Source organism: Diabrotica undecimpunctata, chromosome 4 (genome assembly GCF_040954645.1).
Source record: "Diabrotica undecimpunctata isolate CICGRU chromosome 4, icDiaUnde3, whole genome shotgun sequence".
Classification (NCBI taxonomy): domain Eukaryota; kingdom Metazoa; phylum Arthropoda; class Insecta; order Coleoptera; family Chrysomelidae; genus Diabrotica; species Diabrotica undecimpunctata.
Window position 1 is genome coordinate 53,666,492 of NC_092806.1, and position 144,179 is coordinate 53,810,670.

The window sequence follows — 144,179 nt, forward strand, 5'->3', positions numbered from 1 at the left end:
ATTGACTTGTACGTACAACCATTGGATAACTGGTAAAAAAATTCACATTAAAAAAAACTTCTATGACTAATAGGAACGAAGTTAGGGACTTTTCGACGAAATTTTGGAGCGTGGCAGCTGCTACTCATCCTGCCATTTTTACGCATACTAAGATATATTACGGGTTTTCTATTATATAGATGGCCTTTCTCCTATTCACATGAATACGTATAAAATATAAGGACACGAGGACGTTATACTCTGCGATCTTTGGAGACATTTAGATTTAAAAACATAAATAAATGTGTTTACCGTCCTCGTACTGTAGAAATACCTATACACGTATATAAACATATAGATCGTCAAAATAGTAAATTCTAATTAATATAAGGAATATAATAATATAATGTGTAAAAAATTACCTGAAATTAATATATAAGTATTATTACATCATTGATATAAAATGAAAAAAAATATATGTTGATTTTCCTGGATTTTAAAAGATATCGGGGGGGCGGTGAAAATTATGTCATCATTATTAATACTGCGACAGGTTATTCCAGCCAAATTTAAAAAAGAATTTAAAAGAAGTAAGTTTTTACGGTGAATTTCAAATGGACTCAATTTTTCCAAGGTTCCCCATATTTCCCGGCCAGTGAAAACTATGTAGTTATTCATATTTCGACAAGCTACACCAGATTAAAAAAAAACGAGGCGTCTAGCTGCAATAAAAGCCGAGATAATGTAAATTTTTCCTAAGTGTTTCAATTTGAAGTTTCGATCTCGAAAAAAAAAACGAAACTGAAACAGTTATTCCCTCCACTTTCCTATGTCGATCTTTCGCACCTTTATTTCGAAGGGCTGTAAGTTTCGAAAAATTGGATAAATTTTATAGCTATAACTTTCAGTATAAAGTTTAGATTTTCATTCAAAATTTGTGCAAATTTTACTTCTTAATGATTATAAACAATGGAGATGCGATTTTTTTTTAAATGGTCCCTAACTTCATTCCTATTGGTCATATAAGGTTTTTTTTAATGTGAGTTTTTTTACCAGCTATCCAATGGTTGTAAGTACAAGTCTGTAGTTTGAAAAATATAGAAGTTATTACAATTGTTTATAAGTAAAAAACATACCCCTTTTTCAAACGTTTATTTTGTAAATAAATTCGATGAAAACGCAAAATGCATTTAACTTCTGAGATAGCTTATGTCTTATAGAATCCTATAAAATTTGCTAAATGCGTCTAGCATTATTAATAGAGCAAGTTCAATAGTTTAAATATTTAGCCTCAGGGATAAATAAATTAAATAACTTTTAAACTATTTGATCGATCGGGGGGAAATTTCGCACAAATTTAAAAGACAGTAATTCCTCGATGTTCAAATGTATTAATAACATTTTATTTTGTTATTAAAAAAATTAATAAAATTTATAAATTAGTGCAAAAAACTGCTTTTTTGCAAATATCTCCGTAAATTATTTATAAATTTTAATTTAAAAAACGGGAAAATAAAGATATTCTTGATATAAAAAAATGATATAAATACTGTTTATGTAAAATATAAGGGAATAAACTTATAGACAAAAAAAATTAAATTGTGATAATAAATTATTGTTTAAAAAAACGCAAGGTAAAAATACGAGTACTTTTTCATCTATTCGTCATCTAGTAACCCCCATCTATGTTTTAAAAGCTTCTGCGATATCTGCGAAAAATTTTGCCGTGAAATCGATGACTTTTGCATAACCAGACTGGGCTATAGGTGTATAGTTGGAAAAAAAGAACGTTTTCGACTGGTTTTATTTGAGACAAGATACATTGGACTCAAACAGATTACTTTTTTGTATTTTAATTATTAATTGTAACATAAAGAATAAATAATTATTGATTGTATGCTCAGACTTTATTGTAGCAAATGGCCTATTGCGTAAGAAAAATAATTACGACTACGAACGAGCACAGCGGGTGAGTACAATAATTCGTATGGAAAATGCATTTCAAGCATATTACTTAATTTATTAGTAAACGATTAGAAAGAATATTTTTTATAATTATTATTTACAAAATCATGTACTTATACAATTACACTCTGAGGATAATATATGGATACTTATTAAGAGTCACAGTAAAAACTCGGCATATTGTACCACGTACCGTGATCACTTCGTCCGATTATTAAAAATACCTATCTCGAATCGTATTTAAAATACTCTTTCAATGTTGAAATTAAAATCAAAAATTCCAGTAGTAACGTCGACTAGATTCATCCCGTAAGTTACATTAACCAGCAACGCCAAATCCATGTATGTATTATGGAAACGTATGTACACGAAATCCACCCCAGACGAAAATGAGAATACACACCGATACACTGAACTGGAAATTAGGTTGGTATTCTCTTTTACTTTTTGCCTTTTGATACGCGTATGATGTAGCAGCGTCCGAGTGCTCTACAGAATAGTTTTAAATTTATTCAGAGCGAAGAGTAATTGAGTTTGTAATATTAAAAGGTTCGTTTATATTACCTTTATAAAATTGTCCACGAAAAATGTGAAACAATAGTTTTTTTATTAAATATTTGCTTTTTTAATGCCATTACAATCTTTTATTGAAATTATACCAGATCAGTGGCAAATATAAAAACTTTTATAATGTAAAAAGAAAAAGTAAAATGACTTACAACCAATTGTGGGTACCTTAAGTCTTTTTCTTTTTAAATTTTGAAAATGAATTCATATTTGCAAATAATTTATCATTTAAAAACTTTCAGAACCCACATTAAATCCGTTTTTTCTTTTTAATACAAAAAGAGAAAAACAGATAAAAGTCTAGAGTATCCGTTTACTTACTTCAATTGATAAATTGTATTTTGATAACGGCTTATGATATGAAACATTTTGTAGATGAAGGTTTTAGATTCCAAACAAGTCGATTGGTCCCGTTGACCTTTCCACACTGCGATCTGATAGATCTTTTGTGTATACACCATATCATTGTTTAGTTCAACAGAATTATGCTTACTATTTTTCTTGGGAATAAACCACAATTTAAGTTTAAAATAAGTTTATTGACGTTTCAATTTTCACTTCGGAAATCGTTTTCAAATTACAAAACATTAATAAATTAAACAAATTTTGTTTTGACGTGACAACGTCTTAAATTAGGTTGTGGCTCGGAGTCACTCATGAAAAAGTGTAACGCCCGCTCACGTCTGTTACGATGAGTCACCGAACGAGAGAGAGGCCCGCCGGACCGGCGAATGCCTTGCGTCTCTCTCCCACTCAAACATGATCGGTCCGCTGCGCGCGCAGCACTAGAGAATTAGGCGCGTTGAATCGGTGCGTGCTTGTGTCTCTGTCTTTCTCGAGCGTTCTTGGCGTTGGAAAACCGAGAAAGCGTCATAATACAAGTTCACACGTGTGGTTAAAGTATCGTCAGCTGTATCTGTAGTGAAAATGTGGAGTGCTTAGATTCGTCATTTACAACAACTACAACAATAAAGGTAAATAATTGTACACTAATATTTCATTATCGTAAACTATGATTGATTGATTAATTGTTAGATTGACACAAAAGTTGAGAAACTGAGTTTATAGGTTATGTCATACTATTGACAAATGTTGATAGTGTTAAGGAAATTATTAGTTTAAATCACTCTGCAATCAATCGTAATTCAGTCGATTGAGAAGAAACAGAGCGTTTCAACTGCAAACAACTATTGTGCAATTTAATAATATTCATATCAATAAATATTCTACCGAGAAAAAGACGTTGTCACGTAAAATCTTCGCCCGTAAAACCGACTTTACAGGCAACCGATTTTTTTTGGTTTACTTTTATACATTTTAAAGTAAACGACTTTAAAATAATATTGCTAATATTGCTGAGTTATGTTCCTGAGACGACTTTATTGTAAGATAGTTCATTCGATTACATAAAATCAACTTTAACCTAAGAATCACTAAGTACTTTTTCCTATTTTCGGACATCCTCCCCCATGGGGGTTTTTGGTACACCCCAGAATGGTTATAGTCCAATAAAAGAAGCTCCTTTTTTGACAAAACCATCAGCAATCTCATTACTAACAATTACTTTATGCGCTGGAAGCCAAAAACTTTTTGTCCTGTCAGTTGCCTAAGTGGCCGCTTGTAGTTTTAAAATATTAGTGGCTCATAAATTGTAGCCTTCAGAGTATTCAGTATAGTCTACAGTCTATTAAAAGTCGTGTTAAGACCAGTAACTCCTGTTCCTACTTCCTCTTGTCTTTTTAAGCCATCAGTATAAAATGTGTGGATACCTCTTGTGATTTATAATTTATGCGATTTTGTATTTTTGCGATGAGAGAAAAACATGCCGGTCCATTTTCCTATCTTTTTTTACTATCATTTTTCAGGCATTCTCTGCAGGTGTCCATACCAGTTTAGTATTTTGCCTACAATTGTGTCAATTATGTCTAGATCAATTTCCATTTTCTCCGAATATCTTCGTTCTTCATATCAAGTCTAGTGAACCTTTGCATGGCATTTATTTTTGATTTGATTCTTTAACTTATTTCCCAAAGTTCGGCGCCGTACGACTCAATACTTTCTATTATTGTTTTATAAATTAATATACTACTAAGTGCATATAAATGCACTTCAAACAGTACCTACTGTTTTTAAAAGTCGAACTTCTATCTCCAGTTCTGAGGAGTTTAAATTAAATTGATCTGAAACATTTAAAATAAGTTTGATTTAAGGAAAATCAGTTCTTGACAGTCGTTATTTACAGTTAAGTCCGTGGTTCTTTATTCGTGCGTTATTAATACCTGACGAGGTAAAACACATACTTTTTATCTAGCATCAAGTCGAGACACATGTTACTTTTATGAACGCTCTAGATTCAGTACATCGAAAAGAGATATGTACAAAAAAGACGCTTGGGAACCTTTTCAGATTTTAAGTACAATTTGCCAATAACACAAACAAGTCCGCCAATACTTTTTCGTCCATTTGGTGACTTATCTCGTGCTATTCGTACTATCCTATCCTCTGCCATTCTACTGATGTGTCTGTTCCACTCCTGTTTCCGTTTTGTCACCCATCCATTTATGTCTTCTATATTGCATGCTCTTCTTACCTATACTGCATGATAGGGAGAGAAGCATTTTCGCTTCTCTCCCTATCCAACAGACTTTTCCCTAATATTCGTCGGAGTATTTTCATCTCTGTTGTTTCTAGTAGTCGTCTCGTTTTAGATGTGTCAGGTCTTGTCTCCGACGTGTATGTTAATATAGGTCTAATTGCTGCTTTATAGATTCTGTTTTTGTGTCTTGTCTTAAGTGTTTGTTCTTCAAGATTGTGTCATTAAGAGATCCCGCCACTTTACTTGCTTTTAAGCTTTGTTGTTGTACTTCTTCTTCAACATCTCCGTAACTAGTTATATCTATTCTCAGATATCTAAACCTTGCTTCCTGCTTTATTATCTTCCCGTCAATTTCGATTTTACATCGTAGTGGGTATTTAGATGTTGTCATACATTTGTTTTTTTCTGCTGATATTATGATATTGTATTTCTTGCTTGCGTATATAACACCCTGACAAGAAGTATCCTGACATATGGGTCCGAAAACTGGACAATAAACAAGAGAAATAGAGGTAGAATAAGAGCAGTAGAAATGGAGTTCCTGAGGAGAAACTGTAGACTTACAAAAAGAGACAGAATTGAAAACGCAGAGATTAAGCGGAGAATGGGAGTGCAATCAGACATAATCGACTATATAGAGGAGAAGAGACTATCCTGGTACGGCCACGTCAGAAGAGCGGACAGAGGACGCTGGATAAACAAAATCACAGAATGGAGTCCGATTGGAAGAAGAAAGAGAAGAAGACCCCGAAGGTCATTCAGAGATGAAATCGACGAGGCTATGGAGAAAAGAACCCTGCGAGATGGAGACTGGAATGACAGGGAAAATTGGAGAAAACGGTTGAGTGAAGGAAGACAGTGAAAACTGTGGAAATCCTTAGTAGTAGTAGTAGTATTTCTTGCTGTTGTATTAGAGATGTGTGTTAATCTTTGGAGTTCGTCTTCTGTCTCGGCGGTTAATGCGGCGTCGTCTGCATAACATAATATTTGGATTTCTTTATTCCCCATTGACCTTTACGTACTGCTTGTATTATTTCGTCCATTATTATATTAAAGAGAAGTGGGCTTAACGAGTCACCCTGCCTGACTCCGCTTTGTACTGGTATACACTGTGTTAGTTTTCCATTTATCTTTGCCTGTATCGATTATGGAAGTAGATGTTTCCGATGGTTTGTATAATATTAATTGGTATGTTTCTTTTATATAGTAGGTGTAAGACGTCTTCGACTTGGATGTGATCTAAAGCCTTTGTCAGGTCTATAAAACATAGATATGCTGGTTTATTGTACTCGATGGCCTTTTCTGTGATTTGTCTTAGTACAAATACGGCGTCTACGCAGGATCTTCTAGATCTGAATCCTTGTTGTTCATCTGATAAAGTTGTTAGTTTATTGATTTTGTTGGTTAGGACTTTGTGGTAAGCTTAAGTGCGGTGTTCAGTAGATTTATACCTCTAGAATTGTTGTGATCTTCTTTATCTCCTTTCTTAAACATTGGTATCACTATGCTGTTACTCCATGCGTCTGGTATCTTGCAGTATAATATTAGTTTTTGTATAAGTTTTGTCATCTCTAGAGTTATACTTTCTCCTTCTTGTTTTAGAAGCTCGTTGGTTATTCCGTTTGGTCCTGGTGGCTTTCTATTTTTGAGTGAATTTATGGCTATGTCTACTTTCTGAAATCTGATTTCCATTTCGTGTCTTAATTCAGGTACGTTTTTGTGTTGATTATTATTTTCCTTTGCTTTGAACAGTTTCGTCAAGTATCTTTCCCATTCGTTTGCTGGTATGTTATTGTAGTCCTTCAATTCTGCCATTTCTTTCCGTTGGTTTGTTATGAATCTCCATATTTGTTTTTGTGTACCATGGAAGTCGCTTTCCATCCTTTTTGTAAAGTGTTCCCAGTGTTCATTTTTTGTTCTTCTTACCATCTGCTTTGTTTCATTTCGTATTCTTCTATAGATGTCTCGGGATTCTGGGGTATTTGATGTTTTTTACTTCGTGTAGGCCTCTCGTTTCTCTTTACATTTCTCTTTTATTTCTTTTCTGAACCATGGTGTATTGTTGTTGTTTATTTTGTTCAGTATGACTTTGCGTTTTTCTAGAGCTTCTGTTGCTGCTTCTTCAATGTTATTTTTAATTTTCTCCCAGCTCGCGTTTATATCTTCGATGTCGTCTATTTGTTTCAGCTGTATCTTCTAAACTACCTCCTTTGGTATATTTCTCTTGTACCTAGAGCCGTTCCACAGTGATTCTACATTGAATTTTCCTCGGTGATTTTCTGTAGAAAATGTATTGGTGTTATTTTCATTCTTATCTTTGCTAGTACTAGTTTGTGTACACTCCCTGTGTCTGCTGAGTTTAAAGTTCGGATATCTAGAATTTGCTTTGGGTAAATTTTTCTATTAGTGACTATAAAATCAATCATAGATTTATGCCCCCTGGAGTTTTCAAATGTATATTTATACTAGAGCTTATGATCGAAAAATGTATTATTGATTCTCAGTTCGTTAAAAGCACAGAGATTAGCCATGAGTTCCCCATTTTCGTTGACATGGTTTTCAATAAATCTTTTTTTTACTCCTGGAACTATTTTATTTCCGATTCGAGCATTAAAGTCACCCATAATAATTAAAGGCTTTTCATGAGGTATTTCATCCAGGATGGTTTGCAATTGTTCGTAGAATACCTCTCGTTCCTCCTTATGTTTGCAGTCCTCGAGGCTATAGATAGATATGACATTTAATTTTTGGTAGTCCATTGTGATGTTTACATGTATTATTCTTTCATAACGGCAGTTATTTATGTTGTCTTTAAATTTTTTATGGACAAGTATACCTACGCCTGCTCATGCTCGTTCTTCTTTCTTCACTCCACTGTATGCTATAAAATATTGGTTATAGTCTCTTTGGCCTTTACCTTTTTTCTTGGTTTCTTGGATTGCACAAATGTCTATCAGTTCTTGTATTATCTCTTGGTCTTTGTTGTTGAAAGAAGTAGTTTCGGTATATTACGTTATTTATTCTCTTTTTAATTTCATACGGACCCTCCCATTGTCTTTGCAGTTTAGCAGACAAGCCACGACGACGTTGCGGATTATAAAGCCAAACAAGATCACCTACTTCATAGCTTTCATTCTTGCATCAAGAATCATATTGATCCTTCATTCTGTCACTTGCTAACTGGATGTGTTGTCGGGCAAGTTCATGAATGTTGTTCATTCTTAACTTCAGGCGGTCGACATAATCTTCGCTAGCAACATGTTCTTCGGAAGGTCTGCAGCCAAACTCTAGGTCGCAGGGCAAACGAACTTAATGAATGTGCTGGTCCTAATCTCTTTGATATTCTGATACAACTTTGAACAGGTGTTTATCCATGGTTCGGTTCATCTTCTCGACCATTCCATCTGATTGAGGATACAGGGGTGTCGTTCTGACCTTATTGACACCAATCAATTTACAAGCGTTTTGGAAAAGGGTTGATTCGTAGTTTCGCCCTTGGTCAGAGTGGATCTCCAAGGGAACACCAAATCGGCTAAAGAATTCTCTAACAAGTACCTCTACAACGGTAGCAGCTTCTTGATTTGGTATCGCATAGTCCTCAGTCCATTTCGTAAAATAATCCATGGTTACCAGGATATATTCATTTCCATCATTCGTCTCTGAAAGTGGACCTGCAATGTCGATTGCTACTCTTTCCATAGGACTACCAACATTGTACTGTTTCATGGGTGCCCTCTTTTTACCAACTGGACCATTACTGGTTGCACACAGTTTACATTTCTGGCACCATCTTCTTATATCATCTTTACAGTTCACCCAATAGAACCATTCTCGAACCTTTTGCAGAGTCTTCGTAATACCAAAGTGTCCACCTGATGCACCGTCATGCAACTGACGTAATATTTCTGACCCTTTACTTTTAGGTACGATCAACTGAAGCTTAGGTTCTGTACAATATTCGTTCTCAAAGGTTCTATACAGAAGATCATCTTTTAGCACTAGGCAATTCCATTGGCTCCAGTAAGACTTGACTTCTGGACTACATGCACTAATGTCTTGCCAAGTAGGTCTCTCACTTCGATGTATCCAATCCAATACTCTTTTTATACATGGATCATCTGTTTGGGCGTCTTGTAGCTGTTAAGGCTGCCATTGATCATTAATGACGGTGGTTCGTCTCACAGGGCAAAGTCGTTCTTCTAATTTAAGACAGTAATTACAATTTGCACTGCACGGCCGGCTCGAAAGGGCATCAGCATTTAAATGAACTCTTCCAGCCCTGTGTTCGATCTCATAATCACATTCTTGTAATTGTTCTAACCATCTTGCCATCTGGCCCTCTGGATTACGGAATTGTAGGAGCCATTTTAGAGCGGCGTGATCCGTGCGAAGAAGAAACTTTCTGCCATACAAGTATTTGTGGAAATGCTCGCAAGCCTTCACTACGCCTAGCAATTCTTTGCTGGTAACGCAATAGTTTCTTTCTGGTTTCGGCAAGACTTTCATAAATTAAGCGATGACTTTCTCCTGCCCATCTTGGATTTGGGAAAGAACAGCTCCTATTGCACTATTGCTGGCATCGGTGTCCAACACAAATGTTCCTGCCTGTCTAGGGTAGCTTAAAATCGCTGCAATTGTTCGAAAACTTTGTGACACTCTTCGCTCCGTGTATACTCTTTGCCTTCTTCTGTCAACTTTGTTAATGACTTGGAGATGTTGGCAAATTCTTTGACAAAACGTCGCTAATATGTACATAGACCAAGAAAACTTCTAATTTCGTGTTTATCTCTTGGTACTGGCCAATCTTTAATTGCTGCAAGTTTTTCAGGATCAGCTGTTACACCATTACTTGCTACAATATGTCCCAAGTACTTCACTTCTCGTCGAAACATGTGACATTTCTTCGGACTTAACTTCAAATTCGCTGCCCGCAATCGTTGAAAGCAATTACACCCACACCACAATTACATCATCCAAATAAACCAGGCATGTTTTCCATGTTAGACCTCTTAAAACTGCATCCATTAATCTTTCAAATGTGGCTGGGGCATTACATAAACCAAAGGGCATAACTGTGAACTGCCAAAGCCCTGATCCTATCGAGAATGCGGTTTTTTCCCGATCAGCTGGCTCCATGATGTCCACTTGCCAATATCCACTTTTTATATCGAGTGTGGAGAACCAACGAGAACCAGAGAGAGTATCCATAGTATCCAATGTATCGTCTATTCTGGGCAAAGGATAACTATCTTTCTTAGTTACCGCATTGAGCTGGCCGTAGTCAATACAAAAACGCGTTGAACCATCTTTCTTCTTGACTAGAACTACTGGTGATATTCATGGACTGTTCGATGGTTCAATTACACCTTGTTTGTTCATATCTTTGATGATATCTTCGGCTTCCTCTCTTTTCGCAATTGGAAGTCGTCTAGGTTGTTGTCTGATTGGCTGAGCATCTCCGGTATTAATTTTATGCGTTACTATGATTGTTTTGCTATTATTTTTCTTATCAATGGCAAAAACATCTTGAAATTCTATCAGCATAGACTTAACTTTTTAGTTCGTTCATCATCAAGATCTTGACACGTTTTAATCACCATCTCAACATGCTCTTTTGGATACTTAGATTTTGATGATTTCTCATTAGTATTCATAGAACAAATCGAAGCCACTGGAACACACTGTCTGATCAAAGTTCTTTTACCTAACTTAATAGCAGTTCCCTTTAAATTCATAACTCTTACAGGAACGACATCTCGAATTCTCACCAAAGCCTTTGCCGTTAGGAACTCGACATTTTCCACATCTTCGACCATCCTTAAACTTTCCTCTCGGCAGTAACCATCAGGTCTGTTCATCAGAATGTTCTCACTATTACCGGGTATTGTTACGTCACAAGTCGTTATTAAGCTGACAACATCTTCTTTGTCTTCATGAAACGGCAACTCTTCTCCACTGATCTCGAGAACTCCATCTTTGACATTCAATACAGCCCCAACTTTCCTTAGTAAATCCATCCCCAATATGAACTCATCGGAGATCTCTGCAATTAATACTGTATGTTTCACTGTGGTCTGGCCAATGGATACTGACATATTAGCCTCGCCATATGTATTAATTATCTCACCAGTTGCTGTTCTAAGCTTTACTGTTGCGGGCAATAATTTAAGATGGCCTCGTACTACTTCTGGCCGTGCAATAGTTCTCGTTGCACCTGTATCTACCAAAAACGATCTACATTTATTATTGATACGACCCTCTATGTACAAGCTATGAATTCCACCTGAGGACGTAATGTTCACAGTTACTATGGGGGCTGTGTTTCTCGAGGTCGGCAGTTGCCCCTTGTTGTCGACCCGTTCTAGTTTTCCGACTGCTGTATCATTTTCTTGCAATTACGGCGAATATGACCTACGTCACCGCAATTCCAACATCTGGGCTCGCGTCTCTTCGGCATCGTGTTACGAACTACTTTTCGTACCATTTCTTCCAGACGTTCATCGTTTGGTTCGTCGCCTTCTTCAATGGTTCTTACTCGATGACTCCGTGAAGTTTGACTGGCTGTTTCATGTTCCAAGGCAATAGCAAGCGCTTCATCTAGAACTTTCGGTCTTGCTAGTCGTAAAGCTTTCTGTAATTCACTTTCTTTTAACCCATTGACGAAGGTATCTACAGCAATTTCTTCTAAAATGTTGTCTGGTACCTCCGGATAAGCCAACCGCACTATACGAGCAACATCTGCTTCAAACTCTTGCAAATTTTCACTTTCTCGTTGAATTCTACTTCTTAGTTTTGCTTTGAAGACTTGTTGTAGATGAGCATCTCCGTAACGTTTGTCTAGTCGAGTGAATAAGGTCTAGTAACATTTTTCTTGGCCCTTAGGAATTGATCTTAGGATATCCGTAGCATCACCTCGTAAAGCAGCAGTCAAGGAAACAGCTTTTTCATGTTCTGTCTAATGATTTGAAGCTATTGCTGCCGCAACAGCTTTAAATTTTCTAAGGTATCTGGACCAAGAATTCCATCAAATGGTGGCAATTTGAATCTCATATGATATGTCGTTTCGTTTATAAGTGATTCTTATTTTACTACAGGATCTAAAACGACTGCATTAACTGGTAGTAGCACTTTCGTATTAGTGATCATGCTCTCTAGCTGTTTTATCTTCTCTTCTACTTTATCGAATGTTCTAGAAACTTCTTCAAATTTCTCATTGTTCTGACTACATACTTCGTCGAATCTTCTAGAAACATTTTCGAGATAATAATGTACAAAAAGTGTCAACACCGCAACTGTCAAATAAGTGTTACCAATTTATGCCAAAATTTTACCTTCGTTCGATTACAGTTACAGTGTGTTCCGAACAAATGTTCTTCATAAAAACGCTTTACAATGCATTTATACAAATTAAATGAAACATATTGTTGTCTATTTCTTTAAGTTAACATTAATAGAAATCTTTAAATATTAGTTCTACGCGTATATAATAAAATATGTCTAGTGGCTGTAATGCCAGTGTACTCGGCAAAGTGATTCTAAAAAAGAACACATCTACCGCCTAAATATGTCGTGTTGGTATCATGTGACGTCATGGGCTATGACGCCGATGACGTGCAACGGTATGTAAATTAGATGAAGTATAGTCTTTTTTAAATTCAAACTATTGAATGTTCAAAAAATGCCTACCTATGAAGAAGCTTCACTGTCAACAACTTGTCAAAATTTTATAACCTGTTTTTTATGTGTATGTAAACTTAAATTTTTGCCACATAGTTATTGTAAATATGTGGGTGTAATGAACTTAAATGTTTTCATATTTAATTAAATAGAACAAATTCCATTTTTATATGTATTATAAATGTGCCTAAATTTAGTGTCATGAGAAGTCTTTTTTTTGTAATTTGTATCATTGTAAGTACCATTTTTGTCAAGCCGGGAATTGTAATGTTCTAAAACTTTCATTTTTTCAGATTATTAGTTGCCACATAGCAAGATGTTCTTCCAGAAACAACAAAAAATTAATAATAGAAAATATAGCTGACATTAAAGACTTTAAAAAATTACTCAGGACTAAAACCAATGTCTTAATTTGTTTCTATAATAACTATAAACAGTCCCAAAATGTTATTAAAGTGTTTAAAGACGTTACAGAAAATATTAAAGGAGAAGGGACTATGGCTCTCATCGATTGTTCAGGGTATGAATTAATAATTTTTAGTAACATCAAGTATTATTACACAAAAAATAGGTAGTACAGGGTAGTGCAAGTTTCCATCTTTCCCACAGCTAACATTTATAATGCCTCAAACAGAACTTATAATTATTGGAACCCAAAAGCAATTAAGTTTCTGTGATCAAAAGATTGGTAATATTACCAATACATTAATTTGATGATGTGATTGATATAAGTATGTAATAAAATGTAGAAAAATAGTGAGTCATGTAATTCCAAAAATAAAATACAATGCAAATTATAGGTTAATGAATGCAATTGGATGGAAGCCTGATAAAAAGTTAAGGGCTGATATGACAAATGTTGTCAAGTGTGATTTGATTATAGGATGAAGAAAAACTTGTACAAAGAACAGACTAGAAAATCAATAAAAAAAATAAAACATTTAGAAACACATATATAAAAATGTATGTTACCAGTGCCAGATAAAGGGACAGGCAAGCTGGGTGACTGCCGGGGGCACCAAATTTTGAGAGGCCCTGACAAAAAAAATAAAATATTTTTTTACATTTCAATGTACCTGTAAAGCGAAATATTTGAGTATTCATTTGAATTTATTGTACTCCTGGTATTAGTAGATATAAGGAACAACTTTCGTTTACATTATGTTTTGTGGATATTAATGGAAGCAACTTAAAAATCAATAAGTATTTTGTTAGCTACCAAGAAATTGAAGAATCCACAGGCCGCTTATTATATGAGATAATAAAACAATTAATTATTGATTTTCAATTAAACTTAGATCATTGTAGAGGCCAAAGATATGACAATAACTCTAACATGAAGAAAAAAATAAAGGTGTTCAAGCTTCTTTGTTTTTTTTTCTGCTTCTGTGGGGTGATGGAAAATTTTAACTGACAGTGTGTCTTTATCTGTAAAACCTATATGGGAAAGTCGAATTAATAGTATTAAACCTGTAAGATTCCAAATAACTGAAATCTGAGATGCCCTTTTACAAATACGGTCCTCTCTCTCTATAACGATATGCAAGGGACCGGGAATTTTCATCGTTATAAGGAGAGATCGTTATACAGAGAGAGACAAAATTCGGTACTGTAATATTAATAATACTGTACTAAATAACCTATTTTAATTTAAAAAAATTATCAAAACGAATATAAATGAATTAACATTGTATTCCACATAGATTTATTAACGAATAATATAAGCAATACAGTATAAAAAATGACTGTACAATTAAAACATGTGTACTGTACAATAAAAAAATAATATGCTACTGTAAAATATATTTAGCCTACATTACCAAAAAAATCTGTCACCTTGGTCTGTCTTCTTTTCCCTTTCCACAGAACTGACCTGACCTGAAGACGCATCGAATCTTCCACAGCACTCATATCGTCTTCTTGGTGGATGAAGAATCGATGCAGTACTTTTGCCGCATCCAATGCCTGCTGAGGGGTCGGAGCTGGTTCTGGCTCTGCTTCCACTTCCGAGTCACTGTTTTCTTCTTCTTCTACACGAACTGCTTGCAGGATGTCCTCGTCAGAAAGTCCAGATGTTGTAGCTACATTTTCATCAACTTCTTCAAAATCTGTTAGCTCTTCCGGTCTGTATGTGATAGTAAGTTCAAACTGTCTGGCCCAAACATCTAATGGCAGGTCATCTTCATCATCAGTCAATCCTTGATCTTCCAGCCATCCTGCGTGTTTGAAGGAATGTTTTATTGTATTGCTCGTCACCTCGTCCCAGGATTTACTAATCATTAGGATGGCGTCAAGAATGTTTAGTTTAAGATCTCCATTATTCTCAACCAATTCCATCAAAAGTCTTTTCTTGTAATGGCTTTTCAAACTCTTGATGACACTTTGGTCCATGGGCTGAAGGACACTCGTTGTGTTTGCTGGCAGAAAACAGAGTTCGATGTTTTGAAGGTTGCGCAATATAGGATGAGCAGGACAATTGTCTACAAGCAAAAGATTTTTTTTTCCTTTAAGCTCGATATCCCACTTTCTTATCGCTTCTTCAAAAATTTCCGAGGTCACTCTTGTTTGCTTTATACGTCACCGGTAGATTTTTTATGTTTTTAAAGCACAACGCGGGTTTTTCGACTTCCCTATCACTAACCATTTTCGCTTCACCGAACCTGTCATGTTAGCGGCCACTAAAACTGTAATGCGTTTCTTAGAGAGCTTTTCACCAACGCACTTTTCCAATTTAAATTTTAAAGTTCTGTTTGGTGTCATTTTAAAAAACAATTCAGTCTCATCCGCATTGAAAATGTCGTCTGACGTATATCGTCCCTTCAGTCCAGGCCACACGTTTTCTAGCCAATCACCCATTCACCCGTTCCAGAATATGGTTCATACGCTGCTGCTGGAACCACTGAAGCATAGCGCGATCTAAATCTTCGTGCTGAGGTTTCCGCAACTTCTTCCTGCTACCGCCCTCCATCTTCGCTTTACGCCACTTTTTTCTGTCATTCCATATCGTAGCCACAGTTGACTGAGACAGCCCCGTCCAGCGAATGACATCCGATTGCTTTTCACCTTTCTCTATTGCTCGAGTTATCGATAACTTTTCCTCCACCGAGAGCACTTACGCTTTTTCGAAAACATGTTGACTGTTGACACACTAAGACACAACTCAAACTGGAAATGAAAAGTCGTCAATAGATGACAACATCTGTGTGATAACAGTTAGGTACGCCGCCCGAACAATAAACGTGAGTCACTTAATTCTCTGATAAGAAAGAGTAGAATGGGTGGCTACATTCCTTAAGCGCAAAACAAAACAACCGCTGGACAATGACCGTGCCACTCGTGAGTAGTGACTCAGGTAGTCTGAGCTTTAAACACAATAACACATTTGTCATCAACTATTGAACGCTAAAAAGTTATCGCTATAAAGAGAGAACGATATCGGTATAGAGAAAGAATTAATACATTGTTCTTATGACGAACCAACCAACGTTTACTATTTTCATCGTTATAGAGGAATTATCGTTATATAGGGAATCGTTATAGAGAGAGACTACTGTACAAGTAAATTCTAAAGATGCTGGTGCACAACATGAAGCATTTACATTATCATAACAAATATGCGAATAATCATTTCTAGTATTAATATATTATAATATATATTAATGTATAATTATTAATTATTTGGTATGATTTGTAGTCCCTCATAAATATTGTGAATAAAGCCTTATAGGCCAATTCAATGGATTTTAATAATGCTGTTAATGTATTAAAATCCTGTTCTAAATATCTTGAAAATTATAGTTCCAATGGTTTTGAAAAATGCTTAGTAGTCTTGAGAGCTAGCTGAATTAGTAGGTACTGAATCAACCAAAGAGACAGCATCATTATGAATCTATTGATAATGAGAAAAACATTTCAAAACAAATGTATTCATTATATATTAGTAAATCAAATTAATGTCTTCATTGTTAGAATATTTTGAACAAACCAATGATTTTTTTGTGTCATTGTGGAAATTTTGTCATTTGAAAAATATTATAAATAATGATGAATTACACAAATGTAGCATCAATTTATATTTGCTTTTAAAAGATCAACAAAAATCTGATATTGATGGGACTGATTTAATGAATGAAATTATATCTCCCAACAACCTATTTGCTGAACAGGAATTAACAGTCGTTTGTGTATTCTCAATTTTATAAAATTAACGCCCTACATATATATAAATATTGAAATGTTGGCTATCGTGATCCCCAAACATTATGTACATCAGGTTGGCTATCTTGACAGAACAATAAAGGAGCTGTCATTCTGTGTTGCACAAGTGAAGAGATGTTTTATTCTCTCCATTCCAGTATCCATATTAAATATATGTAATTGTACTCTGAAAGCTTTTCCAAAAATATAAAAAATTATGCCAAATTTGTGGACTACTTTAAGAATATTGCTAATAATTCCTGTAAATGTTACAGCTGGCTAACATAGTTTCAGTACTTGAATTAAAACTTACTAAAAAATATTTAAAATCAACAATGACAAATAAAAGATTAAATAGCTTGGCAATTTTGTCAATTGAGAATGAAGTTGCAAAAATTATAAGTATGAGCAAAAACATACAAAAGTTTGCAGATTTAAAAGCTTGAAAACATATTCTTAAATTATTTTTATGAAACATATTTACTTTATTTGTCATACATTTCATTTCTTTGGGTGCATTCAAAGTTCTCTAACTTCGCTCTAACCTCAAATGTGTTCATTATGCGATTTCATATATTGCATCACTTGTAAATAAATAATGATTGTATTATTTGTTAAATAAATTAATTTTTACACAGTTCTTTATTGTGTAATTTTAATTTTTCTTATTTTTTTTTTTTTTTTAGTTTGCCATATATTTTTATGTTCTTGTATAAATGGGTGCTCAATTTTTGTTTTTCCTGGGTGCTCAAAACCCTAAAACCGGCCCTGATTGTTATACTGTTATTTTCACATACTTTTTAATTTTTATAGAGATGCCAAAAAGATGTGCAAAAAACTAAAAATCTCAACAGATGATCCATATGTTATAAAACACTACAAAGATGGTGATTTTCACAAAGATTATGATAGGAAGTTTACTGTCAGTTCTATGACCAATTTCATGAGAGATCCAACTGGAGACATACCATGGGAAGAAGATGTTTCTGCTACTGGAGTAGTTCATATTCCAGATGCAAATGTAAGTGTTTTATTTTGGAGTAATTAATAGTTTTATGATGTGTAAAATGACTGGAGAACCATGAATATAAGACATTGTATAAGGGAACAAGACAGATCCAAATAAAATGAAATAGACGGATATATTTGTAACAGGGTGTTAATCCAAAAGAAGGAGAATAGTGATACTTACCAAATATTATATTATATGTAAATCTAAATTTTTTTGTCCTTATTGCCATTAAGGAATGTACAATATGCAGTTTTTTATAAATGTCCCCATTTTTACAAAAATGTAACAAAAATAGAATATACCATAACAAAAATACTAAAACTAATATTAAATAATTATTAAATATTGTTACGCAAATGATTAAATTAAAATAGATTAAATTTTCCTGAAAATCTCATTAAAATAAAATGAATTCTCTGAGATAAAGGTCACTCATCTTCAAACCCTAACCTACTCAGTCAAACAGTGCTTAAATCTTACAGATTTTTATATCCACCAGATCATAAGATTGACTAAGGTCATTTCCCAGTATCGATTTTTTGTTAATAGAATATTCTGTTAATTTGCCATAGTTAGTGTGACACTGTTTTATAGAAAACAAAGGCATGTCTCTATGAATTCTAATGCTATGTCTAACAGTGATAAGACCTAATAAATCAGAACAGTCAGTGGTATGGTCAAGTAGTTTAAAAACTAGGTGACATTTAGTTCTGTAGTTTTATAAGAACTTATATTTAGCCTTTACCTTAGTTCCACCAGACATGTTCTTTAATTTAATCTATAAGCACAAATCCAGAGAAACTTATTTTGAATTTTTTCAAGGTGACCATATTATAGAAACAAGGCAGGTTGCTATGGACAAAAGTAAGATTATGTGGGTACCAAAATATATCGAGAGTTTCCTGTGATCAAAGCTGGATTGCAGTATGCTTTATTTGACAAATTGTTAATGTGAGGGATAAATGACAAGGAACTGTCAAATAATAACCCAAAATCTCTTATTTCATTCACTCTTGAGAGAAGACTTGTATTAATATGATAGTCAAACACAACATTATTTTTAGATTTGCTAAAGGATATAACAAAACAGTTATCTTTATTCAACTGGAGGCCATTGTATGAGACCAATTATACAGGTAAATCAGGTCTTCTTGGGTCCTTAGACAGTCAGATAGGTTTGAAACTTTGAAATATATCTAAGGTCATCAGCAAATAGCAAAAATTGACAAACTTTTATTACCTCAGAAATATCATTAATAAACAAGTTAAAAAGAAAACATGTGAACCTTGTGGGAACCCTGAACTGACCAAGATAGGAATAATCAAAAGTGAACCCTTTATAAAAACAAACTGAACTCTTTCATCAAGATAACTACTTAAACATGAAAGAAATCACTCAGGAATTCCAATACATCTTAATTTAAAGATGAGTTAGGTACTATCTCAAAGGCCTTTGAGAAATCAGTATAAATGGAGTCCACTTGGTACCTATCCTTGAATGGCCTGATAATGTAATCTTGATACAAAACAAGATTTGTAGACGTACATTTACCCTGCCTAAATCCATGTTGCTCATTTATCAAGAGATTTCTACAATGCCAAGTGAGATATTTGTTTAGAATTAGTTCAAAAAGTTTAGGGATGGCAGATAACATAACAACAGGCCTATAATTTTTTTATATTATCTCCGTCACTGTTTTTAAATACTGGAGTTATATAACTATCACGCTACTTACTAGGGAAGGTGTGCAGTCTCAGAGATAAATTAAATAATACATGTAAAGGTTTAGATAAACAGTAACATCATATACCACATCTTTTTAAGAAATATGTAGGAATATTATCAGGATCATAACTCAGTTTATCCTTGAGACCATTCACAGACTCAAAAACTTCAGAAAGTGAAAATTGAATAAATGCAATGTCAACAGAATTTTTTACTTTAAAATTGAAGTTACTTAAATTAACTATATCTGAGTGATAGACGCAAGAGAAATGGCTTGCAAACAAGTTTGCTATTTCTTCATTTGATTCAGCTGACAAGTCATTAAAATGCATAACATTTGGAATTCCGTGGCTTTTATTCAAGGAGTTTACATAATTTCAAAATTGTTTTGAATCTGAGTGAATAGATTCTTCAATGTTGGAGATACACGATCTGTAGCATTGATCTATTAAAGTTCATTCATTTACCAAATTCCCAACAGTAAACATGAGCACGTGTTGATATTCGCCGTCTCATTCGTCAAGAGGCTATTAAATATAATTTATTACCTTAAGCGAGACAGATTCTCATGTTACAGATCCCAACCCCAACTTGCCATAATTTTAAATTCAAATTGTATCGTGTTGATTTTTAAGTTAATATATTGTGTTATATTTATGTTATAGTTATTGTTAAGTTATTTACTGGTCGTGTTATTTTTTAGAGTTTAGTTTAATTGTGATATAATGATTAAATTTCAAGAAATTCTTATACTAACAGTTTCAAAAGTAAATATTTTAAAAAAATCATGATACATAGGTCGTACATTAGTACGACCCTGTTTGGCTTACACGTCGTCCTATTGACGATTGGGAATTTGTCAAATGAATACGGTATAATGTTTTGCATTGTGTTCTAAGATCTGAAAATAAGGTAATATCAGCTACTGACTGAGTACGTTTGAATCTAGAATATTAAGTTTTTTTAATTCTGGAGAAAACCAAGGAGAAATTTTTGAAGGTTTATATGTTTTTTCGGAACAATAAGTGATATTCCTTTAGAGACTACTTTCATACAAATTATTTACTGAGATGTTAATATTTGAATCATCAAAAATAGTATCCTAGTCAAATGAGGAAAAATAATTGTTTAGACCTGTAAAATTTGCATTACAATAGTCAAAATATGTAGTATTATAATCTAATTGTTTAACATTACCATTAAAACTTAGATCACAAGTAACTGCCATGTGATGAAAGTTATTGTCAAATGCCTCATAAACTGACATGTTTCTGATAAACTCCAATACTGTGGAAAATGAGATCCAAAAATACTCCATGTTGATTTAATATGTTATTTGATTACCTCAGGTTTAGGTAAGAGAAGCATTCACATAGTAGCTTTGCTGGATAGTTTTGTCAGCAGTCAACGAGCAAGCACTCTTCATTTGACTAAACCCAAGAAGCCAGTAGTAAATTTTAGTTACCAAATAAATATACATGTGTATCTAGCCTATCATTTTTAATAGTTTCAAATGTCAAGCAATGACTAAGGTAAATATCTTTTGATGAGTTAGGAGGAATGTATATTCGACTCAAGATAAAATGTTGCCTGTTCATAATCTAACAAAGTAAATCATCCTCGAGATATAAGGAAGAATATATAAATATTTTTGGGAATTCATTCCGATTTGTCTATCGAGAATATATGCCACAATGTTCCAGATGATAAGCTTTCCAAAAGAAAATTGTGTATCATTTGTCCACCATCAACAATGATGAAGACAAATTAAGTGTCCGTTTCTAAAAGGCTATTTGTTTAGAGTGTAGCAGGAAGGTTTGCGTTACCTGTCCTTAAAATTAGTACCCTTAATATATTTTTTGTTTTTATAATTACTTGTTCATACTTAATAATTTTTGTTCATTATATATTTTGCTTTATCTATAAGTATGTATTTTTCTTTGCTTGTTTAAGCCTAATACACCTTTAATGTTTTGCATTTTTTTAATACTTTAATCACGTTTGTCTTTGTTTTATTAAGTTTTTATTTATTCTGGTCCAATAGACAATATTTTTCGCATTACCACTAAAATTATCATGTTTCAGGTTAATACTTATGATGTTCTTGCCGCTTACGTAAATAAATGCTTCCAATTATGTTTGGGCTTCTTACAATTTCTCATATTAAATATCTCAAAAATATAGTCACTTAGATATAACATGCTAGGTGTGCCATTTGCTTTCAATGTTGTATGTAAAGCTGTTCTCAAAAGACACCATAAATTTTAGCCGATTGGTTGTAATTAGTGTATATATTATTTAGTTATTTTATTAAGTATTTTGATAGTAACATGCTCCCCTTGTCCTTTTCTTTTATAAACATTCTAAATTTCTACTTAAATAGCGGTACCTACCTACTTAATCTTGGGTATAGATTGTCTGGTTATTATATTATCATGTATTGCATTATTATTGCTGGAACACTGAAATCCGATTCCCAACTACACATTTAAGTTAATTACTATTTAAATGGGAATAAGCCACAATTAAAGGTTAAAATACGTTTATTGACGTTTCAATTTCCACTTCGGAAATATACTTTAAATGGGAATAAGCCACAATTAAAGGTTAAAATACGTTTATTGACGTATTTTAACCTTTATATTTATATTATTATATTTAAATAGTAATTAATTAATTTAAAATGCCATAAGAAAATAGATTCAGAACAATATTAAGAAACCGTTATGGGCCCAGCGTTATTCAAAATTTTCGGAGATTGGAAATTCTATACAAGAAACTGGCACATTGTCAAAATTCAATCAAATTTTTACGAAGATGTAGAGACAACAACCTAATACACATTTAGGGTTTCATTGTCGATGTTTTTTATCACTGTACTCAAGTATTCGAATGTGGTTACCTTTTCTAAATGCTTTCTCTTGCACTTAATTTTGTTTATGTCTTGATCACTTACTTGTTTCTCGTTAACTATAATTACTTATGTGTTTTCTCTATTTATTTACATGTTTACCTTTTCTATTTCCTCTTGTCGGCATAGAGAAGATCGCGACCTTTTACCGAAATTAGGTTCCTATAACCTATAATTGTGTCAAGATTGGCTTAATTTTCTCGTATTCGCTTTACTATTTTGTACATTATAATTATGAATAAGAGACTATCTCCTTGTTTTATCCGTTTCCTCATCTCAAATTCCTCCTGGTGTCTGTACTTTCGCTTTTACCGTCTTATAGGTGGATGTAACTGCTGCTAATATTTTTGCCGGAACTTATGTCTCTTCTAAGTAACTCCTCCTTATTTACTATGCCAGAAATTGCTTAGTTACACCCTCCTCCAATCTTCTTTCTATTACCCTTCTCACTACGAAAATGTCATTTCCTTGTCTTCCTGGTCTAAGTGCTGCAACCAGCTAACAAAGCTATTTTATATTTTGAAGATAAGTTGTTCTCTGGCAGAACTGATAGGAAAGTATTTAATATGGTGTAAAAGAATAAGAACTATGACGACTGATACAGTTGAGGAATAGAACCGGTATTGAAAGGCTTACTGGACTTGCTCTACTGTCGTGTCACTGGAATATTGACGTCAACTCAGACAACGTTTTAGATATAATGACAGGAAAAGTAGAAACATAAAATTATAACTATATTCACTTTTATTAGGGAGTTATTGAAGAGGTGTTTTATGTCGTCCTGTAATACAAGCACCTTTATTTTGACATATACGCATGCCCAGTTTTGCGTCCTTTATTTTTATAAATAAAATACAGGACGCCTGTATTTAAGTTAAATACAGGCCAGAGAACTTTTATTTAAAGATCCCTTGTTTTTACGTTTACGTAACCTGTCAAATTACAAGTAAAAGGGAGAAAGGCGCGTAACTTCACTTTTATTTGTATTATATGGATATTTGATCAAATTTTTTGTATGATGGTCTGTTTTATTTAATGAATATTGTTTTTATTATTATTCTCAAGGTAGCAGAAAAATGGCATCAAATGTTATCTAAGCGGACGACATTTGTAGCAGTTTAACAAAAGTATCCGTTAGCCTATCGTGTGCTTAAAAACACATCGGAAAATAAAAAGCCAGAAAAAGGTAAAACTAGAGGTAGAAAAAACATTGTTTTGGATGAACTTGGATGAACGAAGGTCATACAGTTGGAAAAGTTTGACAAGATCTAAATGTCAAAAGTAAAATCGAAGCATTTATAGAAGACTGGTTTACAGGATTAACAGGTCCATTAGGAAAGGAACGACGTTTAATCATTACCCATATAGGAAGTGATACAGGATTCCTTGGTGATGGTTTGCCTCAATGAGTCAAGAGAAATAGGAGATTATCATGAAGAAATTACTTCCGAAGTATTTGAGCGCTGGTTTAAAAGAATCTTAACAAAATTAGATCACGTCAATAGACGTTTTAGCGTAACTTCCGCGACAGCCGGGTAGCATCAATAAGTTTTCTGCAAATTTATTTGTTTTTTATAGATTTTTGCTTATAGCATTCTGTATTTTAAGGGGAATATGGGGAATAAGCCACAAAATATTTATTCATATGTTTAATTTACTGACTTTTCGATCTCTATTCCAGAGACCGTTTTTAAAGTTAAAAAAAAAAGAAAATAAATAATATGTGATTATATAAATAAGATTATATAAATATATAATAATAACACATAAAATAAATATAACTATCATTTATATCTTTGAAAATGGTCTTTGGATATAGAGATCGAAACGTTAGTAAAAACCTGTAAATAAATATACGGTGGCATATTTCGAACAAATAATATTTAAAAAATATATAATTAACGTTGAAATAAAAGTTAGTGTACGCCACTGGATTTCATACGTCTTTCCCCATTTCTCCGACTTCAAACGATGAAATCACTCTTCCAAATAGTGGAATTAAGTATAGTATAGTTAGTAATTGACGTCAATACCGTCATCTATCAGTTACATGTAAAAATATCATTCTAAGTATATTATATCGATGCTCTCTATTATTATGTAAGCTGTTTTTCTTTTTACTGAAAACTTCGAATTTTGCAGTTTAGTAAATACACTACCGAGCATAAAATTAGGGTCACCCCGTAATTTGAATTTATGTTAGAAATTATTATTCTGTTTTAACTATTTTCGGTTGTAACATAGTTTACTAACAGATTGCTTAAAGAAAACAACGTTTTTGTCGTTTAAAGTTTATTAAAAATAATGGAAATGAAGAATTTTTCTTTGAGATACTAAATATTGAAAAGGGACAATTTTAATTTGATGTGCTTTTTATTGAAAAAAAGAAATTTTAAGAACTTCAGTAGCGAGTATTCCCTCCTTTGGCAGTGATAACAGCTTGCAAACGACGAGGCATGCTTTGGATCAGATTTTGGATCACATTCTGCGGAAGATTATTCCATTCTTGCACCAATACGTCGTGAAGCTCTCTCGAATTTCTGGGGACCGGCACATGACTCCGTAAACGTCTCTTTATCTCATCCCAAACATGTTCTATGGGATTGATATCTGGACTGCGAGCAGGCCAAACAAATCGTGTGATTTGAACCTCGTCAAGATACTCAGTAACTATCCTAGCAGTGTGGGGCCGTGCATTATGCATAAATGTTGCGTCGTCTCCAAGTATAACCATAAACGGTAAAACATGGTCTTCCAGAATCTGTGTCAGGTACCTATGCGCTGTCAATGTCCCATTCTCGATAAAGACTAACTCCGTGCAAGCATCAAACGATATGCCTCCCCATGGCATAACTGACCCTCCACCAAATGGAAGACGTTCGGCAACACATGCTTGAACATATCTCTCGCCTGGACGTCGCCACACTCTTACACGTTTGTCTGAGCCCGTAAGACAGAATCTCGATTCATCGGAAAACAATACACGACTAAAATCCTGCATTGTCCAAGCCAAGTGTTCTCGTGCAAAATTCAATCTGGCAATTCGGTGTTCACGGGAAAGCGGCGGTCCAGTTACTCTAGTTCGAGGAGATAAACCAGCAGCATGAAGTCGTCTATTAACTGTCCATTCACTTATGTTTACATTTCTCACTTCTTGCAGATGATTTCGAAGAGAAACTGCCGTGACCGTTCGGTTTCTCAAAGCACTAGAAACGACAAAAGCGGTCATTTCTAGCTGTTGTAATCCTGCCTCGACCTGAACCAGGTCTTCGAGTAAGCAGACCGATCTCTTCGTACCGTTGCCATACTCGTTGCACACTCGAGAGACTTACACCAACGTTTCTCGCAGTTTCGCGCTGACCGTGGCCATCTTCTAACGCCGCCACAACAGAATTTATGCTCATTGCAATACACTGACAGTGATAACAATACACAAACAATTTACAATTGACGTTAAAACCATAGAAACAAAAACTGTGCTGATAACGGTTTTTAGGAATTAGGTTAAGGGGCCCTTTTTATCTCAAAAGCTTGTCGAAACAAGAACGACAACAATTTTTTTTAAGAAATCCATTAGTAAACTATGTTACAACCGAAAATAGTTAAAACAGAATAATTTGTAAAATAAATTCAAATTTCGGGGTGACCCTAAAATTAAAATTTAATTATTTTGCTTACAAATACTGTTTCTAATATACCACATATTCATTAATAATACTTACAAAAATACTTTATCAAGACCATTGTATTGTCATCATTTTTTGTACAAGCTTTTTCTTTAAAGACAAACTACTCTTTACTTAAAAAAATATATTTAAAAGAATAAATATCTTTGTTATACAAAAATTTATAAACATAATTATTAAGAAAATAATAAATAATTCATTGGCGGATTGAATTTCTAAACATTTCGTACAAAGGGAGGGTGAACTTAAACGAGTGGACACCCTCCGAAAAAAAAAATCCTGGCTACGTCACTGTTTGTCTTCTAGTATTACGTAATTTCTCAATCTGTTCTCTAAAATTTTTGTATTAGCTTGAAACATACTTGTGTGAGGCATATTGCTCTGTAATTTCAACATTTTAATGATTGAATGACGCTTAATTTATGTTATGATCTCATTGGTCACACAAAACAAGTTTTTTATGAATGTAAAAATACATTTAATTATACCTGTTACTAAACTGTCAAAACTTTGATCAGTCACCCATTTGTCACTCCATCTCATATCATGAACTTTTTTCAGACACTGGCGAAACTATTAAAAAAGGAGCTGAGGCCATTAATGGTAATGTTCTATGCACCATGGTGTGGATTTTGCAAAACCCTAAAACCCGATTATGCAGAAGCTGCAAAAGAATTGAAAGATGACGCTGTTCTAGCAGCTATTGATGTTAATAGACCTGAGAATACTGTTGTAAGAACGCATTACAACATCACTGGGTTTCCCACACTGCTTTTCTTTGAGTAAGTATTGGAAATATAAATATGCAAGATTATTGTATACATAATCTCGTAATACTAAACTTGACAAACGGTTATTATAAAAATTTAATATAGTTTAAAATCGAATACTTCAACTTGGATGGTCCAAAAACTCGTTTATGTTATTTCAACTGATTAAAAATGTATAAACATAATATTATTTCTTGCATAATTTTGTTCGTAGGTTTTTGCACGCACAACTATATATTTACTTGTAGTATAATTGATTTGTAATATACTTTCTTTTTTTTTTTCATTTCTGGATGCGAGTAAACAGTAAGATATTTTTTAACGTGGCATTAAACATCTGTTTATATATTATTAAGCGCGGAATATTTAATATTTTTACTGTAATAATGGATTTAAACCGAAAACTATATTTTTAATGTCGACATATCGCAGTTTGACCTAACGAAATTCGAGAAACCACTTTGAGGTTTTCACAGATTTCTAGGTACATAACACTAGAAAGTCGGAGGAGCCAATTTGGCCCCTGTTGCGATTTGAAGTTATTGTAGTTTGTATTATAATATAATAATATATGTAATATATTAATAATATAATAATTTCGTATTTTATGCCTAACCTTACTTTACAGAGACATGCAGTTTATTGCTATTTTTATAAAACAACGTGCTTTATTATTTACACAACCTTGTAAAATTGTTGTAGTAACTATTAGAATACTGAGATATTCCAAAAAGCGGAAAGATTCTGTAAAAAAAAAATGAAAAAATAACGAAAAATACAAATTACCCGCACTAAACAAGGTTTGTTTGGAAAGTGAAACTGACAGATGTCAATAAAAATACGTCATCAAACCGGCAGTCTATTATATTTATTTACGTTTGTTTCTATAAGAAGGTGTTCTTCTATTAGAAGGTGTTACTGTTCGTTGAAAGTTTTTTGTTTATCGTGCGCTTTATTAAATTTTGCTGATTCTCGGTTCTGGAATATTGAATCATTCGTTCATTTGTGAAAATTCAAGACGACTGTAAAGATGTCTCGACGTGGACTATCAGAACTTGAACTTCTTGAAGAAATACGAAGAAAAATAGAAGATGTTTCGAAAGGCGAATCTGAATTTGAAGAAAATTATAAGGAGTCAGACGATGAAGAATACGTACCACTACAGAATAGTGATTCAAATGACTAATGCCTCAAATCAGTTAAAAAGTTTTATTGTACAAGAGTCATCAATTTATGTAAACACTGTTTCTACTTACCAACAACACGATTCAGCTAATATTATTGTAAATCCAAGTGCATCTAAGAAAAGTCGCAAGAGAAAATGAGGTCAACAAGCAAAAACTATTTCAATCGGAGATAGCACATCGAAACGATCGAAAGACGGAACAACATGGAAAGTTTGGTTCTGGATCAATACCTGGTAAGATTATGATTTTTAGTTTCTTCATATTCATTGAACCTTTACTGTCATTATAGGACGCCGCGCTCAGCACAATATTTGTCGAGAGGAATCATGTTCTACTTCGTATTCAAAAAGGAACGTAAAGAATAATTGTATGGTAAGTGCTTGGCATCTTACAATCAACGAGAGCATGTTACGTCATATACAAAAATGCCCTATTACAGAAACACATCCATGTTTGAAAAATGACACATGGACTCTAACTTTGAAAGAACTTGCTATTATGTACAAAAGGGGAGTCTACGGCGCCAAAAATTTCCCAACCAACAGCTTGTGGTCAACAGTATAGGCTCCTCAGTTTTTTAGACAAACTATGCCACGAGACAGATTCAAAGATATTATAAAATATCTCAAATTTGACGTAAAGCGAACGAGATCTGAACGATTCAAAACTGACAAATTTTGCCCATTCACACAGTACATATCAAATAAGCCGGATAAGTTTGGCATGAATTTTGGCTTTTGACTTAAGTGAAATCAAAATATAAATATAAGGTTGAATGCTCGAATAAATGAACTTTGATGAAATAAAAGGCATATATCGAGCACAGTTTGATTTAATCTTGCCCAAGTACTTTTGATCCCTAGATCATAGGCCGTTCGGATAGGCCGCAATTGACGAAATGCCCCTGAAGATGATCTAGGGATCGAAAGTACTTGGGCAAGATTAAATCAAACTGTGCTCGATATATGCCTTTTATTTGATCAAAAATCAAAATATATTGTAAATGGTTACTCTTAGACTGGTACTGATCATCTACGCAATAAAGATACAAGCGTCGGTGAACACGTTGTTTTGATAATGGAAAATCAACTGGGAAAGGGTAAAAATGTTACTACAGATAACTACTTCAAATCGATGAAATTGACCAAGGCATTGGCAATAACACACTACATACCCAGGAAAGAATTACAAAAATGTGCTTTTGTTGAGCTCATTACATCAACCAGTGGATGTTGCTGTCGATCTTGTTCTTGAAACAGTAAGTTTTTATAATCAAACCAAATAGGGAGCTGATGTAGTGGACCAAATGGCGCGTCTTTATACTACAAAAGTTGCTTCAAGACGATGGCCTATGCACGTGTCTTTATAACATTCTTGACTTAGGAGCAATTTAGGATTTCAAGGTAGGTATGCTAAGCCAGACTTTCTAGTGTTTAGGATATTCCTAATTTTACATGTGCATGTAAAAATTGATGAAAGTGCTATTACAAAAAGGAGGAATATTAAGGGAAAGGTAAAGGAAGAATTGGTTTTGGTAATATATGATATGGTACACAAAAAACGTTGCATTACTTAGTTAATAAGTAAGAAAGAGAGAAAGATTTAGTTAGAAAGATAAAATCATTAGAACGTATGTTAGGGAAAAGCTCAGAAATATGGACTGATTATCAATGACGAGGATAAGTACACTTTTGGTATGCAAAAAAGGCTTAATGTCAATAAACTTTTTTCAACTTATTTATTATATTACAAAATGCATTTTTTGCAAAAATGTATTTAATTCTTGGACTGAAAAACAAGTTTTTTCTTTTTTCCATATTTTTCCATGTAGAGGGGGCCACATTCAAGAAAAAAAATTCTTCATCTATGGTCGACCTATACCTAGGCTCACAAATTAATCAGAATAATACAGTAAGTGCAGAAATTAACAGACGGATATATCTGGCAAATAGAGCCTATTATGGATTAAAAAAATTTTTAACAACAAGCCTAGATACAAAAAGAACGAAACTAGTGATATACATAGCTCTTATCAAGCCCATTCTCACCTACGCGTCGGAAACATGTACGATGACAAAGAGTGATAAAGAACGTTTAAGATGCTTTGAACGTAAAATCCTCCTGCATATCTATGGAGGAGTACAGGAGGGCGGATCATGGCGTAGACGCTATAATTTCGAACTTTACCGCCTGTTTGACAAACCTGATGTTATTAGGTCCATCAAAATAAACCGGCTGCGGTGGTTAGGTCACATAGAGAGAATGAATGAGATGGAGCCGCCAAAACATATTTATAACCAAAGAACAGATGGAGTGAGAAGGGAAGGCAGATCCAGAGCCCGATTTAAGGATCAGATAGAGGAAGACTTGAGAATGTTGGGAGTACGAAACTGGAAAGCCAAGGCGAAGACTAGGAGAGAATGGAGACTTATCCCTGAGCAGGCCAAGACCCACCATGGGTTGTGGAGCCAATGATGATGATGATGATAGTCGACAGTTAATCTCCGGGTTAGCAAGCCTAAATAAAAAAATTCAAACGGCATATCAAAAAGTACGGATATGCGAATTCAGCTCCGTTTTTTAAAAAAATATGAGATAAAAAATGGCGGTCTTATGAAAAAAAATATACAAAATTGACCATTTTTTAGGCCAAAATTTTATTTTTTGTTTCATTTTTTGGCCCAATTATGATGAATTCGCATGTAGGACATGTTATCAAGTAAAACGCACCAAGATTAATTCAAATCGAACCAGCCGGTTCGATTAACTGGAGATTAACTGTCAGTTGTACGAAACAACGCGTTTTAATTTTTTTTCTCGTAATATTTTTATTAAAATATGAATCACTTGATCACTTACAATTGATTAATCTGGTATTCCTGGACCGTATAGAAATAAGTCATCATCATTAAAGGCCTATTCTTCCTCTTGCTGAGCAGTTTTTTCAGCTAAACGACCTCTCTCGTTGTCGCCTTTTTCGCCATCAAAATTTGCTTTTTATTCATTTGACCGGCTTCTTGTAAACAAACATCGGAAACAGAATTCGCTTCAAATAAAATGTTTTCTAAAATGGCGTAATACGTTGTTTTACCGAAATAAGAAGTAATATCTATCAGTGCACAAAAAAAATCTAAACCATTGCAACCAAAACCGAGCAAGCTCATAACGAAAACCATGGGCCGGTTGATTTCTAATGCTTTATCTATCGCGTTGTATGAATCTATTTGTCGGTCACTACATTCACATTCGACATTAATTTTGAAAGCAAGACCACGAATACTGGTTTTGAAAAATTTAATCTTTGTCGAACGTTTTACATTTCAGCATAGTCGACAATTATCCTCCGAAAACAAGCGTGAAAGCGAGAATGTAATAACGGTACTTTCATCTATTTTAACCTCAAAATCAGTATTGTTAGACGAATGCACAGTGTTACATAGCTCAGCACTATGCTGGTTTCTATATTCGTGAGATTTCTTGTACTGAGCCTTTTTTATTTTTGTGATTTTACTCGCTTTTCTGAAAGGTGTAGACATTTAGCCGTAACAAATATACTTGTAAATGACTAAATAACTACTCTAAACACGAGTGAAAGACGAAAATATTATACCCTGCTGAGTATGTGGAAGAAACTTATAGCATTGTGCTATCGACAGCGTGAAACAGCCGAGAAGGCACGTGCGCCTATACTGTTTTTGACTGACTTCAGATTTCTTTATAATATTTAAAGTGGTCAACCATAAATTAAACGTGGATGGGATGAAAGAACGCCCAGAAGTTGGGCACTATATTTTACATAATAAATTACATTTTACAAAACAGAGATGTCCATTACAAAATGATACATTTAAACATTTTCATAAAAATTTAAATTTTATTTGTCTCGATGACCTGGTAAAATATTTGATTTCAAAAATGCTCTCAATAATAAATGTAATTTCAAAAAAATGGAAAATGAATAAAAAAAAATTTGAATTTACCTTGGTCATTATCATACCATCATACGTAGATAGGAAAATTTATCTCTTAATACTTAACTTATAGTACGTCCACTCTATCGTTTCTCGTGCGTCATGATTAATTTTCAAGCAAGTTAAATCAAAATATTAAATGAAACGTACGTCGATATGTAGATAATTATCATTGATACCTACTACTGTTAATGTAATAATTACGAAATGGCTATTATCCCGGTGGATGTATTTTATAAGTGTTTTTTTTTTTTTTAATAACGGATTGATTACGGTTGTCGCCGTTTCTCCGCCCCCAATTTCCATCTTTTTCTGTCATATGCAATTGCCTCTTCTCTTGCCGCCATTGCTTATTCAATATCGTTGCGCCAACTTCTCCATGGTCGTCCTCTCTTTCTTCTTTCAGGAGGGATCCATTCCAGTACTCTTTTAGGTCATCTGTACTCTGGCATTCTTTAAACATGTCCGAACCAGACTAATTGTTTTCTTTCTATATCATCATTGATATTTTGCTCCATTTTCATTTCGTTTCTTATTTGTTCGTTTCTAACTCTCTCCAGTTTCGATCTACCGCAGCTTCGTCTCAGATAATCCATTTCTGTCGTCATAAGTTTTTTTCTATTAGCTTTGGTGACGTCACATACTTCCGAACCATAAAGTGTAATACTTTGGAATATACTACCGTAAATGTGTTTTTTGGTTTCTCGTCGAATTGTTTTTTGCCAGAGAAAAGAGTTTAAGGCACGGGTCGCTGCTCTGCCCTTGTTTATTCTTTCCCTGATTTCATCTGCGCTATTTCCCTTCTTTTTGAAAATGACCCCCAAATATTTGCAGGATTGCACGCCTTTGATTTTGTCGTCTTTCAAGACTAGGTCACATATTTCATCTGTTCCCACTGAGAGATATTCACATTTTGTCATATTCATGTTTAGACCTGCCACCTTATATTCTTCTTGCAGTTTTCTTACCATATAGCTAAGATCGTAGCTGTCTTCGGCAATTACTACCTGGTCATCCGCAAAGAAAAGTGTATATAGCGTGTTTTCTTCCACCGTTATTCCCATGTTTCTACATTGTTTTACCCATTTCACTAAGTATCTGTCCAAATAGATTTTAAATAAGGTGGGTGACAGACAGCAGCCTTGTCTTAGTCCCTTTGTTGTTTGAAAAGGAGAGGTGATTTCTTGTCCCATTTTAATTCTTGCAAAGTTTTGTTCGTAGTATTTTTGAGTGGCGTTAATAAGAATTGGGTTTATTTTCAAGTTACCCATCCATAGTTGGGAGATCGGTACACTGTCATATGCTTTTTCCAAATCTATTAAAGCTATATGGGTTTCTTTATTTCTCTGCACTCGTTTTTCCATTGCAATTTTTAATGTGAAAATATTATCCATAGTAGAGCGTCCGGCCCTAAATCCCGCTTGTTCTTCGGGTTGTTTGTCTTTAATATCATTTTCTATCGGTGCCTTTCTTGTGTATTGGAGAGATATACGATTGTCACCATTCTTCTGGAACTTCTTCTCCGTTTAAGCATCTTTCGAATAATTTTCGGATCATTTCAAACAGTTTTGATGATCCATACCTAATCAACTCTGGATGTATTCCGCCTGGGCCTGGAGATTTTCTTAATTACATTCCCTTAACTGCTTCTTTCACTTGGTTCTATTGATATTTCTATTCTTCCTTCTACTTCCACTTGTTCATTTGTCTGTTTAAACCTTTCTCTTCTCTCTGTTAATAAGTTCTCAACATGCTCTACCCATGTGTTCTCTGGTATTCTATTTATTATGACTTGGTTTTTTGTCGTTGTTCTCATCGTTTTTATAGTTCTCCAGGCTTCAGAGCTCTTTGTCCCTCCTATATGGTTGTCTAGGTATTGGCATTTTTGTTCCCATGCACTATCTTTCTTTTTCACCACTTCTCGTTTGACTCCTTTATTCAAGTTCTTATATTGTTGTTTTGTTTGTTCGTCCCTCTGTTGTAATAACTTTTTTAGATATACTTCCTTCTTTCTTTTTATCTTTTCTTCCACTTCTTTATCCCACCAATATGGTTTATCTACTCTCCTTACCTGTGGCCCTAAGGCTTCTAGCGCTGCGTCTTTCGTGCAGTTTTTTATATGTTCGTATTCATCCGTCGTTGATCTGTGTGATTGTTGTAGTTTTTGTGTTAGTCTCCAGGAGTAAAGTAACTGTGTGCTCTCTAGTGTTATCTAGATTGTCTAAGGTGTACGTAGTTCTTTCTATTTTTTCTCTGTGTTCTTTGTTGATGTCTGTCTGATTCCTGTCTACGAATGGTGTATATATTTTTCCTATTATCAGGCAGTGGTCCGAGCCGCACTCTGCTCCTCTATTCACCTTTACGTCCTGTACTCTTAACTCCTGGACAAACATGACTATAGACGAATTATTCCACGTTGCAAAAGACAGAGAAGCTTTTAAAAATGTGGTCGCCAACCTCCGTTAATGGGGACGGCATAGGAAGAAGAAGAAGACTCTTAACTTAGTTTGTTGTCTTGTTATGAAATAATCTATTATCGATTTTAGACCTCTTGTGTGCTGATACTAGGTGTAATGGCTATATCTAATTTTCGATTTACAAATTCCTGCATAATTTCTTGTTGCTTGTTCCGGATTCCCTGTATATTCCAGATTCCGTAATTCATGGTCCATTTTCGTTGCTGTTTTCGTCTACTGTAATTTCCGTCCGGTAACCGAGGCTGATTGGGTTTTTTAGCACTGTAGAATTTTCACAAGTGTAAGGTCGCTGGCCTTACGACTTAACCTCCATCCTTGGAGAACCGAATTTTCTGTTGGGGTTCATTCCTCTAGCCGATATGTTCCAGTTTTTAGGCGCCAGAAACTCGCTTTTTACCCTCTCTCGTCTGCTACATAACGCACCCCCATTGTACGCCATGCACCCAGTGGTTACGCGACATGGTATGTCTTCGTGGACGTGAGAGTAGGATTTGATGGCAGAGCTGAGTTTTATTCCTAAAACCTCCAAATCATTCGTTGAAAAACAGTGGGCATTTCTTAGAGTTTAGTTACGACAAAAGCATCGGCAGCTTCATGTCGCCTCCAAGACCCCTTACCAGCCTTTAACCACCATTTTATAAAGTTAAATTTAGTAAATATATTATGTATTATAATTTTTGTGTATTTGGGGTAGTATTCGTCGGGAATAGGATTAATAAAAATAGGATGAAAAGGAGATTAAAAAGTAATCTTAATCGTAGTAATTTGTACAATCTAAACACCTCGTGTTGTTGTCTTACTTTTCTTTTAATTACTGGTATTATTTTAAGGACTTTTTTAAAAATACTAAGTATTAAAATTAGTTTAATATTTAAAAAAATATACAAATAAACTGTTTAAAATATATTTATTTCGTTGAAATCATATAATAGACGTATAACTTCTTACGTGCATACTAAGTAGGTACTGAGGAGATTAATGGACTCAACATTAAACAGCTTGAACCTCATAATGACTATTACTAGTATAAACATAAATATAGAGCGGTAATAAATAAATTTAAAAAAAGTCACAACAACAAAGTTAATAAAGTGATATAAGGTTGAATGCTCGAATAAATGAACTTTAATCAAATGAAAGGCAGATATCGAGCACAGTTTATTTATTAAACCTTGCCCAAGTACTTTCGCTTCTAGAGTATCTTCAGGGGCATTTAGTCAAATTTGGCCTATCCAATATATATATATATATATATATATATATATATATATATATATATATATATATATATATATATATATATATATATATATAATATATATATATATATATATATATATATATATATATATATATATATAGAATGTCATAAACATTAAAAGATACATTGACAGAACACGACACAAGGACAAACAGTTTAAAATTTTTAAAAAGGGCGAGGCTACATATTGGTTGGCATCAGGAGAGAGAATGATGCCATTCTCTCTCCTGAAACAGAAAATAGAAGGCATAATAGTGAATGACCTAACCGTGAACAATATTAGACATGTCGACAATATCTTAGTACGTATTAGCTAATATGCATTACTGGACAGAGTGGAGAAACTCATGTATCTCGACAGTACTATCAATCAGAGTTGGGAACCGACTGTTTAAATTAAAAGCCGAATAGAACGGGACAGTGAAACATTTGAAAAAATGAGAAACAACATTTTTCACCCCGACCATAATAGTGACCATCGAGTTAAAATAACATATTGTTATATCTTTCCAGTATTACTAAACGGAGTAGAAGCCTGGACTGATAAGTGAGGCACTTAAGGCTTTAAACAGCAGCTTACCTCAGAGGATATACAAACGCCTACGAAAGATAAGCTGGATCGACAGTCAGAAATGAGGAAATCATTTGATTTCAAACAGTTGAACCAAATGACACGACTGTTCAATATAATAATGTGTAAGCTGGACTACTTCCATCACATTCTGAAGCACCGAGAAGAACATTATGGCTTAAAAACTTAAGACAATGGTACAGAAAATCGACTATATCATTATTTAGAGCTCCTGTCAATATAGCCATGATAGCGATTATGGTAGCCAACATGATATCCAACGATCGATAATGGTCTTTTATCTAGATGAAAAAGAAGAACATTTTGCCATGACATCATTATTACTTTTCGTAATTATTGTCATAATAGAGATTTGATAATCGATAGTAGCAATTCCTCTTTTTATAATTGTTTTAAAATTTTCGAAAAATAAAAAGCTGTGCAACTGCGTTTAAGTACTGCAATTGCAATTTGTTAGCAAACTGAGATGATTTATTATTACTGGTACAAGTATCTTAAAAAGGAAACATGTTTCAAGTAAAATATGCAAATATTGGATCGTGATCTTAATAGAAACATAATTATCAGAGCTCGTGCTTCCTTTCGGTTATAAATATATATATTTTTTTAGGAACGGCCATCTTAAGTTTCCTTACGAAGGGGAAAACAAGAAAGCAGCGATAGTGTCATTCATGCGTAATCCATCAGCGCCTCCGGTCAAAATCAAAGAAGCGGAATGGTCCGATGTCGATAACGATGTAGTCCACTTGACCACAAGCAGTTTTGATCCAGTGTTAAAAGACGAATCGTCAGTGTTGATAATGTTCTATGCTCCTTGGTGTGGTCATTGCAAAAAAATGAAACCGGAATATGAGGCTGCAGCTGCTCAAATGAAGAACGAAGGAGTAAGTATTTCTTTAAACCGTCGGCTTTACTGTAGTTTAAATTACATTCAGAGCACCAACGTGGAGAGTTAAATTACCTAGTCAATTAATTAGTTTTATTATAGGTTTCTATTAATTTTACAAGATTAGTTTGATTGAAAGTGCAGCTTTGAACTCATTTCATTTCCTAGCTATTCTGACAAATCAAATTGAATTACTAAGTACACTGCATCGAACCTTGGTCGACCACAAGAACTTAAACTGTAATAGTTTCTAGCATCATCATTTTGGCTTTACAACCCTGTGTGGGTCCTAGCCTCCCCAAGAATTTTTCTCCAGTCGTCCCTATCCATCGCCTTCCTCCGCCAAGCACGTATTTCCATATTTCTCATATCTTGGTCTATGTTATCTAGGAATCTTGTTCTGGGTCTTCCTCTTCTTCTTTGACCAATAGGTCTATCAAGGAGCGTTTTTCTAGCTGGGTCGGTTTGCTCCATCCGCATTACATGACCTACCCACCTCAGACGTCCTATCTTTATGTGTTTTACGATATCTGGTTCCTGGTATATCCTATAGAGTTCGAAGTTGTGTCGTCTTCTCCAGACACCATTTTCATTTACCGCTCCATAGATGCGCCTTAGTATTTTTCTTTCGAAACATCCTAACATGTTTTCATTGCTTTTTGTTAAAGTCCAGGTTTCTGAACCATATGTTAGGACTGGGCGTATTATTGTTTTGTAGAGTTTTACTTTTGTATTTCTTGATATAACTGTAGATTTAAAAAGGAGATTAAGCCCAAAATAGCATCTATTAGCCGTGCAAATTCTGCGGTTTATCTCTGCGGTAGTGTCATTTTCAGTATTGACGAGCGTTCCCAGGTATACAAATTCGTTAACTGCTTCGATGACGTCATTTTCTATAACAAGTGGCCGTAGTGTTTGTGGTTGCGTACCTATTTTCATGTATTTTGTTTTGTTGGTGTTTATTATTAAACCCATTTTTGTAGCCGCTTCCTTTAATGCTACGTACGCCTCTCGTGCTGCGTTTTCCGTTCTCCCAACAATATTGATATCATCAGCATATGCTAAGATTTGCACAGATTTGTTATATATTGAACCGGTAGTTGTGATTTGTGACGTACGTATTACTTTTTCCAGAGCTAGATTGAATAGTATACAGGAGAGTGGGTCTCCCTGACGTAGCCCGTTATTTGTTTTAAAAGGTTCAGAGAGTTCCCCCTGGATTCGTACTTTGCATTCAATAGTTTCTAGAATAGTACTCATCAAATTGTCAAAGTGATATATTAAAAAGAAAATTTCAGTTTTTCATATCTTTTTAACGTACTACTATAAAATAATTTTCTTGCAGATTCCAGGCATGCTAGCTGCGGTAGACGCCACCAAAGAACCCACACTGGCCTCCAGGTACTCAGTCAAAGGCTATCCAACTGTTATTTACTTCTCATTCGGAGAACAGAAGTTCGACATCAACGTTAGGGACGCTTCTAAAATTATAGATTTCATGAAAGATCCTAAAGAACCTCCACCACCACCCCCGCCAGAAAAACCGTGGGTTGATGAAGAAAGTGAGGTAGTTCACTTGACCGAAGAGACATTTAAACCATTCCTAAAGAAGAAGAAACATTCCCTGGTCATGTTTTATGCCCCATGTAAGTTTATATTCTTAAAAATATGCCATAAAACACAGATGGTAGTTACCAGTTTAGTAGATAATTAGTGTTCTTATAAACAGACTAGTAATTTTGCCCATCGCATGCGACGGGGATCCAGTTGATTGCCATCTACATTCATTGTATGTATGTATGTATATATGTATATATATATATATATATATATATATATATATATATATATATATATATATTTATGGCACGCTTTATACATTATGTATATTATGCGTTTCACGTGGTTTAATCTGATGTGTCATATGCTAGGATTCGGCTAGTTGTTTATTTTCTACTCAGTAGAGGCCTTCATCATTTATAGTGTTATGTAGTATCGCTATACGTTCATTAATAACAAAAATACTGTGTAGTGCCCTTTTGGTAGTCGCCTTGTTTGTTTTTTTTTATCTTACAATATTCGTTATATCCTTCCCTTTCATTTGCTATGTCGCATGTTAGGATTCGATCAGTTGTTTATTTTGTGCTCAGTCAGAGGCCTTCTTCAAGTCAATAAATAAAATTTGACACCGGACAAACCGTGTGAGTGATAGAGATAAATAGATAGAATGGCGACATACTAAAGATCTTTAGTCGAAAAATTATAACATTTATCTATTTTCCAGGGTGTGGACATTGTAAAAAAGCCAAACCTGAATATACTCAAGCCGCTACAGAGTTCAAGGATGATCCCAGAGTCGAATTTACTGCTGTTGATTGTACTGTATACCCAGCAGTCTGTAGTGCAAACGACGTGACAGGTTATCCCACGTTTAAATATTTCAGTTACTACAAGAAGGAGATGAAAGACTATAAAGGTGGAAGAACGGTAAGATTTTTTCCTGTAGTTCCTATTAATGTTAAACATTGAAAACTTTTTGCTAATTTTGCTGTTTTATTAGTGAATTTTAAATCAGAATATCGAAATTATTTGTGTATGGCGCGTTGCAAATTATAGGAGATGAGATTGTCAAAGTGTATAACTCTTCAAATGTAGACAGAGTCGACTCAGATAAAGAACGTTATCTTATAGTGCAGGTACACGTATTCTATTTTACTCTACTGTATTTCATTTTATTCTGTTTTAATATATTTTATTTTATTTTAATAAACCGATTCTGACTTATCGCTGAACGTAAAATATACCTAACAATATATATGTTGTCATGTAACGATGCTCTGATCGTTTAACAGTTCGAACCGTGGGAGTGTCAATATTTGCGCATCCACTTCTACAACGTGACGGCGTAGTGGGATTCAGGACGGCTATTTAAGGCGTGTGAATAGCGGAATTAGACAGTCTTGTAGCTAGCGCTCTAGGCTCCCTGACTCGCCGGTGTAGTGAACCTGCGAGCCGTTCCGGACAGAGACATTTCCGTATTGAGGATCGTACTCTGTCCCTAACCAAGCGGAACCCATCGGTATTGCGTATTGAGCATTACCGTGGATCTGCACAGAACCAACCGGGACAGAGAGATTTCCGTATTGAGGATCATACTCTGTCCTTAGCCAAGCGGAACCCGTCGGCATTGTGTATTGAACATTGCCATGGGTCTGCACAGCTAAATATTTTGTTTGCGAGCATATTCGGAGCTTTCGCTGAATTGAAGCGAAAGCGAGTATAAATCTGCGCGCGATCGATTTCCCCCATTTCGTTTTTTATTAGTAGTACTAATTAATTTCTTTTCTTTTATAGACGTTCGCCGAGGACTTCGTTCATCACTGGATCCAGTAGAATTCGTTTTAGTTTTATTCATTGTATAAGTATACAACGTAGAATTCCTTTTATTTTTATTTATTGTAGATATACTAAATTAATAGATTTATTTTTACTTCAAACCTGTGTTTTACTGAGTCTGTCGCCCCGAAAGAGCTACCCATCACAAACTGGCGCCCGAGCAAAATTAATAACATGCCGACAGATAAAGACACAGACTCAGTAACAGGTACGTCGTGGATAAACCGACTTTGCAAAGAGGAGTTGCAGAGCGAGGCCGAAAAATACGGCTTAGATCCCAAGGGAACCGTCGACGAATTGAGAGCACGACTCAGAACCTATTTTAAAAATCACGAGGAAGCGACAGGAACAATCCCAAAAGAAAAAACGTCCATGGGAACAGAATCCGACACACTGACCCAGGAAATTTCGGGCATCCGAAGACAATTACAGGAATTAACAATAACGAAACAAATGGGGCAACCAGAATTGCTAAATCAAGTACGAAAGTGGAACACACACTTCGACAAGAAGCATTCGGATGCAATAGACTTCTTAGAGAGGATAGACGAATTAAGCTTGGCCTACGAGATCGATAAACAAGATCTGCTAAGAGCATTACCAGAATTATTAGGAGACCACGCTTTGTTATGGTACAGAAACAATAACAAAAATTGGAAGTCATGGACAGATTTCAGCGAAGATTTTAAAAAAGCTTTCTATCCCAGGGGATATTTGCTACAACTAGAAGAGCAAATCCGAAACAGAAAACAGAGACAAAACGAACCAGTAGATAGATATATCACGGAAATTCAAACATTAATCAGACGAGAAGGGTCTTTTTCCAGAAACCAAGAACTCAAAACTTTTTCCAGAAACCAAGAACTCGAAAGGATATACACAAATTTGTTACCAGAATATAAGCTTTATGCTCGCCGCCGGGATTTCGGAAACTTAGCCGAATTACAAGATTTAGCCCAAGAATACGAAGCTGTAGAAGACGAAAAGACCCGAGCAAATCAAGGTCACAGCCGTAAAAACTGCAAAAACCCATGGAAAAAGTTTTGTTCGCGTTGCGGCAGAGAAGGAGTTTACAGCAGCGACTGCTGTTTCAGGCGTCAGGGAAACGAATTACAGACTGGAGAAACAAGGAGTCGTCCCAGTCTGTAAAACAAGATTCGACTCCATTCGTTTTCGCCGTTACACAGCCAGCAAGCAATGACATTCGACTGTTCGCATCACTGAAAATAGGGCAAAGAACATACAGAGCGCTCATCGACACAGGTACCACTAAAAATTACGTCGGGGATAGAATAGCTCAGATATACAAGGACTCTCTAGATAGCTACAGCGGGAGAACGAGACTAGCAAATGGAGCGTCAATGGAGCTTAACCAGAAGTTGACAATTGAATGCGAGATCGATAAGTTACAAACCCGACAAACATTCATAGTAATGCCAGGGTTGACGGAAGATGCCCTACTAGGAGTGGAATTCCTCAGGAACCATTCTATCGAACTTAAATTCGATAAACATACGACCAAACAATACATACAACATCAAGAAGAGACATGTAACACTTTAAAAGACTCCACTCAAAATACGGAGTTAGAAAGGTTCCTAAGAAAAGAACTAAGGGAGTTTGAGAATATAACAGGACCCACCAACTTAATAAGACACGAAATAAAATTGAAGAAAAAGTGCGATCCAGTCAAGCAGCCTTATAGGCGGCACAATCCCGCAATGCTACAGATCATCAACCAAGAAGTGGATAAGATGTTAAAAGAAGGAACCATCGAACCCTCCACAAGTGGTTGGAGTTCACCGATTGTACTAGTTAGGAAAAAGGATAACTCGTACAGATTTTGCATTGACTTTAGAAAAGTCAACGAACTATCAGATAAGGACGCATATCCGTTACCCAGAATATCGGAAATTCTGGATAGACTTAAGGAAGCAAATTTTATATCGACCCTCGATTTGAAACAGGGATATTTTCAAATACCCCTAGAAGAAACAAGCCGCCCAGTGACAGCATTCAGCGTACCCGGAAAAGGCCATTTTCAGTTCAAAACCACCCCATTCGGACTGCATTCCGCAGGAGCCACTTTCCAACGCCTGCTGGATAAGGTAATACCTCCCGATATGGAATTCGCGTTTGCCTACTTGGATGATATCGTAATAATATCTAAAACGCTCCAAGAGCATTTAAATCACCTACATGAAGTTTTCCGAAGACTGAAAGAAGCCAGATTACAGCTGAACTTCGAGAAATGCACGTTTTGCCAGTCAGAACTCAGATACTTAGGACATGTGGTTGGAGCAGAAGGAATAAAAACTGACCCGGAGAAAACCAACGCTATAACCGGATTTACAGCACCGAGAAATGTGCGTCAACTCCGCCGGTTCCTAGGAATAACATCATGGTACCGCCGATTCATAGAGAACTATTCGACAATAGCAGGACCGCTAAACATGCTTCTGAAGAAGAAGATAAGATGGAAATGGCCCGATAAGCAGAAAACTTAAACAAGTTAGAAGCGTTAAGAGAACTAGCGAAAGTGCACATGGAACACGCTTTCGAGGACCAAAAGAAACATTACGATCTAAGACGAAGAGACTGGCAGCCACATCCAGGAGATCGAGTCATGAAAAAGGAACACCATCTATCATCAGCTAGTGCAGCTTTCACCAGCAAACTAGCGCCGAAGTACTCAGGACCATACATAGTAACGTCAGTAATATCACCAGTAATAGTAAAACTGAAATTGGCCGATAGTAGTAGCCGCAAGCAGATGACGGCGCATGTAAAAGATTTAAAACCGTGGGTAGGAAGATTGTGATAAAGATACCGAGAATATTGTTCTGAAGCTGTTTTCTTGTGGCATTTTAAATTAATTACTATTTAACTGGGAATAAGCCACAATTAAAGGTTAAAATACGTTTATTGACGTTTCAATTTCCACTTCGGAAATCGTTCTCAAAATAATGTATTTTGAGAACGATTTCCGAAGTGGAAATTGAAACGTCAATAAACGTATTTTAACCTTTAATTGTGGCTTATTCCCAGTTAAATAGTAATTAAGATACCGAGAAGGATAGATGACATCAAAAGGCTGTAGACACCATATACACAAAAAAAAGGTATGTTACTTTTTTTTTCTCAAAGAGAAGGGGGTGTAACGATGCTCTGATCGTTTAACAGTTCGAACCGTGGGAGTGTCAATATTTGCGCATCCACTTCTACAACGTGACGGCGTAGTGGGATTCAGGACGGCTATTTAAGGCGTGTGAATAGCGGAATTAGACAGTCTTGTAGCTAGCGCTCTAGGCTCCCTGACTCGCCGGTGTAGTGAACCTGCGAGCCGTTCCGGACAGAGACATTTCCGTATTGAGGATCGTACTCTGTCCCTAACCAAGCGGAACCCATCGGTATTGCGTATTGAGCATTACCGTGGATCTGCACAGAACCAACCGGGACAGAGAGATTTCCGTATTGAGGATCATACTCTGTCCTTAGCCAAGCGGAACCCGTCGGCATTGTGTATTGAACATTGCCATGGGTCTGCACAGCTAAATATTTTGTTTGCGAGCATATTCGGAGCTTTCGCTGAATTGAAGCGAAAGCGAGTATAAATCTGCGCGCGATCGATTTCCCCCATTTCGTTTCTTATTAGTAGTACTAATTAATTTCTTTTCTTTTATAGACGTTCGCCGAGGACTTCGTTCATCACTGGATCCAGTAGAATTCGTTTTAGTTTTATTCATTGTATAAGTATACAACGTAGAATTCCTTTTATTTTTATTTATTGTAGATATACTAAATTAATAGATTTATTTTTACTTCAAACCTGTGTTTTACTGAGTCTGTCGCCCCGAAAGAGCTACCCATCACAGTCAAGTCTCTCTTTAAGAAAAGGTAACATTTCAACGTTGTCGTTGGTGATCTTTCATCTCTTTGCGTTGCGGTTTCTTTCGTGAATTAAAGTCGTTTTCCATTCACCAGGTGAACAGCTAAATTAACTACAGTGGAATGCCGTTTGTGTACGGAAAATGAAAATATTCTCCAAACCGCCTCATTGACATATCTTTCCATCTGATATGTTAAAACGTCATCGTTATTATTGGAACCGCAATACCAAATACTTACAGCTTTGTCGTTATGTCAATCTATCAATACTGACATTTATTTTGTTAATCATAGCTTGCTTTGTTAGTCATAGTATGGCGCCATCTATTAGTTATATTGCGATTTAAAATGACAGAGAAACTGTTTTAAGGTCTTTTCATACAATTTTTTGAAAATTATCTTTTACACAATCCTTTTTCTGATAATAGCGGCAAAAAAAAGGTTCTGGAATCTAATTTGGTGCAGTCGTTCTGAAGTTATGCCCGTAAAAACATTTCGGCGATTCATGTTTATTAATATAGATAGATAATCATAACTCCTTGTTCTTAATTCGTTTATCGTCGCTTTGTAATGAAGGCAGACTGCATTAACTATTGGGTTTTCACTTCTCTTAGAATTTGTAACGTATCATACACAACATTTGTTAGTAGGGAACATTTAATAACGATAATCATTTTTTTTAAATTTAGTATGTATTTGTTTTAGGCTCCAGATTTTATAGACTTCATGAGAGAACCCGACAAAGTAGTAAATATTCCTTCTCCGCCCGCTGAGCCGGCTGAATGGACAGTGGATCCGGCCGTGGTGTTACTAACAGACAAAAACTTCCGAACTCAGCTTGCTGACAAAGTGGTTCTAGTCATGTTCTACGCTCCTTGGTGTGGGTATTGCAAGAAAATGAAGCCGGAGTATAACGTAGCAGCCCAGCAACTTAGCTCTGAAGGACACAAATATTGTCTTGCGATGATTGATTGTGCCGAAAATCCATCAATTGCTGAAGAATACCACATATCTGGGTTCCCGACGCTGAAATTATTTAAAAACGGAAAATTTGTTGCTGATTATAACGGGAAAAGGACTGCTGATGATTTAAAAAGTTTCGTGTTGAAATATATGAATAATCCAAAGGAGGAGTTGTAAAAAGTGATTGTAGGTATCTCGAATCAAGCTCAAAAATACTCATGCTCATTACACTGCAGATCTGATATTTAAAGGTGACTAATTTAATGAAAATAATAAAAATCGAACCTGTGTTTTATTTTCCCTGTATTGTAGTAAATTGGAACAGTTTATTTTCATAATTTAAAGATGACATCGGTCGTAGTATAGCTTAGAAATAAAGTGGTAAGACAGTGATTAGGCCTAGAGTATTATATGCGAGTGAAACATGGACGATGAACAAATCCGAACAAGTCATGCTCTAAGCGCTAAGTGAGAAAAGAAAAGTCCTCAGGAAAATATTTGGAGGAAAGCTATGAAATGGGATATGCATAAAAAGACCAAATATAGAATTAGAGAGGATGTATGGAAAACCGAATATCTTAGGAATCGTTAAATCACAAAGATTAAGATGGTAGACCGCATTGCCAAAGGTTGCCAAACACGAGACTACCTAAAAGAATAGTAATTGGAGGAAAGAAGAAGGTTAGGCGTTAAAGCGCGAATATCGGGTAATACTACAATTAAACGGTTAGTTAGAATTACCCAAGCATAGTGAATAAAGCTACATATTTGTGAATATTTCGTTGTATTTTGGATTTATCCGGTTAATACTCTATTATCCTGTTCAAATATATAACTGTTTCTAATTTGGAGTAAAAATAAATATAGCTTTTATCGCTGTTAGTTATATCAAGTTCTTGATGCTTGGTTATATCTTTTGGACAATAATTGTCTAGAAAATGCTTAATAAGGAAAAGAAAGCATACAATTTAAACATAAGTTGTGTTGTTTATACCAAACCCTAAAATGTACTGCTTTAAGGTCTCGTCTTATGCGGTGGATACTTCCACAGAAAGGCGCATATAAAAAATCGCATAAAAAGACATTACTTGCCTTGAAAAAGTAGGGATACATTCCGTAGCCTTCTAAAATTACATAAAACCAAGACAAAAACAGAAAAGTTTCCTGCTCTCGTACAATTTTGCATTGCTGTAAGCATAGCACTCGTATGATTTTCTTCATGCAGAGATTCGTCTATTACCGCAACTACAGGCGTATGTTATATATCTAAGCGTTGATCTACTCATACATCGATTTATAGTTTATCATTTCGGTTAACAGTTAAGTGTCTATTTGGTCACTTATATTTACAATTAAGTTTTCCTGAATTATTGCAAATATTATTACTATACATTTGAGACACATACATGTTCCTATTAGTTAACACGTCATTACAAGCACGCTCGGCAACTTGCAGCAGTTCAAGAAATTCTTAAAATAAAATATATTGATATTATATATTATATTTAAGCGAAGAGTCGCGATACTGACTATTCCTCACCCCACTTCTATACAGTACGCTCGTAGGTCAAACTATAATTATAGTTTGAAAATCCTCCAGCAAAGAAATAATGAAATAATAATAGCGTTTATTGTCCAACAGAATCCAGTTATAGGACAAAATACAATACTAAAGTTAAATGATATATTAATAATTCATAAGTACTAACTAAATAACACATTTTTCGAGTATTTTACCTTAACATAAAGAAACTACTCAATCACCTAGGTAGATCTCAGCCATCCTAGTAAGCTGCTTTAAACTGCAGTGAAATATATCGCAGTAAGCACTTAAGGAATTATAATAGTTGCACATGAGAAATAGAGGAGAATTTAACATAAGATTAGTTCTAGCTTGTGTATTTCTGAACGTAATCGAATTTCTCACTGGATAAGATGGAACGTTAAAATTTATTTGTCGAAGAATATCAGGGCAGTCAATGAGATTATGTAGTAGCTTGTACAGGAATATTAGGGAGGCATTAATTCGTCTAGATTCTAATGATACTGCGTCCAAACCGCTACACAACTCACTATTGCTGATGCCCCTCTTGGGATATATGCCGTTAATTTTGAAAGACAAAAATTTACGCTGCACCTGCTCTATAAGTTGGATATGTTCATCATAAAAAGGTGACCAAATGACAGAGGCATATTCCAGTTTACAGCGTAAAAAAGTGTAATAAAGTAATTTAATTGCCTTAGTATTAGTGAGATTTCGACTATTTCTAATTATGAATCCATAAGATTTAAGTGCTTCTTTAACCTTTAAATTTACATGTTCAACAAAGGTGAGTTTATAATCAAATGTAACTCCAAGGTCTTTAATTTTATTTAAACGTTCAAGTTCATTGCCGTTGATAATATAAGGATGGTATAAATTAGACTGTTTCCTAGAATAACTAACTACTTTGCACTTATTGGCATTAAGATTCAAATGATTTGCATTACACCATTCATGTACACGATTCAGTTCACTCTGCAAAAAATGAAAATTCATTAAGGTCGCTTATCAATGAATAAATCTTTAAATCATCGCCATAACATAAACATGGTGCAGAAATTGATTCACACAGATCGTTAATAAATAACAAGAACAATAATGGACCTAGATTAGAACCTTGTGGAACCCCTGAAGAATCTAGGTACTTTTACAATTTGTAACCATTAGGTCGCTTATCAATGAATAAATCTTTAAATCATCGGCATAACATAAACATGGTGCAGAAATTGATTCACACAGATCGTTAATAAATAACAAGAACAATAATGGACCTAGATTAGAACCTTGTGGAACCCCTGAAGAAGCTAGGTACTTTTCCGATTTGTAACCATTATAAGCAACAAACTGCGTTCTATTTGACAAGTAAGACCTCATAAAAGTCACGGCATCCTCAGAAAGACTAAGAGACACAATTTAGAAAGTAATACGCCGTGGTGAATTCTGTCGAACGCCTTCGTAAAGTCAATATATATGACGTCAACTTGACTATTATCTAGGGCCCCTGAGATATATTGTGTGACCATTAATAAGTTTGTCACAGTGGACCGAATACGATTATACAAAACTATTTCAAAGACTTTCGATAGATTGCAAATAATGGAAATTGGTCTGTAGTTTTCTACCTGACCCTTTTCACCAGTTTTGAATATTGGGCACACTTTTGACTCCTTCCAGAGACTCGGATATTCCTTGTTAAGAAGACATAAATTAAAAATTTTTAATAGTGGCACAGTTAAGGCACCTATGCAACCCTTAACCAAAAAGGATGGAATATTATCAGGTCCACACGTCATTTTGTCTTTCAATTTCTCACTAGCCAAAATTATCTCAGACTCTAAAATAGGATAAAAATTTAAGTAATCTGCGTTAATTGAGGAAGAGTTAGCCTTGAAATTAATATCTGATGACAGAAAAACACTCTTGAAAAATTCTGCATATTCACAATATTTTGTGGGTCGGAGGTAGTAATGTCATATATTTCATCATACCAGGAATTCTTGAACTATTATTTTTTGAATTTACGTACGACCAAAACTTCTTGGGGTTGATGGATAAAGCAATTTGGATATTCTCGACATATACATTGTAGGCCAAACTGATTTTTGATTTGACAAGGTGTCTTAACCGTTGAAACTCAAGCAAATCACACTGATTTTTGAATCGTTTAAACTTTTTTCTAAACTTTGCTTTTAATTTGATGTTGTGAATGATATCAGCATCGAACCAGGGTGGGTATTTATGGCTAAAGTTTTTGTAAACTGGAATATACTTATTAAACACAGAAAAAATCTTATCATAAAAGTTATTTAAAGTTTCATTAACGTCATTAGAAGTATCCAGTGAGTTCCAATCCGTTTCATACAGTTCTCGATATAAAACAGGAAAATTTGCTTTTTTAAAGTTGTAAGTTAATTGCTCCAAACCATACCTAAATTTAGGCTCTTTTACAAATATATCCGTAAATGTTATTAGAAGAGCTGGGTGATGAGAGAGAAATGCGATAAGACCAAATCTAGCAGTCTACCCAAGTGATTAATAACATTGTTAAATTGTCTAAGGCCAGTAGAGCCCTCAAAACTTAAAACTACAGAAGTTTTGAAATCAGACATATCATTATCTATAAACCTTGAAACATTGAAATCGCCTAGTACTATGCAGTCATTATTTAAGTAATCAAATTGCCCTAAGCAATCGAGAAAATATTCGAAGTCTATCAAACTTAACTTATCAGGTAAATAAACAACAACTATATAAAAATATTTGTAACCAATCCGGCACTTGACAATAATAAGATCAATAAGTGGAAATTGTGCGTCGAGAGCCGTAATGTCCAATATTTCAGATGTTATGAAATCTTTTAACGCGAGCACTACACCACCACCCTTCACCTTGTCCACCTCATGGAATTTTCGGTCTTTTCTGTATACGACATAATTATTCGGAAAGAGTTCCATACTTGAAACATCACTGCGTAACCACGTTTCACTTAATGCTATGATGTCGAATTCACAATCACTAACCTTGGCATTAAACAATGAAATTTTGCTATTAAGGCCGCGCACATTTTGGTAATAACGTGTAATTTCAAGGTGTTGGGATTTACTTGATCTGGAATTGCTGGACACATTTAGTTTAAAGAGCTCTTAGTTTTACTGACTATGGTAGGTCTACCCCTTACATACTTAATGATCAGATTTTGTTCTCCATTGTCTGTTCGAAGTTTCAGTTCTGTCCGGAGTTCATTTAGGTATTGTCTCTGTCGAGGTGTTTTATCATCAGAAATTGAAATAGCAGAGAAAGTAGATGTGGCTAATTTATTCTTGATACGCAAAATAGATTTAGCCTGCGCGAAATGAGTCATACGCGTGATATCGTAAGTTATCATATAATTTAGCGTGAATTTAGCTGTCCTTATGAGTTTTACCGAGAAGCATATCAGTAGTAGAGAATTTATTTAGCGTATGGCATATTAAGAACACATGATTAAAAGCAATATTTTTATAAAAAACGTTAAATGGAGTATTACAAACGAACATCCAATATATCAATATAATCTAAAACATTTTCGATCTCATTTAGGAATTCCATCTTCTTAGTTTTCTTGCTGTTCTGTCAATATATTACCCTCCTTATCTCTTTACTTCTGTTGTTTGAATTTCTATTTGCTTTTGTACAGTTTCTGGTAAAATTTTGTCGTCTCTATTGGCTTACTTATAGTTCTTTGTTCATAGTTTCTCTCTTCTTTCTGCGGTGGATTTACTTTTCTTCCTTGCGTAGCTATTTATATTCTTCTCTGCTTGTCGGGTTCTGTACCCCTGTTGCATCATTAAATATGCTCTGTTTTTCTCTCTATTACAATCTGATATTCTTCGTCAAAACAGTCATTCGTTTTTGTTCTTCTTTGTTTACCTTTCAATCCTAATAATTCTTCAGTTGCTTCTTTCATGATGTTTCTACACCCTTTCAACTCTTCATTTATGTTTTAATGTTTTAGTTTGATGTTTATATTCTCTATTTTTGTTGATATTTTTAGTCCTTCTACATTGTATCGTTCATGTTTAGAACCTATTTTCTTTTTAAACGTTTAAAATTCTGGCCTAAAAAATATTGAAAATTCGATGGAGAGGATAAATTTATCATCAAACCCTAGAATCCCAGAGACACACACAAACTCTCCACATTTTAGAGAGACGTAGTTAAACACCTGATTCTACAAAATATTTAAGGACCACTGAAGCAATAAAACACTTCAGACGCTTTTTTTCTTTGATTTATTGATAGTGAACTTAAGAGCTGATTCAATACATTGATAATTATCGCAATTCTGATAGTGACAAAAAGAGTTATACAAATATAATTAGCTTTACAGTACCAGGAGGAAGTAACAAAGATACAGAGTATTCTGAGAAACAAAACGTATACGATTTAACACAACACACCGGTTATACACGTTGACGCATCTACAACTCACACACTTTTCACGGCAGCGTCTGTACACCCGGTCTTCACATGCCGGAAGGCAAATTCGCACTGACTCAATAACGCGTGGTAGAGAGAGATAATATGCGTCATAATTTCTTGCATTATGAGTCGCTGGATGCCATACTTCTAGCCCCGCATCACATGTCCGAGATACTGTAGCTTTCTTTCTTTAATTGTTAGTTCAACTTCCTTCTTTTTACCTATTCTTCTCAGTACTTTATTGTTCGCAACTCTATCTACCCAGGAAACCCTCATAATTCTTCATATAGGTCCACATTTCAAAGGCGTTAAGTCGTCTCATTGTGTCTAGATTTACTGTCCATGATTCCAATCCATAGTATAGTACACTGTATCATTTTGTTAATGTTAAATCTTTGTCACATAGGACCTTTCATTTTCATAAAATTAGAACGTGCTTTTTCGATTCTGACTTTGATTTCTACAGTGTAGTCATTATTTTGTGTTATAAGTGTTCCTAGGTAAGTGTACTTTTTTACTCTTTCGATCTGCTTGCCTTCTACTGTCAAGAGTTCGTTATTATTATGGTTGTTTTTACAAATTTTCATAAACTTCGTCTTTTTGATATTGAGCGAGAGTCCGTACTCCCTACTACAAATTACGATACATTAACCCCGATTGTCAGCAGTATTGCAGTTCAATAGCCCAGCCGATCAGCAGTTTCGACACATATTGCAGACAGGTCGTCATCAATTATTTCATATAAATACTGTAAATTTTTATTCTAAAACCAGTTGTAATTATATTAAATAAAGTGCTGTTACTCTGTCAGTTGTACCTGTAAAAGTTGTGCCTTTTTAAAAAGTACCTTCGGGAGTGACAACCCTTAAGTGGCGCAGTCAGTAGGATTAGTGGGAGAGTCTCCAGAAGATCCTCGTCGTTTTCAAACGTTTACCCGCTACCGAACCCAAATCCAGGGAAAACTGCAGCTATTTATCCCACGGATTCCAGGCAAATTGGCACAGAAACATATTTATGAAGAAAGCTGAAAAGAAACTTAAAGAAGAAAAGAAACTTGTACCTAAAAGGAATGCATCCAAGCATCATCCTATTACTGTAAGCAAATTTCATCTTATTTCTAATTCTAATATCAATTCACAAGTATCATCCTTTAGAATAAGCGATTCTCTTTCAACAATTTTTGAATCTAATATAGAATCTAGTGAAAATATTAAACCAGATTTACATTTAGTTGATAATAATCATATTTTTAAGTCCACAAATTTGTTTGAAATACCTTCTATAATTATTACACCAGCATCCATTTTAAATAATTCTAATATGGCACCCATTTTTGATGTTAATAAAGACCTTTCTATCGTACCAGAGTACGACGGCAATCCAAATGAACTCCACAATTTTATTGATGTTATTTCCATGCTTCTAAACCATTTCTGGGATCATACAAATCCCGAAAATTTTCAAAATCATATGCTTACCCGGGGAATTATGAACAAAATTAAAGGAAGAGCCAGAGAAATTATTTCTGTATACGTCTGTAAAGACTGGCCGTCAATAAAATCAATTCTTGTCCAAAATTTTGCAGACCAACGTAACGAAAACTTATTAACTAGAGATTTAGTCAACCTTCGGCAAGCTCCAAACGAAAACCCCCATCAATTTCATGAAAAAGTTATGAGTCTTTTAAATACCATTTGAAATCATATTGAATTACACACGGAAAACGAGGAAGTTAAAAGAAGTAAAAAAGAATTTTTCCAACAACAAGCTCTAACCACATTTTTGGCAGGCCTAAGAGAACCCCTAGGATCAACAATTCGATCCATGAGACCCCCAAATCTCGCTCTTGCTATCCAATATATTCAGGAAGAAAATAACATTAGATATCTCCAAAAAACTCATAATTATTCCTTGCCATCTTCTAATAAACCATCTGCGACTTCACAAACACAGAGATCCAATTTAACTCATACAACTGCTCCTACACGATGGCAATCGCAGATAGTGGAACCGAATTCAAAAACGGCCTTGTTCAGGAATTTGTCGATACACACAAAATTTCGATTCACTACACAACACCAGATAATCCACAATTGAACGGAATGATAGAACGTTTTCACTCTACAATTTTGGAACACCTAAGAATACTTAGAGAAAAAAGGAAGACTCTGGGTATTAAAGAACATATGTTGTATGCTATTTTAGGATACAACAATTCCATTCATTTATCAACTAAACAAAAGCCAATCGAAATTCTAAATGGCCATATCGATCCTCAGGATCCATTTGACATCGATATTAACAGAACTCTAATAAATAACTATACACAGAGCCACAGATTAAAGACAAAAGAAATCTACAGTGAAATAAACAAAAAGCTACAAGAAACCAAACAGAAAAATATTGAAAAAATAAATCAAAAAAGACAAACACCAATAACTTATAAACCCAGCACAAAAGTTTACACTAGAAAAACAGTAAAAAGAAACAAACTTCTTCCGAGATTTTCTTCCCGCATTGTGAAAAATAATAATCCCGTAACAATAGACACTCACGATACGTCAATACACAAAAAGAACATCAAACACCAGCCAAAGACTAACGCTAAAACTGCTTTACAGATGTACCTTAGTAGCAGCCCAACAAGTTCAAATTCAAAACCTGAAGGACAATCCAGGAATCCTCCCAGTTAAACTTGGACAAGCGAGGATACAGACCAGCACTCATGACTTCATCCACTATTTCCATATAGAACCCATCGCAGAAGAGATTGAATCCATAGAATCTCAGTATATCACCACCAACAGAGCAATAGAAAATGAACTTAGTCAACCATATTTTGACAGCCTACAAAACTTTGATAAAACTGTACAGTACCTCCTCCAAACAGCAAAAGAGAAACTAGACACAATATATCCAAAATCCAGAAGCAAAAGAGGACTTATAAACGGATTGGGAAGTGTAATAAAATCTATTTCTGGTAATCTAGATCAAGAAGATGCTGAAAGATACAACGCTGCCATTAAATCACTTGAAAATAACCAACAGAACATTATTACCAACATCATAGCCAACTCAGTCTCAATAAACGAATAATGACAAATTTTAACCAAACAATTTCATTACTTACACACAACCAAGAAATCAATAGCTGAAGAGACAAGCAAAATTAGCTTAGAGATGAACCAATTCGTTTTCGATTTTAATGATTATATGCAAGTTCGAAATATCCTTGACCAGATAAATCTAAATTTACAAACAATTATACAAATATTGGATGATCTACAAACAGCAATTACATTTGCAAGAATCAAAACTTTACACAACGGTCTCATTAAACCTGAAGAAATAAAATGGACCGTGCAAAAGATGCTTGAACACCACCCTGCATCACAGATTCCCTATATTCAGGAAGAAGACTTAACCAAATACTATGAAATCATAGACATTGATGGTTACTACACGAATCACTTTTCATTTTACATTTTCCTATTCTTCATTCCAAGTCGTTCACATACTTCCATTTATACTCCCTTCCAACTAATAACACAATAATCATTCCACCTGGTTCATACCTAGTCCACAACTCAGACCTTTTTCAATATATGGATGTACCATGCAAAAGAAGCGAATCCAAATCATTCATCTGTCCTGAGAAATTTCCACAAGAGAATGACCAGACTAATGACTGCATCATCCAAATTCTCCAGTTAATCAATGCTGCTGCCCAATGCCAAAGTGTTCCCGTCACTGTCACTACAACGATCATTCAAAAAGTATCCGATGCACACTACATTGCCGTTTTTCCAAAGGCTACGAAAGTATCTACCCATTGCACCACCACTAAAATAGAAGTACTCGAAGGGACCTATCTAATTGAGTTACCGCCAGGATATGAACTACGAACCAATAATGAAGTTTACATGAATTCCAAAACAACAATTAAAGAAGAACCACTAACATTACCAAAAGTCAAGACCACCACTATTCTGAAGAACCACCCAATAGTCAAACCCCTAAAATTGTACAGAATTCCTTTAGACGAACTACACAAGTTATCACAGGAAGAAGAAAGGTTCCAATCCATCCTTCCAACACAAATGAACCACAGCTACATATGGACACCACCGATATATATCCTGGTAGCAATCCTTTTAATTTTTGGTTTTCTCAAGCTACGCAAACTGAAAAAAGAAAAAGATGAGCAGACTCCAACCACAGCAGAAGACATCCCTGACCAAAGCCAAGAGTCCTCAGAAACAGTTCACAGAGTTTTGTTCATCCCTCACAAAACTTCCCCAGGGGATGGAGAAATTACGATACATTAACCCCGATTGTCAGCAGTATTGCAGTTCAATAGCCCAGCCGATCAGCAGTTTCGACCCATATTGCAGACAGATCGTCATCAATTAATTTCATATAAATACTGTAAATTTTTATTCTAAAACCAGTTGTAATTATATTAAATAAAGTGCTGTTACTCTGTCAGTTGTACCTGTAAAAGGGCCTTTTTAAAAAGTACCTTCGGGATCCACAAATAATGCTGTAGTATAAGACGGCAAAGTGCCACAGGGCGTGTACTTCCGTAAAAAACATCTGTTATTGGCTACTTGCAAATTCTCCTATCTAAAAAAAATTATAAAAACTATATTTTTTCTGTTTTTATTACTTTAGTTTAGAATCGTATTAGATTAGATGTTATAATCACATATTACCATTGATATGTACGTAATAGTTTGTGAAATTTATTAGAAATTTTTTTTTCGGTCACAAACAACTTGCAGTCTACGAGCATTCCATACTCTATGATTGCACTATACAAACTAACAGATAGGACATGTTGAATGTAGTTTACCGTGTAGATTTAGGTAGGAAAAATTGCAAGTTATGTTTTTATCTGTCTAGATAAACACATTCCACAATCTTTACCACAAGCAGTCCGAATTCGTCGAAAACTCATTTTCTTGAAAAAATTCCGATACGAGAATTTGCCAGGTCACCGACGATGTGATTTTAATCGGGGCATGTCGAGTCTTTATTAGAGAGGCTGGCTGTGTATCGAAAGGCAAGAGTTCAAAAAAAGTACAGATACATAAATTTGCTAGAAGAAGTTATCGAGTTATTACTTACTAGCAGAACTACTGTTCCTATTGTTTTCCTATCACTGTCATTTAATTACTTCAAAATTCAATGTTATTTTAATATCATGCTCAAGTCAAGAAATTTGTTTAATTTAAAACATCAAAAAAGACATTTTATTTAGTTTTTATAGGAAAAAATACCCTGTCTCGGGGCAATCATGTCAGAAGATGAAGAAAAAACAGACGAATGTCTTATTACGGAGCTAAACGAAAATACCTTTCTAAAATACTTGAAAACCAGAAAACATGTATTAGTTATGTTCATGTCACCATGTAAGTACATTATTAGGACATTTTAAAACTCTTTACACCTTTCTTTGACTTCCTCTATATCGGTAACTCTATTTTGATCTGATCAACAATTGTACTCCATTCCTTTCTATCACATACGACTGTGCTCCAAAATTCTTCTTCTAAAATACCATAATTTTTAAATAATTTTGGACGCTATCTAACCAACACTTTTGATATGTTCAAGTCCAGTTGTTGATATGTTTTGTGTTTCCATCGTTGTCTATTGGATGCAAGTACTCCAAACCACCATCAACACCACCCGAGAAGACTTGTACACATGGTGGTCCCCAGATGGAAGATACAAAAATCAGATAGAGTACGAGCTCCTTTTTAAAAATCCAAAAACATACCCAGGGAAAGATTGCCACAGTTATATTAGAGATTAACAAACTTAATTCAGAAGAATAATCAAATGAGATAGCTGAATCTCTATGGATTAAGACAAGATATGTTATATTCTGATATTTCCCAAGTTTTTACGGACAATGTTTCTTCTCTTAACGAAAAAATATTTTCATTGGAAAGCAATGTTACTACCGATATTTCGTCTTTTGAAAAAAAAGATAAAATAGATAAAAAGATTAAAAATCAAATGGAGGAAATAGAGAAAGCAGACAGAGGAATTTCAATAGAGATAAAGGACGAGGAGACGAAATGTAAGTTGAAGCCACAACCGACATTTGAAGGGAGTCGAAGTTCTGTTCGTGTTAAAGTACCAACTTTCAACGAAAAATCATCATGGAAAAACTACATGAAACAATTCGAATCGGCTGCAAGAGCGAATGGATGGTTCGAAAAAGAAAAGGCTGTAAATCTGACTATTCCTCTTCGAAGGGTTGCCTTGTATGTACTTCAGGCCATAGCCGTAGAAGAGACAGCTGATTTCAACAACTTAAGAACAGAATAAACATGCGATATGGTCCCGAACACTTGGAGTATGCCTCCCAGTAACAGTTTAAAAATCGAAAACAAAAGTGACATTAGGCTCTTCAAGAATATGAAGTAGAGATTGCCAGGTTGGTACAAACTAGAACGGGTCGGCCTTAGGGGGCCGCTTCGACTCGGAACTTTTGTAAAGACTAAATGTCGTGAAGACCAACTTTCATTACTTCACAACGAAATCAAGAAATTGATATGACAATGGCTATGCTGGAAGACTGGGTCAACTAAATCTAGGGTAGCCATTCTTGACTACGCGTAACTGAGATTACATATGTTTACATATGTATTACGAGTACTGACCAACTAAAAAATATTACTATTATTGAGTGACCCGATTCCTCTCTGTTTTTCGTTTTACAACATCGAGGTTTTATTACACACTATATTATACTAGGCCGAGTATGTTCATATTGCTCACGTGGCTAGAATTGTTAAAAAATGGATACCTTGTTTAGAGCATCGTCTGACTATAATAAGGAACTGATTAGGGTAAAAAGAGCATCGTAGAGAAGCGTTACAAGGAGGTAGAAGAGACTACAGAAATGTCAAGGTTCCATGACGGATATGCGGATGACGCAGTCATTTTAGCCTACGGCAAATTTAATGACATAGTCTATAGAGATATACTGCAACAGACTCTGACTGTAGTTATAGATTAAAGAGATTAACATAAACCCCCAAAAATTCAAAATCATTAAATGTGTCAGAAGGAATTTAGAGGGATTGTTCCTCTAAGCCTAAAGTGCAAATCTGAATCTGGTGAGTGAAGTAAAGTACCTTGAATAAAGAGAAGTGTATAGAACGAATAGCGGAGGAAGGCGATGGATAGGGACGACTGGAGAAAAATTCTTGGGGAGGCTAGGACCCACACAGGGTTGTAAAGCCAAAATGATGATGATGATGTATAGAACGAATAACCAAGAGGGCAGTAAATACGTTAATGGTAGCCAGACACACTCTTAAAAAAATGTGGGGTTTAAAACCAGACATGTTGTATTGTAACAGTAACAGTAAACAGTAACAATTACATGCTTCAGTAATATAGTGGTCACAGTGCGGCAAAAATGTATCATCCTCAAACTAAACAAGGATCTGCTTTCTTGGATTCACAGGGACTTCGAGGGACATACCAACAGTAGCTATGGATGTTATACGGGACCTCCCGCCTCCGCACATCAGTATAAAATGGAGACGAGAATGATATATTGTAGACTGTGAGAAAACCTGAGGAACTTATTGGTTAGATCAGGACGTAATAAAATCATAAATTAAATCACGGAAACGGAATGGATCAAGGACCACCAGCACACAATGGGGGTTTTGCGTGGGGACTTAAGTATGTAGCAGATACTCTGAAACAGTCAACCATACGAGAGAGACGGTAAGCGGTGAGCAATTTTTAGAGACTATCAAATGACTCTAAAGATATATCGTATCCATCCACTAAATTTATACAAGCGGGAACAGGATTACAAAAGCTGGAATGGGTATTATGAATAAATGGAAGATATTTAATAAGCCAATCCATTATAGTAGACCAATTCATAACTACCTTAGACGACCTCTAAGAAAAAGCACCTTACTTGAATTTGCCATTTAAAAAGAATTAGACCAAATTCTACACTATTTTTAAAAGGAATAACAAATGCCTAAAAACGACACTTGATTGATCGATAGAATTATGCCATGTAGAAGCTGTGGTGTGATTCTTGTTCTCACTTGAATGTGAAGGTGGCCGAGTAAAAAATATCAGAACAAGTTTCCCCTTGAAATAAAAATCAACATCTCTGCCTTTTTCTAAAATGTTGATGCAGATCCTGAAGACGATTTTGTATAGATTTGGTTTGTTCACTCTCTATATTATAATCCATATCCTGACAATAATGAGACAGTACCTATGTAGTAAAAAGGGCGCCTCGGACGAGAATATAATAGAAAAGAATTTAATATTCTATACGTTACCTATTTTATTATATTTATATACACCAATTCTTTATACTTATTTAAAACTTCATTATTTTTTCGTTTTCGTTTTAGACTGCCCCCATTGTAGAAAAACCAAACCAAAATATCAAGAAGTTGCTGAACATTTTAAAGAAGACACTAGTGTGTCTTTTGCTCGGGTAGATTGTACTGTTAACACTGAACTATGCAACGATAATGACGTTGAGGTGTATCCTTTGATTAAGTACTTTAATTATGAGAAGAGGTCAGAAGAAACATATGAAGGAAAAAAGACGGTAAAGTGAAAAATGAGTACTTTTAAAATCTTAAATGTTATTTGTTTTAATATACTCGTTTCGCTGCTCTCAGTCTCAAGAATCTAGTAAATTTAGTTTGCATTTTTTTTGCAACTTTGGTTAAATTTTGACTGACTTGTCTAAGTGGCTGGAAATTACTATGCAACCAAGTACACCTGCGCCCATATTAATTGTAACTGTACAACAAAACCTATTTACATGCAGGTTAATAACAAAATAAAACTACATAAATTAAAACAAAAGTTTAAATGTTTATATATTTGTGAAGTTTTATAGTCGTTTATAGATTAGTATTTACAAACAAAAAGTTTTTAATGAAAATTAATGAATATACTCCCATTATTCATGACCATTCTTCTTTTTTTTCAATGAAACAAGAATTTGACAGTGGCATAGGCATATTAAGCAAAAACAGTATTTCAACACACATTTCAGTATTGCATAAATATGCAATCGATGCAAAATAGGTACCTATTTGCATCGAACGACCACAAAATTTACAAGATTTAAAAAAGAATATTAGATTGAAAATTCGTAATATAACTTTAGAAATGATCCATAACGTTCAAGAAGATTCTCGTCCTAGCTTAAATTACTGCTAAGAGGCAGGTGGGAGGCAATTTGAACATTTAATTTAAGCCAAAAACTAATTTTAATTAGTCAAATAAACATTTTTTTTTGTTTTCTATCAGCAGTAAAATATATTTTGTATTAAACAAATTAAATAATTCAAAAATTATTCTTTGGCTACCCTGTATAAATAATTATGTTAATGTGTTGTGTGTGTGTGTGTTTTTTTTTTTTCATTTATGTACAAGTTTTGGTAGGTATACATTGGTCTTTATAAACTATAGTTTCATATTCTTATTTTTAAACTGCTTATGTATTGATATAGCAACTTATAAACTTCTAAATTGTTAGAAACTTCTTCTTCTTCTTCTACTTCTTGGATATCTTCGATCAGTTTAATTCTGAAGCTGCCTCTGGTTAATTTCCTGGGAGGTAGATTGCTAACTATCCCTCCATCTTTTAGGTGGTCTTCCTAGAGGTCTTCAATCGGGCGGGTTGTTTTCTAGGGCAATTTTTGGGAGTCTAGTCTCATCCATTCATCTTACATGACTGTACCACATCCTTTTACGCTGCCTTCCCCATCTTACAATATCTTAAATTTTGCACTGCTCTCTAACGTTTGTATTTCTCACCCTGTCTCTTCTTGTTTTGCCCACTATTGTTCTTAGGGTTTTCATCTCGGCAACCCTTAGCATCTGTTTCGTTTTGTTCGTATCTACGCACTTCTATGCCATATGTCATGATCGGTCGTATGCAAGTCTTGTAGATTCTAATTTTACTACCTATGCACATAAACGGATTTGACCAGATTATCTCCCGCAGACATCCCGACAATGCGGATGCTTTGTTGATCTGACTCCTTAGGTCCTTTACTGGGTCGTGTCTGCTTGATATATCTATGCCCAGATATCTGAATTGCATCACCTGTTCTATGGGGTTGTTCTCAACCACTAACTTACATCTTAGCGGATCTTTTGCTATTGTCATACATTTAGTTTTGTTGATAGAAATGGTCATATTTAGTTGGCGGCTTATTTGAAAGAACTGAAAGAGCTGTCTCTGAAGATCATGTTCTGATTCGGCAATAATTGCTGCATCATCTGCGTAACACACCATACCAATTCTGTTGTTGCCCATTCTGTATCCGAGATGGAGAGATGTTACTTTGTTTATAATTTTGCCCATGAGTAGGTAGGTTAAACAAGAAGGGGCTTAAACTGACGCCTTGTCTAATTTCTCCCGGTGTTAGAATATTTTCAGTGAATTGGTCTCCTGCTCTAACTTTGGTTACATTGTTGTTATTTAGGTTATGGACTATCTTTGTTATGTTGGTCGGCGTTTTATTTTCTATTAATATATTTAGAATGTCTCCCAGGTGAACCCTGTCAAACGCCTTCGTCAGATCAATGAAGCAAATATACGCTGGCATGCCGAACTCTATAGCTTTTTCTTTTAGTTGGTTTATTATGAATACTGCATCTGTTATAGACCGCCCTCTTGTAAAACCTTGTTGTTCTTCAGCATTAGTGATTTGCCTTTTCAATTTGTCCTTAAGAATACTTGTGAAAAGTTTCATCGTCGTATTTAAGAGGGTTATTCCTCTGTAGTTTTGTGGGCAAGTTTTTTGTCCTTTTTTAAATATGGGGATTGTGATGCACTTACGCCATTCCTCTGGTGTTTCTGTGTCGTTTAAGATTTTGTTAAATAGTTGTGACAGTTTACTTGCAAGTTCAGGGCCTCCATATTTTAAGAGTTCATTGGGTATACCATCTGTTCCAGGTGATTTTCTGTTTTTTAGCTTCCTGATTTTTGCTTCTACCTCTTCGTCATTGATTGTATATCGTCATATAGCTCCTTAAAATGCTGTTGCCATGTCTCTATAGATACTCCTTTGGTCTGCACGAACTCGTTAACTGGTTTTTTCTGTTCCGAAGCATTTTCCATACTTTCTTTTGGGCACCATATAGGTCGTAGTCCATGTCGCTGGTGAATTTAGCCCAATGTTCTCTTTTGATTGATTTTATTCTTGCGTTTACTTCGTTTCTTACTTGGACATATTTTGCGAGAGCTTGTTCCGATTGTGTGCTTTTATATCTCAGGTAGAACTAGAAATTAGTGTTAGAAACTATTAACCCATAAAGGTTGATGGGTTTTACGCCCATCATCGATTACGCGCAGATGAATAACGTCACTATAAGTATGATATATATGCCAAAAAATCATAATTGAGGGGCTGAGAGGAAAAGTGGTACAAGTGACATTTAGATAGTTTTGAGAAAATGAGAGTTAAAGTTTAAGTAGTGGCACAAAAAGACCAAACAAAATTTTAAAATCTAATCAAGATATTATTATTAGTAAGTTCTTAATGTTTTCATGTGCAGTTTTTACAATCATATACATTTAGTTTTTTTGAAACATTTTTTACAAAATGTACATGTACCATTTTTGTTGTTTAGAGTAAAAATGGTACAAGTAAATATTACCATGAGTAAATAAATAAATAATATCTTTTATAAAAGAAATACACGTAATTTTTTGAACATTTATTTAAGAAGCTACATTAGATACGAAAACAAAATGTATATTGCACAAAAATACAGGAACAAAAAATGCATAAAAATAATAACGAAATGATATTATATAGACGTGCTACCAACTGAGCTAAATATCTTCCTCATCATCATAGTCGCTCAAAAGTATTTTATCATTGTCGTCTACCTCATCGTCATCTTCATTGTCCTTCTCTTTTCTTTCTTCAGGTTGCATTGGCTTCTTTTTCTGACCTTGTTTTCCCTTCTTCGCAGTGTGATTGAGCTGATTGTAAAATTGATGGTAAATTGGTGGCACAAAGCATAGTAGGTCTTGTAAATTCTTCCATTTTTCATACTTCAGACTCATGGGTGAACTATTCAGTTGGCTAAGACTAATATTCTGAGGTGGTCTTCCACGCATCTTCTTCATACAGTTAACAGTTATAAATTCAGTCTCTTCATTGAGAGTGTACTTGAATTTCATAGTAAATGGGTCTTTCTTCTCAAACCGAATCCATTTTATTTCTCTCCATTTTATCTGATTATTCTCATCATCCTTTTTAATATTTTCCTGCACGTACTCGTTGAAGTTTTCGAGTGAAATGAAGTGCTCCATCTTCATTTCTTCACATTTAAACTTCTTAGAACTGTTTCTCACAGCATTCATCCACTCACTGGGTACAAAAATATAAGGTACTTGCTTTTTGTACTTTTCAATGACTCCGAAATCTTCATCGCATTCCATGAAGGTATGTCCCGGTTCAAGGAATTTGTGGTCTATTATTTCTAGCTGAGTTTCTTTAACCACATACATAAAAAATTTCACAATATTTTTATTCTTATTTTGTCCCGAACAAGAATCACTAAATGCAATAAGATGTCGTGTATTTTGATTAAGACCAGCAATAAATTTCCAAAGACATGAAGAAACTTCCATAGAGCCTCTGGATGCTACCGATTCATCCCACATATACATTGAAGCACATTTCTTGCCCAAATTATGGACTCCAAAATTATATGTCCATAATACTCGCATATAAAACACTTTGTTGGTTGTAAGTGCTGGTGTAGGTAAAGTTTTTTGTAGATCGAAACAAACTGATACCACTTCTTCATTCCTTGAAGTTTCAGCCACTATTTTTGCCTCTTTTTTGGCTTGTATTCCCGATTCGGCTTTTCGGTGATGAAGCTCTCTCTCGCACATTATTTTCTTTTTATCTGACTCACTTGTGCACGATTTTATTGATGTTTCGAACTTATCGCACTTATTACAAGTATCGGACAAGGGATGATGAAAACTTAGATTAAATTTGGTATTAAACACTCTCCTGTAGAACCATTCCTTGACAGGAGCTTCGTTATTTTCTTGACAATGCTCTAGGTAACACTTATACATTTTTCTTATGGTCAAAAATGAAGGAAGGTACCGTCTACGGGGATTGTAATGTCTGGTGTAATGACTGGTATATTTTGGAAACATATCAATATGTCGTTTTACCTTATCAATTACATCCTGTGATAGTTTATTAGGACATGGAGCTCTTCCTCTTTTATCAACAGCGGTGATTCCAACGTCAGATATCCCATTTAAAATTCTCGAATAACGTCCATTGCTGATATCCAAAGTTTTTAAGAAAAACATTTTGCAAACTCTCATATTTTTTAGTTTGATAGTAACGCTCTTTCCTTTATTAGTAACAGCTTCTGTACGTCGTCGTTTGGGCAAAGCGATCTCTGTACAAGACGTAATGAATGCATTCTGCAGATTCCAATTTCCTAGACCCCAGAATTGGTTAAATATTTCCTGTCTTTCTTCATCGGTGAATTTTTGACACTGAAATCTGCAAGTATGTATATAATTTTGCAAACTTCTTGCTTTTACTAACTTGTTTTTATAGCCTACGTATTCCTCACCTGCATTTCTTTTTCGTTTTCTTACTTGCCTCTTATCTAAATCGCTATATCTCAAACGTTTTTTGCCCTTTTTCTTTAATGACTTGTTTAAATGAACATCTGCAATGTTTTGTAGATCATGATTACTATCGCTACTACTTTCTTCTATTGGATTATAGTTTCTGTCCTCTTCTGAATCGTCATATTCCGAATAACTGTCAGATTCTGAAACAAAAAAGAAACATTTTAAGGTTATGCTATAAGTTTCTTTCAACTACTACTTTTTGAAGACATAGATAAATAAAATAACCCTATAAAATAACAATTGAAAAAATATAAAACGCATTGAAGACTTACCTTGCATTATTTTAAGGCTATTTCACAAATTGTATTAATATTCCTGCACACTTTTAAAACGTGGCTGTCACAAACAACTACATAAGGTTTAGAACAAAAGTGGGACATGTAACCTTGGACCACTTATACAGAAAACCATTACCAGAAATTGGTGAGAGCTTTTACTTCTCACATACAGATGTCCGTACTGTAGTGTGTTTTGTACTTGTACCATTTTTATATTAATAAATCTCAACATCCTCTAGCCACTCATGCACATATCTCACTTTTATACAAAATGTCACTTGTACCACTTTTCCTCTCAGCCCCTCAATTTAAAAATGAAAATCGACCTGTTTCGAGATTTGTCTCAAAAATGTTCGTGATTGTTCGTGAAAGGAAAAGGCATGCGTGTATAAATAAACACTTATTTTTATAAGAAGGGAATTTTAAGGCAGTTTAAAATTCCCTGTTCCCGATACAAGAAATGCATGTGCATACTTGACAATATAATGATTATTATTCTTTTTAAATTAAAGAAGTATGCATCAGTAGGTCTATGGTCTATTTCAGCTATTCATAATGGGAAGCAGGAACTTTTATGTTTTATATTTCTGACAATGATTCTCAAATCGATAATTTCAAAAATTCGGCGAGTCGACTATAATTTGTTAACAACTTTAAATTCACAGTCAGATTTTACATATATATCGTTTTATTTGGATGGTACTAATATGCCGCATAGTTTTGTCTTAATTAGTTGACATTTTGTTTTTCGATTTACTTTGTTACTTTAATTTAAATGTATTTTTTAGGTTCCAGCATTAATAGAATTCATCGAAAAATTAATCGCATAAATTTTCTACGTGGTAAAATATGTTAGTGTTTTATGTTAATTTCTTTTTGTGTTGAATTGTGAATCATGCTATATTTGAATAATGTTTAGCAATATTAATTTAGATAATAAATGAAGGGAACGGGCTTCTTGTTTTATCAATATTGTTTAAACTGTAGATTTTTATAATATTATAATAACTTTCCATAATAAAAAACATAAGCATTTATGATCCTCTGTACATTATTTCAGTAAAGTTGGGTGTACTTCAGGGTAGCGACCTTGCCTAAGCGAGCCGTGGTTCACTTTTATTTCCTTTAACCGAGAGGGTACCATGTCTCAACCTATCATCCTTGTCCAATGTATAAACAACCAAATATATAAGTAATATATCGTATCTAGACTTTAAACGAAAAAAATCGATTAAAGATCATCCAGGTATATGCATCTACCAGTGCCCACACAGAAGAAGAAGTTGATTGGTTTTACGATGATGTTAACACTGCGATACAAGAGGTAACCAGCAAGTATAGGTACTATATTAATGGGAGACCTAAGCGCCAAAATAGACTACAAGTAGGATGATTCGGAGTTTGTACTTAGACCTCACAGATATGGCGATAGAAACAAAATGGATCAAATTCTTATAGAGTTTGAACAATGAACACGTATTTAAAAAAAGACCCCAAAAGACAGTGGATTCTGCAATCACTAAATGGCTTAAACAAGAACGAAATTGATTTTATATTGTAACAAAAAATACGCGATTTAAGACGTAACTGTATTAACTCAATTTTTAACCGGAAGTTACCATAGGATGGTAAGAGCGAAGATAGTCTTGAACGTAAAGAAAGAAAGAAGAAATATGATAACAAGGGCATACCAGGAAGAAATAGAGAGTAACCTACAGAAAGACGTGCAAGATGAAACCAATATTGAACAGCTTAACGAAATGTTGGTGGACGCCCTAAAGAAGGCACATAAGTGCCAAGGCCAGCGAACAAGGAAAAATGAAAACCTCACGGAAGACACAAGAAACCTAATACAAAAAAGAAGGGAAACCAAAGATAAGTCCACAATGAACATTGCAGAGCTTAGGAATTTGAACAAAACCATTTCAAAAGTTGAAAGGAAAGACATAAAAAAACTTTAACACTAAAGGAACAGCCAATACCATAGAACAAAACAAAAGCGTAAAAGTTCTAAAACGAAATTTGAAAATAGGAACAAATATTTATAAATTAAATAGTAAACAAGGCCATGCCATATATGAACAAAAAGAAATCCTGAAAATCATCGAAGTGTACTATGGAACATTATATGAGCCGTTGAAAGTCAGAGTGGTACAAGTCACAAAATTCCATTTTTGCCCAAATATCGGCAAAAGCTTCATTTTACAGGAATCTATTTTCACACAAAATATGAAATAGTTATGTTTGCCATTGTACCTACAGATGGCACAACTAGGTTACCTATTTAACGAAATGCTAATAGCATTGAAAGGCGGAGGGGTACAAGTCAGTAAACGCGAGAGATATACGATATACTTCTATGGCATTTAACAGATTTTAGAGGCGTGTTTGAAATTAGTTTATTTTGAGAACGACAAGATCTTAAACATGAGTTCTAGTGAATTTGAAATAGAACCTTTTACTGGTAGTTAGAGTGAATATGAACCGGACAAATTGGAAAAAAGCGCTTTCGAGAACCCGAAAAACATATCGAAGTAAGAGAAAGAGAAATACAGGAGGTGAATATTACAATACATCTGGCAAAAAGGTGCCACAAAAAGCATTTGTTTCTGGTTTAGTTAAACAAAGTGCCATTAAACATCGACGTCTTCGTGATCAAAATAGAAATAATATTAGAAGTATCCCAAATATGTATTTTATAAATACTTTAAGTATTTCACACATTATTTGTAAACAGTACTTTTTGCAAACGTTTCAAATTTCGAATAGTCGACTTGAAAGAGGAATTCATCGTTCACGTATTTCATTGCATGGAGAAGATTTGCGAGGTAGGCATAAACCAAGAAATAGAACTCCTGAAGAACATGTTCACGTGAACATATTGGCAGTTTCCCCATGTACCAGTCCCATTACACCCGAAGTCATAATCCGAATAGAAAATAGATCGATGCCAGTCTGAACATAAGAATTATGTAAAATCTTTATAAGGCAAAATGCTGAACAGAAAGTATAAGTCCAGTATCGGAAGCAATGTACCGAAATATACTCCATGGTGATTATAATCTAAACTTTCATAGTCCATCTAAAGACAAATATGTGTAGTGTGATACATTTAAGACCATTTTTTCTTTAGTGTGTCACCAATGAACAGGAAAATACTGATCTAAAAACACAGCATGCGTTGCATCTGTTGAAGGCTGAAGCTAAAGCAAGAACAAGTCAACCTAATGACAAGAAATTGGCTATTATAAATAGAGGAAAAATTTACTAATTTACGTTCGACCTAGAAAAGGTTTTGCCTTTTCAAAGCTTTGCCTTTGCTTTTTTGCAAAAGCATATTACGACAACTGCAGCAAAGCACTGTATCACTGTAAGCATTATTGCTTACAGTGATACTTGCGGCGGTCAAAACCGCAACTTTAAGCAGTGTTTGTTTTGGTTAAAATTAATGGCAGATACCTACAGATATAGAAGTAATAGATCATATATAAGTTAATGGTGTCGAGCCATTCATTTTTACCACATGATCGAGATTTCGGTCAAATTGGACAGTATGCCAAAAATCTCTTAAAATATACGCCTGAAGACTGGTATAACAATAAAAAAATGTAGGACAAAAAATCCTTTTTCAACGTGTTACATTTACATACAACGTGTATCGTCGAGTCCGTGAAAGGGATGAAAATATGTTGATCAATGACGTTGTAACTATATGTAGCGATTTGACTAAAGTGTCTATAAGAAGTGTTCCCAGAAATCCAAAATATTTCAAAAAATGTAAGGGTAAGTCGGATATGTCCGTTGAAAAAATTGAAACCAGAGGAAGAAAACGTATTCAGCTTGAAGAGGATATTAAGTATACTATTTGGAGAAAAGTTAAAGCTTTCTTTTTTTTTTTTAATGAAATTCCAACCTTAAAAGTCGCAGCCGAAATAGATTCCGACGAGAAATATTCTTATAGAAAGAGACGGAATATATAGAAAGATAACAGTTGTGAAGGAAGAAAAATCTACTATTTAGACGAAACTTGGCTAAATCAAGGCCATACTGTCTCAAAGGTGTGACAAGATTTTGAAGTTAGAAACTGTCGACAAGTCTTTATTGAAGAGTTATCATCTGGTCTAAAAACACCAGCGAGCAAAGGAAGGAGACTCATTTTAACACACATAAGCAGTGATTCGGGTTTTTGGAACGATGGCTAGTTACTTTTCGAATCCAAGAAAACTAATAACTACCATGAAGAAATGGACGCCCAAAAATTTCAAGATTGGTTTTCAAAGATTTTATTAAACCTTGAACCAAATTCTGTCGTCGTTATGGACAATGTATCTTACCATAGTCGACAATTGGAGCCGTTACCAACAACTGCCTTGTGGAAAGCTGGCATCATGAACTGGTTTTCTCAAAGAAATATATCATTCAAGAGAATACGTGGAAAGTAGAATAATTAAACCTTGCAATAAGACATATTAAGAGAAACGTTGTCGACGAAATGCTTGGTGAAAAGAACATAATTGTTCAGCGCCTCTCTCCGTATCATTGTGAGATGAACCCTACCGACTTATAGGGGCTCAAACAAAAATCAAATAGCGAGGGACAAATTAACTTTTAAAATAGATGATGTGACAATTCTGCTAGATACTGCTATAGAAAACGTCACGGCAGACTCACGGAAAAATATCTACACATACTAGAATAGAAGGAAGCAGAATGTGGATATAGACACTAGAGTGGATATTTCTGTTGAACCTTTAATTATCAATGTGACTAATAGTGATTGCAATAGTTCTTCATCATCAAACGAGTTTTCTTCAGACGATAGCTAATATTTTGACCTTTTGTGGATGTCGAATTACTTTGTCAATGTTACTTCATGTAATAGATAAGTTATTTTTGTTTACATACATGCTACATTAAAATACTTACGTCTTTTATAACTTCCAGATACTTTACTAATAAAAAGATAAATAAGCTTCACGTAATTTTGTTTCAAATACATCTTCTTTTAGTGCCGACCCGACTAATAAAGGTTGGCTACAACCATTGCAAATTCGTCATCTTCTGCTTTTCTTAAAAGCGTCTCTGTCATAATCAGCTGCAACAACTGATCTGAGAACTTTGGTAAATGAAACCAATGATCATACTGCAGAAATAAACAGGGGAATAGATATTGTCAGATCAAAATTTATATGAACAAAGCTACTCCTAACGTGCAGAAATCTTTATTTGGAAATTAGTCTACGTACCATTCGATATTATATATTTTCAATATTACTATATGGAGCTGAAACTCGGACATTAAAAAAATGCAATTTAAAAGAATCGAGGCTTTCAAACTCTAGTTATATCGCAGAGTATTAAACATATGGACTGATACAATCAGATTGGAGAGGGTTGGTAAAGAAACAGAACTAATCATCAGTATACAAACAAACTGGAATACCTCGGCCATGTGATGAGGGGACCAAAATATGAAATTTTGAGAAACAATATAGGGAAAGATACAAGGAAAATCTAATGGCCGAATTCTTGGTTGAAGAATCTACGTGATTCTTCGTAAATGTTACACCAAATTACCGAAAACAGCCGAAGTTTACCGTAGAATTGTACAATATACAATGCCAAGGAGATGAGGAAGAAGAGAATGCTAACTACCAGTACTACGAAAGCCGAAACGTACGTAACGAAATAGAACTCTACTCATTTTACGATAAGGATCTACCTTACATCGAAATTTCTAACCTTTTTTACGGCTTTTAATCGACAGAAGATATCTTCGCCGAGAGGGAACAATAATAGAAGCAACGAAAACCGAGAACTGTATCAAGCAAATGTTACAGTTGAGTACCAAAGAAGCTTCTTGCCAATACACACTTGTCCAAACTCGAGACATCACCATCCAAAGATTATCAGATGTAGGAATATTCCCTCAATCTACTAAAATTGCAACTCGATGTTCTACAACAAAATTTTGGACCTAAAAGGAACTTACCTCAGCAATTTCCTGCCAAGGTGTAAATTCAAAACCCCTTCTTCTTCAGTGCCTTATCCGGTCCGGATGTTGGCGACCATCAAGGCTATCATAGTTTTGTTGACTGCTCTGCGAAACAGCTCCGCTGAGGTCATCCCAAACCATTGTCGGAGATTTTTCAACCACGAGATACGACGGCGTCCCGGTCCTCTTCTGCCAAATACTTTACCCTGCATAACAAGTTGAAGAATTCGATATTTTTCTTCGTTCCGCATCACGTGGCCGAGGTACTCAAGCTTACGTTGTTTAATTAAATTAAGCACTTCTTTTTCTTTTGTCATGCGCTGTAGGACCTCTACGTTGGTGACATGGTCCACATAAGATATTTTTAGTATCCTTCTGTATATCCACATCTCGAAGGCTTCGATTCGTTTTTCAGTGGCTTGCGTCAGTGTCCAGGCTTCAACTCCATATAGTAACACTGGAAGAACCCAACCCAGAGTTATATAAATTCAAGAATAACAATCCCAGATGAACCGCTAATGCTTATCAAACTGAACCAAAATTAGGACCATAGACATTCAACGATGATGAATTTCAATACATTGAAGATAGATCACATACCTTTAGATAAACTCTACAAAGAAGAATATCTAGACACAATTAACCCAAAATCATGGAATCACAGCCATAACCATTTTTGGATGACTCCTGTATATGTTTTTATGACAATTATCGACCTTAATATGTTACAGGTATAAAGCAACGAACAAAAATAATTCTAGCAAAGAAACTCCAGAAGATGCCAATTCAAAAGTTTTTTCATCCCTCACAAAACTTCTTCAGGAGATGGAGTAGTAATAGGACAATAACCGCTGGGATCTAGCATATTCGGTAACACAAATTCAATACGAAGTTACACTTGCAACACTTTTTGCGACTTCCTAGAACGGCAAATTCATTATTTGTATTTATTATAAAAAAGCATCGTAAAACCATCTTTCTTCAGTCTGAATATTGTAACAAAACTCTTTGCTAGTATTGTTCTGAAGCTGTTTTCTTGTGGCATGTTAAAGTAATTACTATTTAAATGGGAATAAGCCGCAATTAAAGTTTAAAGTACGTTTATTGACGTTTCAATTTCCACTTCGGAAATCGTTCTCAAAATACAAACAGTAAATTAAACAAATTTTTTTTGTTCATCATCAGTTGGCGCTACAGCCCTTCGTGAGCCTTGGCCTGCTTCAAAACATTCTTCCATCCTTCCCTATCGAGTGTCTGTCTTCTTCAGCCCCTCACTCCAATCTCCCTTAGATCTTCCTGTACACCGTCCAGATATCTGAGTTTAGGTCGCCCCCTTTTTCTTCTTCCGACCGGCCTGTTTAGCATAGTTATTTTAGTGGGATCACTCTCATCCATCCGCATAACGTGGCCCACCCACCTTAGGCGGTTTATTTTGATGGTCTTCACAATATCTGCATCACCAAAAAGTCTATAGAGTTCAAAGTTATATCGCCTTCTCCACAGACCCTGTTCGTTTACTCCGCCATATATGGTCCTCAATACTTTTCTTTCAAAGACTCGCAGTAACTCTTCATCTCGGGTCGTCATTGCCCATGTTTCCGATCCGTATGTAAGCACTGGGCGTATTATTGTTTTATAAAGTTTGCACTTTGTTGCTATTGACATACTTCTCGCTCTTAGTTGAGGGCCCAGGCCAAAATAACAGCGGTTAGCCACGCATATTCTTTTTTTTTATCTCGTTGGATGTGTTATTTTTGTAGTCTACCAGTGATCCTAAGTAGCAGAATTCTTCTACCATTTCTATCGTTTCGTGTTGCACCTCTAAGTTATTTTGTTGAATTCTTGATATGGCCGGAATATATTTAGTTTTCTGGATGTTAATCAGAAGTCCGATGTTTTCTGCGGAATTTTTGATACGTGTGAAAGCCTCATCGAGCAAAAAGACTAAAAGAGGGAATGTAAAGGTAGTGGGGGCAAAAATATTGTTAGACAGGAAGTGCCATCTTGAGAGGCCAAATTAAACAAGGAAAGAGAGTCTTTCCTTGTTTAAGCAATCAAATTTAGTTGGGTTATGTTATTATGTGTCCCAACTGTCACATGAAATCTTATTTATATTGAAGTTTTTTAACAATTGTTTCACATTTTAGACTGTTATCGTTAATATTTAATTAAAATTTTCTCGTCTAAGACACATTCTGAAAACTATTTTATAGCTACTGTTAATAAGTATCGGAAAATTTAAATTTGGCGCATTCGCATTTCCGGATATGTCCGCCATCAGAGGCCACTTTTTTGGTCGCCTTTTCATAACGATTAGATTCCCTCTTTTGTCTTTTTGCTCGATGGAAAGCCTCCACTGCTTCATTTTGGGTTCTTTCAATTATGACGATATCATCAGCGTATGCCATTATTTGTATACTAAGGGTATATATCGTACCTTTTAAGTTTATTCCCGAATCTCTCATAACTTTTTCTAACGCTAGGTTGAACAGCGTGCATGATAGCGCATCTCCCTGGCGCAGTCCTGTTGGTTTTAAATGGTTTTGAAACATCCCCTTGTACGCGCACTTTACATTCGACTTTCATCATTGTCATTTTAATTAATTCTACCAATCCTTTTGATATTCCTAATTCAATCATCGCCGAATATAATTGGGGCCTGTCAATAGTATCGTACGCTGCCTTAAAGTCTACGAAGATGTAATGGCAGTCTATGTCGTACTCCGTCGTTTTTTCTAATATTTGTCTGATGGATGATGTGATCAATGGTAGATTTATTTTTCAAGAACCCTCTTTGGTAGGATCCTATTATATTGTCAGTATACCGTGCCAGTCGTTCGTTAATTATCAGGGACACAATTTTTTTTTGTTACTTGGTGAAAAATTCTTCTAATAATTTAATTTTATCTGACTCATTTATATTGACAATTCAGACATACATTATATATTTTAAAGTAGACGACTTTAAAATGATATTGCCAATATTGTTGAGTTGCGTTCCTGAGACGACTTTACTTGTAAGATAGTTCATTCGATTACATGAAATCAACTATAACTTGAGAATATCCGTCAGAAAAAATCATAGCATGTAATTCGTCTTTAAAAAGACAAACACATGCCGTGATGACATTAAAAATCCCCGGTTAGTGATTCCATAGTAAATTATGAGGGAAACCGACATGGCCGGTATGACCGACATGGTAAGTATTTGGTCGTGCATTTAGTTTACTATAAACACCAAATTCTGATTTTATATATTTGTTATTTAAAACAACATAAATTATAAATATATCTTCTATATATTACCGACTTACTAATACCGGTATTTTACTTTTAATAACTTCCTCTTTTAATATGGGTAACCAGAACCTACTACATTCTGCCGAGGAATTTGCGACACAATTGGTCTCATTTAGCATAATTAGAGCCGCTTCTTTGATTTTTCTCTTTTTACCATCCGTTTCTTTTAGGACTATATTTGAATCATTCCATTGAACCCTATGTTCATTATCCCATGCGTGTTTACAGATTTGAGATCTATCAAAATTCTCTATTTTTGATATAAGATTGATGTTCACTTATTCTAACATTTAATGGCCTTGATGTTTCACCTAAATAAAACTGATCGCATTCACAAGTTATTTTATAAATGCAATTCTTTGTCCTTTCTTGTTCATTGTTAGGTTTGGTTTTAGACAAAATAGATCTCAATGTGTTTGTTGTTTTGAATGTTGAATTTATTTCCTATCCTTTTAAGTTTTTCTGATAATCCTTTTATGTATGGTATTATTTTCCTCGTATTATTTCTTGTGTATGCTGTAGGATCTCGTTCTAAGTTGTTCTGTTCTATTCGGTCGATTGTTGAAAATTCCTTATTTATAAACGATAATCATTTTTTAATAAAACAGATGTTAACAAATGTTTTTCCTCCAAGAACAAATTTTCGTTAGAACAAGCAATTTTGGCTCTATCGTATAAGGATTTAATGATTCCCTTTTTAATATTAATATTGTGATTTGATTTGAAATTTAAATATCTGTTGGTATGTGTTGGTTTTCTATACACCTAGTCTCATACCCAGTATCGTTCTTAGAGATTAAAACATCCAGGAAAGGTAGTGTGTTATTATATTCCTTTTCCATGATAAATGTTATTGTCTCTTCTTTATCGTTTATATCATTCAGGAATGTGTCCAACAACTCTGATCCATTAGGCCATATTGAGAATAGATCGTCTACATATCTCCACCATACTGTAGGTTTTAAATTTTGTTTAGAAATAATATTTGTTTCAAAATCTTCCATAAATATATCGGCTAATAATGGAGATAAACTAGAGCCCATTGCTAGACCAAAATTTTGTTGATAGAATTCATTATTTAGTTGAAAATATGTATTATCAGTATATAATGTTAAAACTCCATTATAGCTGATATGTTTAGTCTTGTTCTAGTTGCCAATGTATCATCACTCTCTAATTTTGTCTTGAATATATTTAAAGTCTTATCTAATGGCACATTCGTAAATAAACTATTTATGTCAAAACTTACCAAAGTATTATTTTAATTAAATTCAATATTGGATAATTTATTTAGAAAATGTGTATTTTTTATAAATGTGTCATTTTTATTTGCAAATGGTTGTATATTTATTAAAAATTTTGATAGTTCACTACAAGGAGAATTCATGGTACTACAAATGGGTCTAAGTGGTATAATTGTTTTATGAACTTTCGGTAATCCATAAAAATGAGGTGTCTTACTGTAATGAGGTGTAATTAATCTTCTCTGATAACCTGTTAAATAATATTTGCTAGTGTAAATAAGTTTTTTTTTTGTGTTTCTCCGTTTTCAAAAAAACACTCATAATTTACGTGAAGCAACAAACAGTCTCACTTCTTCTGGAATAATATGGACTCCTTCTCACGTTGGCATTTTAGGTAATGAGACTGCAGACACTGCTGCAAAGAAGGCCATTATCACCAACTCACGACATTAAAACCACCCAACTATCATCAGACCTAGAACCACTTTTCAGGGTTGTACGAATGCGATCCTTAGCCAACCAGAACTTTTTCAGAATACTAGATTTCATAAAAGAATCAAATTTGTTATCACAAAATTTAATGTTTTCCTTTTTTTCCTCTTTATTGTAAATTAAGTGTCAATAATCCTGTAGTTAAGACAATAATTTTAAAATGTTTAACTTATGTGTCCACATCATAGTGTATGTATTTCTTCAAATTGAAAATTAGGGGGTGTACCTTTTGAGGGGTGTACATAAAAAACACGAATTTGTTTAACAGTTTAATACTACTTTATTTGGATATAATTTTGAAGTCTGTTTATTTTACAACACGTATAATACATTCATAAATAACAATCACAAAATAAATAGCCAGACCTGAATTTTTTAGAGAAAAACAAAACAAATTGCCAAAAAAAATGTTTTGTAATTTAGACACCTGTTAGTAATGTGTGTGTTGGTGTTTTATTTGGAAAAATTCATTTAATGATGTGAACTAGTACTAAGGCAACTAAAAATAAATTAAAATAGATGTAATTAAGGAATTCTGACTGATGTTATTCTACAAGTTGTTGGCAACAACGTTCTAGAAAATATTTAGACCTTCGAAGATAACACTGATATTGACTTAACTTCTAGACGTTTACTTTGCGCATGTGCCAAGGCATATGGACTCGACTTCATCGGATACGTAGATAATTCTAAGAGTGTTGGTGTAACCAGATCCCTGTTTCCATCCTGTTACTACGACAACTGGATCGCCAGTCCTGACGAATCCTCGGGATTTGCCGAATCTGATACCATAGTGTAATCTGGCGTCTACGTCTTTGAGCCAATCTTCTTGACGGTCAGCTAAAACAATTTTTTTATTTAATATAATACAAAAGGGAGATAAAAGTGAATAGCAGTGAATAACTAGTATCACTCAGAATGTACAACAAACGTAACCTGAACTAAGGCTTTATTTGCTTGTTATATTTAAAGACGGACTTTAAAACGTGCAGTAAGATTTTTAGTATCCGCCAGCTAGTAGTATTAGTAGCAAAGCGGATTTTCGTTTTTGTACAGCTCTAATCCAAACTGTGTTTATACCGATCAAGACAGGATGATTTGTAAAGAAATCACCCATTAACGGTTTCCCGGCAACATTCAGAAAGACTGAATGAAGCTTTGCGATGGTAGTTCTTCCTAGCTGGCATACTTTGAATGAATAAACATCAATGTGTCAAAGAGACATTACCAAAGTGTGTGGTGTAAACGGTATTGCCAAAGTGTATGGTTTGTGGCCAAACTGTAGGAGCTAACAAGATTTTGAACAATACCGAGATGATTAATCAGCCATACAATCCCGAAGGCCACATTGAATCTGGAAATAGTCTGAACAACAAAAAGATGTGAAAGTACACCTTTGGTATTTATCAGAGGAGATCACGTTCAACATGACCGACGTGCATTACATCCACGAGTAGAGCAGGAGACTACCTCTGAGTCGCCTGCACGCTCTCAAGGACATCAGCGATGTTTTTGAGAAATTTTGTATTTCGTCGACGTACGGATTTTGGTTGATTATTTGGTAAATCAGTGGACTCAAAATTATTCACCACACTGCGAATAGTCCTCTTGGTAGGAAAGAACGCGGAACATTGTACAAACAGAACACCCATTTTTATAAAACAATTTTATCATTTTCACGTGTTTTTTTTATTATATATTCTTCAACTTATTAGTACTTCTGATACTCACTTTCGTAGATCAAAGGTAAAATGGCTCTGTACATTTGGCATTGTCGTGCAGTTTGTGGAATACGCGTAACAGCGATGATAGGGCACCTAGGCTTGAATTTAGCTATCAGATGAGCTGATTTTCCTGATGTAGTTATTACAACTATGGCAGCTGCCAACGTTTTATTGGCAGATTCGACAGCGGAAATAGCGATAGCTTGTGCCATGTCCAATGGAGCAGGAATCTAAAAAAAAACATTCCCTATATTAAACTAATAATGTTACAATATTAAAATGTAAACTACAAATTATCATCGATAAATATTTTTTTATTCGCGAACCGATATCGCTGGAAAGAAACCAGTGATCACAATATAATTAAACAATTTATTTCAAATATACGGTTTATGCGATGAATTTATGACTACTACTTGATAACGATAATCATAAATTTGTCACAGATATTTATTATTTATGGATAACAAATATCTGTGTTTACCGAATAGCACTAAAACTATGTATTATGTATTGCTAGTGTTGCAAAGAGTTTGATGGGAATCAAAACATGAGATTAACAAAACGAAAGCGATATTTGGATATAATCAGAACATATAATAAAGGAGTCCAAATAAAGTAGCCTTAGAATGAAAAAAAAAACAGTATGTAGAAGACCTAACCAGCTGCTAAAAATAAGTAAGGTTCAAAAGGTAAGGAAAAAAAAATCAACGAACAAGAGAAGATGAAAAGCTGACTTGCTGAACTGAACTGAAAAGAGCGTAGGCGCAAAATTTCGGGCCAATGCTTTTTAAATGCATTTATTTTTTTCGAATCCTGAGAAAACTAATTAATATTTTTGAAAAATTTAAACGCAGAGTGAAATATTACATTATTACTGAGGGCCAAAATTTCTATAATAGAAATAATATAATTTCTATAATAGAAAACTTCTATAATATTTATTTTAGTAAGTTACAGGTGTGAAAAAGAAGAGAAAATTAAATGTGATTTTTAATTTCAAATATTAGTCAAAAAACTTTTTGTTTATTTTCTAAGGGACTTTCGGCCCTCGGTAATAGTGTAATCTTTTATTGTGCGTTTAAATTTTTCAAAGATATTAAATTTAATAGTTTTCTCAGGATTCGAGAAAAATGAATGCATTTAAAAAGGATTGGCCCGAAATTTTGCGCCTACGCTCTTAAGGAAGTGAACTCTCTCTTAACGGACACTTTCATTCAGTGAACACTTAGGACATTAAGGGGATATTTATTTTAGGGGACCAACATCTCTCTCTTAAAGGACACTTCTATTCAGAGAACACTTAGGACGTTAAAGGGATATTTACTTTAGGGGGGGGGCGGTAAAGAGGAGACAACATAGTCTCCTTTTAGCTCGATACTCCCGACACAGCAATGCTCCAACTTCTTTCTTTAACCCGTCTGAAAAATACGTTTTTTCGAAGTCTGCAAAGTAGGTCTCCCTTGCGGCGATGACCTCATTCGACTCAAATTTTAGCCCGGCGAATGATTTTTTCAAGTTTTACCTTTTTTTAATGGCGTATCAAAATGTTACTTACCATTGAGGTCAAGTCACCGAAGAATTCGCCGCTCCAGATAGCAGCCTCGGCCTCCTTGCAGATATTAGCCATGGTTCTGACGCACTCCAAGGGATAGTCTCCTTTGGCGGTCTCTCCTGACAACATCACACAGTCAGCACCGTCGATAACGGCATTAGCAACGTCTGAGCTCTCGGCACGAGTAGGTCTCGGTTTTTTGGTCATAGATTCCAACATCTGGGTGGCACAGATGACGGGTTTGCCCGCCTTGTTGCAGCGCGCAATCATGGCCTTCTGGGCGATGAATACTTTTTCGGTTGGAATTTCGATACCAAGATCGCCACGAGCTACCATGATACCGTCAGAAGCTTCTATGATTTCATCCAAATTGGTCATACCTAAACGACAAAATAACGATATATAACAGAATAAAAATTTAGATAAAACAATTTCGTTAATAAAAGAAGTAAGTTCAAATTATGGATATGTTATGACAAGTTGAAAAATCTAGAAAATATAAAACTTAACTATATGTTAGATTTTGTTAGAAGACAAGAGGTCATATTAAATACTCATCCGCTGTTAGTAGTCTGTGCTCGATCAATAATAATAATGGACATCAATTAAATTCCACAATAATTTTGCGGGTTACATACCTTGTTGGTTTTCAATCTTCGAAATTACAATAATTCTCTTTCCTTCTTCACCTAGAATGTTTCTGATTTCAGTCAAAGCGCCGCCATCACGGATGAAAGAGGCGAAAACGATGTCTACTTTTTGTTCTACACCAAATCTCAAATCTGATTTATCCTTTTCTGAAACTGCTGGTAAGTCTACAGGAACTCCGGGAAGGTTGCAACCTAAAAGTATCAAAATGTAATTACAAAGAATTTGGGTTTTCAATGTTAAAATCTAACTAACTAAAACTAACATAACTTTTATTAAACATTTTTATTTTTCCGTTAATGGTAATTTAGATTGTATACCAAGCCTTCTGTATCAAAAGGTTTATTTAGTAAAATCTTTAAAATTGGGACACCACATATGAACAGTTGAAGCATTCTTAACGTTGCATTTTTTTTTACAAATTATGAACTTTTGATAGGAAATTTAATTTGAGAAAAATTGTATTTCTATTCATTTTATCGTAGGTATGATTTGAGATACTTAAAGTAAAATGTTAAAAAATAGGAGACTGTATGAAATAAAATGTATAGTTAAATTAAAGATTTATTCTAATTTTTCAATAATACTTTGTCCTAGACAGGAAAAAATGGACTCTGATATATTTCTCGAAAGAGAGAATAATATATAAGACGTTGAGTTAAATATTTTGATAATTGATGATCATATTGATAAATAAGATAGATGATGATATCATTGCGCCTAGCTTTCGACATCCTCTTCGATGTCTTCATCAGAGCTTTCGAGGTCTCAGTCTCCCGAGCCCCCACACACTACTACATTGATCACTAACCAATGCATTACTGGTACTGGGAATAGAGGACGGTTCATTTATACCGTCGATGGTAACGTGGTTTGGGTGGAGGTTGGAGTGGAGGTTAGCGCAAACATTTGACAGTAGAATTTTGATTGACGGGAGGAGCGGACGATATTTTCTTTATGAGAGGTCTAAAAGTCGAAGGTAACCGTATGCAGTCATCTCTTTTATTGAGACAATTTGGCCTTTTTTCAATTTCAATTGCTCCTCGGATAATTCTTGGTTTATAGAAGCGGATGGGGGCTATGGTTCTGGAGTTTTCAAAATCAATTTTGTGACCTGTATGAAGATGGTGTTGACCTAGAGATAAAATTGAGTCGGAATTGCGAACAGAAATGTAATGTTCATAAATCCTATTTTGGATTCTACGATTTGTTTGGCCTATATAGGATCGGGGGCAGTCTGCATAAGGAATTTCATAAACTCCGTGTTGTTCATTTGGAATGTTGTCTTTGATTGATAGGACAAGAGATGAAGTTTTTGTTGGGGTCTTATTATATTCTCTTTATTCCTCTCGATTTAAGAATTTTGTCGATGACACCTTTGATGTATGTGAATGCTTCTATTGATGTGATCTTCGCGGTAACCGTTTTGGTTGAGTGCTTGTTTTAAACATCGCAAAGGCGTATTGATCTGGAGACAAGCGTATTAATGACTGAATTAATTTGTGAAGGGAATGATGAGAGTTGCATGCAAGTGGGTTTTCGATAAACGGTGATGAAAACCTTGGTATTGGTTTTTTTTTTTGATAACGTCGAGAAACGGTAGTGATGAATTAGTTTCCACCTCCACCGTTAATTGGATACTAGGATGTATACCATTCAGATGGGTTTGAAAAGGCACCAAAGGAAACCGCGGAAACCTTTCGGAACATTATATATATATATATATATATATATATATATATATATATATATATATATATATATATATATATATATATATATATATATATATATATATATATATATATTGATATGATGTGAATGTTGAAATGCGTTAGAAATAAAAATTGTTGAAGCAAAAACCCAAAAGTTTACAGTATAATAGATAGATAGTTTTACAGTATAATAGATAGATAGTTTTACAGTATAATTTAGTGATTCAGGCAAAAAAAAAGGACAATGTTGTAATGCCGGAGTTAATAAAACTTTCTCTGTGTGGTTTAAAAGTTTCTAGATAGACAAGACAATGTATGTTACATGGGAATACATAGATTAAGAATTTTGAACCCGATTGTAAAATAAACAGCAATAATGGTTTCCCCCCATAATTTCTTAGAAAGTACATTTGTTGAGTTTCTGTAACTTTCTAATTTACACGGAAAGTTTGTGAAAGACAGGAAAAGATTTAATTACGACGAAATGGTTTTGTTTTCAATTTACGTAGGATAGAAAAAGCATAGCGGGGAGAATTTGGGAGGTCAGAAGCGAAAAGAAAAAATAAGGTGCCTAACGAAGAAAGGAGATCATCTTAGAGTGAATGTTTGAAAACATTTTAATTGTGACGTGGCTCGAGAATTTTATTATCCTGAATTTAGAACAAATTTTGGAAGAAAAATAGATTTTTTATCAGAGGGCAGAAATTGACCGTTTTCGTCGGGAAGTTTATTTTTATTTCATGTTTAAAGGAACTTTTCATATTAAAGTACTTCGCTGTGATTATATAACACACACACAAAATTTGGTGCATCAAAAATACCATTATTTTTCTTTCATCGGCTCTTAATTTTCCAAACAAAGATTAAATATTTTATTAATGTCCACTCATAGTTCTTGACTGAATCTTTTTTTATTGAAAGTGAAATTATTAATCAAAAATGTATCATAGTTTTTGTTTAGTCTAATACTTCCCGGTAAGAAACCATTATAATCATCTTAAATTCCCTCAATTACCTTAATGATTTTCAAGAATACCGTTTTTTAATGTGTTTATACAATAAACAGTTTTTGGGAATGTACCAGATAAATAAACGAATTATGGAAATGTAGAAAATATTAGTATAATTGGTATTTAACGATTTACTTTTCATATCTAACGATATCTACGTTTCAACCCCTAAATCAGTTTAAACTTCATTCTTGCAAGTGTTTTTCTCGCAAAAAGTTTTCTACATTGACTGTGGGGTGAGCTGAGTAGCTCTATACCCCATGCAACCGGTCATAAGACTGGAAAAAAGAGCAGTGTCAGAGAAGTAACATCTCTATAAAAAAACAGGGTTCAGTTGGCCTGACTGATAGCACCCTGCAAGTGCCACGTGTCTAGGGTTACAGACAAAACGGAAACTGCGAACGGAACATATTTGGAAGGCAGATGAACGTAAAAGGAGAAGATTGGTCTTTAGTCCAGAAGAAAACGTTAGATTCGAATTAACGGGCTGGTAGAGTTGAAGCGTCAGGCTCGTCCCCTGTAAAAAAAATAATATGTCAAAAAGCCTAAGATTGCCTCGGAATTTCGGACAGACCAAATGGAAATCGAATTCGGCTACGAAAAAGGACTATACACATTGGCACATGGAATGTACAGAGTGTCAGCGAAAAGATGGAGGAAACCATTCAAGAAATTACCAATTTAGATATGGATATAGTCGTCTTAACTAAAACGAAAAGAAAGGACCTGGTACAGAGAAAATAAATAATTATGTACATAGATCTTGTGGCATTTCAAAAGAAAGAGGTAAAAGAGGAGTATCAATTTTAGTACACAGAAAACAATTATAAAATTACTGATGAAAGTAAATCAATAAAATTACTGATGAAAATAAATCAAAATAAATTACAGGAATTGGAAATACAAGAGAATTAATAATTCTGTAACACCTACAACAGAATATCTATAAGCACAAAATTGGCGGAAAAGATATTACCACTATATTCAAGCGAAATCATCTGCAGTGGACAGGATATCTAGTTCAGGCCCCGGAATCGAACATAACAAAAAAGAATTTAACAGCACAGCCAGTGGGAGTAAGAATATCCGTCAGACCAAAGCTGAGGTGGATAGACGGGGTAACACGCTGGAAAGATCGGTGTTGCCAACTGGAACAAATCCAAGCAAGGAACAGAGCAGAATGACGAAGAAAGTTTAAAAGGGTCGAGACCCTTTAAAGGCTATAGCACCATGATGATGATGGTAATTCTGGATGACTTAAATAGCAGTGTAGAGCGAAAACTGAATAACAAAGTAATTCGTCCCTACGAAAAAATTATTAAGAATGATAATGGTGACAGGTTGGAATACGTTGGTGGCTTATAAATGAATGAAAATCTACCACCTTTGACTTTCATTTAACGTGGTGCACAAAACCATCAAAACAAGAAAATTGGAATATCTCGGACATATATTACGGGTGGAGAAAGATACAACTTACTCTAACTGGTTATCCAGAGAAAGGTCCAAGGAAAGAGAAGCATAAGGAGACGTAGAATAAATGGCTGTGCAATCTGAGAGAATGGTAAGGATGTACATCAAATGAACTTTTCAGAGCATACTCTCTAGAATCCGAATAGCTATGATTGCCGACCTTAACATGGTAAACAACATTCAGATCTATTCTGTAACTTTTAACAAATCGAATAGAAATGACCAAGTTGAATCGTAATTACCCGAAATCGGAATGTTGGATATCTATCGCGTCGTTTTTGTGTTTGGATTGGCATTCTGTAACTCACATTGTAATCGGTGTAAATCGAAAACGCCAACTTCTACTTGACGCGCTCAGAAGTTGGTGGTAACCCCGCACTAAAAAGAGAAATTAGTGTTCTGTGACGTTTACTGGAAATGCTAGTTCGCGCGAAAAATTGACCAAAAAGATTATATTTCAAGCTTGTCGTCAAGTAGTTTTGATTTATTTTGGTTAAGTTAAAAAAGTAAGTTCGTTACAAGAATACAAAATGGCAAGCGGAACACCAAAGAAAAAGACATCTGAGCAGTTAAATAGTTAAATTATTTAGTAAACTTTATCTAAATAAATCTACATAAATAACACCGCAGAAAAAAAATGAAGTAGCTATAAAAATTAATCAACCGCTAATTTATATCAACAAGTCAACAAATAAATGTCAATGTCAAAACAATAATGAAACCAATGCGCAAGCGTCAAGACCAATTTCGATGTCAAAACTTGATCTCGACAGAGCTTGTCTAGTCGAAATCAATTTCTACACAACATTCCGATAGTAGAGGTCGAGATGAGTTACAGAATACCGATTTCTACAATTCCGATCCGGCTTGCTGACCTCTATTCGATTTGACTCATTTCTATCCGATTTGTAGTTACAGAATAGGGCTGATTGACATATTGATGATCCATCGCGTGGTTTAAGAGTAACAACTATCTTCAACACAATAAATATGGTAAAAAATAGAAATCTCTGAAAATTTTTGTTCTACAATTTTAAAGCTGCATAACTAAACATTGCGTTCATCGACTTGTTACCTATCGTGAGATTTGTGCATCATTGGGCATAGGCATGAGTCAAATACATACAAACAATTTTGCATGTGCTGTCGTTGGATCCCTTAATAATAATATATATGCCGCTATGATAATTTGACTGCTGCTCATCACGCCGTAGGAGATAAATAAACTGGAACTAATGAAAACATTTGTAAATTTTTTAGATCAAAATGGTGTCTGTTTTGAATAGTTGTCAAATAAGCTTCCTGCAGTCAGTAAGAAAAAATTAAAGCAGGAATATTTGATGGAACTCACAGAAGCTAACTATTAATACCAATACAGAATCAATGAATGAAATAAAATCCCGTGCATTATCCTCTTTTGTTAAAGTTATATACTAGTTTTTGGTAATTATAAGTTTGACAATTATAAACAAATAGTGGAAAATATGCTTAATAACTTTCAATTTTCGGTCGCCAAATGAGTATTAGATCCATTATCAGCACAGTGATTTAGAAAGATTTCCTGGAAATCTTGGCAAAAAATTCCACCAGGATATAAGACTATGGAAGAAAGTTTCAATTTTCGGTGGCCAAATGAGTATTAGATCCATTATCAGCACAGTGATTAAGAAAGATTTCCTGGAAATCTTGGCAAAAAATTCCACCAGGATATAAGACTATGGAAGAAAGTTTCAATTTTCGGTCGCCAAATGAGTATTAGATCCATTATCAGCACAGTGATTTAGAAAGATTTCCTGGAAATCTTGGCAAAAAATGCCACCAGGATATAAGACTATGGAAGAAAGTTGCCGGGACAGAGAGGGCAGACAAATGATGTCTTATTACTCCTGAAGTATTAAAAGACACAGGCTTATTATGTAATACGCAAGAAAATCGCTTAAAGTTTTTAAATTAGGTACTAACTAGTGTAAATATTTATTTTGCGTAATAACTTTTGTAAATATTTGTTTCATAGATTAAGCTTAAAATTAACCTTAAGAGAAAAGAGAAAACTTAAGAGACACAAACAATTGGACTTACCAGATAGATTTTCATAAGTAAATTGTTTAGAATATAAGAAAAAAATTTTTTTAATATTAATTTTAAGTAAATTTAATAAGGAAGGTGAAGGTACCAGCACTGGTAGGTATTCTTCACTCATGTTAATTTCTCTGTTAAAATTAACAAATTTAATTATTGTCCAAACAGGACAGATTGCAAATCTTTACTTGGAAAATAAAAAGATCATAAAAAAATAAGGAAATTACGTTTGTTTTCTTACCTTTGCGACTACCGAGAACACCACCATTTTCAACTGTGCAAGTGAGGAAAGATCCTTGAATGCTGTCTACTACTAGAGAAATTAGACCATCATCAACGTAAACACGATTTCCCTGTTTGACTACTTTCTGGATGTTGTCATAGTCGACGTAGATGCAGTCTTTTGTGCCTTTGGATTCATAAGCCTTGTCTGTGGTCAATTTGATTGTTTGTCCTTTTACTAGTTCGACTTCAGCAGAGCCACCCTAAAACGTTAAAAACATATTATTAAATTGGTAGCAAAGGTTTTGATCGCCATTTTTTATAAAATAAAGTTTTATACAAAAAAAGCCTAACAAAAGCAAGAAACATAGATATAGAATGGTCGTTAGAAAAGATTAAAAATTAATCTATCGCGAGCCGTCGAGAAAAGTCACAATTGGCGCAAGATGTGAAAATTTAAAAGTTTTAGATTGGTACTTTGGCAACCTGCACAGTATGATATTTATTCATTGTAAACAAAATTCCTAATCTCGAAATATTATTCCAATCAAAAAAGAAAAAAAATGATCACTACAAATTTGCATAAAACAGTGGAGGTTGTCGGATACGTTCATCTTAACAACGTTCTGTGATCTCTACATTTCAGGATGTTCTGAGAACTGTTCTAACAGGGGTCTCCATTTTCAAACTTTCTGAGGTAATCTCTCTACTGCCATTCTTCTCACTCGCCCGTACCGCAACAGTTGTTTTTCCCTATATTATATCACTTGTTGTGTCTTTATCGCTTTGATTTTTTCTTTTTGTTTTTTTTTTCGTTAGTTAGCTCCATAAGTCACCGTGTTTTCAACAAATGTAGTAAACATGTGTGACTTTACACAGTACTGGATGCAATTGTCTTATCATCACCGAGTTTCCTCTGGTTATTTTCTTTTGCATGTCGTTTTCATCTCTTCCATCCGATGTAATTGTGACACCTAAGTACTTGTATTCTGATGCGTATTTAATAATTGTGCTATTATCTAATAATTGTAAGTCCTTGTCCTCCGATTACTATATATTGAGCTTTTTTCACTTTTCTTTCTAGTCCTCACTTTGTGTATTCTTCTACAAGTTCTCATCCTGGTCTTATGCTACTATTACTTGATTATCGGCAAAAAGTAGACTGTATAACTGATTCTTCTTCTTAGGGTGCCTGTCCGTTCCGAACGTTGGCGATCATTCTGGCTATGATAACTTTGTTGCTGCAACTGTTGGTTGCTATACGAAATAATAGCTGTGTTGAGGTCTTTCTATACCATGTTCTCAGGTTAGCAAGCCAGGTTATTCCTCTTTGTCCTGGGGCCCTTTTTCCCAATTTTAGCTTGCAAAATGCATTGGAGTATTTATCTGCTACTACTACTACTATTCTTGGAGTAGTTCATATCTGCCTTGATTTCTCATTATATGTCCTAAGTACTGCAGCTTACGGCCCTTCAAGGTGTTGACCAAATCCGCGGTTGTGTTCATCCTCCGCAGTACTTCTTCATTGGTGACATTGTCTCTCCATGGTATCTTCAGGATCCTTCTGTATAACCACAGCTCAAAAGCCTGAAGTTTTGATAGACTTGCCGACTTCAATGTCCACGTTTCTACTCCGTACAGTAGAACTGAATACACGTAACTTTTATGGAGGCTTATTTTTGTTTCTAGGATGAGGTCGTGGCTCTTGAACACAGAGCTCATAGTCAAGAATGCACTTTTTGTCTTGCCGATGCGACATTTAATCTCTTGGGTATTGTCCCACGACTCGTTGATTATAGTTCCAAAGTAGTTGTACTGTGAGACACGTTCAATTCTCATTTGGTTCACATACAGATTTGCTCCAGCTATGTTTTCCTTGCTGATGATCATTAGCTTGGTTTTACTGGTGTTTATATCCAGTCCATACGTTCTACTTGTTTCTGTTATGTTGTTCATTAAGTTTTACAGCCCTTCTATGGTATTGGAAAACACTATTGTATTATCTGCATACCACAGGTTATTGAGCTTGACTCCATTTATTGAGATGCCTTCATCAGTATCATATAGAGCATGTTCAAAAATGTGCGCCGAGTACAGATTGAATATCAGTAGTGAAATTATGCACCCCTGTCACACTTCTCTTAAGATTTTGACCTGATCTGTATATTCTCCATCTATTTGGAGCACCGCTGATTGATTCCAATACAGGTTAGCTATTATTTTTAGGTCTCTTCCGTCAATCCCGGCCCTCTTCAGCACTTCCATCATTTGTTCATGCCTGACTCTATCGAAAGCTTTCTTGTAGTCAATCAGGCATGCAAAAACATCACAGCTGACATCTCTAGATTTCTGAAACAATACCTGCACGCTAAATAAAGCTTCCCTCGTACCAATGACGTTCACCAATCCAAACTGATAGAGCGCAATTTGTTCCTCGCATTTCTGGTAAATTCTTTTGTGGATGACTTGTAAAAACAGCTTCAGCAGTTGGCTCATTAGGCTTATGGTCCTATAGTCTTCACAAACTTTTGCTCTTGGTTTTTTGGGCAATGGTACGAACTCCGATTTGAGCCACTCTACTGGTGTTTTTCTGTCTTGTATATTTCATTAAATATTTCAGTTATTAGTTTTATTTGTTCTGCATCTAATAGCTTGAGCAGTTCTGCAGGAATTTCATCAAGTCCAGGTGCCTTTCCATCCTTCATTTGTCTGACGGCTTCCGTTATTTCTTCTGGTAAGATTTCGGGACCTGAATTTCCTTCAATTGTTCTAAGGTCATGGAAAAGTTTCTCCAAGTATTCTCCACATACTTTCCTTTTATCTTCTTTGGTCATGGCAAGATTGCCTTCATCATCTGTTATTTTTCCGCTGTTGCGTTTTCGGAACTTGCCTAGCTATTTCCTTCACCTTTCGATGGACACTGAAGTTATCATATCGACTCTGATACTCATCTATTTCTTGACATTGTTCTGTTTTTTGTATAATTGATGGTTTTCTAATTTTACACATATATTTTAAATAAAGTAGGTGAAATGCAACAAACTTGGCTTAAACCTTTTGACATTGTGAATTCACTTGACAGTTTTTGTCCCAATTTTACTTTACTTTGGTTGTTTTTGTATAGTTGCATCACCACATTCTCATATATCGGAGACATATTCTTATCTTTCATCGCCTGCCATAATTTCTTAACTGGGACGCTATCACATCCCCACCCTATTTATTTTTCTGCCAGTTGTTTAATACAGAAAACATCCACACACGACCTGCCTTTTCTAAAGTCACTTTGTTCATCTTACTCCATTCTCGTTTTTAGTATACAAGTAACACTCCCTGTAATTGTTACAATCACCTCTGTTCCCCTTCTTTTGTATAGAGCTTATGTAAGCAAGTCTCCACAAATCAGGTGAATGAGCTCCATTCATAGTCATTAAAAACGTTAATGAGTTCTTCTATTGCAACTCCAGAAACATTTTAAATTAGTTTAAGTAATAGCTGTACTCCCGAGTCCAGAGCTTTTCCGGAGAATATATTTATGCTTAAAGAATCCATTGAATAAGTTATACTACTAATTTGTTCTACTATCTCATTTTTTATTTCTGTTTAACTCAGCCATTAAAGTATTTAATAAGAGTGTCAAATTTTCGTAAAATTCTTCCTTTTCAGTATCATCATCAAAAGTCTAACGTGTCCATACTAATAATTCCTTCATTAACCGGTTCCCAACAGCTTATTAATTATTTTGTACTTAGTGCAATGGATACTACTGCTGTTACACGTTTGTCCTTGCTAACACCGCTATAAAAGTGTAGATAACTACCTCTTCTTTCATTTCCATTTCCCTTTTTTTCATCCGATTTAAAATACATATCTAACGTATGATAGTAAAAAGGGTCTCAAATAACAACTGATGTTGGGTACTAATATCCTGCACATTCCAGCATCCTAAATTCATTTTTCTTATTCGTTGCTGGAACGTTTTATACGAGGCTCAGTACTCATAGTTGTTCTTATCAATAGAAATTTCACATCACATTAATATAAAGAAGAATTCATAGCCTAAACAACGCGATAAACATACACCACTACAAATTTAGATTAGCAGTTATTGAGAAATTTATGGTCAAACTAGTGAGTAGTAACATTTAAAAAATTTTTTCTTTAAATAAATATGGAGATAATAAAAATTATTGTTTCCTAAGCTACACACAACTACACACTCGTAACTATATAAAGAAAACAGGCAGTTATATACTTACCCCTTCTAAAAGTCCAGTACGAATTTCAGGACCTTTGGTGTCTAGGGCAATGGCCAATGGGTAGGGCATGCCGATTTTCTTGCTGTACATCTCGACGGCTTTTCTGATGTTGGCGATGGTTTCAGCGTGATATTCGTGAGAACCGTGAGAGAAGTTCAAACGGGCACAGTTCATACCAGATTCCATCATTTCGACCAAGACCTCTGGGTCCCTTGAAGCGGGTCCTAAACAAATTGAAAGGTATAGAATAGTAATATATTAAGGACCAAATAAACGAAATATATTAACGAGTGTAGGCTTTTGTAGCTGATGTTTTGTTGATATAATGTATTCAGGGTTTATAGACAGTGGTTACTTCAACAAAATAAAAAACAAAACTAACAAAAGTTAGTTACCTCGAGGAAGTTTTTCACAAAAAGAAAGCATAATTTACTTTTTGCCTTTTTATATTTTGCCTAGATTGTAGATAAGCAAATTTGATACTTAAGTTTTAAAAAGAAAAAACTTTTTACTCTGAGCAAGTTTATCATAGGATTTACACTGGAAAGTATAAACGCTGAAAATACAGTGAGCAAACTCCTTGCACTACAATGACTGAGATAAAATCGACCAGTGACTGCCAAAACTAACGATGCTACAAAGGTATCCTCATGAGAGACACAGAAAACGAAATTCGTTAAGTTTGGAAAAGTCATAATAAACTACTACAATGGATAATATTGCAAGACAATTGTCAATGTTTCAAAACGAGAATTCTATAACAAGTGAGTGTTTTATTCAAAGGTATAAAATTTGCTGTCTGTAATGCAAAACTGTGATGCAAAAATAGGAAAAACAAGTACGTATTAAGTCAACAGCAGGAAGAAATAGTATGCATGAATAAAATAATGGAAATAGGCAAAGATTGATAGGGTTCACACTAGAAAAGCCTATAATAATAAGTAATAAGAAAAACGCAGTTCGAGAGAAAAGAGATCCAGAAAGGAACATACACGCATATCGATGTTAAATCAACTAACCAGATACACCATGTCTTGATCGACCAAAAACTTGAACCAAAAGTCAGAAGCGTGAGAGGGGGTGGACTACGGTTCTGACTACTTCTTAGTAATAATACATCTTGTAGGTGGATAAAAACAAGATCAGACAACAAGAAAAGGTATTTCCAGATATGACAGCAGCAAACTAAATGATGAAGACATAAGACAAAAATATGAATTGCATATACAATTTTAAAACAATGACGGATTAAAGGATCAAGTAGAAGCAAGCCGGGGGATGACGAAATAGGCAGTAAAAAAGGAAAAGAAAGAAGCGATCGGATGAGAACAAAACTTAGTATGTGCAGACTTGTTTGTGAGGAATATAAAGATCTAATCAAAAGCAAAATCCAAAGTTAGACAAGCAATGTTATCCAATCATAATGAAGCCAATAAACATGACTACATAGAAATGCGAAGAGAATTTAAGAAAATATGCAGATTGCTTAAAAGACAACGAAAGGCAATCAAAGACAAATCCAAAATATCCGAAAAGTTATGTCCGAAGCAACGAAATTATGTCCTTTTACCAGGAACTGAAGAGGACAAGGGTTATCAGAACAAGAGTATGTATATGAGATTGAGTGAACGAATATGCTAAATGAGGTAGATAATGTAATATCCGAATGGAAAGTTTCTTCGATGAACTGTCAAATAAGGAACGTGACGAAGAGGAAGAAGCCGATCAACCAATATTAGAATGCACAACTAGCTCTGTTAGACCAACACAACAAGCAATATTGGAGATAATTTAAGATTTAAATAACAATATGCGCCGGGATGAAACGTTGAAAACAGGTGGAAAGCTATTAGGAAAACAACTACCTAAATTCATTGAACGTATTTAGGAAAAGGAGATGATACGAGTAGAATGATCTGACGCACGTATTTATTCAATTCGTAAAAAATGAGATCCTATGCTTTGCGAGAAATATAGTCACCACTCTGCTATAAAGCATTTAGCAAATTTTTGAGGAGATTCAATGAATACGTGGACACTTTAAAAGGCGAAAGGCTAAGGTGAGGATTAGAGGCTTTTTAAATTAAAAGGGAGGCAAGGCTAGGTTAGTGATGCAAGAGGTAACCACCAACTATACTGTACTGATGAGAGACCTAAAGCTAAAATAGGCCAAAAGCAGGATGATTCAGAGTCTGTAGTTGGATCTCACGGATATGGCGATAGAAACGAAAGGGAACAAATTCTTATAGAATTTCTTCTGCAAGAGAGGCTATATGTCATGAAAACTTTGAAAGAAAAAGCCACCAAAGAAAGTGGACTTGGAAAGCACTAAATGGCTTAAACAAGAACAAAATTGACTTTATATTTACTAACAAAAAAGACGCTATTCAAGACGTAACTGTATTTACTAAATTTTCAATTGGAAGTGATGGTTAGAGCGAAGATAAGTCTTGGATGTAAAGAAGGAAGAAGAAATATGGTAACAAGGACTAAAAATGTCACATTCACTGCGATTACTAACACAAGAGCATACCACGAAGAAATAGAGAGTAATCTACAAAGAAACGTGCAAGATGAAACCAATATTGAACAGCTTAACGAAATGTTGGTGAACGCCCTAAGGCTAGCCATCCACTTGCGATTTGTAGTCGAGCGATTGTTTAGTCGCAAAGATTGAACACATTGTTTCAAGTACAAGTCAATCTAGTTGCGACTAAATAATCACAGCGATTAAGAAAACCTAAGTGAAGGGCTAGCCTACGGCTAGCCTTCCACTTGAGATTTCTAGTCGCGGTGACAAAAAAATCGCTGTCGTAGAAAATCTAGAGGGTGCCCTCCACTGCGATTTATAAATCGCTGAATACATCAGTTTTACATTGGGTTTTTAAATTATATACCTTTTATAAAGGATTTTTAATAAAAATTTTTGTTTTACATGTTATTTGAGGATTTATGTGAACATCCTGAAATTTTTTTCAATACTATCGCATGTCAAAAAGTAGTTTTGGTGAATGAAATGCTCTAAATCAATAGCACTCCAAATGCCCTCAACGTTTCCAGCATATTCCTCGTTGTCTGACATTTTAAAAAAATTAAAAATTAAATATTGCTGAAGACACATCAAGCTGAGCTGGCTTCAGAATCGCAACTAAACAATCCTAAGTAGATGCATGTCTATGCTTGTCCATATGATTCATTGTGGTAGGGCGATTAACGCATCGCGGTGGATTTATATTTGAAACACTGTGTTCAATCTTTGCGGCTAAACAATCGCATGACTACAAATCGAAAGTGGAGGAGTAGCTTAAAGAAAGCACAGATGATGTGCCAAGCCAAGCAAACTCACAGAGAAGAATGAAAAACTCATAGACGACACAAGAAACCTAATGCAAAAAGGAAAATAAAAGATAAGCACACAAAGAACATTGTAGAGATAAGAAATTTCAACAAAACCATTTCAAAAGCCATCAGGAAAGAAATAAGGAACTTTAACACTAAAAAATAACTAATACAATAGAACAAAACAAAAGCCTAAAAGTTTTAAAACGAAAGTTAAAGACACGATGAATATTTATAAGTTAATAAACAAGGACATGCCACGTATGAACAACAAGAGATCGTGAGACTGATCGAAGAGTACTACTGAACGTTATATAGTCGAGATGCTCACATTCTAGAGGTAGAAATCTCAGTAATACAAAATCAAGGATCAGAGGAACTTCCAGATATAACCGATATTAAATCAGCATTAAAAGGTATGAAGAACAACTAAAACCCATGGATAATATGGCATTTTAAGTGAAATAATACAACTAGGAGGAGAATACGTTATAATTCTTTGAAGGAACTACACCAGAAAAATGTAATAGTGGCATTACGATATTATTGCATAATAAAGGAGAAATAACTGAAATTGGAATCAACAGACCTATCAGCTTGTTATCTCATTTGTATAAGCTTCTTATGAGAATAATTACTAAAAAAACTGGGACCTAAGTAGATTTTCACCAACCACTAGAGCAAGCCGGATTTAGGAGTGGCTTTGGAAATAATGACCACCTACAAGTAATACATCTACTAGATTAAATTAGGAAGAGACAATCAAACAACAGAGTTAAACAGGAGAATAGGACTAATATGGGCAGCTTACGGAAAATTGACGGAAGTCTTTAGATAAGATATTCCCATGTGCTTAAAAAAGAAGGTCTTCGATTAATGTGTAACCCCAGTTCTAACGTATGGAGCAGAAACATTGACCCTTACCAGAAAAGTAATCAATAAGATACAAGTGAACAGAGAACAATGAAGAGGTCAATGTTGGACATATCCGTCAGAGACAGAGTTTAAAATCAAATAGATAGGAGAAAAACTGGTGTTACGGACGCAGTTAGAAGAATTACAAAGTTGAAATGGAACAGAAAATTTTCAGAAAATGTCAGAGTCAGAGATGGAACGTGGACAAAGAAAATTTTAGAATGGAGACCTAGACACGATGCTTATCGGACGTCCTCCAACGAGGTAGTTGGACCACATCAAGCGCATCCAGCACAACTGGAGTCAAGGTGCACAAGATCAGATCCGATGAAATTATTTACGGGAGGGCTATTTTCAGCAGTGGACTCAAAACGGCTAGAGGCAAGGTGGCTCACTATCGACAACTGTGTTTAAGTTACTTCTGGAAGCCTTAATAAAAATTTATTAAGAAATGTAACAATTTTTAGCAAGCAGCATTAACGCCTAGCTTTTGAGAATGTTTTAACGCTACTGGCTAAGACAAAGACATAGTTAATGAGTCTATTTCTAGAATTAGGAAAAGAAACAAGACCGTACGGGCTCGAAATTGACATTAAAAAAATCAAAATACTATGTCAATATGATGAGGAACAAAGTTGAAAGATAAAAACAGAAGATGATAACGTCTATAAGAAGGTCAACGAGTTAACTTATTTGGGAACATCTTACAAAAATGGGGGTGCCCAAAAACATCTCATATTTGTTTTAAAAAGCGCTTACACTTTTTATAGCTATTAAAACAAAGGCAAATGAGATAAAATTGAAATAAATCAGGGTGCAAGACAAGTGTGTAGTATGTATATCACCTCAATGTTGAAGATTTGGTAAGGAAATTGAAATAAAAAACATAATCTGGAATCAAGCTTTTTGAACATCTAATTACACTATTATTTGCATATGACCAGTTTATAATCCAATAAGATGAGAACAAGTTGCAACACTCAGTATCATACATAACCTCTACTTGGCAGTAAACAAATATAACATGAAAATATCAATAAACAAAACAAAAGTAATGGTCTTTATAGGATACGAGCCTGAAAGATAAAAAAAGTTATAAACAGCGACATCATAGAGATGATTTTTTATTTATATTATAAAAACAACAAAAAAATCAATAAATACCAGAAAATTGTGAAACAATAAACAGGCTCTGCAAAATAAAGCTAGGAAACAAACAAAAATGAAATTCTACAAGACAATAACAGTACACTATTGAAGTACGGAAGTGTAAATTAGACAATAACAACAAATATAACAGCAAAATTAAAGCTTCGTAAATGAAATTTCTAACAAGGGTAAACCATTTGCAAAATACTTAGATAATACAAAGAAGAAAAACGAAATGAATTCAATGTCGGAAGTATCCAAGAAAGTATAGAGAAAAATGAGAACAGTATTTATAGAGAATGAAAGAATAATGAGAGGAGTTTTACATTACAAACCAAATGATCACCGAAGTATAGAAAAGGGAGAAAAGAGAAATACAAAAAAAAACTGTAGTCTAAACCTCTAGTGGAGAAATACTGAGAATTTGAATTATACACAAAAAATTTAATAGTGTTAAAAAACATCACAGAATATATGCTAAGGAACTAGAGTTTACATCTCAAAAGAGCAGAGCAAAAAGAGAGTAGAACAGAGCTTATATCTAAAACTTTTGAATAATGATACTAAAAAGGAAAGGTAAGTAAAGAGTTAAATAAGAATACTTTAAATACACCAACAAATAACAGACAAACATTTTGTACACTGGAAATGAAGAACTATTTTGTAATCAATTTTCTATATTAATTGAAGACTTTTCAATCGCCCCTTGTACAGACAATAAACAAATGCGTATATTTAAAATAGACGGAAATACATTATGAATTAGGGAAATTGTTTTATATAGAAGGGCTAAAACCCTATATAGAAGCAAAATTTTCGACAAAACTTCCCGATACGCCTTCCCCAATCAATGTTGACGTAAAACTCGCGCCGGCACAAAACGTCATTTATGTAATTTTGGACGTCGTCCAAGCGATAGATATACATTTTAAATGAAATAGTAAAAACTTACCAATGGTACATATTATTCCAGAAAGACGGATAAACGAGGCTCTGGAATTGATATCAAGGGCACACAAATGGTCCAAATGGTTTTTTTTATCCAAAGCTTGGAGTTGGAATGGCAACACATTTTGAGCCATCTGTAAAAAAAATTAAAAAATCAAACAATCACTTCACAGTTCGTTAAATTACGTATAAAAATTACCGAATTATTTATATTCTTGAGGACGTCCTCGTCATATTTCGTAACGAACACCATATTTCTGATCTGAACTGTAATAGAGCACCTAGTGAGGTAAATGAGAAAACTCTGAGCTAGTGAACTTGGATTGCCCTTGTATAACCCCACTCTTCGTACCAAGTTTCTCCCCACCACCGACATTAAACCAATTTTAAAATGGAGGAGCATGCACTATTCTCCCGAAGTTGTTATGCCCTCCAAAGCAGTTAAATATCGATCTTTTCGTGGAAACCCTACTAAACGAATCATTGTCCCGATTTCGGTCTATTTTCTATGTCTATAAATAAAAGTTGTCTCTCCAAAGCTGACTGTGTCATGGTTGTGTATTTATATATGGAATAACGTCGCGAAATCCGTAAGTGCATTGCAAAAATAGCAAATTACAAAATATATATAACCATTATATTTAAGCATTTCGTTTAAATCTTACTAACTGCGCGAAATATTATGTTCTCTTAAAAACCTAATGTTTATCCATTATATTATATATAGTCGATAATGTTTTAAATACAAACTCAGGTTTTTGTGTATCGCATTTTGATAAGATTGTGTGTTTGTAGATTTTATTTCTTGTTTACGTGAATGTAGAATTGCTATTTCCTACTAAAAATTGTAGGAAGTCTAAAAATAGTTGTACCTAAAACGAGTCTAATAAAAACTAAACGACAATTGAATCATTAATTTTATAACTAATAATACAGGATGAATAAAAACAAAGCAACTGATATTTATATTTTGTCAAATATATTCCTGTTTCGATTTTAAAACTTCGAAGTAGTCTTCCTTTTTTTGTAACGATTTTTACTAACATATGACGCCACCATGATTGTCAACTACGAAAAATAGGTCAGTAGGTCAATGTTAACTGAACGAATTTTCACGAACCAAATTATTTTTTGGATGCTTGGAAAAGAAAAAAACATTTGAATCGTCACGATATTATATAATTATCCACCTTTCTGTACATCTGATTATTTCTGTGTTTATGTTAACGTCTTTCTTCCAATAAATCTAAAATTTCCTCCATCTGTTTGGTGCCAGAATTTCTTTTTAACTTTAATCTATTTCTGTCTTTATTAATAACCATTTTATATCCGTTTCAGTATTTTGCAGAATTTGTTCTTTAACATTCATTATCGATTTATGTTATTCTTCCTTTTATCATTTTCATTTTGAGCCTAATTTTGGTCACTACTGGATTGTGATCTAATCCTATGTCGGCACTCGGATATGTTTTTGCTGATATACACTGCGCGTCATTAAAACGAAGCCACCTAAATTTGTTTGCATTTTTTAATGTTTAGGGACCCTACAAGAAGTTTATTGTCATTAGACGTTTGTGTAATGTTTAAGAATATGCTCTAAAGCAGTATGCAACCGTTTCTTAAATAACAAATGTTAAATTTTTTCTGTTTTCTTTAGAAAATTCAGAGTAAAGTTGTAATTTTTAATAGTCTGTATTATTACCTCTATTTTGAGTTACACTCCTCATTCGACTTCATATTGAATTGATCAAATTCTGGATGTTGTCCTGAGGAAAAGCTTCCCATTCTTCTATGAGCGACGACCGAAGCTGCTCACGATTTATTCGAACAGGTATTCTGTTTCTTACTCTTCGTTCGAGTTGGTTCCAAACATGCACAATTGGCATTCAAATCTAGGCTTTGAGCCAGCCAATTCATTTTTGGCCTACCGACGGTTTCCAGGTATTGCTTTACCATCATGGGTACGTGTGGTCTTGCAAGAAAATGAAGTTTTCGCCCACAAACCCAGAAAAACGCATTACATGCTCGTCTAGAATTTCGGTAATGTATCGGCGAGCATCGAACGCTCCTCAAAACATTTCCGAGCCTCCTCTAAAAATAACACGTGCTTGTCGAACACAAGCAGCATGTCGTTCCCCACGTATTCTGTACGTTTTGATGCGACCATCTAGGCTATAAAGAACCATTCTGGACTCATCACTGAACAAACATTTTTCCAATCTTCTATCGTCCAATGCTCTTTCTCACTTCAAAATCCCTCAACCTTCTTCTCACTGTAGAAGTGCTTATTGTCCACCCGTGAGCATTTTGAAAACAGTTTTGGATTGCTCTAGCCGCAATGAACCGATTTTGCAAAGAAGTGCGTTGTAAAAAACGTTTTTCTCTGGCAATCGTGATTCTTCTGGCGTCTGATCCTGATCGTCCTTCGTGAGATCCAGTCTCTACGAATCGTTGGTATGATTTTGGACCATACAACGACTGACTCCAAGCTGTCTAGCAACTTCTCTTTGATTCATTCCATTATCAATCAAAGTAACAATTTGAACAGATTCAACAAATCTCTCAGCCATAGCTTTAAATTTAAAAATTGCTAAGTTCACTCTGAACAACTGTACACGAATGAAAGATTTTCGAAAAAAAAAGAACATCCAATTTCCAAGAAAAATAACGTACAAACAACACGTGATTTCTCCGAAGTCGTAAAACTGATATCAATTCTGTGAACTTCTGAAACTTGATTGACCCAGTGGCAGTGCCTAAAAGTGTTTCTGCATTGTGGGAGTTTAGTTACAATAGCATAGATTGCCTAAACTAAAAATGGGTTTCTTACAATTCTCTCTTCTTTGGATCTGCTGGCGACTTTCATCTGTATTGTCTTCTTTTTGGCAGTTTAAACAATGTAACCGCTACAACAAAATTGTTTTGTCAAAATTCGATAATCCTATCACACCTTTCGTTTCTGTTTCCCAGACCGTATCCTCCTGTACATTCTTCTACTTTTTCTTTCCCAACCCTTGCGTTAAAATCTCCTATTATAATTGTAACATCTTGCGTTTTAATGGATTTTAAAATATTATCTGTCTTCGTAGAAAATTTCAATATCGCTCTCTGGTTTGTCCGCAGTTTGGAGCATAAACTTTAAATCCCACAATTTTCACATTACCAAAGGTCCTTAGATAAATATTTAACAAATACAGATTTTGTACAAAACTTTCTCATACTGGGATCTTCGTTGATGAAAAATCATGTAAGTTTTACTTACTGAGTAGGTAATCCAATAGGAAGGTGTAGATCCTTTATATACTTTTGGCAATCAATTTCTGTTGGCGATAAATCCAAAATGATTATTAATTTTATGACAAAGTAGTGTATATGCTTGTAATGGTAGGTAGGTTGTACTCAGGGTTTAAAAGTTTGTAATTTGGAATTTTTTCTTCCTAAAGTTTCGTCTACAATGGCGGCAAACATTATAAGCGATGAGACACAATATGTACCTTATATCACTCCTATCAGCCACTGATGATGATATTCCTCACGTACTTTTGTTATTTGTGGGCAGTTCGGCAATCTATACATTTATTTCTTTATCCAAAACAGATGCTTACTTTCAACTGCATCATGAAATAAATATATGTATAACGAATACTTGTTATTTTACATTTGCATATAGCAGTGTTAGGATAAAGCAAAATCTAAAGAACAGAAACCGAAGCAAAAAAAAATATGGACAGTAATAATGGACCTGAAACATGGACTATTTCTAAAACAGATGCAAATCATATACTCACCATCGGATAACAGATTTTAAGAAGTATATTTGTAGAATTTGCAGAAATAGCTTCAAGAAATACCAGCTGGCATGGATTTAATATCCTTCATAAAAATAGAAAGACTTTTATGGCCAATTATCAGGCCAAGCCTAAACTGAAGTATAGTGCAGACAAAGATGTGAGGAAGATTGATAAGGAAAATGGTTTGACAGTTGACATAAAAAGTGGCATAAAAACATTATAGGAATATCGAGGTTCAAGTTTTTCACATTTTCCTTCTCATCAACATACAATTGTAAACTGTTCAGTTTTTCTTAGCGTTAACTTCTATTTTGAATTTTTAACTCCTTCACCAACTTTTACTACTGTTCTTCGCTATAGCTTCAGCAAATACCACAAATCCCACAAGAAATCTCATCTATAATAGGCAATTACCCGATACAAATAATTCTAGAATGGTACCATCCACTATACAGATGTTAATTCCATATCTAGGTAATATTAACCTGTTGTCCACCACCCTTCACAGGATTTCTCAAACTCGTCCATAGACATGCCAACTTCCAAATCTCAGTATCAAAATTATCCAAATATAATAAGAATGAAATATCACCTTCCATTATCATACAAAGATTATAATTAAATACTACATCAATGCAACTTCAATAAGATCCTTTACTCAGATGCATCTAATAGTGAAGAAGGTGTTGGATGTGCTGTTACAACAACTACATCTACTGTCTACTTGTTTCGAGTCTCCAACAATTGCAGTATTTGTATTGCTGAACTATATGGAATACTGCAAGCTGTGAAAACTCCACTCAACGAGAACAAAACTATAACAAACTGTACTGACTGGCCCCTATGCACTTCATAAAAAACTTACATTCTACCCAGCCAATAGTTCAAGAAATCCAGAGTGTATGCAATCTTCTGCAAACTAATGGAACAATAGTAACAATATTGTAAGTCTCATCACGCTGATATTCCAAGCAATGATAAAGCCTATCTAGTAGCAAAACAAGCCTGTTCTCTAAACTCGACAAAATAACATCAACAAATCTAAAAAGAGCACTTAAACAAAACATAATGAGTCTTTGGAATGACCAGTGGAAAAAAAACCAATACCAAGTTAAACGTTTTACAACCAAACACTTTCTACCACCACCTTCCACCAATGAAAAGAAAGGAAAAATCTATTATTCGAAGATTAAGAATAGGTCACACACGCCTTGTGTATGAAACTTTTTAAAAAATACAAAGTTATGCAATTTAATTGAAAAAAATGTATTCCACAAAGTGTATTGAAAGTTTGTACTCAATGTAAATGAAAATTCTACGTATGTCAATGACCATTAGCAGTCGGGACACACATTTCGAAATAAAAAAAAATTATTAATTCTGAATCTAAGATATTTTAGTAATATCTTGCTTCTAAATGACTTTTATGTGAAGAATTTCTAGAAATTTGCGTGCAATATGATCGTCTTGTGATTAGTAACATCACTAAAAAGAACTCGCGTGAAGACGAATCGTGTGTTTTATCGTTACAAAATATACTTAATAAATGTTGTTTATATATTAATAAGGGAGATATGTACGCGGAAGCTAAGGACTAGGTGCACGACGGACGCAGGAATATGGCGCGGCGATTCAAAGGAACGACAGCAAAATATGAAGCAAAGAACGACCTACAGCAGGTTAGTGTCAGAAGGTGGCGAGATCGGAAACGGACAATCGAACAGGCCAGGGCTATATAAGGGCCCTAGCAGCAAAGAATAAGGAAAAATATCAACATTGTACGAAGCTATGTTGGCTTTTATGTGGATTTTATACTTCTACACTATTAATCAAAGATGCTATTAATCAAAAATACAACTTTTTCTTTTATAAAGCTTGCTCAATGCGCCCGACTAGTAAAAATGATCATGGGTTATTTATCTGCTTTGGTTATGACAACTTAATGCTATTTTATAACAAATATATGCACAAAAATATAAAAGTTACGGTTTTTACAAGGGCAACCAAGTTATAGATATCTCAAAGTTTATCTCATGATACTGTACCTCAGAAGTTTTATACCACTTTTGCACTTTGAAAAATTACTATAATTTGATACACTATAATTTGTTTTTCATATCTACTTAGAATTGAATGAGAATTTTACAGAAATATTACATGTTACTAAAATTTGAATGATTTTGACAATTTCTTTTGCATTAAAATGACAGTATATCTGACAAATAATAGTCCTACCTAAAATACCAAATTGCGTGTTTTTATTCACTAAATACTTAACATCTCCAAAGAACATTTATGCGACTGTAACTTTAGGAGGGGTGTTACATTATTTTCATTACAATTATTTTGAACCGCATATTTGAATCATATTGATGCGTAGCTAGGAAAGAAGCCGGTAGGATTCAGATCACACCGATTACGTACAAGCAGTTTTCGTACAAAGCAGTACAAACTTTTCGCCAAGTTCACGAAAACAATTACTCAGTTACAAGGTAGAAAGCGGCAAATAAGTTTGGAGAATATTATAAGGCTAAGAGAGGAACACAAGTCCAGATTTAACTTAGGTACCACGAAAAGCTGATTCCAATACAGAGCGCAATAATAAGAGCTTCCAATACATAAAGGCTAAATTAATATACTTAGTAATCTATGCTCATAATATTATAATAAGCATCGATGTAGAATAGGATAAGAAAATCCTAAACGATATTTGAAATCCTTACAAAAATTAGCAGATGGGCAAATTTTGCTACTCCATTAGAGTAGCTATTGATAGAGAAACTGAACGAAAACAATTGTGAAATCTAAGGGCGCTTCCACATAACAAAATTGTCAAAGTTATCAACGGTGTTCCTATATAGCTGCAAACAATGATGATTTCATAGATGGAAAATGAGCTTTACGTATTTGCAAAGAATTATCTTCGAAAGTATAATGGTCTATGCACTGGCAAAGTATACTGAAGACTCTCACAAATAAGCAAGTTGTGGTAGAAACATTCTCAGACAAGCCTCGAACTAAAACTGTCTGGAAGAGCTAAAGGACACCAAAAGGTCAGAGAAGGTTAGGATAGAAAACATACACTTTTCGACCTCTTTTGTATGGGGAGGGGCGAGGGGTTTGCGAATTTTTACCAAATTTTAATATATTATTGAACTTTAAAAAGTAGCCTATAGCTATTTTTAGCCCTCTAGGTGTCCCTGGGTCAAAAATAACCCTTTTTACCCTATATTTGAAGGGCTATATCTCAGCCCAGTGGACAAATTTTATTTTATACCTAGGTCAAGAAGTTTATGATTTTCAATTAATAGTCAAAATTTAACGAAACTAGAAAAAACATTATAGAAACAGGTAAATTAAAGGATTTTTAAATACCTTTTAAATGGGCAATGAGGTAAATTACAATCCAGTTAGTATTTTCGAAGATACAGCTGTCTAAAAATAGCCAGTTTTTCGAAAATCGCCTTTTTTATCATTTGTAAACTGCCATAACCTTGGTTCTCGACCACCTAAAGGCTTCCTTAAACACTTAAAATTTAGCTATTATTATCTATTTTAATAATTAGTTGAGTTTTAATATTGAAAAATAATCAAAAAGATGAGAGAAATCATTAACGACCACATGTTTCGGGTTACTTATGAAGCAAAAAGCTTAATTTTGGGCGGTAAAAAAATTGTTAAGGGTCTGGGCCAAGAAATTCAATAAGTAGACATTGTTGTATAACTACAGAACTACTTTCACCTAAATTTTTACGCAATTTGATATTATCAGGAAAAAGAACTATCAGTTTACAAATGATAAAAAAATGTTATTTAAAAAAAATGACTATTTTTAAACAGCTGTATCTTCGATTGTACTAAATGGATTTTAATTTACCAGTGCTCGTTTGAAAGGTATTTAAAAATACTTTAATCTACCTGCTTCCTCAATTTTTTCCTCTTTTTGTTAGATTTTGACAATAATTGAAAATAATAAAATTTTGTAAGTTTTATTTTCGTTCATGACCTATAAAATAAAACTTCATCTTTTGCAGTTTTTTAAATTATCTCATCAAAAATTTGATATTATAACAGAAAGAAATTAGACTTTGTGATTTAAAATCGATCCACCTGGCAAAGACTTTGTGATTTAAAATCGATCCATCTGGGCTCACAGATATAGCTCTTTAAGTATGTTCACGCCACCATACATTTTAAGTCGATTTCATGCATTTTTCCGATGCGACAACGTAGCAGCATATTATGCAGAAATATTATGCCATATGTGCAGATAAGGAGAGTCCCTAAAAGCATCTCAAGACGACAGCACTCAAATACGGGAACGAGATCGGTGATCAGCATACCGAGCGGGACATAGTACTTATTAGCAATCATATATTAATGTATTGTGTGAATTCAAATAAAATCAGTTTTTCACACGGAGTTTGATTATTTACCAGCGGCACATTCGAAGTGCAAATCAAGTCAACTCAAACTATATGATAAAAAAAATAATATATTTAAATTCAAATTCATATATAAATTCAAAAATAATATATTGTTAACTTTTACTGCAAGTAAACAAATACTTTCTATTAGGTAACACCAATAACACTGTAACACTTTTAATATTTAAGAGAAAATAATTTATTGCCAAATTCTCCAAGAATAGTTCTAAATATACTTCTAACCCACCCATAAACATTCATAGACATTTTTAATATTTCACATGAGAAATTATTCTTATCTAGTTTTCAGTTTAATATGTTGAAACAGTATCACATGTTTAACTGCGAAATAAACGAATAACAAGTGCATTGAAATTTTCCAGCAAAAGAATAAGTAGTTAATTTATCATACAGTTTTATTTTTTATTTCATTAAGGAAAGATATATGACACATATTCAAGATGTTCCTCTAATTTATATTTTAGGCTCATCAAATTTTTGCATTGAAATTAGTCAATGCCTTTGTATGTTGTGTATTGACCTGTTGAGCAGCGTTTTTAACCCTTAGTATTTTTTTATCTAATTGGACAAGAATATAAACATATCTTTCAAAACTTTAACCACTTGGCAGATAGTAAATTAAAGAAATTATTTTTTAGTTCAAAATTTTAGTGGCCACAGCCTTTTCAATGGGTGCGATTGCCTCCATCTACGTGTCAAATTTGTTTCAGAAACCCTGCATTTCTCTCTACAAGTCCCTTTTCGTTCTGGTACTTATTGATAAGTCACAAGAAGATAAAAAATGTAGTGTAAACGAAGACCGTTAGAGAAAAAAGACCGGTATTTACGCCATCTAATGTCTAATACGCCGCCACCTATAAAACGAATTACATAAATTTGTTTGTATAAGATAAAAACAATTTTAAACCAGGCACTGATCGTAGACAAGAATACCAATTTTAAGAAATAACTCATAAACTAATAAAACTAATACAACTAATAAAAATGCTGAAGTAATTCTCAGATATAGAAAGATTCGCCAACAGGATGGAACTTAAGGCGAATTTTGATAAAACCACATTATATGCCAATAAATAGTAGACAAGAAGGCACCTAAATTGTCATAACAGGAGAGAAACATATACAAAAAGTCAGATTTTACATGCCTAGGATCTCTAATACATAGAGACAACAACACAAATGCGGAAGAAACATTAAATTTTCCTAGAAATCAAGCATACAATGGACTTTTGGAACGTCTCAAAGCAAAACAATACCAGGAAAACTAAATACCAGGTCTATACAATACTGATTAGATCAGTGCTCAGCTATGGTTTCAGAATCCTGGGTACTGACAAAATCAAACGAATCGCAACTGGCAATATTTAAATTAAAGGTCCTTGGACATATATCAAGCTTATGGAAAACCTAATGTGTAATTAAATTCGTACGACCAAGATAGAAGGGTCATGTGGGCCGCATGGAACTCTCTGAATCAGTAAGAATCATAACTCACCAACACATGGTAAAAAAGCGATCAAAGGAGCGGCCAAAAATACGATAGATAGACCAAGTACAGGAAGATCTGAGAGAACTCGAAATTGGAGAACGAAAGCTAGAAATAGGAATGAGTGTGGGAGAATTAATTGAACAAGCAACGTCCCATCCCGGTGGCAGCCATAGCTCAGTGGCTAGGTACTGGCTTACGAAGCCGGACAACCCGGATTCGATCCCGACACAGATACCAACAATTTTTCAATTTCTAATATAACTGAGCCACCACCGTGCTTCGGTGAGCACGTAACAGCCATTGTTTGAGGTCACAGAGTTAACAGTGTTTCATAGGAAATCTCTGACAGCTGATCAGTATTTGAGTGTAGTGCCCTTTATACCAATTATTCATTCATATTCATATTATTAAGTTAGTACAAGCTTAAGCTCAATTGAATGTGTAAAAAATACTTTACGGGCAATATAAGAAATTTTAATCTGGAAGGAATTTAATAAGAAGCCCTCCACGAAATGACAGATAATATTAAAGCCTGAGGAGTTAGTACCATTTACTAAACTGTATTTGCCTGTAATTCTATAATTTTTAGTTACTAAGTCCAAGATGTCCAAGAATGAAATAGAATTTTTAGTTTCATATTACTTTTATTTGCCTTAGTTAAGTATCTAACATCTTGGTAAAATACATTCTCAAAGACATGAATTTATTATATTGGATATTCTTTGAAACTGATGGAATATTATATATCTGACAATAGACTGCATTCCCTGGAGTCGATGCAATACTGGAACCATCAAAATGCGGGAGTAAACTAACTGATTCTTTTAAGCATTAAACTGTGGCCCAGGTCACGCTGACAACTTTAAAAAGTGAACATACAGAAAGTATGCTCGATAGTACCGCCAAAGTTTTTTAAATTAGGCATGTATTGGCCACCATGGGACAATTGAAATTAGGTGTCTGTGACAGGTGACAATAGCAACTAAGTAATGAATTATGAATTAAAATAATTGCCAAGTTCTCATTTGTTGGTATGTTATCTTTTAAGATACCTACACTCCTAGCTACATCCAATACAGCTTTAAAATTACTAATTATTTTCTCCAATTATTGTTTTTTTGCTCTTCAAGTATTTCATTTTGTTAAGAACTGACAATAGACTTACTTTCAACATCTGTATAAAACAACATATTTGCCTAATGAAATACATATTTGGTGTATACTTTTGTTAAATCTCATATATTTCGTTGGCACTTGCTTAGAATGGGCAATGAAAGAAACACAAAAAATACTGCTGAATGGCTTGACTGACCGAAAATAAAACAATAGACTAGCCTACAAAATGTTGAGTGGGAAGTGTCGCCAATGACAGAAACGAATTGAATCCAATTGTTAAACAGGCCAAAACTAACAGAGGGTTGTAGCGCTAGATGTAGAAGTAGAAGATATACATTTACTCTAAGTCAGCTAACAAAATAATCACAAATTTTATTTATAACAATATCATGTCAGCCTCAAATATACTTATAGGCAATATTTTTAACTGCATTGGACTAGTATAAAGCAGGCTAATAATGGAATACATAATATGTCACTTAGAAACACAAGCCTGTAGGATAATGTAAGGATATATAAATCGATTAATACAGTCAAAATGGTTATTACTAGATAAATGGGTAGATAAGATTATTATTGGACATTAAAATAAATAAATTAAAATAGAAAGTAGTGATTTATCTTTTTGGAATTCATACAAAATTTCAATACAATAACTCCTACACTCCATATTAGCTTTTAAACTTTCATGAGATTATGTAATTTCATTTAGTCCACTTTGCAGAATACTGTGTGCACTTAAAAAGAGTACATTATTTAAAAAATAGATTTTATCTAATATCAATAAGTAATTCAATTACTAATAAAACAAAACATTTTTGAATACAGTACCAAGGTCATACTCATGAGTATTTGCATTTTGCAGTGATAAAATTAACTACAAAGTATTTTATCAATTAATTAAATAATGATTTAACATTTATTACTTTATGATAGGGAATTAAGAGCGTAGGCGCAAAATTTTGGGCCAATGCTTTTTAAATGCATTAATTTTTTTTCGAATCCTGAAACAACTAATAAAAAATTTTTGAAAAATTTAAATGCGGAATGAAAGATTACATTATTACTAGGGCAGAAAGTCCCTTTGAGTAAAGAAAAAGTTTCTTTTGAATGAGATTTTTGAAATTAAAAATCACCCTTAATTTTCTCTTCTTTTTTACCCCTGTAACTTACTAAAATAAACATTATAGAAGTTTTCAGGGACTTTCAACCATCGGTAATAGTGTAATCTTTCATTTTACTTTTAAATTTTTCAAAGATACTTATTAGTTTTCTCAGGATTCGAAAAAAATGAATGTGTTTAAAAAGCTTTGCCCCTAAATTTTGCGCCTACACTCTTAACCACAATTCAAAATAGACTGGAGAAACTTTTTAACTTTTAGGCCTCCACTGAGTTAGACTATATATTTCAAAATTTTGAAAACATGTTCTTGTCTGGAGGCCAAAAAACATAAAAATACTTGTGAAGTTAAATTTTTTTAATAAAAAAATAAAACAAACTTCAAACCTACTTTCATCGTTACTAGTGAAATATGGCTTATTAGAGAAGCACATAAAGAGGCATTAGTCCAATGCAAAAGAAAAATATTAGGATCTAAGGATGGAAGAAAAAAAAAAGAAACAAAATCACTAGTACAGCTATGTAATACCTACATACACAGACTAAGATGGCTAGGACACATCTATATGGGAGTCACCGGAATATTTACTTTGTTTATTTGAATTTCACTCCCAGGGACATGCTTCCACATACTGGCCAGTGGTCCAAGTACCTTGCATGCAACTAAGCACATGCCAGTTGGTTTCTATTGTTCCAGTAGGCAAGTTGATGTTTGTTTGTTACATTGTAATTTTGTGTAATTTGTATACTACAAAACAAAACAGGTATTACAAGACACCAGCAAGAAATTTCAGCAGCAAAAGTGCAAAAGGGAATAGGAGATGTAATGTCAGTTAAAAGGGGACAACCCACTATATTTATTTTTGCATTCAACGCTACAGGGGCCTATGTTCCCTATGCTTTTATTACTGCAACACAACGAATGACACCACTTTTGGAAGGGAATGGACCACCTGGTTCTCTTTATGAATGTTCCAAAAACAGCTGGACTAATGAGGAACATTTTATTCAGTGGTTAGAACATTTTAAAAAGTATGCCGACTCTAGTGAAACAACCAGTTTTACTAATTTTAAAAAACCATGAAGAGGATTTCCTTCTAGAATCTGAAAAGGTGGCTGCAATGTCACCATCTCATGGTGTATAAGCGTTGACATTTAAAATAAATAATACCAGAAAGATGCACTTGTAAATTTTGACATTAACAACATTTAAAAATGAGCTAAAAAAGAAGAAAGAAAAATGTGAAGAGTGTTTAAAACTGAAAGAATGAAAACAGACATTGAAAAAAGTGCTCTTAAAGCTGTAAATTATGTTAAGAAATTTTATTCATCTGATTCTGAAGTGGACTGTACAAATGAGGGTAATTTATGTCATCCAGAGACAACTGCTTAGTGCACTTCAATGATAGCGAAGTTGAAGATAATGTACCCAACAGGTTGAGCCTGGGAGAACTACCGCAACAAATTAATGTGACTTTCTTCTTGTGGCCGTTTCAAATGAAAAAAGCAAAGAAAAATTTTCTGGTTGAAGTGGTTGCATTGAGGAAGAACTCTATTTCAGTGAAGTTTATGCATGCATATAGAGATCAGGGACACATATTTATTTTCCCAGAAGTAGATGACAGGAGTTTCATCAGTAAACATGACATTGTGGGAAAACTTATCAATTTAAATTTTGATAACTTTAATTGAACATTTTGATTCTTATCATAAAAAGGGGAAATCATTGGAACTTTATGAAGCCATTTTAAATATAATATAGTCAAATAACAAACAAACACATTTCACTGGAAACCTCAATATAATATAATTTATCACATCAGTTATAGTACTTTTCTCTTAAGTGGCCGTTATTCCCCTTTTCTCCCCCAAGAAAAGAAAGAGGAAACAAAGAAAAAGATTAAAAAGGTTAGCCAGTGTGTAAGACTAGCTTAGAAATATGGATATTATTGGCAGAAAAAGAAATCATTGAATAGGATGGAAACTAGTGATGAAAATGTTACATGAGAAACAGTGTGGAAAAAAATTAACTGTGGTTATATACATATTTCATATTTTCATTAGATTTAATTTTGTGTATTTAAAAACTGTTATCATTTAATCTTATTTGTAATCATTATGTAAATTAGCTACACTCCTCTATGGAACTGCAAAATTTGCAATCATTTATAATTATCTCTATTCTTCTACTAATAACCCTTCAGGGTTGATGTGGATATTGCAATAAAAAATATTCTCTTGTAGGGCCTCTTCCTTACTCCTAAAAGTACTTGTACTTCTGAGATTGGGCTATGATATCTCACATAAAAAGTATGAATGAATTTATTGAATATAGTATGCCTATAAGTAAATGGGAAAATTTATCACTATTCTTGAATTGAATAAAATTATTGCACAAATGAATAGAATACATAAGTATGAAGGAGTATATGATAAACTAATTGGCTGCAGTATTTTGGTACTTACGAGTGTAGATGACTTCCAGGAAAAAATGAATGTCTATCAAAAAATAAAATGTTTATAGCTTAACATAAAATGATAAACCTTAGGTGAATAAAAACAATGAAAAATTTAAATAAAATATTTTTGAAACTTTATTATTACTTTATTCTAACTAGTTTTTATTTTTATTTTCAGATGCAGATTCGATTTATGAAAACTGCAGTTCTGGGATTTAATAAACGACCTGGAGAACTATCTTATTACTAAGTTCTTGATTTGTTGTTTCTAATATTCTACCTTTATATTTTTAGATGAAAATGATGCATTTCTTTTATTGAAACTTGCTTTATCTTTGTTGGTTTTAAATGAGAACAGTATTATAATACATTTTTTGATTGTGCTGGACAGAAATCTGTTTTCAGTTTTTGGTCAAAAAACAGTTTATTACACTGTTCTAGCAACAAACAAAAACACCTTTTATATAATATTTATCTGAAAATAGTGCTTTGCTTACTTCATGTTTCTTCTTTAACTTATTGGATCCCTATCTACAGTTTGGATCTTTGATTTATTTTATATAAAAAAATAGCATTTCTTAAAGAACTTGCTCATTGAATTTCAATATTACAGTAATTTTTGTATGATTATGGTTATAGGTAATCGCCAAATCATTGTTAAACATGTCGAACTACACCCAATTATTAGTTGCCGCATAATTTGGCTTATGGATTCAACTGTAATGATAGTTGTCATTTAAAAAGGAGTGAACCGATTACATAATTGTATAATCATCTAATCAAACTATTAAAAACTAAGTCAACCAGAAACTGCGCACCTATACGTAACTTTTTATTAAATAAAAACCTGAGTAAAAAAATCTATGACAAAAAGTCTACGAGTGTTAAAAAAAATGCAGTGTCTTACCTTAGAAGAGATATGATTTTTTACTGATACACTCGAAGAATTTCTATAATATATAAAGAAAAACGTCGGAACTTAAATACTTTTGTATGTTACAACCGGCAAAATCTCTGCAAAAATTCTTAACGTACCACCTGACTGACCTGGTAGGAAGAAAAGGTCAAAGCAAGGCTAAAATCAAATCACTCAAAATTTGTCAGAATTCCAGATGTAAATGTCATCCACTAGAATATTTGGCATTTAATTCGTCGACAGAAAAAGAGTATGCCTATTTATGTAAGTTGAAAAAGGAAATAAATAGATAAGTCAATCATGTGTATCTTGTACCATGATGTGTATCAATGTTGAAGCATTTTTTCGCGTACTACCTGTAAATACAAACTTATCGACCGTGACGTCACCGAATTATTGATATAGATAGAGTGAATGTGTAACATCACAGATAAATTAAACATGGGTGGAAGTGTGCTGTGTGTAACATAATCGGTGGCTTACTCACAAGCCGGAAAGCATTTCCTTTTCAATTCGGATGAATAGGTTTTATAATTCAAACGTTAAAATACAAATTAATTAAAATGCAACTAGAACTTTTAACGCATAGACAATGTTATTATAAAATTTATCACAATAGGTCGTAATTTTTATCCACCGTCGTATAAGCGCTATGAGATAGGTCTGTACCAGAACAGTTTTACGAAATGGAACGTTGATTTCACGAACCGGAACGGCGTTCCGTTACGTTCCGGTCCATTTCAACCACTAAACATAATACATCAATAGTTAAATTTGTCGACATGCTAGGGATATTACATCAAATTCTCTAGTACATACGGTATTTTTTATTATTCGTATTATATTTTGGCCTAACGAATAGTTAAGTATATATATTGTAGCTGTCCATAGGTCAAGGCTAATTTGAAAACTTATTTTAAATGATTGGCTCAGTCGCATACTTATACAACCCACAACTTTTTATATTTCGCGCTTTTTGCTCTTTCGCTTCAAAATCTTCATATCGGTTTATGCCAAAGTTACCTATCCAGATATTTAACATAAAACAATGTTGACATGTATGATCAAATTTAGCAAACAAAACTTACTTTGACACAGTTTGAGTCAGTCTCAGTAAGCCTAAACCACTAAACATGACGTCAGCAAGCAACGAGACGTTTACAATATCAGACATATTAGGTGACGATAGTGATAACTACAAAAACTATGTGCCAGAGTACGACACTGTGGATTTAGTTAGTAGGCAGGAAAACAGGAAGGCATCCGCTTGCAGGACCTCCTTCTAGGGGAAATGGGCTCGGATGTACCCCTCTACCCTGAATCCGACACACGCCAGCGGTCCCTAAGGATGGATTAATCTGGTACGGTTTTTTAGAATTTCCATCCTCATAAAATAAAAAAAAAGATGATGAAACTGCAGGTTAGATTAATATGTTTCTTGTATAATTTTTTATTTTCACTTTATTGATTTTTTTTGCATAAAAAATGAGGATTAGGCATATTTATGCTCTTACTCAGAATAAAAACTAATAGATCAAGTTAGGCATAATATTTTTGACAAAAAAGTACCAAAATGATATTTTAAAACAATATAGAATATTATTTTACATGTAACAATAAAACACTGAAAACTTTGTTTTCAAAAACTTCCACAAAATTTATTATAAACTCTTATCACTAGAGCTGTTTGGTTTTGTTTACATTGCAAATGTTCCTTGAAACATTTTAGTTATTTTCAATTTCTAAATTATTTTAAAGAACCTTTTTTGTATATATTTTTTAATTAGATGAGAGCTAATACCAGCATAATGCGATTAAAAACCCAAATAATTTGCAGAATGGACGAAAACGCATTATAAAACCACAAAAACATACATAAGAAAAGATAAACATGTTCGGGGCTACAAATATGTTTATACAACAGGCAAAGTCATCTCAAATAAGACCTGTAATATAATTATTGTGAATGCCTCTTTCGCTGTTTACAAAAAAATACCTCAAACTAGAAAAAAGCAAATTTTTGAAACATTCTACAGTATAAATTGGTACATGAAGCAATCATTCCTCGTTGATCAGATACAAATTTTACACATTGCCAGGAAATATACAAAAAAGGAAAATAGTCGTAGAGGAAAAACCCGAAGTTATATACTTCAAGATGATAGCAGCAAAGATAAAGCAGTTTGTAAACAATTTTTTAAAGGAACTCTAGCATTATGCGATGGCACTTTGACCAATGCATTGAAGAGAACGCAAGAAACCGGGATACCCGTGCTTAATCGACAAGGAAAACATATACCACACAATAAGACCAGTTTTGCGGATGGGCAAAGGGTATGTAATGTAGTTTTATTGATATTTCCATCGTATGAAAGTCATTATTGCCACAGGGATAGTAATAGAAAGTATTTATATCCCGATCTAAATATGAAACATGTATGACGTACAAAAGTCAGTGTACCGAAAAAGGGCATTGATAAGTATCGACACATATGTTTCGACACAAAATCAATAGTAAATTTAAGTTACATTTTTATTAACCGCACAAAGAAACGAATCAAACCTGTGGCGAATTCAAGGCACAAGCTAGTATTTTTGGGGCAGCCAACACTTACGCTAAAATTCAGTATGAACTTCGTTTGCGGCGAGCAGATGCAGTAAGAGATATGAAAAAAAAAAGACATTGAAGTTAAATCCAGCAATTGGACAAAACAAGTTATGGTTTTTGACCTTAAAAAAACTTTACCTACTACACCTATGTTATCCACTGGTGTAGTATATTACGAACGACAACTCTGGGTGTATAATCTCGGTATTTATGATGAGGTAAATAATGTTGGCTACATGCATGTTTGGGGCGAACACACAGCTTCCAGAAAAGCTCAAGAAGTAGAGTCTTGTCTTATTAAGGATATTAAGAAATTATAAGATATTAAAAAAAAATCTGTAGAGAAAGAAAAAGTAGGATGGCTCAGTATTCTCGTGGACGACCTATTACAAAGGAAAACAAAAAAGATTTATTCGATCTTCTTAAATATATGCCTTCAGAACATCACTATTTTTAAGGATAGCTTCCCAACTGTAGTTTAAATTGAGTCTGACGTTGAAAATGATCATTAAAATAATTTTTCTACAGCCGTCCCGAAAAAAAAACTTTCTGTATGATTTATTAAATCGAAAGGACCATTTTACACAACTCTTACCGAAAGTAGCTACTCGAGACTAATTTTTTCACTATCGGGACGATTTTGGGTAGCTAGGTAACGACTTTGACAATAACATCAACTTTGTATTTTATCATGACAACGCTTATCATTTAAGATTCATGTGTTTTCGCTCAGTTTTTCAACTCCAAGAAATGGAAATCAGCAGTGAAAGTGAAGTGGAAATCATTCCAGATGATATTAGGGAAACTGGTAAAGTCGCTATTTATAAATTATTGACGGTAAAGTCAAGAAAGAGATATAAATTGGTCTACGATTTATTTCAAAAATGGAGCAATGATAAAAATGTACATGCTATAAATGAAGAAGTCATTCTTGCATATCTAATGAAAAAATATAATATCTTGAAGCCATCAAGCCTTTATCAATGTAAATAATTGTTATAATTGTGTTATTAATATTCATAAGTAGATTTTTCTAATGTTGAATTTTACCATTTTGTCTCTCAAATACGAGAGTAACTTTAAAGTGTTTAATAAAAATTTATAAGTAAAGTTTATCCATATATTCATTTTATTATATAAAACGGCTGCAGAAAAAATATTGTACGTAACACGATCCTAAAGTAATTTTACGAGACTCGCAAGATTCCAGGACGAGCCGTAGGCGAATCCTAAAAATTTCCTACTCGTCTCATAAAATATCACTTTCGGAATTTGTTACGTTAATTACTATTTTCGACCTATTTTATCGTTGCCTAGCCAACAACTGTATTATTTATTTTAAAGTTAGTATTAGCGCCAAACCTATGAGCTCATATCAAAAGTATTATTCACATGTTCACATTTAATCTTTCTTTATATAAATTTTAGTTAAAGTAATATCTTCTTTCTTTACAAAATGTATTAAAATGTTTCTACTTCGGATGTTTTTCTTATTATCGCCAATTTACTTTTATAATAATTTCTGATTTATAATGAAAATAGGGCTTAGGCAAGAATGGAACTGATCCACTCAAATAATAAATTAATATAATTTACATATATTTAAATTAAAATATTACGGAACACATGGTAGATATAAAATATCGTCGTTTTTTGCAAAAAAATAATAGATTCACAAGTTGGCCTTCCTTGCGATTGGACTTGTTTTATTTGAATACCAATAATACATGTTTTTGTTTAAGTTTGCTTAAGTTGCTTAAGTTTTGTACACCAGCCAAGCCTGGAAAAATAATTTGCTTGCAGATATTCTAAACCATCCAAGTGAATACACCTTAGAGTAGGGAATTCTACTCGTCAACATTGACGAGTAGAATTCCCTACTCTAAGGAATACACCAAAGTATCTACTACAGTTCCTTAAAGACTATTGTATAATCTCTAAGAATAAATTAACTCCACTGTGTCAAACGCCTTAGTTGTCGAGGTACTTAAGCTACAAAAAATAATAATATTTCAAAGGAAGTTACTAGATATACAAGGGAGGAACGCGGTAAATAAACAGTCAAATAAAAATCATACTATTTGGAGTCACGTTGTATGAGTCAGATTTATCTCCAAGACGTGCCGATAATGATGATTCATATAAATTAATGTATCACACTTCTATCACCTTGTTTGTATATGTTTAAAATTATCATTATAGTAGAACGTGAATGAAGCACCCGAGAATTTGATAAAATGCTATAAGTAGTCACTGCTGATAATTAAAACATTATTTGTAATAAGAATGCAGTCATGTGTGATGTTAGATCACGATTTAACTAAATCAAATAATAAAGAATGGTAGATAAAAAGGTCGCCCAAAATATCATAAAAGCTTTTATAAAAACATGATATGATACTACAAAAGAGTAAAATGTTTTAACAAAATTATTTTAAAGCTATATTTCTTGTTTTTGAGAATGATTTGGTAAGAAAATAAATCATACCATAACCAGTAAGAGCACCCTTTGGTTAGTATTCACTTCGGATTTTGATACGTTCGTTATAGTAGGGTAACGTCGGGGCTTATGAAATATATCCAGTAATATGAAATACTATATTTTCGTCAAATCTACTAGTGCCATCTATGCTCAGTTGCTATTAAACTCCTAGTTATCGTCCCATCTCTTTGTTACCGTCACTTTCAAATGTAGTCAACTGTCAAATGTTCAACTTTGTGTCAATTACTGCGTTTTAGAGTCACTGCTCTAAAGCGGTTCAGTTCAAAGCTCAAATTTTGGAAGAGAGATGCCAAATTGCTACTCTAGTAATATCTTTATTAATTATGGCGTACCTCAAGGCTCTGTCCTCACACCATAATTTTATGGCAAAGCAAGGACTCTAAGATACTGAATGAGATTATTAGTATTGATCAGCTAACTTTTGATTTTGGACGGGTATTATTCGCACACAAAAAAACCTAGTTGTTATTATCGCTGCTAGGGAAAAACCATGTAACTGTATTGTGCTTACCGCCTCACACTACACACAAGATGCAGTGCTGTTGTTGTTTTAATAACGGTATGTATTACGTTTGACACCTTATCAACTGTCAACTAAAAGCAATAGAGTTAATATGGGCTCAAGTAAAAGGTAAAGTAGACAGACAAAATACAACTTTTAAATTGAAGGACCAATGTCGTAAACCACGTAAAAAAAGGAAGAAAGATTGTGAACTGCTGATAATAACAATGAAGAACTTTGTCAATCTATAATCATTAATCATTCCAATCGGGTCAGACAACGAATCTGACAGAAGATGAAGAGATGGAAATCCATGTTTATTAGTTTATGCACATTGCTTAAATGTTAGATATCAATACGTTGTATCCGATTTAACATTTTATTTAAGTTTGTAGAAATAAATTTTAATTTTAGACTTACAATGTATTTTATTTAGCTTAGGACGAACGGTCTTGACCACTAAAATTTTGTGGCCATTCTCAGGTCCCCGGACAAGTTAAATGAAAATGCTAAAACAATTGCATATCCTAACTAAAAGAGTATATCAGGTTTGTTTCATGGTTTGAGGAAGTATATAAATAATAGTATTATATATGCCTGCGCAAGGATTGTTGTTACAGAGTTGTATATACTTCCTCAAACCATACATAAGTACCTAATATTGGCACTTTTACAACAAACCTGATAAAACTCTTTTAGTTAAGATATGTTATTATTCCAGCATTTTAATTTAACCTGTCCGGAGTCCTGAAGATGATCAGAAAATTGTAGTGGTCGAAACCGCTCATCCCAAGCTCATTAAAATATATTGTAAGTCTAAAATTTATTTCTACAAACCTAATTCAAAAATTATTGGAGTTGACTTAAATCTTTAATTGTGGTTTAACCCATATAAAACAATATTTAACCAATATATTAGAAGAACAAATATTAGAATAATATTTTAGAATAACATATTAATATAAAAATTTGAGGTGCCTAATTGCTAAATTCCGCAGATGAAAATGCAGAAATAAAAGGTCGATTATATGTGTGTTAATCAACAAGAGTGTTATTTTTATGGTTAAAAGTTTTCTTTTAGGTACATTTAACACTGATTAATTATTTTTGAAATACCTATTGACAATATGAAAAAAATTATCAATAAAATCAAGCTTACCCTTCCGGTCCTGACCATAGCCTTCATGTTTGAATTTTCTTTCCTAATGCCTTACCCACTTAACTGAAATCTACCAACACACTAACCTTCCAGCTTTGACTTTCGTAAAATATATAGAAAGGTTAAACCTGTACCCTCTTATCATTACTCTTTAACATTCACGTTGTATATTACTAGTTCTTTTACTGATAAGACCTACTTGAGATATATACAGAATATCTTTGTAAAGATAATTAAAAATAAATATTTTGTCTAACTCTGTGTTTTATTAATGATTTCAGTTTTGCAAAAGCTGATAGATCATGCATTTTAAAGGAATAAAAATACATTGTAAAGTTTAAACAATTCTTAAAAGTAATTTTTAGATTATTATATGATATGCACCGAGATAAAATATACATATACATGTATATACATATACATATATAAAAATTCTTTACAATACTTTAATGAATACCCAACAATCATTTTAACAAATTCCTAGTAGACGAATTTTGTAGATACATAGATGGCAGATACGCTAGAGTTACTTATTAAAAAATCTTAGGTTAGATTAGTCATGAAAGACATCTTTGTATTATAAATATATTTTAATATTTATTTCGCTGGGAGACTAATAAAAATTTATAAAATAAGTATGAAATTGCGTTTTCATTGTGTCTAAATTTCTCCAGTATACCTTCATAATTTATAGGCAGCGCCATCTACCCGGACAAATAATAAACTATTAACCTGCTATCTGTATTTTAGTTATTGCTACAGAACCTAGGTGTCGCGTACTAGTTTAATTTAAATATATTCACCGAGAGCCTGAAAATGTAAAATATGAAATTGCATTTTTTGCATGGTACAACGAAAAGGTCTCTTTTCTTTGTATCATGCATTTTCTGTATCTCAATTTATACAATATATTTTTAAAATTTTTATTCAGCACAACTTATTCTCCAAACTGAAAACGTTTCATCCCATTTTAGTTAAGGTAATCAATGGTTAATTGGTTAAGGATAGGACACGTGTTGCTCAATAGATTTTAAAATTTCCCCTAGATGGCTAACTTCGTAGGTTAGAAGAAGAAAATCTATTTAGGCTAATCATCGAATCTAATACAGGCGCTGTCTCTTAGAATATTTAAATCTGACTTATCAATCATTGTTGTGATTTTAGTAAAGATCAGTTTTAAATAAATGTTCCTTGATTAGCGTTGAATTTTTTAAAGGTAATGCCTAAACATGGCAGTCAATGTCAATACCGTCAGAATTATTTTGTGGAAAACTTTCCTACTAAATACTAAATCTCAACAGAGTTTTGATAGTCGAGCCATAGATGTCGCTAGAGTATTCAAAAATAGATATTTGTTACTAAATTCATATTTCTTTCCTTTGAACTGTTGTCATTTGTTTAAAAAAATACGTTATCTTCAGTACTATTTATTTTGTATTTTTTTTTATAATCATGTTTATTTAAAATGTACATCATTACAAAGTATTAAGTAAATGTGTTACTCATTTTTGGCGTGTAGGAGAGACATCCAATGATGTCTCTATCACTTTATTCTATTTTGGTTTAGTTTTGAAGTAGGTCTTTGAGCCAGGTTCTATCTAATATTGAAGCTGGACCATTGTTGAATAATTCCCTTACTTGCTTATTTTCATGGTGAATGGTACGTTCATTTTGAGATTCTGTGGCTCGATGGGTTTCTTTTTCTTTCTTCTCTGATGAAAGGAATCTTTCGGTCGTAGTGAAGTATTTGATTACTTACGTACCATGGTGCATCCACTATCGATCTTAGCACTTTAGACTGGACTCTCTGAATGATATTCAGCGACGTTGGGTTTGCAGAGCTCCATAGGTGTAGTCCGCAGAACTAGATAGGTTTGAGTATGGCTTTGTATAGAAGAATTTTGTTTGAATGTAAAGTTTTGATTTACATTTAAGAAGTCAATACAATTGTCGGAATTTTAAGTCGAGCTGTCTTCTTTTGGTCTGGATATATTTAATAGCTTTGACCATATTTGAGGCATTATCAGTTACTGCAAAATGTACTTTTCGTTTTAGACCCCACTGATTAATAATTTCACTAATTTCAAAAGCGATGTTTTCTAAATTATGGTTTCCAGAAAAATGGCAGCAGGATAATGAAACCGTTTTAAATACTAAATTTTCGGTTAAATATTGTCCTGTTAATGCGATGTAAGTCTCAGTTACTCCAGATGTCCAGAGGCCAGTAGTAATACAGATATTTTCTACTTCTTTAACAACTTGTGATCTAATAATTTGCTCAGTTTTGATATAACATTCCTGAAGCAATGAACCTGACAAAGTTTTTCTTGTTGGCGGTTTATATCCAGGAATCCACCCTGCAAACTTTTTAAAAGCTAGTTCTTCAACTATGGAAAACGGATGAAACGAGTTTTTGCATAGGTTTAGTAAATCCATATCTATTTGTTTCTTTTGTTCTAAACTAATATTTTTATTAATGGAAGTATCCATGACCTTCGAAAATGCAGATCAATCGTAAATCGAAACACATTCATTAATCAGAATACCTAGTTATTTTATTTTCAACGTTAACCGATAACCCGACTGTCCACTGTCCCGAAAGAGTTATTTTTAGTTTTGTAGTAGTCTCTCAGATCAACTAATCGTCCTCGTCGACGTAAAGTGTTCGTTGCTGCTCTGTTTACGTCTACACGAATCAACCATCAACTAGTTGGCTTACCAGTGAGAAACCGTAGATTCGTAAATGACAAATAATGATTTAAAATGCAGGGATTTTCTGATAAAAATGACGGTAAAAAACAAAAAAAAAGTAAAGAAGCTGGTTACTTCTATAAAAAAAGAAAAAGAAGATTGTACTACTGAAAATCAACCAGTACAAGAAAAAGAAACTGATAAAGATGACTTAAGTCTATGTGTTTTTTGATGAATGGGACATGACTCATCTAAACATACACCTGTATCGAGAGATATAAAAGAAGTCTGATGATATATTACCCACAAAAAAATTCGAACGGAGATTGGAACTTTCCATTACAGTGGTAGAAAAACCATCGCCATGTGTATCCTAACTTAACCACTATATTCATAAAATATTGTAGTACAAAATTGTAGCATTGTAACAAAATCTGTTCCTTGTGAACACATGTTCAAAATCTAGTTTAATTTTAAATAAACGAAGAACACGGTTAACAAGAAAAGTGAAAAAACCTATGTTTTTAAATGTTAATTTAGACGATTCGCGATTTAATAATGTGTAATGTAAATGTAAGTACTATTGGTATATTTAAAATGTCAACGACCCACCTCTAGTTTCTTAGGTATATTAGGATCGGAACGAGAGATATGTAAAATATCTCTAATCGGAACTAATCGTCTAACTAATGGACAATGGGAGTCAATAAGAAATATGGAGGAGAGACCAAGGGAAAATATGATTGTTTTTTTGTCTCTTCGCTGAAAATATGATTTTATATCTGTGTTATATATCCTGTTAAATTTTACCATACCGACCATAAACTTTTACCTACACTGTATACATATATATTAAAAATAGGAAAAAAAAATATTAATAAAATTGGGTAGGGGAAGAAAGGGTAAAATGAACTAGTGGGGTAAAGCGAATTAGCATATTTCCAAATTCTTTTGCAAACGCAGCAACCACTGTTTGCAATCTAGTCGATGTTTAGAAGTAGTACGGTGCTTATCGACCATTTTGTGGCTGTCGTCTATCGATGTTATTGAAAATATCACTATGTACCTATACATTTTTGGACAACTAATTGTAAAATCTGCAGGCGAGTGTAATTGCTAATTCTTTTATCTTATTAAACTAAACATATTTTTGGAAGCAACACATAAAAACAATCTAACTAACTATCTTTTATAGAAAATATAAAATGTTAGGTTAGGGTTAAAATTTTTAATGAGCATGTGTTGCTTTTAAATCCATTTGGGGCAATGTCAAATGGTAATAGATGGAGCAAAGTGAAATATTGTTTCACTTTGCCCCACATGTAATTATACTTGATTGCCCCCATTAAAAAGAATATCGATCTTACAAGTGTAAAATATGAAATTATAAACGAAAAACGACCCAACAACAATGCTTTGTGAAGTCAATGAAATCTGCAATCAGATCTGTGCGAACGGGCAGCCCAAAATCAAGCGGCTATACAATACGAAATTCCTGTTGATGTTAAATCGGAAAATCAAATCCGGAAAAAATGAAGAACAGGCGTCAAGAAAGAAGCTAGGCCGATTTCAAACCGTATTCAGTACGGAACAAGAAAAAGCATTAGTTGACCACCTTATTATTATAGATAAGTTATTGTTTGGTCTCTCGTATTTAGAACTAAGAAGTTTGGCTTATCAGTATGCAGAAATTATTAAATTTCCAAACAACTTTCATAAATAAAACTGTTGAGCTGGTAAAGACTGGTTCTACCTATATTTAAAAAGGCATCCCCAACTGACATTGAGAACACCAGAAAACACATCAGGAGCCAGGGCTTCTGGCTTTAATAAAGTTTCTGTCGATAAGACATGTTTTGCTTTATTGACTAAACTTCAAGATAAATATGCCTTTTCTGCCAGCAGAATGTACAACCACGATGAGACCGGTATAACCAATGTTCCAAATGAACCAATAAAAATTGTATCCGTGAAGGATTAAAAGAATGTGAGAAATTTGACATCTGGTGAGAAAGGCATTCTAATTACAGCTGAAATTTGTGTTAGTGCTGCAAGTCACTACGTTCCACCTCTGCTTATTATTCCTCGTCAGAGACGAAATAGTATTTACGAAATAAACTTGCCTCCAGGATTGTGACTTTTCATAAATCTAGATGGATGCAGACAAAAATAATGAGCAATTTGTGGTTTCCTCATTTTCTGAAACACACACATCAAACTGCAAATGATCCCGTGCTTCTAATATTGGATAGACACTCAACATACGTAAAAAAATGGCTTTAATAGAAATAGCAAGGCAACACCATATTCATATTTTATTAATCCCTTTACATACGCCACATGAGCTTCAGCTCCTCGACGGAAGTTTCATGTATGCTCTAAGCAATTATTATACTTAAGAGGTAAGAAACTGGCAGAGAAATAAACTCAATAAACTTGTTGAACTACAAGATGTAGGCCAAATATTTGGTAAAGCTTATGCAAGGGCAGCCACACTCTCAAATGCAGAAAATGGGTTTAAGTCAGCAAGTATTGTCTCATACGATCATACCAAATTTGCAGACATAAGTTTTGCACCGTCGCAAATAACACATTCTTATTTTACATAATACTAGGCTATGATTGCTACCTCCATCTTACGTCGATTATTTGCAATGGATGTATATCTCTGCTGGTTATAACATAATTTATCATATATATATATATATATATATATATATATATATATATATATATATATATATATATATATATATATATATATCTTTGTCCACGGGTGTTATTAATGTTATTAAATGTATATTTGTGTTGGTCTTTGTGGTCAAAAATGTGTTGTTTATTCAAAGTTCATTATTCGTGTAGAAGTTTATCATCAGTTCTCCATTTTCCTTTTTAACATCCTCGTTATGTTTTTGCTTAATTCCGGGTATTACTTGATTGTCTATTCGAGCGTTAAAATCCCCCAATATTATCATCTTCCCTCTAACTGATCTACTACTTTTTGTAATTGGTCATAAAAAGTTTCCCTTGTTGTTTGAGGCTTGTTATTTTCTGGGTCGTATACTCCGATGATGTTCAGGTCTTGATTCTCCATTGTTATCTTTGCTGTTACAATGTCTTGACACTCTTTGATGTGATTTTGGTACCTTTGGTGTATTAGTAAGGCTACACCTTCTTTGGTCCGGTTTTCTTTTACTACTCCACTATTGATTAGTATGTATTCACCTAATTTTGATTGTCCTTTTCCTTTATTTTTGGTTTCCTGTAGAGCACAAATGTCTATTTATTTCTCTTTCAGCACTTGGGTTATTTCTAGTAACCGCAGAGCTACTCAATCCACCCCGCAATCACCCCAAACAGAGCCGCAGGCTACCTAAATGAAACAATATGGAGAAATAAAAATATCGGGAAAGAAATAAAATGCAGAATTTACAAAACAGTCATCAGACCAATAATGACATATGCGGCAGAAACACGACCTGACACAGAGAGGATAAAAAGGATGTTAGAAACAGCAGAGATGAAAATACTTAAAAAATTGATGGCAAGAATCTGTGAGACAGAGCTAGAAGTACAGATATACGACGTAGATGTAAGTTGGAGAACATTAAGAACTGGGTAAGTAATAGAAAAGTAGAATGGAACGATCATATAAGCCGGATGACAACAAATAGAGTAGTAAAGACGGCAAGAAACGGTTCCCCAATATGAAGACGATCAGTAGGAAGACCTCGAAAACGATGGAACGAAAACGTACTGGAGGCACATTGAAAAACAGACAGAGTCATGTCTATATAAAAAGAAGAAGAAGAAGAAGAAGGTTTAAAATGGTTAAGATGTATTAAAAATGAAATAAAAAAATATTGTACATAATAGTTTTATTTTAATCTTTTCTAATGCATCGTGTAAAATAAAAACTGGGCCTCACAGAACCCACCCGACTGTTCATGTAATTTGCATATACCCGATTACTCAAGGGTTAAACACCACAGAAATCATAAAAAATATATAAAAAGTATGACTCATGAGCTGCATTCTAGCTACTGCAATGACTAGCATTTAAAAAAAATATTAAGCATGGAAAGACTATTGATTAAGAAAACGGTAGATTAATAAACACATTCGCATTTTTTGGGCGATTTTTTGTTTTCTGCATTATTCTTTTAATTTTAAGAGTTTTTGTCTGGTTTTATATCAAAAACAGTTATTTTTAGAACTCTTTAGCGACATATTAGTATAATATAATATTTTTGGATTACCGTCGAAGGCCGAGATGATCAACCAAAAAAGAAGATGTATTTGGCAACTTTTCTAGAGACTTTCTTGCGTCTGAATCTCTCTCTTTAGTTTACTACTCCTGGTTTAAAAACAAAGCATAATAAAAAAACAATTTCTAGTTGATAAAAAGCTGTAACTACACAGTTGTAATTAAAGTCATGTTTTTAATATTAATTTTATTTGGATGTTGATGCATGGCACTGCATATCGTCCACAAGTATTTCATATGATGGTACGTAATTACCGAGAGCCAAACGCAAGCATGAAGAGAGATGTTCGTCAGTTAGTCGATTACGATATTTTGATTTCATTATCTTCATTTGAAAAAATGCAGACTCACACAAGAATGTAGATCCAAAGAATGCTGTCCGCTGCAGAGCTACTTGTCTCAAAGACGGATATTTCTCGGACGATATGAAAGACCAAAATTTCGTATCGGTTGCTCTGGATTTAAAGTGTATATCCGAAATTATTTTCAGTACCTCATTTTGGAAGGAAATGATCTCCATATTGAATGTAACGGATATTTCAGTGCCTATTTTTTCCACGTCGACAAGAAAATGGATTAGGCATGAATGTTACAATATCTGTCAGTTTTTTAAAATCAGCGAAGCGTCTTTCAAACTCGATATGAAGTTCTTGCAGCTGTGTCTCGTAATAAACATAATTCAAATGTCCAAACTCAGAATCTGAGGAGCTACATGTGCTGCTGTCTTCTTCTGGATTTATTATTATAGGTTCGATATGGTTCTCTATTATATTGTCCAACTTCCACATTTTGGACTCGACTTTTTGTTGAACGTGTTGCACACATTTCTTCCACGTGGTTGGACTAATATTATTTATTGCATCATAAAAAATATTTTTTATATCTGTAAATTTAACAGTAGTGTTTTTGGCTGCTACATAATTTACTTCTGCCCAGATGAGCTTAATCGGATTGAGCTCACAATGGTATGGGGATAGCCTTAACACTACTCTGTTTTGGCTTTTTGCCATCTCATCAATTATATATTTATTATATTGTCCCTTATGTTCCTTAACGATAGCCAGCAGTTGCACTTTTTACATGGAGTCCTCAAACCCTATATTTTTTGATTTCAGCCACGCTTGGATGTCAGTTTTTCTAGAAGCAGTAGTTGGAATTTTTTCCAATTTTCTGGAATGATAAGACGCGTTGTCGAATACGATGATGGAGTTGTCTTCTAATCAGCGCAGTATATTTTTGAACCAATTTTCGAAAGATTTCCCGTCCATCTCTTTATGATAGTCTCCATTTTTTTTGTTTATTCAAATACCCACAGCCCTTCTGGAACAAACCCATCTTCACTGCCAATGTGACAGATTATTAGTCTTTTTCCTTTTCCTGAAAATTTTATTATTTTAAAATTTATTTGAAGTGAAAAAACACATAAACATTAAGCTGCAGGATAATTTTGCTAGGTATATGCCAAATTATCCAAGCAGTTCTTTAATATTTACAGCAAAAACCCTGAATAAATGGACTAAAAAGGAAATAAAACTTTTCAAAACATCAATAAATTAAAATATTGGTTTTTGTTACCTTTATTAAAGTGATTACGACAAGCTATTTTTACTTTTGATTAAACAAATACTTTATTTTTGGATACTAAAAGTTCACTACACCCTATAAAACTTAATACTAAACACTTAAACTAAACTCTAAAAATTAACACGACCAGTAAATAACTTAACAATACTTATAACATATAACATACAATTTTTTAACTTTAAAACCAACACGCTGAAATACAATTTGAATTTAAACATACTGGCAAGTTTGGACCTGTAAAATGAGAATCCGTCTGGCTTAGGACAATAAATTATATTTAATAGCCTTTTGACGAATGAGAGGGCGAATATCAACACGTGCGTTTGTTTACAGTTGAGAATTTTCTGAACAAATGTACCATAATTTATCTGTGAATGCTGATATGCCGAATCGGCATTATTAGCATAATAATTATTTTGATCATGCACGTGTGGTGAGTCAGGACAGTCCCTGTATTTTCTCCGTGAATCGCGATCGACTTCAAAAACTTTGGCGATCTATCGCGATCCACCCTTTTAGCACCGCTGTCATACTGAATCTCCTGAAGCGTTATGGATGCTGCAATAAGAACTTTTAACTACGTTTAACTAACTTATTTATCATCATCATCACTGGCTCGACAACCCTTTTTGGGTCTTGGTCTGTTCCAGGATTCTTCTCCATTCTGATCTGTTTCGTGCTTTTTTTCTCCAGTTTTTTATTTTTAAGGTTGTTATACCATTTTCTATTTGTTCTAAGTATCTCAGTTTTGGTCTTACTCTTGTTCTTTTTAGTTTCCTCTCTTTTAGTGAGTGTCCAGGTTTCTGAGCCAAGTATATAAAGTTGTTTACCCCCTCTATGTTGTTGTATTCTCCTATTGTTATATTTTGTGGCTGCCTTATCTCTGCATTTTTACTTACCTGCATATATTTTGTTTTGGTCTGATTGATTTTAAGACCACTATTTTGTGCAGCTCGTTCTATTTGGTTGTATGCCTCTATCATTTCTCTTCTTGATCTTGCGATTATGTCAACATCATCTGCAAATGCTAGTATTTGCACGCTTTTATTAATGATTGTTCCTCGTGTATTGACTGTTGTGTCCCTCAGTATTTTCTCGAGTACGATTTTGAACAAGATGCATGATAGAGCGTCTCCCTGGCGTAGTCCCTTTTTCACATCTATTGTTTCCGTTAATTCATTTTGTATCCGGATTCTACTTTCTACTTTTAGAGATTCTTTTATCAGTTCTATTAGTTGTGTTGATATATTAAATTCTTTCATTGCTTTTATTAAGAATTCTCGGTTTATATTGTCATATGCGCTTTCAAAGTCTATGAAGAGATGATGTGTGTCGATGTTATATTCACTTGTTTTTTCGAGGATCTGTCGCAGAACAAATATCTGGTCTATTGTTGACTTCTGTCTGCAGAAGCCACTTTGGTATTTGCCAACTATTTTTTCAGTGTGTGGTCTAAGTCTTTCATAAATGATATTGGACATTATTTTGTATGCTGCATTCAGCAGCGTGATTCAACGGTAGTTTCCACACTCTAACTGATTTCCTTTTTTATGTAATGGTATAATAATACCACTATTCCACTCCGTTGGTAGCTGTTTATTCGACCATATCTTTGTTATCAATTCATTTATTGTTTTTTGTAGTGCGTCTCCTCCTTCCGTTAGTAACTCCGATGCTATTTGATCCGATCCCGGTGCTTTACTGTTCATTAATTTTTCTACTGCTGCTCTAATCTCGGCTATTGTTGGTGGAGTCTTTTCTCTGTTGTCTGCTTGGTCTAATGGTATGTCAGGGATCGTCTTTCTCCGATTTTATTGAAAGTCACAATGGATATTTTATCCCATAATCGAAATCCCATAATCAGATCTACTGCGAGTAATTTGGTAAAAAGGTTTAACCGAACTGGCGCAGTAAACGATTTAGGTTCAATTGGGTAGTCCAAATTAGGATGTCAAAATCTGTATCAACTAAAGATGAACCTTTAAATGTTTGTGTCACGTTAGACAACGTGTAAATTTTATTCAGTAAATTTTAAATTAATGTTGTCAATGAATGACGATCTTTATTCAGTAAAATAATGTATTTTGTTCCATTTGCCTTACTTTTCACCTAGTCGGTATATCTAAAGATGACTCAATAGAAAATCAGAAATTGTCATCTTATGAAAAATTCAACTATTTCTCTAGATTCACCAATACAAAATGACACCAGAAGCGGAAAAATCTTCACTGGTCACAACATTCTAGTTCGTAGAGGTACTTCATTGAAAGGCGGGTTTGTATATACGTCGTGCTGCTTTGTTGTGCGGCCATCAAGACGGCATCGAGATGACACCCCGGAGAATGGCGCCATTCTCTTGTTTGGCGTTCGACGTCGTTTGTTTGGCGTTCGTCGCTTCTTGTTTAGAAATACTCCGATACAACTATAGCGCAGTGTATACGGTGCTCGAAAAAAATATTTTTTTTTCATTTGTCATAAAAAATGGCCGTAACGTCTCCGATTAGTTATTTTTTAGCAATACTTTTACCAATATAAAATATCCATTGATTTCTGTACTATAAGAAATTATATATTCATTTATGTTTATCATCATAAAACCTAAAGGGCATCTACTGGATAAATTTCTGTAAGAAAGAGTACCCTTGTTAAGATAAGCAAAACTATTTTTAGTTTTATCATTAAAAAATAGGGCTTAGTGCAATTTTAGTCCACCGCCCGCCACCTCCAAGTTCCTACCCACAAAAACGTTTAAAAATTTCAAAAAATTCACACGCATAGCTGAGGGTCTTAGAAAACTTGTCTATTTTCGTAGACAAGTATATTGACTTTACATAACCTAAAAATGCATATTTTTCGAATAAAGCATATAACTCTTTTCTGGAGGTGGTTGCAGGTACATTTTTTTTTATTTTGTGTGTATTTGATTAAAATCGGAAAAACTGTTTTTAAGGTGTTTTGGGGGATTTTCTCCATTGAATAGACTTCAAAATAGACCAAACCAAGGTTTTAAATTAAAGCATTTAAAATTATAACATTTAATTTATGATATTTAAAAATTGGGCAAACTACCTTTAAACCCCCCAAAAACCATATTCTTAACAGCTGTAAGGAGTTTTGGTGGGATATAATATATTTTTTGACATCAACCCAACCTGCCTAACGGTAAACAGTGTCTCCCTATACATCTGCACTCTTGAAGGTGCTTTGATGAATACTTTTTTAATATTTGAAATTAGCTTATTTACTAATGGAAATTCTGTTCTGATGGTTTCTGCTACTCGGTTTATCCCGTGCAGAAAACATGCACCAAATTGGGGTAAAATACTTTAAGGTGTCCCACTTTTACCATATAGGGTGCGGCATCAGATACAAGCACCAACAACTTTTCTTCTGTCACTGGGTTTGGAAGAAACAAACTTGATAGAGACTGCTGTATGAATCTGGATACCGTCACATTATTGGTTTTGTCCAACTACTTCCAAACTATTAATTATGCGTTTGTAGAATTATTTTCTTAAAGTGCTCCAATCACCAGATGTGCGATATATCTACCATAAGTATCGGTACTTTCATCCACAACGATGTAGAAGTTTTTCTCGCCAATTGAAGATTTTATTTCCTGAAGAACTGTCTCGTAGACCGAATGAACATTTTTCATTGGTCGACTCATCAGGAATGGTTTGGTTGCAATGCCTTTGCAAAAAACTTCTAAAGTGGGGATACTGACGTTTTCTTAGTCGTATGTTGGCTGCTATCATAATTTTACACAAGTCTTCTTGAAAAAGTTCCTTATTCGACTTAGATTTTGCACTCACATCTTGAAATGCGTTTTTAACATTCTGTTGAACAAGCATTTTATTTTTGCAACTTTCCCGATATGCAGCGCTGTTTGTAAATGCTGATTCGCTTGATAGTTTTTCTCACAATCAATTATTTTTGAATATGCTTTGCAAAAAACTTTTTGTCCACCAAATTCTAACTCGGAAATACGGTTAATTCACGTCGCAGTTTTTACTATTTTCGCCATTTTAATTAAAACTCGCTATATATTTGTTAACACACTAAAGCTTTTCGACAAACTGAAAATACTAACCTGAGTCTAGTTATGCCTACCCAATATTTAATGTGCAAACCAACAACCGTATTATAAGATCATAAAAAGTCCTCAAAATGGTATGGGATTGTCCATTTTCTAACAATAGTAGAATAATTCACAAAATATAGTGCCTCATTCATTTATTATAAAAGTCATTTAGATAACAGTAATAAAAATAAATAGTCTTTTGTAAATACTCTATTGTTATCTAATGTCAGTGAGATCGGGTTAAGAAAATTACCTGAATACGACCATTCAACTTGGAAATTCCATAAATTGTTCGACCTTATCAGAGGGAACTGTTAAATATAATTTTTGGGTGTAAACATGACCATAATATGCAGGTAAATTAAAACGTTCTCAAAGTATGCATTTTTTTCAAAAACTGACAAAATATGAACGTATATGTCATTTGCATATAACCCGCGCTCTACATATAAGTTAATATTTTTGATATGTGTATTTGTAATTATCATAAAATGTGACATCCAAAAACCGAAAGTTATAAACGGATGAACGTTCATTTTTCTTCCAGTTGTGCCATTATCGACGGCTGTCTTAATTATTTCTTCTGAATAAACATCAAACAATGCTGGTGATCTCACACAGCATACATACACACACACAGACACACACACAAACACACACACTACTTTTTTTTTAATTGCCGTATTGTCAGATTCCAGTAAGAGCCTCAGGTATCCGATGAATTCTGACAGGCAACGGTGGTGGGGGAAATCTTTTTTGGACATCTACGTCACAGAACGAGACACCCTGGCATCTTTCGGCCAAGAAGGATACTAGGCCAGAAGACCCCAGAGTAGTGCCGGATTAACCGTGTTCCGTCTAAAACCTTAACCACCGTTCCAGAGAGGTGGCCTTGCCACTCAATGAACAACTAAAATAAAAAACTAAAAATTTATAAATAACCATACCTATTACCGTAAATCAGAAAATGTTTCAGACGTTAGGCTATAAACTAATAAATAATATTAACCATAAATTTCAGATACCTGGCTCAATTTCCTCCTCTTTCCTCCTGCTCCTTTTTCTTCATCACCCCAGAAATCAGACAGTGTAATTTTCTCCATTCTTTCTCTCCTCTTAACATTATGTTTACAACGTTTCTTTCATCCAGCCCGAAACCCATTCGCCTCTCAAAATCTCCTTTCTCATTTGCCCATCTCTGGCAATTTAAAAGGGCGGGAGTGGGCGGAAGCGTCACGTACCCCACAAACAGTACAGTCTGTCGGGGCAGATTTGCCTATTCTATTTGTGAAGGTGCCAAAACTACCATGTCCGGTCAGAAACTGCGTCAGGAAGTAGTCTAGTTACCTGAACTTACATTCTCACCACGGCCTCAAATCAGGAATAAGCTCCTTCGTCCACCTTGCCTTTCTGCTATCATTCGCCCATTCTCTCTGCCACTCTACTATTGTTCTTTCTCTTTTATTCTCATCTATATTTTCATTCATCCTCCTTGTATACACCCTTGCTCGCTCTTTGTACAACAAAACGATCGGTATCACCGCTCCAATGATATATAGAGCCTTATTTGAAACCGTCCTATATGCGCTAGATACCCCGAGGAGCATTCGCCTTTGCGAAGTCTCCATCAGCTTAGGGACACGGGAACACCACACGGGAGCAGCGTAGGTTGCCACCGACCGGAAAGCTCCATTTAACACCTTTCTTTTGGTGCTACCTGGGCCTCCAATGTTTGGCATAAGCCGTATCAACGGCTCCAGATTTGGGTTTGCCTTCTCTACCGTCTTTTGGTACTTCGAACTTTAGTCCTTCCAACAACCAGACTCCCAAATACTTAATCAATTTAACCGGTGCAACCTCCACACCTTCCACTATAAAGCGAAGAGCGGATTTTTCCCGGCACCCTTTGAGAACTAACACCTCAGTTTTCTGAGGCGCTAGCTGTAGATCGTTCTCTATGATCCACCTACTAATGCGACGCATGTTAGCCGCATTAGCCATGTCCGTCTTCTGACTCGCCTTCGCAACCAGTGCGAGATCATCGGCATTCGCTACAAGAGTGCATCCCCTTGGCATCTGTAGCCTCAACGCCCCGTCGTGCAGGACATTCCAGAGGATGGGACCTAGTACTAAACCCTGCGGAACACCCTACGACAAACTGATGACAAACACACACACTACCTGGCACCTCTTTTATCTCTTTTATCTTTGTCTATGTTATCTTTATCTATATTATGTTATCTAACATAAAATTATGTATACCTACTATAGTTTCTAATTCGGTGCCAAGATATTGCTTATTTTACACTTAAAATGGGATAAACCCCAAGAGTTGACTGTATACCATATTAGTTAAAAAATTAAACATCGAAGTAAAAAGTGTCTGTTGGAAGAGGAATATTTAATTAAAAAAATTAACTAAAAATCCAAATGTATTATAATAAAGTTTTCGGACAAGTCAGTCCATCTTTAGTGAACTTATGTAGTACTTGCGTACCTAATCGCAAAACCAAACAGTGGTTGAGTTTACATTTAAGAAAAATACTTGAAAGTATTAAATTATACGGCAAAATGCCGATGTAATTGGGTTACTAACCGGGAACCATAAATCTCTACTCGAAAATATAATTTCTACAGGTAGAACTGGAATTTGCAATTTGACAAACTATAACTAATAAGAATCTACAAACAACTATAAAATTTCAAAAATAAATATTTAAATCTTTGTTTTATCGTTTTTTTTCGATGCAGTTTCCTTTTATTGATAAACTGCAAGTGAATAATTTTTTACTTTTAAGTTACAATTAAAATTAAATACGAGCACGTGTACTTGGTTGTATATCAACTACCAGCCACTTCCAGTCAGAAGTCAAATTATGACTAGGAACATAGCAGAAAATTACTATTTTTATAGACAGTTGGAACTGAGTTCGATAAATAGAGTATATACCCAGATCTACCAGCGCTGGATATATCTTTTCTGTAATTATTAGATTATAAGCTTTTTTAAAAATGTATTAAGAGTTCGTATCTCATTATTGTATAAATAAAATATAGTCAAAATCATATATCTATGTATATTTTGATAAAAATACTGATCGGCAGAAAACAATATTACACATCGTAGGATAATGTGTATTCCTGCACTTCGACTCAATTATACCATCATAGATAAATGCTTTGTGTGTTTGTGTAAAATTTGTTTATATCTTTAATAAAGTTGCACCGGTGTATTCGCCGTTCATCGTTTCCAAGGATCCTTCTATGTTACTAGCGAGGTTTGCAAATTATTCTTGGAGCTAGAGGACGTGATAAGAAACGTCTTGTCGGGAGAAAACGAAATGAGGGTAATTTTCATTTCCTTTTATGGCCATAGAGAAATTGGGTCGGTTGTCGCTTTGTGTTTATATCTACATTGTTTTTAACTAGGATACTTGCGGGAATTAAGGTATTTGACAACGGTCGTTAAATTCTTACATTGTTGTAACGTTGATTATAATGTAAGATGATAATCGCAACGAAACATGAGCGACGATAATAAAAACAAGAGAAAAATCTTTACTTGCTAAGAACTCTAGGTACCTATAGACAACATAAAAGAAACAGAAGTTTAACAACGAATTGTTTATACTTTAATTTGGTTTTGAGCAAAATGAAAATATTTTAATAGCTGTTTATGCGATTAGTTTAAAAATAAGTGTTAATTTTACACAACGTGAAATATAACGAATCAATTACGCCGAGCTGGACCACATCGCTAGTGCAATAAACACTTTTTGCACGAGATCACACAGATGCATACATTATTTTTTTAAGCTTCATGCTAAAACGAAAAAAAGTTAAAGGCTAATGAAGAATAAAGAAGGCTAATAATAATAAGAAGAATAAAGGCTAATAATAATATTAAGAAAAATGTAATTAATTCTTTATCGCTCTCGTTCTTGTTATCGAAAATCATTCTCAAAATATTAAACATTAATAAATCAAACAAATTTTGTTTTTTTCTGTTTTTTGGTGAAAAACTCTTCTAGTAATTTAATTTTATCTGACTCATTCATATTGACGATTCAGTCATATATTATATATTTTAAAGTATACCACTTTAAGGCTTATCCTCGAAAATCCTAACGGTAAAATTCAGTGAGATATCTATTTCAAAAATATCTTTCTTTACGAAAACAAAATCCATTCACGAAAGAATATTCTAAACGTCATCTTGTACTAGATTTTATATTTATACCTACTTAAAACCCTTTGTGGTGAAAAGTCTTGGGTCTATACAATAAAGCGATCGGGCGGTCTTCTATTCAGTGCGGTTATGGGGTAATTAGAATAATACGAGTATACCAGAGTAATATTATTTATTGAATAATTAATTCACAACTTAGCAAGAAATAATCGTCCTGTAAATGATTCATAACAATCAAACCGAAGACAAACTTTTATAAAATTTTATTACAAAATAATGTATAACAAGATATTTTGAGGTCACAGTACCTATTGGTTTTTTTTATGTCATATTTTCTTTTGTTTATTTTTGTTACTTTTTTTTACTGACAAATTGGCTTTTAACGTAGATTACAGTTTGATGATAAATATTCTGAAATGGAAAAGGTTGAGACGTGGCGAATAAAAACATTCATGAAATTAAAATGAAAGGATTTACGTCTATTAGTGGTGCGATTTATAAAATTAGTACTTAGAGCCCAAATCGCGGGAGGAATATGTGCATCAGTTTTCAAATATTTATTATTTACTATATAATTTCTAAATTGAACCACTTTCATTTCTTTAGGTCACAATATATCTGTCTTGACAACTTAATAGGTAATTAGACAAAATAATGAGTATTATTAACTTCAAAACAGGAGTTTAAAAAATTTGAAGGAGGTAGTCCGGGCCCAGTTGAACGGTCAGCTTATTCTAGTGGAAGCAATAAGGAGGATTATTTTTTGTTTTGGCTCAGCTGACATGCTCTCTCTAGCACTACAACCCAAGAAACTGTGGTAAAAAGCATGCTTTTATTTACACGGTTGTGAAACGAGACTATTAACAGAGATATCGAAGAAAGATATGTCGCCAAAATGGATGCAATAAAGTATGAGAATAGGAAGTAGAATGAAAGACAGTAGACTCCCGAAACAAGTATTACCTGTATGAACAACTACAGGAATCCAGTAGAGAGGACTACCGTAGAAAACACTGATGGAAGGAATAAAAAACTTAATGAGCTCGAAAGAACTTAAAGAAGAATGGAGCAACCGAATTGAATGAAAAATGGACGTCGGAAGACGTTTTATACGGATTATATCATATTATAGGTACATTATTATTATATCATATTATATATATTTATATAATATATTATATACACGATATTGAAGGAGGTTACAACATAGACAATCAACAAAATCTACATTGTCAACTACACAGTGAAGACCCAACAATAATAGAAGTGTCAAATGCCGTCCTAAAACTTAAAGACAATAAAGCCACAGGAATCGATTAAATCTGTTGGGAAATGTATGAAAAGGTGGTGATCAACTTTTTGCAGTAATCCATAAACTAATAGTACTTATATGGCAGAATGGATTGGTACCAGAAAAGTGGCTAAATGAAATAATATGCGTTGCATAAAAATGGCGATCAACTGGATTGTAAGAACTATAGAGGCATTACTCTGTTAGCATCTGCGTATAAAATCTTCGGCAATGTATTGTTTGAAAGACTTAAACATTTTACAAAGGATATTGTTAGTCAATATCAATGAGGATTTACTGCTGGAAAGTCAACTACACATCAAATTCAAGCACATGGGCAGATTCTTGAATTTGGAGCCGTTTTTTAATTATTAACAATTTAAGGCAAAAAACGCAATTTTTTCTATGATTATTAATGATACTAGTGTTAAAAAAATAGATTTTTAGAAGAAAATTATTTTTTCACGAATTGTTTAAACAAACTAAACTATTTATTAATTAATTAATATGTAAACAAATTACATATTTGTAATGTACGTAGAAATTACATAGAAATTAAAAAAGAATGATCAAAATCCATTGAGTAGATCCGGAGATATAGAAAATTTTATTATTTTGAAATTGTTTGTTCGGTATTTAGACTCCATGGATTTGTAGGTTCTTCCTAGTCACCATTTGAACTACATTTTTGAAAATTCGGGTCCCGTAAAGGTACAATATTTGTGCAAATTTTTTAACAAAAAATATAAATCCCATTCTTTAACATGGCGTCACAGCGGTTACTTAATTATTATAATCAAATTAGCTGTGAATTAACAAAAAAACATGGCTAACTTTGGCCCAAATTAACCTAGGCCAAATTTTTTATTTAAATTCGAGTGAAAATACACTTTTCGAATGTAAAAAAAGATTTTTTCTAAGGATAATGTTTTTAAAGTTATTCTAAATGTTTATAAACTACATAATTTCAAAAATTTGGCATCAGGATTTTTGATTATAATAAATCATTTTTTTTATCTTTTTTTAATATATGTTGATGATACAAGTCTTTTACTTTCATTTGTCACCCACAGCATTACCTTATCTTTATTATTTTCTGTCTTATGTTATTGTAAAAGAAAGGCCTCTGGAATAAACAAATACAATAACTTTTAAACTAATTAATACATCGGTTCCAAATTTTGATGGTTTGTTAAGTACCCCAATATCTAACCTTGGCTGGAACTCTAAAGTTTAAAGTTTAAGTTTACTAAAAGTTTTTAACAAATATCAATTGTCACTTATTTTGTAGTTTGCAAAGCAACAAATTGACTTTTCAACTTACAAAAATCGGCATTTTGAAGCTTTGTCAATATTCAAAGTATTTAGCTTTCTAATAGATTGCAAAAATCGAAAAAATCGCGTTTTTTGCATTAAATTGTTAATCATTAAAAAACGGCTCCGAACTTTAGGCAGGAAACAGGTAGGTTTTGTTCTTATATGTCTACAATAACAGCTACCTGGATTATTGATTGTCACGAGAAAATCCTTATTATCCTGGACTAATATGACTGGACAAGCAAGTGACGAAACAAACTTCATATATTATGTAAACTTTACTAACAAAAAGGTTTAAAATAAATATTCCAATAAATATAAATAATCAAATTCCATATTCAAATACGGCAAAATATTTGGGTATTGTCCAATAAATATAAATAATCAAACTCCATATTCAAATACTGCAAAATATTTGGGTATTACTCTGAGCTCATGTACAGAAGAAAAGAAAATAATAATTCTGATTGAAATACAAAAAAATGTACTGACTGATTGACCAAAATTTCTACATAATAAATTATTATTATATAAGCAAATACTGAAACAATAGTATTATTATAAAGAAAGTATAAACATTTAGAAGGAAAATGTCACAAATCAACAGAAAATATTTTTATTCATATAAAAATTTAATCAAATTGTACTTACTGCTTATTTATTAAAATTTCCTCAATCGTCGTCGACTTTTTCGTCCGGAACACAAACGTCTTCGTGAACTACCCATATTAAAAACAATTAACACACTGGTTTGTCAAAAGTCGGAATAAGCCCTAATAATGTTATTCAACATTATTTATGACCCTCCCTCATTCTTACCTACCCGTCGGCGAGAATCCAGAAACTATCGACAAGGACAGCCTGTATTGACCGAGAGAGAGAGTAACATTTAGCAGAACTTTCAGATTTTTTAAAAAGTTTATACCAAATAGCTGCTTTGTGTTACACTTTATGATAAAAATAAAAACAGATTCGGAAAGTGGGTCAAATTCTGTAGTGCCCTATTAAAAAAAAAATATTTTACGTTTATTTTAACCAAAAATATTTGAAAAAAAAAAATATTATTTAAACAATTTATTAATTTACAACCAAATAGTGCACTAGAACTTTTTAAGACCTTTCATATAAAAAAAGAATCATTTCAATATCTGCCATAGTTTTTGCGTTATTTGATATAAACTTTTACATTGGAATTTAGCTATGCCCAGAATCGCAAGGAACGGCCTTAAAATGATATTGCCAATGTTGTTGGTTGCGTTTCTGGAACGACTTTATTGTAAAATTTGTTGAAATTAACTTTAACTTGAGAATACCCATCAGAAAAATCGTAATATGTGATTCGTCTTTAAACAGATAACATGTAATGATGACAGTAAAATTCTCGTGTTATTAATAGATTAAATTGAAGTATTGTTATAAATCTAATTTATTATTTTTATTTATTATAAAATGTTAAACACTTACTTTATTAGAGTCTTTATTTAATTTATATATAATCTGACACTTAATTTATTTTACACTATTTACACTATTCTAATTTATATAATTTATTTCCGCGTTACAATTCAAACTCAACTCGATACAATTATTCTTTTCAGACTCCTGTTTACAATGAAAATTCCTCTATATATATTTGTTAACCGTTTTTCTGGATTCCCTAGAATTCGGCCTGTGACCTGTGATGACCCTTCTCGAATCGGATGGAACACCAGACAGGTTTTTAGCGGATCGGAGAACTTACTAGAAAATACTTGTTAGAATAATAAAATGTCTACAGGTTCAATATGAGTCATATTTATCGTAACAAAATCATGAGGAAAAAACCAGGAGAATACCTCATAATACTATCCTGACAAGGTAAGTATTTGGTCTTACATTTAATTTACTCTCAATAAACCAAACTCTACCCTTATATGTATGTTATTTACAAACATAAATAATATATCCTAACCAGATCCTACTGCATTCTGCCGATGAATTTGCAACACAATTGGTCTCATTTAGCATAATTAGAGCCGCTTTCTTGATTTTTCTCTTTTTACCATCTGTTTCTTTTAGACTATAGGTATAGGTATGGAACTTAAATGGAGCTTCGCAGGCCACACTGCTAGACAAAAAGACCAACGTTGGAATACTACAATATAACATTGGAGACCTTACGAAAGTAAACGACCAAGAGGAAGACCACAGATGAGATGGGTTGACATTAAAAGAATAGCCGGAACAAATTGGAAATATGTTTCTCAGGATAGAGACAGATGGAAGGAGTTGGGAGAGGCCTATGTCCAAACATGAACGACAGAAGGCTAAGAAGTAGAAGAAGAAGAAGTATAGGTATGGGTTATTTCCATTGAACCCTATGTTTATTTTCCCATGCGTGTTTACATATTTGAGATCTAACAAATTTTCTATTTTTAATCTAAGATTGATGTTCACTTATTCTAATATTTAATGGTCTTGATGTTTCACCCAAATAAAAATGATTGCATTCACAGAATATTTTATGAATACAATTCTTTCTTCTTTCTTGTTCATTGTTAGATTCAGTTTTAGATAAAATCGATCTCAATGAGTTTGTTATTTTGAATGTTGTAATGTTGAATTTATTTCCTATCATTTTAAGTTTTTCCGATATTCCTTTCATGTATGGTGTTGTTATTTTGCTAGTATTATTTATATAACCGTACTTGAAGAACTTCAATCACTTTTGGAGTCGTCGGTCAATCTTTGGATTGTTGATCATCATATAATTTTTGACACTCGTATTACGGCTCGCGCTTTAGAGGCATAGAGTCAGGGGTTGGTTTGTTACAAGGTGCATTAATTAATGAATTTTTTAAAACAACACAGCGTTACAAAGGGTAGTGCCTTGAGTAACCTCCAAGTATTTGCAACTTCAAACTGTTGGTTAAATTTTTTTTATGGAAGAAACGGTGTTTTTTAATTATTTTTGTTGTAACCAATCAATATGAGAGTAAAATGGGGTAAAATGAGTAGAACATTACATGAGAGGACATAACAAAAGGTTTGTTATGTCCTCTTATGTAATGTTCTACTCAATGTGCTTCATGTGCTTCTATGTGCTTCAAACTATGCTACATTAACAAAATGAACGATTGTAATTCCAAAAATGTGAATTTTTCGCCATTTAAAATTTTTGAAATATCTTTAAAAAGCATTATATTGTAGCTTTTGTTTGTTAATTTTGCCGGGTAAGAACTTTTTTAGAGATAGAGATCTAATTTTAAACGGATTCTCTTTTTGGTCGATTATATTTGCAGCCAACAGAAAATGCTGCGGATGAGCATTGTTTGAGAGTTAATTATCAAATACACGTTTGGCTCTCAAATAATTTTGATCCGTTGCATTTTGGTTGGCGAAAGGGCGAAACCGGATTAGAACCGATCACATCTAACGAAAAAATGGTTCCTCCTCAGGCGTCAGAGAGTATATCATGTAAATGTACATTATAATCTGCCTACAACAAACAGTGCGGCTGTTGCAAACGTGGTCTAAAATGTACGCTATTATGCGAAAATTTTAACGGAGATAGTTGCGATAATTCTCCGATTGTTAATTATTGTGATGAAAATAATGATCTGAATGAGAGTGACGAGATTGACATTTTGGATGCAATATTTAACGATGACGAGAGTCAAATTACAAATAATATCTAAATAAAAAACCGAAAATTAATCAATATTATTAATATTAATTATAAATTATTGAATAGTGTTTAATATTAGTTATAAATCAATGATGATTATTTATATTAATTATAATATTATTAATAAATTAATGAATATACTTTTTTGGTTGTATTTTACATTTATTATTTTACACCCCACACAATTCAAAAATATTTAATATTGTATGCACCAAACAATGTTATAAAGTACACTTAATATGAATAATTACTATTTAATATAAAAATATATATCAAATTATGTTAAAGATTATTAAGGGTAATTTAAAATTAAATGTTAATAGTCACTTAAGTCTAAATCGCAGTAAAAAAATATCGCCAATGTTCACACACAAACTTTTCCTCATTTAGAAATGGTATGTATAAATAAATATCAATGCGTTAATAAAAAAAACTGATATTGGTAAACTAAGAAATATTACATTCTTTTTTTTTATTTGAAACTGCTTCAACCACAAGGGTTATTAGCAATGCTCAATTTTACAAAAAACATACATATAAAAATAAAACAAAGAATACAATTCGATTTTGTTCACTTAGAATGTCTTTTATTGTTGTAGGTAACTGTTCATGTTGTCTTTCAAATGCATACAACTGACACTACACTAATAAGTGATGAACTGTTAGATCACTATCACACGCGTAACACAAAGGTTTGGGTTGCTTCTGTAGTAGGAAATCATGAGTGGTCTTGGTGTGTCCTAATCGTAGTCTGGGGATGATAACTTGATCTCTTCTTTTCATAGGTAGCCTCCTTGGTAGGACAGTTTGTTTAATGGATCGAAGGTTAGAATTTGAGACATCCCATGTTTCTTGCCATTTGTTCATGATTTTCTTTTTAAAATATTGTTTGATATTAAGGTGGTGACAAGTAGACATTGACAATGAAATCGGTTTCTCAATTGTTTATTTTGCAACGTTGTCGGCTCTTTCATTTTCTTTTATTCCACAATGTGAAGGGGTCCAAAAAAACTGAACAGTTCGATGATTGATTTAGCATATCATGAGTTAATTAATTTAAAATAGGGTGTATAGTAAAAAGTTTGTTTAATGAGGATAATGAAGTCAATGAATCACTAATTATTAGGCTATTAACAATGTTATGTTCAGCAGAGAATATAGCAAATTGCTTAGGGAGTTGAAGTGACCGTTCTTCGCTGGTTGTT

General features: G+C 33.8%; 3 protein-coding genes across 6 annotated transcripts; 2 read left to right on the forward strand and 1 right to left on the reverse strand.

Annotated features, from left to right (window-relative positions):
- Window positions 1-12,826: 12,826 nt before the first annotated feature.
- LOC140439521 (protein disulfide-isomerase A5-like) lies at window positions 12,827-45,991 on the forward strand. Its single transcript, XM_072529487.1, has 8 exons — window positions 12,827-13,018; window positions 13,078-13,304; window positions 17,795-18,002; window positions 26,878-27,098; window positions 37,185-37,458; window positions 38,806-39,106; window positions 39,745-39,947; window positions 45,450-45,991. Exons 1-8 carry the CDS (start codon window positions 12,986-12,988, stop codon window positions 45,882-45,884), a joined length of 1,902 nt encoding a protein of 633 aa, XP_072385588.1. The 5' UTR covers window positions 12,827-12,985; the 3' UTR covers window positions 45,885-45,991.
- Window positions 45,992-56,869: 10,878 nt separating this feature from the next.
- Window positions 56,870-66,729, forward strand: LOC140438243 (protein disulfide-isomerase A5-like). Its single transcript, XM_072527939.1, has 3 exons — window positions 56,870-57,125; window positions 60,126-60,328; window positions 66,495-66,729. The coding sequence occupies exons 1-3, from the start codon at window positions 57,011-57,013 to the stop codon at window positions 66,534-66,536; spliced, it is 360 nt and encodes a 119-aa protein (XP_072384040.1). The 5' UTR covers window positions 56,870-57,010; the 3' UTR covers window positions 66,537-66,729.
- A 10,264-nt stretch (window positions 66,730-76,993) lies between these two features.
- LOC140439522 (pyruvate kinase-like) lies at window positions 76,994-120,040 on the reverse strand. Of its 4 annotated transcripts, XM_072529489.1 has the most exons (9): window positions 103,610-103,695; window positions 97,973-98,040; window positions 97,778-97,907; window positions 91,423-91,646; window positions 87,183-87,426; window positions 80,655-80,858; window positions 80,020-80,396; window positions 78,469-78,691; window positions 76,994-77,577 (listed from the first exon to the last, which is right to left on the reverse strand). In XM_072529489.1, the coding sequence occupies exons 2-9, from the start codon at window positions 98,024-98,026 to the stop codon at window positions 77,369-77,371; spliced, it is 1,665 nt and encodes a 554-aa protein (XP_072385590.1). In that variant the 5' UTR covers window positions 98,027-98,040; window positions 103,610-103,695; the 3' UTR covers window positions 76,994-77,368. The 4 variants fall into 4 exon arrangements, with proteins under 4 accessions (XP_072385590.1, XP_072385591.1, XP_072385592.1 ...); XM_072529490.1 differs by lacking the exons at window positions 97,973-98,040; window positions 103,610-103,695 and adding an exon at window positions 119,885-120,040; XM_072529491.1 differs by lacking the exons at window positions 97,973-98,040; window positions 103,610-103,695 and adding an exon at window positions 113,104-113,264.
- Between the last annotated feature and the right edge of the window lie 24,139 nt (window positions 120,041-144,179).

Bases quoted from the DNA above. Each gene is read 5' to 3' on its own strand.
- LOC140439522 (XM_072529489.1), bottom strand. From the start codon at position 98,026: ATGGTGTTCGTTACGAAATATGACGAGGACGTCCTCAAGAATATAAAT. The intron at 91,647-97,777 runs GTAAGTTTTTAC...CAATTTGTTTAG, and splicing joins TGGAATAATATGTACCATTG to GACCCGCTTCAAGGGACCCA. The intron at 80,859-87,182 runs GTAAGAAAACAA...TGATACTTTTAG, and splicing joins TGTTCTCGGTAGTCGCAAAG to GTTGCAACCTTCCCGGAGTT.
- LOC140438243 (XM_072527939.1), top strand. From the start codon at position 57,011: ATGTCAGAAGATGAAGAAAAAACAGACGAATGTCTTATTACGGAGCTA. The intron at 57,126-60,125 runs GTAAGTACATTA...TTTTCGTTTTAG, and splicing joins AGTTATGTTCATGTCACCAT to ACTGCCCCCATTGTAGAAAA. The intron at 60,329-66,494 runs GTAAAGTGAAAA...TGTATTTTTTAG, and splicing joins CATATGAAGGAAAAAAGACG to GTTCCAGCATTAATAGAATT.
- LOC140439521 (XM_072529487.1), top strand. From the start codon at position 12,986: ATGAGAAGTCTTTTTTTTGTAATTTGTATCATT. The intron at 18,003-26,877 runs GTAAGTGTTTTA...AACTTTTTTCAG, and splicing joins TTCATATTCCAGATGCAAAT to ACACTGGCGAAACTATTAAA. The intron at 37,459-38,805 runs GTAAGTATTTCT...ATTTTCTTGCAG, and splicing joins CTCAAATGAAGAACGAAGGA to ATTCCAGGCATGCTAGCTGC.